Source organism: Myiozetetes cayanensis, unplaced genomic scaffold (assembly GCF_022539395.1).
Source record: "Myiozetetes cayanensis isolate MyiCay16 unplaced genomic scaffold, myiCay2020 scf3, whole genome shotgun sequence".
Classification (NCBI taxonomy): domain Eukaryota; kingdom Metazoa; phylum Chordata; class Aves; order Passeriformes; family Tyrannidae; genus Myiozetetes; species Myiozetetes cayanensis.
In genome coordinates, this window is record NW_026087521.1 from 1,205,174 (window position 1) to 1,324,568 (window position 119,395).

At 60.6% G+C, this 119,395-nt stretch overlaps 12 protein-coding genes across 21 annotated transcripts; 8 read left to right on the forward strand and 4 right to left on the reverse strand.

The window, feature by feature from the left end:
* Nucleotides 1-501: 501 nt before the first annotated feature.
* Nucleotides 502-19,665, forward strand: TNPO3 (transportin 3). Its single transcript, XM_050324748.1, has 23 exons — nt 502-664; nt 3,414-3,614; nt 4,135-4,208; nt 4,872-5,028; nt 6,440-6,583; nt 7,837-8,012; nt 8,949-9,087; nt 10,113-10,259; nt 10,890-10,997; nt 11,346-11,437; nt 12,273-12,412; nt 12,481-12,672; nt 13,973-14,064; nt 15,050-15,126; nt 15,365-15,425; nt 15,843-15,983; nt 16,520-16,636; nt 17,077-17,171; nt 17,282-17,438; nt 17,794-17,961; nt 18,218-18,330; nt 18,970-19,060; nt 19,142-19,665. The coding sequence occupies exons 1-22, from the start codon at nt 539-541 to the stop codon at nt 19,028-19,030; spliced, it is 2,778 nt and encodes a 925-aa protein (XP_050180705.1). The 5' UTR covers nt 502-538; the 3' UTR covers nt 19,031-19,060; nt 19,142-19,665.
* A 45-nt stretch (nt 19,666-19,710) lies between these two features.
* Nucleotides 19,711-24,145, reverse strand: IRF5 (interferon regulatory factor 5). The gene is made up of 9 exons (XM_050324749.1): nt 24,038-24,145; nt 22,946-23,119; nt 22,079-22,265; nt 21,706-21,758; nt 21,582-21,612; nt 21,235-21,507; nt 20,640-21,029; nt 20,398-20,516; nt 19,711-20,319 (listed from the first exon to the last, which is right to left on the reverse strand). Exons 2-9 carry the CDS (start codon nt 23,114-23,116, stop codon nt 20,086-20,088), a joined length of 1,458 nt encoding a protein of 485 aa, XP_050180706.1. The 5' UTR covers nt 23,117-23,119; nt 24,038-24,145; the 3' UTR covers nt 19,711-20,085.
* Nucleotides 24,146-24,697: 552 nt separating this feature from the next.
* On the forward strand, nt 24,698-27,755 carry LOC126644690 (translation initiation factor IF-2-like). 6 transcript variants are annotated; one of them, XM_050324338.1, is made up of 5 exons: nt 24,698-24,798; nt 25,831-25,951; nt 26,146-26,479; nt 26,619-26,693; nt 27,172-27,755. In XM_050324338.1, the coding sequence occupies exons 1-5, from the start codon at nt 24,703-24,705 to the stop codon at nt 27,200-27,202; spliced, it is 657 nt and encodes a 218-aa protein (XP_050180295.1). In that variant the 5' UTR covers nt 24,698-24,702; the 3' UTR covers nt 27,203-27,755. The 6 variants fall into 6 exon arrangements, 4 of the variants coding, with proteins under 4 accessions (XP_050180295.1, XP_050180296.1, XP_050180292.1 ...); XR_007629997.1 differs by having other exon boundaries at nt 25,831-26,479; XM_050324339.1 differs by lacking the exon at nt 26,619-26,693.
* A 2,638-nt stretch (nt 27,756-30,393) lies between these two features.
* CALU (calumenin) lies at nt 30,394-45,921 on the forward strand. Of its 3 annotated transcripts, none has more exons than XM_050324792.1 (7): nt 30,394-30,439; nt 36,122-36,353; nt 40,213-40,406; nt 43,601-43,767; nt 43,862-43,922; nt 44,205-44,404; nt 44,492-45,921. In XM_050324792.1, the coding sequence occupies exons 1-7, from the start codon at nt 30,409-30,411 to the stop codon at nt 44,594-44,596; spliced, it is 990 nt and encodes a 329-aa protein (XP_050180749.1). In that variant the 5' UTR covers nt 30,394-30,408; the 3' UTR covers nt 44,597-45,921. The 3 variants fall into 3 exon arrangements, with proteins under 3 accessions (XP_050180749.1, XP_050180750.1, XP_050180748.1); XM_050324793.1 differs by lacking the exon at nt 30,394-30,439 and adding an exon at nt 32,728-32,743; XM_050324791.1 differs by lacking the exon at nt 30,394-30,439 and adding an exon at nt 33,299-33,813 and having other exon boundaries at nt 36,046-36,353.
* Nucleotides 45,922-46,841: 920 nt separating this feature from the next.
* On the reverse strand, nt 46,842-49,323 carry OPN1SW (opsin 1, short wave sensitive). The gene is made up of 5 exons (XM_050323773.1): nt 48,964-49,323; nt 48,500-48,668; nt 48,162-48,327; nt 47,297-47,536; nt 46,842-47,074 (listed from the first exon to the last, which is right to left on the reverse strand). The coding sequence occupies exons 1-5, from the start codon at nt 49,304-49,306 to the stop codon at nt 46,952-46,954; spliced, it is 1,041 nt and encodes a 346-aa protein (XP_050179730.1). The 5' UTR covers nt 49,307-49,323; the 3' UTR covers nt 46,842-46,951.
* A 4,365-nt stretch (nt 49,324-53,688) lies between these two features.
* FLNC (filamin C) lies at nt 53,689-81,736 on the forward strand. The gene is made up of 47 exons (XM_050323857.1): nt 53,689-55,063; nt 57,109-57,360; nt 57,645-57,742; nt 57,993-58,143; nt 58,688-58,806; nt 58,935-59,012; nt 59,115-59,277; nt 59,536-59,736; nt 60,379-60,516; nt 60,925-61,051; nt 61,315-61,451; nt 62,024-62,217; nt 62,330-62,443; nt 62,628-62,771; nt 63,228-63,351; nt 63,780-63,940; nt 64,046-64,136; nt 64,346-64,515; nt 65,041-65,158; nt 65,735-65,997; nt 66,161-66,758; nt 67,536-67,709; nt 68,274-68,436; nt 68,960-69,120; nt 69,665-69,832; nt 70,225-70,348; nt 70,446-70,608; nt 70,810-70,999; nt 71,625-71,648; nt 71,751-71,998; nt 72,597-72,684; nt 72,771-72,911; nt 73,114-73,242; nt 73,359-73,532; nt 73,769-73,930; nt 74,310-74,513; nt 74,952-75,104; nt 75,203-75,325; nt 75,971-76,231; nt 77,511-77,780; nt 78,234-78,371; nt 78,649-78,764; nt 79,037-79,166; nt 79,546-79,722; nt 79,936-80,154; nt 80,536-80,745; nt 81,549-81,736. Exons 1-47 carry the CDS (start codon nt 54,730-54,732, stop codon nt 81,734-81,736), a joined length of 8,073 nt encoding a protein of 2,690 aa, XP_050179814.1. The 5' UTR covers nt 53,689-54,729.
* A 603-nt stretch (nt 81,737-82,339) lies between these two features.
* On the forward strand, nt 82,340-84,169 carry ATP6V1F (ATPase H+ transporting V1 subunit F). Its single transcript, XM_050323855.1, has 2 exons — nt 82,340-82,632; nt 83,121-84,169. The coding sequence occupies exons 1-2, from the start codon at nt 82,475-82,477 to the stop codon at nt 83,320-83,322; spliced, it is 360 nt and encodes a 119-aa protein (XP_050179812.1). The 5' UTR covers nt 82,340-82,474; the 3' UTR covers nt 83,323-84,169.
* Nucleotides 84,170-91,838: 7,669 nt separating this feature from the next.
* On the forward strand, nt 91,839-94,019 carry LOC126644418 (acrosin-like). Its single transcript, XM_050323759.1, has 4 exons — nt 91,839-92,059; nt 92,246-92,493; nt 92,764-92,942; nt 93,576-94,019. The coding sequence occupies exons 1-4, from the start codon at nt 91,839-91,841 to the stop codon at nt 94,017-94,019; spliced, it is 1,092 nt and encodes a 363-aa protein (XP_050179716.1).
* Nucleotides 93,793-98,068, reverse strand: LOC126644419 (rab-like protein 2A). Its single transcript, XM_050323761.1, is given in 9 exon segments — nt 93,793-94,521; nt 94,523-94,566; nt 94,841-94,924; nt 95,070-95,167; nt 95,745-95,856; nt 96,239-96,318; nt 97,514-97,593; nt 97,690-97,719; nt 97,803-98,068. Coding segments are annotated over 9 exon segments (825 nt in total). The 3' UTR covers nt 93,793-94,490.
* NME6 (NME/NM23 nucleoside diphosphate kinase 6) lies at nt 98,048-100,607 on the forward strand. 3 transcript variants are annotated; one of them, XM_050325132.1, is made up of 6 exons: nt 98,048-98,141; nt 98,309-98,411; nt 98,499-98,538; nt 98,772-98,932; nt 99,121-99,297; nt 100,375-100,607. In XM_050325132.1, exons 1-5 carry the CDS (start codon nt 98,067-98,069, stop codon nt 99,285-99,287), a joined length of 546 nt encoding a protein of 181 aa, XP_050181089.1. In that variant the 5' UTR covers nt 98,048-98,066; the 3' UTR covers nt 99,288-99,297; nt 100,375-100,607. The 3 variants fall into 3 exon arrangements, with proteins under 3 accessions (XP_050181089.1, XP_050181086.1, XP_050181088.1); XM_050325129.1 differs by having other exon boundaries at nt 99,121-99,278; XM_050325131.1 differs by having other exon boundaries at nt 99,121-100,607.
* A 3,950-nt stretch (nt 100,608-104,557) lies between these two features.
* LOC126644558 (olfactory receptor 5V1-like) lies at nt 104,558-105,559 on the forward strand. Its single transcript, XM_050324064.1, has one exon. It carries the CDS (start codon nt 104,612-104,614, stop codon nt 105,557-105,559), a length of 948 nt encoding a protein of 315 aa, XP_050180021.1. The 5' UTR covers nt 104,558-104,611.
* Nucleotides 105,560-106,926: 1,367 nt separating this feature from the next.
* HCLS1 (hematopoietic cell-specific Lyn substrate 1) lies at nt 106,927-119,047 on the reverse strand. The gene is made up of 15 exons (XM_050324120.1): nt 118,985-119,047; nt 117,384-117,467; nt 116,495-116,568; nt 115,541-115,670; nt 114,750-114,860; nt 114,112-114,166; nt 112,229-112,339; nt 112,006-112,116; nt 111,318-111,373; nt 110,830-110,899; nt 110,486-110,601; nt 109,746-109,856; nt 109,012-109,325; nt 108,491-108,558; nt 106,927-107,706 (listed from the first exon to the last, which is right to left on the reverse strand). The coding sequence occupies exons 2-15, from the start codon at nt 117,465-117,467 to the stop codon at nt 107,570-107,572; spliced, it is 1,548 nt and encodes a 515-aa protein (XP_050180077.1). The 5' UTR covers nt 118,985-119,047; the 3' UTR covers nt 106,927-107,569.
* Between the last annotated feature and the right edge of the window lie 348 nt (nt 119,048-119,395).

Here is a 119,395-nt window from a genome sequence, read left to right on the forward strand (position 1 = left end):
GACCCCGTTCACTGGGACTGGGGGAGTCTCCGGGCCCGGTTTTGGGAGGTTCAGGGGGGGTCTCTGGGCCCCGTTTTGGGAGGTTCAGGTGCGTCTCCGGGCCCAGTTTTGGGGGGGATTCAGAGGGGTCTCTGGCCCGGTTTGGGGGATTCGGGGGTCTCCGGGCCCGGTTTTGGGGGGATTCAGGGGGTCGCTGTTCCTTCCCGCCGCGCCGGGTGCACCCGGACTCCTTTGACCAACGCACCGCCGGAAACCCGTTCCGGGCCGGGCCAGGGAGGAGGTGTTGCTGGGGTGGTGTGGGCTTGGTGGGACAAACCGCGCCGAGCCGGGAAAGGACGGGACGAAACGGGACGGAATAGGATGTGATGGGACACGACGGCGCGGGAGAGGCGTGGCGGAGCCGGGCGGCGGCGGGGCGGGAGGCGGGCGGAACGGAAGGCGGGCGGAACGGAAGGCTCTCGGGGCGCGGCGGCGGGGGGGGGCGGCGCGGCGGCGGAGCGGCCATGGCGGCGGGCGGGCGGCGCTGAGGGGACCGGCCATGGAGCGCGGGCAGGGCCAGCCCAGCCTGCAGCTCGTCCGCCAGGCCGTGCAGGCGCTCTACCACGACCCCGACCCCAGCGGCAAGGAGCGCGCCAGCTGCTGGCTCGGCGAGCTGCAGCGCTCGGTGAGAGCCGCCGCGGGGGGCCGCGCCGAGGCCTCGGGCCCCATCCGGGGCGGGGCGGGGCGGGAGCGGCGGCCCCGGGGATCTCTGAGGAGCCACGGGGAGCCCCGGGGAGCTCCGGTCCCGGCGCTGCCGCCCCCGCCGCGCTGTGCCCGCCCCGACCCCGGGAGCGCGGAGGGAGGGACCGGGGACAGGGGACTGGAGGGACGGGCCTTCCCCAGTGCCAGAGGGCAGGGTTAGATGGGATACTGGGGAAGGAATTGCTGGCTGGGAGGGTGGGGAGGCCCTGGCCCAGGTTGCCCAGAGAAGCTGTGGCTGCCCCTGGATCCCTGGAAGTGCCCAAGGCCAGGCTGGAGCAGCCTGGGCCAGTGGGAGGTGTCCCTGCCCACGGCAGGGGTGGCACTGGGTGGGCTTTAAGGTCCCTTCCCACCCAACCCATTCCATGGCTCCGTGATTAACACCAGGTACGATGGGCCGGCGTGGTTGGCACAGCGCTGCGGGAGGCCGGGGAGGAGTGAGCGGCCCCGGGAGGTGTCGGGGAAGGTGTGGGCTCCCCCCGGCTCCTCCTGCCGGCCGACGGGAGGGAACCGAGAGGAAGGGAGGGCATCGCGGCCGAAGCCTCGTGCCCAGAACCCTCACGCGGCTCCTTCCCCCGGTTCGGGGGCTTGGATCGTCTCCCGTGGCCTCTCCTTGTCCCGCTGGAGCCACTTTGTTCCGCCCTTCCCAGAGCTGGAGTCTCTCCTTGTCTCACCCCCGGGCTCCTCATCCTCCTTCCTGTGCCTCCCAAACCCTTCCCGGGGGCTGGGGCTGGGGAGGGCCGTCCTGCCCCTCCCTGCTCCAGGGGATCCCAGTTCCTGCCCTGCTCCTTCTGGACTGGGCTGGGGGTGGGAAGACTCCCACCATTCCTTTTGGATAAAGGATGTCCTCGGGAAAGGCAGCTCCATCCCACGGGGAGTTTGGATTTTGAGGGGTCTAATTTGTATTCCTGAGTGCCCCAACACCCCCCGCCCCCCCCACCCAGGGCCAGGATCTCTGACAAGGAAAAATCCTGGGCTTGGTTTTCCTCTGCTCTGGTTTCTCTGGGCTCTTCCCTGTGTCATCCAGGTTGGGTTTTTAAATAATAATAGTAATAATAATAATAATAATAATAATTTAGCTCAGCTCCAGGGTAGCAACATTCCTACTTCTCTCTTTATATCGTGTTTGTGTGGCTTCATCCTTTCCCAGGTTTATTTTGCTGGGCCTAAGGACGAATCCCAGTTATTTTCCAAGTGTCCCAGGTTTGAGTTTGGGGTGTCCTCAGGTCCCTGGCAGGACAGGGGGCTCAGGTGTGGGTTTGGGCCAAGGAGGGACACCTGGAGTCTGCTTGGGCACAGCCTGTGATTAGGAAGCCCCCTGAGGCACTGGAAGATGCTCCAAGGCTTCCCTGGAGCCTTCCCTTCCCAGGTGAGCACCCCGGCTCTTCCATCCCATCCCCATGGCAGGAGGGCTCCGAGGGCTGGGGGTTAACTTATCTCCTGACATTCCTTTAAGCTCTTCCCGCCCTGTTCCTGCTAAACCTTCCCTCAGAGTGAGATTTCCCTGCACATCATCCCAGGTCAGCGTGGTTGGAGCTGCCTGAGGGCGTCCAAGCTCTCAGGGGCTCCGTGGAATTCCTGGATGTGCCTGGATGGATGGATGGGAACAGCTTCCCGTGGTCATTGGTGACCGCGGCCCCGTGAATAATCGTGCTGTCTGTGCTGAGTTGGGTGGCTCCCAGAGGGATTATCCCTGAGCTCTGGGGCTGGTTTGGGAGGATTTGGGTCCTGGGAAATCATCACAGAACAGGGAAAGGGTTTCGTGGGGTGGGGTTGGATTGTGGCTGTTGCAGGTGTTGAGTCGCTTAACTTTTTTGTTCCTTCCCCAGCTTGGGAATTTCCTGGTGAGGATAAATAAATCCAGAGGGGGGGTTTCCATCAGCAGTACCTCTGGGTTTCTCTCACTCCCTGTTAGGAGAGTGCTGTGGCAGGATGTTGGAGTTACTGAGCAGGGAACAGCACGTGGCAAGGAGGCAGCTGGGAAAGAAGGGTCAGGGTCTGGAGCACTGGTGGGGGCAGAGCCCATCACTGCTGGCACCACTGTCCTGCCAGGGGAGATGTTTGAAAAGGGGATTATTGTCCCCTTTTATGTCCCACTGGTCGAGCTCAGGGAAGTCTTGTGGCCCAAAGGCTCTCAGAGACAAGGGCTGTGAAGCTCCTGGACTTGGCTGAGGTTCTGCTCCCAGGTTTTCACATCAGCTGGATTTGGGATTTTTAGCCACGCTGAACCCAAGAGCAGTGTTTGGGGAGCTCCTCCTTTCGGGGTGTGGTGTTTGTCCATCCATGACTGTGGTTGGAACTGGCTTTTTCCTCCCCTAAGGGTAAAAAAAAAGAAGAATATCCCCCCTCTTCCAGCCCCGTGACCCACTGCCCTCGTTCCCTCTCGGGGAGGTCTCTTCTGGAATCCCATAAAGCGATTTTCCCAGTGATGGCAGTGCTGGGGGTGGCAGCCTGGCGTGGTGGAATCATGGAATGAGTTGGGTGGGAAGGGACCTTAACGACCACCCACCCAATGACCACTCCAGCCCTGGAAGCACCTCCTGGATGGCCTCCCCTGGATTTGCTGCAGCAGACAAGGCTGTGTCTCCGTGGGGCTCTGGGCTGTGTCTGCAGCCCCCCGACCCCTCAGTGCTGCTCCAGCCCTGCCCTCTGACTACGCCCTGCTTTTCCCACAGGTCCATGCCTGGGAGATCTCGGACCAGCTGCTGCAGATCCACCAGGATGTGGAGTCCTGCTACTTCGCGGCGCAGACCATGAAGATGAAGATCCAAACTTCCTTCTACGAGCTCCCCACGGATTCCCACGCCTCGCTGCGGGACTCTTTGCTGTCCCACATCCAGAACTTGAAGGACCTGTCCCCGGTCATTGTCACACAGGTGGGTGCTGGCAGGGGGAGGGAGCTGCTCGCTCTGTGTCCTGCTCCCAGGGCTGTTTGCTGGGCTGGAGGACGGGGATGGCTGGTCCCTGCTCCCAGCCTGGCATGGGATTGGTCTCCCTCCGCTCCTTCATCTCTTGGTTCCTTCAGCCACATCCATTACTGGATCTTCCTTTGCTGTTTGGAAAGGAGCAACAGCTCCTCCCTGTGCTCTGCCATGAAGACCCAACCTGGCAGTGCCCTGGGTGTCCAGGGGGATTTCTCTGCACTCTTCACTGCCTTCCTTCCCATTATCCATATATTCCTGGGATGTGGGGGGGATCTGCCACCTCCAGGCTGAGACCAGGGTGCCTGTCTGATCCTAAGTACTCCAGCAGGGTGGTGGGTGTCACCACAGGGATTGGGCATAGGCAGAGGCGTTGGGGGTGGATTCCGGAGTTCCCTGCCAGCCCTGCAGCCCCTTTCTCCTGGCACGTGCCAGCCGTGCCCACACTGATCTGTGTTTTCCCCACTCCCCACAGCTGGCTCTGGCCATCGCCGACCTCGCCCTGCAGATGGCTTCGTGGAAGGGCTGTGTGCAGACACTGGTGGAGAAGTGAGTGCCTGTCCTCTCTCCGAACCTGGAATTGTTTCACGGGCAGGTGGTGGGCAGGTGGTCCCGTGGGGTCCAGGAGAAGGAATTTTTCTCCCCTGGATCCCTGATTTCCGTGCCCAGGATGGTGGCAGCGGGGTCTGCTTGTGGCTCTGGAGTGGCTCTGTTCACACTTCCCTGCTCCCAACCCCGGGGCTCAGTGCTTCCCCTCATCCCTGCTTTGTTAGGGATGATCCCTCACCCTCTGGCTTCAGCCCTGGTGGGGTGGAGCAGCGAGGCTGGAGCTGTGGGGTGTCCCCAGGTGTCCCCCATGGGGTGCCACACCCTGCTGCATGGTGACACCGACGCTGAGGTGGCCCCCTGTCTGTGGGCAGCAGGGGGAGGTGGGATTTGTCCATCTGGTGGCACCTGGACTCGTGGGCTGGGAAAGCTCCTGTCACTTCTCTGTTGGAAATCCTTGGGCTGAGACTCCTCTCAGCAGGGCTGTGCCCCATGGGCAGGGCTGAGTCCTCTGGAATCGTGGAATCGTGGGGTGGTTTGGGTGGGAAGGGACCTTAAAGCCCACCCAGCCCCATCTCTCTCCGCGGGCTGGGACGTCCCTCTGGCTCTCGGTGTGCTGTTCCCCGGAGCTGAGGTGTCCCCCCCGTGGCTCCCCCCGCCCCCCAGGTACAGCAATGACGTCACATCGCTGCCGTTCCTGCTGGAGATCCTGACGGTGCTGCCCGAGGAGGTTCACAGCCGGTCCCTGCGGATCGGGGCCAACCGCCGCACCGAGATCATCGAGGACCTGGCCTACTACTCCAGCACCGTCGTGTCGCTGCTGGTGAGCTCCACAGCACCCAGCCACGGTCAGGGAATCCTGGAATTGCCTGGGTTGGAGCCCATCGAGTCCAGCCCTCCCCAGCACTGCCAAGGCCACCACTCTCCCATGTCCCCAAGTGCCACATCCACAGGGCTTTGAAATCCCTCCAGGGCTGGGGACTCCCCCCCTGCCCTGGGCAGCTGTGCCAGGGCTGGAGAACCATTTCCAGGAAGGAATTTTTCTCAATATCCTACCTAAATCTCGCCTAGCACAGCCTGAGGCTGTTTCCTCTTGACCTGTATATCAGGACACAGAGCTGAGCTGTGTCATCTGCTCAGCAACAGCTCAGGTGTTGTTTGAGGAGATTCTCTTTCCCCATTCTGTGTTTATCCCAGCAGAGATCCCTGCCAGTGCTGCCACAGCCACTGGGGCAGCCTGGCTCCACCTGTTCCTGGGATAAGTTGTCTGAGCAAGTTCTCACTCAGTCTGAAACTCCTTTCACTTTCCTCGAGTTCCCAGGCCATGTTGTCCCCACAGTGATCTCCAGCTTTTCCCGGGACCCCTGGGATATCCTGGCTGGCACAGGATTGCCGAGGGCCAGACACTTCCTGTTCCTGCTCCCTCTGCACCTGCCTGGAGCTGTCCTGAGATTTCCCTCTCGATCCCAGCACAGGCATTTCTGCCACCTGCCTGAAGAGCCAAATACTGACATTTTCTGTGTGGGATTTAAGTGCCAAATTCCCCTTTTTTCAGTTACAAAATGGGGGGGGTGAAAACAGTGTTCCAAGGACTGTGACAAGGTCCAACATTCCACCTTCAGGATCGAAGCATCAAGTGGAGAGAATGGATCTCTGGAAGCTCTCCTGCAGGATTCCTGGCCCCCTGTGTTAGGGGATATGGGATCATTTTCTAGGCCCTGCCTGTCCACTTCTTCCTCTTTTCCCTGTGCCTGGCAAGGCTGAGGCTTCCGTTGGTGTGGATTTTGGGCAGGGCTGCTGGTGGTGCTGGGGCTCAGCAGAGGTGTTGGCCAGCGCTGGGAATGAGCTGCTGCCATCCCACATCCCTGCTCTGTCTTCAGGATGTCCCTCAGGGCAGGTCTGACCCTCAGCACCAGCTTCTCTGTGCAGGTGGTTTGTGGGGAGAAGGATTAAATTGGGTTTTGTGAACATCCCTGATGGCTGTGAGACGGTCTGAGATGGGATCCTGCAGGAACCCGATGGGCTGGGAATGAGGGGAACACTCCAACTGCTCTTCCTGCTCCTGGGACAGCAGCTGGAGCTGACAGAGGATCTTGGCTCTGTCCCTCCCTCTTGACAGGTTGAGGGCTGCTGGAGAGGGGGACACTGAGAGCAGCCCGCTTTGGAATGTTTTTTTGCTGTGGATCACCTGTGGGAGTGGGATCCTGATGGGTTCTCTGGTGTTTTCCCCGCAGGTGACGTGTGTGGAGAAGGCAGGAAACGAGGAGAAGATGCTCATCAAAATCTTCCGGTGCCTGGGGAGCTGGTTCAACCTGGGTGTTCTGGACAGCACCTTCATGGCCAACAGCAAGTTGCTGTCCCTCCTCTTCGAGGTGCTGGTGAGTGTTTCCTGGGAACTAGGGGGTGCCAGGTGGGGGCAGGGAATGGAACCATCAAGGAATTGAGGTTTCTGCTGCAGCCAGGGATTGTCTGTCCCTACTCCCCCTCTCCCACAGGATCCCTCCTTCTCGTGATTCAATCAATGACAAAGGCAAATAAGGACTCCCAAGGAATAATGCAGGATCCTGCTTGGAGCCACCCCCAGGACAGGCCGTGGGGCTCAGCAGCTTGTTTAGTGTGTTAGCAGCGCTTTAAATCAGGCATTTTTTCCTTCCTCCCCTCCCACCTCCGGTGGCACCAGGAATTGTTTCCCCAATCCAGGGAGTTCTCATTCAGAAGGACTCAAAAAGAGTCTCTGCTCCTTTGTTTCCTCCCTGTTTTCTTCCTCCTCCTTCTCAGCATGTCCTGCCTCCTCCCCAAATAGATGGGACTCCAGGAAGCTGGGAAAGTGCCTGTGAATCCCCCTCACTCAGTCACCATTCCTGACATTCCCTGACCCCCCTAGACCATCCCTGGTCAATATTCCACACGTGCCTGTGACAGACCTCGTCTCCATGCCCACCGAGGACTCCCCACTTCCCATCCCTCTGAATGGCTGTAGTGGCTCTGTGCCCAGCCAGGTGGTGAACAGCACGATGGTTTTTCCTTGCTCTGGAGCTGCCCTGGATTCCAGCTGGCATTTTCGCTCCTGTCTTTGCCAGGGAAGTCGCTGGGGTCTCTTGGAAAGGATCAGTTTGACCTGGAGTGGCCAGGGAAGCAGCTTGCAGGGCTGGTAGGAGTCAGCTGCGGGGGCTGTGGCTGTGCAGGACCTCTGCAAAATGTTTCCCTGGAATCCTTTGGGTTGGAACAGACCTCCAAGGTCAAATCCAAGCATTTGGGGAACAAAAAATGAGGGTTTCATTACTGTCTTGATTTCATGTTGTATTTGGGGTAGCTGAAGGGCAGCTCCAATCTCTGCCCTGGTGACCAGGGCAGGACCCAGGGAAGGGCTGGAGCTGTGCCAGGGCAGGCTCAGGTTGGATCTCAGGAAAATGTCCTTTCCCCAGAGGGTGGTTGGCACTGAACAGGCTCCCCAGGGCAGTGGGCACAGCCCCAAGGCTGCCAGAGCTCAAGGAGCATTTGGACAATGCTCTCAGGGACAGGGTGGTATTGTTGTCGTGTCCTGGGCAGAGCCAGGGGTTGGATCAATGATCCCTTCCAGTTCAGGATATTCCCTGATTCCCTGATAATCACTGGGCTCCCCGTCTTGCAGCAACAGGACAAGACCTCATCCAACCTGCACGAGGCAGCGTCGGACTGCGTGTGCTCGGCCCTCTACGCCATCGAGAACGTGGAGACCAACCTGCCACTGGCCCTGCAGCTCTTCCAGGGCGTCCTCACCCTCGAGAGTGCCTATCACATGGCTGTGGCCCGGGAGGACCTGGACAAGTGAGGGACAGGGATGGTGACCTGTGAGGGGCGGGCAGGGCAGCACTGACCTGGCTGGGGCTGTGTCAGCTCCAAACCAGAGACCAGTGCCAGGAACACCAGCAGTGGTGGGGCTGGGCCAGGGCCTGTCCCTGCACTTGTGGGGTCACACCCTGAATCCTGGGGGCAGTTCTGGGCACCTCCCAACAGGAGAGCCATGGAGGGGCTGGAGCGTGTGCAGGGAAGGGAGTGGAACTGGGAAGGGGCTGGAGCAGCAGGAACGGCTGAGGGAGCTGGGGGCAGTGCTCAGCTTGGAGAAAAGGGATTTCACCTTCAGGAGCTTTAGGATTTCCTAAAGCTCTCCAGAACAAGAATGTTAAACCAAAGCCCAAAAGTAATGGCTTCTCTCGGGCCTCTCCCCCAGAGGGTCGATGTGAGGAGATGCCCTGGGTTTGGTGCCGTGTGTGGCTCAGGGTGTTCCCTCTTCCCTCTGCTCTGGGATCCCAAAGCCGAGCAGAGCTGGATGCTCAGCCCAGCTCCCAGGCTGGGTTTCTGCCTGGCAGCTGTTCCACACAGGGACATCCTGGGTTTGTTGTTGGAAATAGGTTTGTGTCTCTGTGTTCTGCCCCATGGCCCCTCTGGGGGCTGGGCAGGACTCAGCTGCATCGCAGTGACACCATCAGCCCTGACACCTGGCACAGGGCTTTTGGAGAAGTACCAGATCAACACTGCAACAAATTTGCCTATTGCAAAAAAGTTGGTGTTTGCACCAGCTTCCCCTGGTTCAGCATTTCCAGCTGCTGACAAAGCAGAAGTTGGGGTTTCTCTGGGCGTGTTCCAGCCCAGCCCTGCCCCACGCCGGGGTATTGGCCCCTGAGGGTGATCCAGGCCCTGGGGATGATCCAACCCGAGCCCCTGGGGATGATCCCACCCGAGCCCTGTGCTCTCTCTCTCCAGGGTGCTCAATTACTGCCGTGTGTTCACCGAGCTGTGCGAGACCTTCCTGGATAAGATCGTGTGCACCCCGGGGCAGGGCCTGGGCGACCTGCGGACGCTGGAGCTGCTGCTTATCTGTGCTGGGCACCCACAGTACGAGGTGAGTGGGGTGCAGCCACGTCCCTCTGCTCACCTCATCCCAAATCCCACCCTCCAGAGCCGGGCCAAAGCGGGAGAGCTCTCTCCTCTGTCGCCACATGGTCGATGCTTTGATTCCTGTGAGCTGTGGCTCTGGAACGCCCACTCTGTGCTCATGGGCAGGACTCTGGCTGAGCACCCTGGATTGTCTGGTGTCTTAGCACCCTGAAACCCCTGTTAGTGCTTTTCCATCTGTTAAAGTTGAGCTTGGGGGGGATTTGTGGCTCCTGGGAGCTTTGCCCTGTGAGTGACTGAAACGTTGGTTCAGCAGCATCAAAGCTCCTGCCCTGCCTTAGGTACAGAGCATGTTGTTAAGGCTTGGTCTCTTTTTATCCTTTATTTAATTCTTTATCCTTTTATTCTTCCCAAACTGTTAGTTCACTCCCAGTAGGTGATCCCTGCCTGTGTTCAGTGCATGGCTCATTTGCCGTGGAAGGTGTAGAACTGTGCCCCAAGAGGCCCCGAGCACTCACTGCGATCCCCAGGACCCTTTTCCTCCCTTCCCAGCTCTGTTAAGCTCAGTTTTCCTTGGCTACAACCTCATCCTGTGCCAGCAGCGCTGAGGGGACCATGGAGCTCTACAGCTGCTCCTGAGCAAATCTGCACTTGTGGTTTTTCTGCAATAACCACACAGTAAATAAAAGAAACCACAACAAAGGGGCCATGGAGCAGCGTCTGCTTCCAGCCCAAGCTGCTCCCAGAGCCATGGGCCCTGCTCCAGGGTGGTCCCAGGTTGGAGGAGAGGCAGGTGGGGCAGGTGTTCAGGGTGACCTGCGGTGTTCCAAACCCTTTATTGAGTGATAGGCAGAGAAATGGGTGGATCTGGGGGAGCTGTCACCATTGTGTGACGCAGCAGCACCAATGGAGATCTGCGGCACCATCACTGCCAGCCCCCAGGGAGGGTTCCTCCATTGGGAGCACCGGCAGAGCAGGGGGGAAAAAAATGTGCTGCTGGTAACAAAACGCTGGATTTCTCTTTCCAAACAGGTGGTAGAAATTTCCTTCAACTTCTGGTACCGACTGGGGGAGCACCTGTACAAGACAGACGATGCCGTCATCCACAGCATCTTCAAAGCCTACATCCAGCGCCTGCTCCACGCGCTGGCCCGGCACTGCCAGCTCGACTCCGACCACGTACGGTCCCCTCTGGAACAGCTGGGGCAGGGGCTGTGTCCCTGGGATGTGTGTGTCCCTGTGGAACAGCCAGGGCAGGGGCTGTGTCCCTGGGATGTGTGTGTCCCTCTGGAACAGCTGGGACAGTGGGATGTGTCTGGCTGTGCATGCCAGGGGCTCTCTGGAGCCCTGGAGCTCTGCAGGGCGGCATCCTGTGCTTGCAGCAACGCCAGGGAGGAGTGAGAGGGGTTAAATGTGCTGCGTTAAACCTCTCTCTGTCAGTCAGTTCTTGCTTGGCTGCGTTGTCCCTGCTCGGGGCAGTTTTGTTGTGATGAAGTTCTCATGGCTGGCCAGACACAGTGCTGTCATCTTCCTCTGTGGCGTGTGGGATTCTTTATCCCCCTTCCCTCTCCTCCTCAGCTCTCATCCCCTTGGTTCCCATCCCTTCCTGTGCCTGTCAGAGCAGGAATACTCCGTGTGTGCTCAGGCTGCTCACGTTTTCCTTGGGCACAGCTCTCCAATCCCTCAGGCAGGCTGGTCTGGGACAGGAGGGCGGGAAAGATGGAGCTCCATAAAACCAGCTGTGGCTGAGTGGGAATCCGAATTCCCCTGAGCTGCCCCCAGCCTTGTGCTCTCCCTCCTCTCCCTCAGGAGGGTGTCCCGGAGGAGACGGATGACTTCGGGGAGTTCCGGATGCGCGTCTCGGACCTGGTGAAAGACTTGATCTTCCTGGTGGGCTCCGTGGAGTGTTTTGCCCAGGTGGGTTTGAGGGGGCGTCGTGAGGTGCGGGCATCGTCCCACGGGAGGTCACCGAGCCCTGGTGGCCTTTGGGCCGGGAGGAGGTCACACACCCACACCTCCTCGTGCACAAGGAAGTGTGTGTGGGGAACTTGTCAGGGGGAGCAGGAGGTGTGGGAGCAGCAGGACGGGTTGGGGAGGGGCTCAGGATTTTGGGTTTGGAGGGTGAGGGGCGTTGAGGACCAGGGGGCTTGGTGGGGTGGAGTGGGAGGGGGAGCTCTGGAGTGAGGCCACCTCGCAGGGTGGGATTGGTGGCCAGACTGCCCTGGGTTCCTGGCTCCTCCAGTGACTGTGCCTTCCCCCCCACAGCTCTACGCCACCCTGAAGGATGGGAATCCGCCCTGGGAGGTGACGGAAGCCGTGCTCTTCATCATGGCCTCCATAGCCAAGAGCGTCGACCAGTGAGTGCCAACAGCCCAGCCCGGGCTGGGAGGGGACTGGGGCTGCCTCAGTGTAACAGAGCCAACACAGATATCCCAAGGACATTCCCATCCCTGGGAGTGCCCAAGGCCAGGTTGGATGGGGCTTGGAGCAACCTGGGCTAGTGGAAGGTGTCCCTGCCCGTGGCAGGGGGTGGCACTGGATGGGCTCTAAGGTTCTTTCCAACCCAAACTATTCATTGTGGATCCTTCCACATCCAGATCTTTCTACCTCTGGGTAGACTTTTCCTACATATCTTTAGGGAAGGTTAAATCACATGGAGTCTTTTTCCTCCCCTGTTATTGGAAGCATGGGAGAGGTGACACTTGGGGCAGTGAGTGCAGCGAGTCCTGGGCACTGCCATCAGTGTGACAGCCTGGCTGGCCTTCACTGGGCTGGAAATGCTGTCCTTCCCTTCCCTGGGCCCTCGGATTGTCATTCCTGCCTTCCCAGGGAGCTGGAGGAGTCACCTTTGTCCCTACACATCAACAGCTCCCATTATCTGTATGAAGGCTGCTCCTGCTCATTCTATCCCAATTCCTTGTTCCCGGGAGCACTGCCTTGGAGCACTGGGGACTCTGCTCCCACCAGCATGTCCCACAAGGCTCTGGTCCGGGACCGCCTCGTCACCCCCTCCCACACTGGAACTTTCCTCAGTTGATGGAATGCCCCTTTCCTCATGCCCAGCTCTCCCTGGAGGAGTTCAGTGTTCCCTGTGCTGTTGTGTGCCCAGATCCCGGCTCCAGCAGCCCCCTCCCAGCCCCGCATCGCGGCTGCGGTGGCTCCTGGAGGCTCATCCAGGTGCCTTTCCCGCAGGGAGAACAACCCGACGCTGGTGGAGGTGCTGGAGGGGGTGGTGCGGCTGCCGGAGTCGGTGCACACGGCCGTGCGCTACACCAGCATCGAGCTGGTGGGCGAGATGAGCGAGGTGGTGGACAGGAACCCGCAATTCCTGGGTGAGTGCCGCGCCCACTGCCGCGCCCGTGCCGCGCCCGCCGCCCCCCTGACCCCGTTGTCTCCGCAGATCCCGTGCTCGGCTACCTGATGAAGGGGCTCTGTGACCGGCGCCTGGCGTCGGCTGCCGCCAAGGCCATCCACAACATCTGCTCCGTGTGCCGGGACCACATGGCCCAGCACTTCTCCGGCCTCCTGGAGATCGCCCGCGCCCTCGACTCCTTCGCACTGTCCCCCGAGGCCGCCGTGGGGCTGCTCAAGGGTACGGCGTGGACGGGGATCCCTGGGATCTGCGGGATCAGAGGGGGTGTCCGTGGGGAACTGTTGGGGTATCCATGGGATCTGCAAGGGTAACTGTGGGGAACCGCCAGGATATCCATGCTGGGGTATTCGTGGGATCTGCAGGGGTACCCATGGGCAACTGCTGCGGTATCCATGGGAACTGCTGAGGTATATCCATGGAATCTGCTAGGGTGTGCAAGGACAACTGCCAGGGTATCCATGGGCTCTGCTGAGGTGTCCATGGAGAATTGCTGGGATGTCTATGGAAAACTGCTGGGGCATCCATAGGGTTTGCTCCCCAGAGTGCTGAGCCCCATCCTCACAGGGTTTGTCCCAATGTGCCCACATTGCACATTCAGAGTCTCCTCAGCAGCTTCCTTGGGGCAGGAGACAGAAGTAAATCCTTTGGGATTGGTAACTGTCCCCATCCCATGGAGCATCTCTGGGCTGGACCTGTGGGAAGAGCACATGGGAAATGCTCCCAGCCAGGCTGACAGTGGGTCGGTGCTTCATCCGTATGCTGGGAATCAGCTGCTGGACACAGAGGGTGGGAAATCAGCAGTGCTGGTGATTTTAGAGAATCGTGGCCCAAGAATGGGGGTTTTAACTCCAATTTGCGCTCGGAGTGTTGGCATCTCACTGAGCATTGGGCACTGTGTGCCTCTTCAGCCACAACTGGTTTTGGGGATGTGCCTTAAAGATTCCCGATGGATTCACGTGCCACTGGAGCCGTTAACCCAGAGCAACTCTGGAGCGTGTGCCAGGGAGCCTTCCTGGGGCTGGAGACACAAGTCCCCCTGTCCCACTCGTGTGCAGTCCTGGCTGAATGCAGCAGCACCAGCAGAGCTCCTCCTCTCCATCCCAGAGGGCTTTCTGCCCCTCCCTTAGAACGACACCAGGAATTCCTGAGCCAGGGAGATGTTCCCCTGGTGTCGTTGGCACCGCAGCAGCCCTGTGAATGCCAGAGCCAGGCTGTGCCACAGCTGCCCATGGGAGAGTGGGAGTGGCTCAGCACTCCTCACGTTCCGTGGCTGGGAGCCCTGAAACACCTTCCCTGGAACTTCCCGGGGCATCGTGGTGCTGCTGGGCAGGCACAGGGACACCGGGGACATTCCAGGGGGCCCAGATGTGCTCGTGGTGTCCATCTGCCTGACATGTGGGCATCGCTTCCCACCCCGCTGGTTCGACTGCAGGGAAACCCTCCCAGTCCCTGCCCTCTCCTGGAGCTGTTCCATTTGGGAATGCTGTGTCCCTGCTCCTGAGCTCCCGTGTCCTTGCAGGGACGGCGCTGGTGCTGGCCCGGCTGCCCCTGGAGAAGATCGCGGAGTGTCTGAGCGAGCTCTGTGCCGTGCAGGTGCTGGCGCTCAAGAAGGTGCGTCCAGAGTGGGGAGACGGTGGGGACAGCAGCTGGGAGGGACGGTGGCTGCCCATGCCCCAGCCCTGCCACAGCAGCTGTGTCCTCAGAGCCAGAGGTGTATCCTGGAGGCACGAAATGGTTTGGTTTGGAAAAGCCCCCAGAGCCTGTCGAGTCCAGTGTTTCCCCAGCGCTGCCAAGGCTGCCACTAACCCGTGTCCCCAAGTGCCACATCCCCAGGGCTTTGAAATCCCCCCAGGGATGGGGACTCCACTCCTGCTCTGGGCAGCTGTGCCAGGGCTGGACAGCCCTTTCCCTGAAGGAGTTTTCCCAATATGCAACCTGACCCTCGCCTGGCACAGCTTGAGACTGTTTCCTCTCACCCTGTGCTTTGTTCCCTGGGAACAGAGCCCAGCCCTCACACAGGATGAGTCCAGGACCAAAGCCATCCCTAAGCCTCCCCTGACTGGGAAACACCAAGCTGGTGGTGTGTGCTATGTTACACGGAAAGAGAATGATCCCTGGAACTCAGTTTCTGTGCCAGGAGCCCAGGAACCTTCCTGATCCCACTGTCATGGGCAGCTTCCACCCTGTCTCTCCAGGATGGAAATCAACTTCCCTGTGGGACACAGAGCCCCAAAAGGTCGTGTTCTGTCCCAGAACTCTGTTGGCCTGAGTGACCTTTTCATGCAGACCCAGGAGAACAGAGTAGAAATCTCAGGATGGCAGGAGGAGGGAGAGAAGCCTCAGGAAGAGGATGTGCCCATGGTTCTGGGGAGCTCCTCCTGCGGCCCTTGCCCCCTGGCTGGCTCCTTCCACCTCCCACCCTGCTCCTCTGAGACCCCTCGGAACAGGCTCTGGAGGAGACCCAGGGAGAAGCCTCTGATCTGTCAGGGCACCCTCTGTGTGTGGCCAAGACCGGGGCTGCTGGGCCAGCTGTGCTCCCTGGGAGCAGAGGCCTGCCTGTGGTCCTGAAATCCCATCCTTTTCCCTTGTTTTCCAGCTGCTCTCTCAGGAGCCAAGCAATGGCCTCTCCTCAGACCCTACAGTGCCCCTGGATCGACTCGCCGTCATCTTCAGGTGAGGAAGGAGGAGCTGGAGCACATCTGGGGCAGAGCTGCTCCCCCAGAGCCCTGATCCTGAATCTGTGCCGGCTCCTTCTCCCCAGCCCATGGGGAATGGGCTGGAAGCTGCTACTTCCCCCGGTTCCAGCTCTTGAGCCCCCCAAGCCTCTTCCTGGTCCCCTTCCTGCAGCTCCAACCTGTTTCCTCGGCTTTAATCCCAACCAACCCCCCTTAATCCTTGGCTGTTCCCACAGACACACCAACCCCATTGTCGAGAACGGCCAGGTCCACCCGTGCCAAAAAGTCATTCAGGAGGTGCGTGGGAGCATCTGGGATTTGGGAAGGGGGCTCGGGGGGTTCAGGGGATGGGGGTTCTGGGGGTGTCATACAGGGTCCCTGTCCCTGGATGTTGGCAGATCCACGTGTCCAATGGTGCCTCTGCCCAGGGGAGAGGAGCTGGGGAGTGCTGTCCCATCCCTCCTGGAATCAGGGGCTGGGGGAATGGCGGGAAATCTGTATCTTTGACTTCCTGGAATCTCAGGTGTCCGATTTCCCTGCCCGTATCCCGTTGGCGCTGCTCCAGAGGGGACAAACTGCTCCAAGCTCCCCGGAAAGTTCCTTTTCTCCCGCAGCCGCCTGCCTGCTCTGGGATTCAGATGTTTTGGGGATCGGGAGGGAGTTGTGGGTGGTAGGAGTGTGTGTGTGTGACCTTTCCTGCCTGCCCGTGCCCAGATCTGGCCGGTGCTGTCGGAGACCCTGAACAAGCACAGTGCCGACAACCGGATCGTGGAGCGGTGCTGCCGCTGCCTGCGCTTCGCCGTGCGCTGCGTCGGAAAGGGCTCGGCCGCGCTGCTGCAGCCCCTCGTCACGCAGGTACCCCACGCCGGGGGGGCCCAGGGATGCTGCTCACATTGGGGCACCCAGGGGCGTCGTGTGGCCTGCAGTTGGGTCACAGCCCAGGGTGGCTCTGGGAGGCGCTGTGGTAAAGCCCAGCAGTTTTGGGGATTCCGGCACGAACCCTTGAGGAGCAAGGGAGGCTTTGGAGTGGCGGGAAGGGCCCAGGGGGTGGTCGTGGGAGCCCCGCGGGCATGTCTGTGATTTGGGAGGGGGTGTGAAACCTGCTCCTCGGAGAGGTAACCCGGCCTGATGGCAGAGCCTGGGAATGCCAGTGCTGGGTGTTCCCTGCTCCGCTCCAGGCTCCTGGTGAGCTCGGAGGGGAAGCTGTGCTGGCTCTGGGAGCTGCAGCACAGATACGCCCCCAGGTGTGAGGCCAGATCTGAGCGAGTCCTTTGGGATGTCCCTACCCACTGTGGACAGACTGGGACACTGGCTCAGGCTGGGCTTGGAGGGGGATGTGGGATCAAGGGGTGGATCAGGGGGTGACTGTGCCAGGGTTCCTGTCTCCCCAGATGGTGAATGTGTACCGGGAACACCAGCACTCCTGTTTCCTCTACCTGGGCAGCATCCTGGTGGATGAGTACGGCATGGAGGAGGGCTGCCGGCAGGGCCTGCTCGACATGCTGCAGGTGGGGCCCTCCCGGCCAAGTCATGGAATCACCGAGGCTGGAAAAGGCCTCTGAGTCCAAACATCCCCCCAGCACTGCCAAGGCCACCCGTGTCCCCAAGTGCCACATCCACAGGGCTTTGAAATCCCTCCAGGGATGGGGACTCCACCCCTGCCCTGGGCAGGTGTGCCAGGGCTGGACAGCCCTTTCCAGGAAGGAATTTTCCCTAATGTCCAATCTGTAGAACATCATACTGGTTTGGGTGGGAGGGGACCTTGAAGCCCACCCAGTCCCACCCCCTGCCGTGGGCAGGGACACCTCCCCTTATCCCAGATTGCTCCAAACCCTGTCCAGTCTGGCCATGGACACTCCCAGGGATGGGGCAGCCCCAGGCCGTGCAGGGAAGGGGAGTTGGAGGAGTTATCCCAGGTAGTTGCTGATGGATCCCTGTCCCTCCCCAGGCTCTCTGCATCCCCACCTTCCAGCTCCTCGAGCAGCCCAACGGCCTCCAGAACCACCCGGACACTGTGGATGACCTGTTCCGCCTGGCAGCCAGGTGCCCCCCGCTCCCCCAGCCCCACCCAGCCCCCCGGCCCCGGGGAGGGTCCCTGAGGGGATGGGAGGGGGCAGGAGCTGCCCCTGACGCCCGTCCATCCTCCCGGGCAGGTTTATCCAGCGCAGCCCCGTCACCCTCCTGCGCAGCCAGGTGATGATCCCCATCCTGCAGTGGGCCATCGCCGCCACCACCCTGGACCACCGGGACGCCAACTGCAGCGTCATGAAATTCCTGCGGGATCTCATCCACACCGGCGTGGCCAACGACGTGGGTGACCCACGGGGACCTTCCTTAGGGGGCTCTTCCTCTGTGGGGATGTTGCTCAGGGGGCTCCTCCTCTGTGGGGACGTTGCTCGGGGGCACTTCTTCCATGGGGTTGTCATCACAGAATCGTGGAGTGGTTTGGTGGGAAGGGACCTTAAAGCCCATCTCGTTCCACCCCCCTCCTGCCAGACCTGGTTGCCCCAAGCCCTGTCCAGCCCCATCATCTTTGTCCTGTGGTCCTCCCAGCCACTCTGCTGGCGGAGAAGCTCTGGGAGTCACCTCCAGGGTGAGGAGCGTGTCCCTGTCCCAGGCCCTGCTCACCTCCTCCTCCTCCTCCTCCTCCTCCTCCTTCCCACAGCACGAGGAAGACTTCGAAGTGCGGAAGGAGCTCATCAACCAGGTGATGACCCAGCTGGGACAGCAGCTCGTGAACCAGCTCCTGCACACGTGCTGCTTCTGCCTCCCGCCCTACACCCTGCCTGACGTCGCCGAGGTGCTCTGGGAGATCATGCAGATCGACCGCCCGGTGAGGGCACAGCTCCCCTGGGAGGGGATGGACCCCCAAAGGGCTGGTCTGAGCTCCCAAAGGGTGGGGCTGGAATCCAGAGGGGTGGGATTAGCTCCCAAAGGGTCAGGCTGGACTCCAGAGGGGTGGGATGAACCCCCAGAGGGTCGGGCTGCAGCCCTGAGCTGCCCCCGTGGGACCCCAGAGCTCCCTCGAGGCAGGACCCAGGAGCCACGTTTGGCTCCTCATCCCAAGTTCCTCCGTGTCCCTGGCACAGACGTTCTGCCGCTGGCTGGAGAACTCACTGAAGGGGTTGCCAAAGGAAACCACGGGTGGAGCCATCCAGGTGACACACAAACAGCTCACCGACTTCCACAAGCAGGTCACCAGGTGAGCAGGGCCAGGTCTCCAGCTGGGATATCCTGGAGCCTGCTGCTTCCCATGGGACAGCTTCCAGCAGCCCCAGAGCCCCCAGCCCTGCCCACAGAGTCCCTCCTGCTGGGCTGTTCCATCCCTGCTCCCGGGGCCCAGCAGGAGTCGTGGAGGGCCCGTGTCCCCTTTGCCGTGGCCAGACGGGTTTTTCCACCTGGCCCAATCCCTGCCCCTTCCTGAGCCACCTCCTTGTCCCTGTGAGTCACCAGCTCCGACTGCTGGGCCCTGCCCGGGCCTGTCCATTCTCAGGGCCAGAGCCAGATCTGCCCGGGGCCTCTGGCCAGTGTGGGAACATCGACTCTCTCTGCCCGGCCCTGTCTCGGTGCTGGACAAATCCCGGAGGCCAAGTGCCCTGGGAAGCTGGTTCCTTTCACCCAGCCACTGCCATGGTGGCACAGGGGTCCCCTCCGGGGGCTGCTGAGCCTGTTCTGTCCCAGCAATTGTCCCTTTGTCTCTCCCAACATCTCAGAGCCAAGCTCCCAGAAGCCAAGCTCCCAGATCCCATCCCTCGGCAGGACACTTTCCCCAACATCCCAGACATCCCCTTAAGTGTCACCCCCCTGGTGCCACCCGCTGATGTCAGCCCTTGTCTCGCAGTGCTGAGGAATGTAAACAAGTGTGCTGGGCTCTGAGGGACTTCACCCGCCTGTTCCGATAGCTCCGGCTGCGTACGGCTCCTGTCTCCCAGGTAAGGGCCCACGTGCTTCCAGGCTCTGTCACCCCCTGGGACAGCAGGGGCGAAGGGCTGACCCTCCCTTCCCCCTGCCAGGAATGTCTTTAAGGAGAAGACAGGAAAGAGCAACCCAAGAATGTGTCCCACAATCAGCCGAGGGCTCTCGCCCGCTCCAGCGCGTCCCGGGGCCGCGGGAGGACGACCTGGGGGTTCCGCCTGCCCGGCGCATCCACGGCCCAGATCTCGGCACACCGCCACGAGAGAAACAGCCCAAAACGGGGAAAGAAAACCCCCCCCAACACCCAACTCCAAGATCCTCCAGACACCGGAGTCAGACGGATCCACACGGATTTGCCCGGCAGCAAAAACAAGGAAGTTAGAAAAACTTTCTGTGAAATGGAGACAAAAAAAAAAAAAAGAGAAAAAGAAAGGAAAAAAAAGAAAAAAAAAAAAACAAAACAACAAACAGAAAGCAAACAATACAAATTCTTTTAGGAAGATGGGGGTCAGTCGGGGGGGTCCTGGGGCACTGCCCCCTGAGCCCACCGCGCCCTGCCTGGTGCCGACTCCCAGAGGCGACACGGGTGGGATGGACTCTGCAAATAGAGATTTATATTTTATTTTGTTCTGCTTTTTTTTTAGTTTGTTTTCTTGTTTGGGTTTTTTTTTTTTTTTTTTTTTTTTTTTTTTTTTTTTCCCTTTTTTTGGGTTTTCTTTGGTTTGATTTTGGGGTTGGAGGCAGCGGCTCGAGGGCGGGCGGGCGCATGCGGTTCCCTCCGGGGGTGTGTAGCCATCTCGAGAACAATAAAAAAACAACAAAAAACTGAAAAGAGAAATTACACCCTCCCGAGGCCCCTCTGCTGCTTTTCTCAAGGCTGAGGCTGCTTTGTGACCCCAGCCCTGGGGGCTCCAATCCAGCGTGGCCCCAGCCTGCCCCTGTTTTCTTGCTGTTTTCCCCAAAACTCTGGAAGGGGGGAGGGAGGGTGACTTGTCAGCCTGGCTGGCAGTGCCGTGGTGTCCCTGGTGTCCCCCGTGTCCCCTCAGTGGGGCAGGGGGCCGGGTGGCAGCGCCCAAGGCGCGGCAGAGGGGCCAGGCGGGGGCTGTGCCGGTGGCAGCCGCTGGTGGCTCTGCCAGAGCTGGTGCAGCTCCTTGAACTGCTCCACCATCCTGTCCTTGAGGTCGGGGTGGGAGATCTGCAGCGGGATGCTGTCGGCCGACCACGACAGCTCCCCGGAGAACATCTCCAGCAGCAGCCGCGCTGCCACCGGCACCACCTGCAAGAGCCCCCGGTGTCACCGGCGCAGGGACACGCCCGCGTCCTCCCGGGGACAGACGGGGGCCCAGCCCCTCACCTGCACCGTGATCAGCTTCTTCTCTTTGGGCTTCTGGTCCGGCCACTCCTCCCCAAAGCACAGGAAGATCTCGAAGGGGGGCGGGGTGGGGGTCTGCCCTTTCTGGAACTGGATGAGCCCTGAGGGGCCCAAGCCCGAGGTGAGGGGCAGGACGGGGCCTCACGCCTGCCTGTCCCACCACCACCCCAGCTGAGCCCTCCATCCCATCCTTTGCCCTCAGAGGACACCCCTTCCCCTCTGACCGTTTAGGAAGCCCTCGAGGCTGAAGAGCTTGGTCCTCGTCTCCCTCTGGATGGGGTTGGGGCCGGGCTGGGGGCTGGCACAGGGCCCCGTCCAGAAGACCTTGCACTGGCAGAGCCGGAGGGCAAAGAGGTCCTGGCCCTGGAGCTCCAGGATGAGCCCCCGGTCCAGCACATCCAGCAGCTGGTGGGTGTAGAAGCGCTGCTTCTCGTTGGGAATGGCGTCGGGAGCAGGGAAGGGCACCTGCTCCAGCGTCAGCGGCCCGAAGAGCTCCTCCTGCTCCCGCGTGGGCTCCAGGCTGCTGTGGAACAGCCGGCAGCCGTGGGGGTTGCTCACCGTGAGGGCACAGACCTGGCGGCCCCGGTACTGGAACTTCAGCTCCAGGTCAGTCACTGCGGGGGCAGCGGGGTCAGGGGGGGCCAGGGAGCACCCCAGGGACACCCACACCCACCCCGCGGGCACCCCGTGGCCACGTCTGTCCCGCCATCCCACAGCCACCCCTCACCCACGGCCACCCCCATCCCATCACACCTCCCCGAGCACACCCTGTCCTGCCACCCCACCCAGCCCCCCGTGAGCCCCCCGGCCCCTCCTCACGTGGCAGCATGTGGGGGCTGACGAGCAGGTCTGGCATCAGGTGCTCTGTCGGTGCCACCTGGCAGGCCGATGGGGGGCCCAGGGGGGAGCCCGTCTCGCCGAGGGCAGGGGGGCGCAGCTCGGGGGCCCCCTGGGTGCCCCCCAGCTCCCCCTGGAGCAGGGCCGGGGGGGGTGGCACAAAGGGCCCCCCTGAGGGACAGCAGCTGGCGAAGCAGGGAGGCTCCTCCTTGGGCCAGGGGTAGGGGGGCAGCAGGTCCCCCCCATGTTGGGTGTCTGGGGCAGAGAGGAGGGGGTCAGAGGGTGCACCCCAAAGGTGTGTCCCCACCCACCTGGCACCCCCCACTCACCATCGATGCTCAGGGCTGTCATCTTCTGCAGCTGTGGGGGAGAGCAGGAGTTACCGGGAACCCCCAGCCCCTCCCAGGGGTCCCCGGTTGGGGGTTCCCCCAAGCCTCGCCCCCCCCCAGGTACCTGGCTGACGTCTTCCTCCCCACTGCAGCCATAGTCGTCCTCATCCCCCCCATCTGCAAGGGAGAGAGGGGCAGTTGGGAGCTGCAGAGGCAGTTGGGGGGTGCTGGAGAGGGTATTGAGGGTACTGGGGACTTGTGGGGGTACTGAGGCTCCACAGGGTGATGGGTCCCTGCTGGGGGGCAAGTCTCTGGAGGCACTACTGTGCCCTTATGGCGGGGGGTGGGGCTTGCGGGGTGCTGGGTCTGTCTGGGATGCCGGGTCCCTGTCGGGTTCTGGGACCTCACAGGGTCTCATAAGGGGGTTTATGGGGTGCTGGAGCCTTGCAGGGTGCCAGGTCCTTGTGGGTGCCCTCCCGGAGCCCCCCCAGCAGTACCTGCGCCCCCGGGGGGGCCCTCGCAGAGCTCGTAGACGCGGAAGGGCTGGGCCGGGGACGCGCGGGGCCCGTCCAGGAGCAGGCGGAACTCGCGGCTCTTGTTGAGGGCGCAGCGCAGGGTGGCCTTCCAGCGCGGGGGGTCCGGGGGGTCCCCGGCGCGGAACCGGCCCGTTTCCTGCGCCCACGCCTGGGGGAGGGCGGGCTCAGCACCCGGCACGGGGCACCCCTACCCGCTGTGCCCCTGCCAGCCCGTCATCCCAGGTCCCCCTCGGCACCCTAATCCCACCGTCACACCCCCGTCCCGTGTCTCACCACCCTTGTCACTCCCATCCTGCGTCCCGCTCATCGCTCCCATCCCACGTCCCCATTGTCCCCACCTCATGTCCCCGCTGTCACCCCATCGCTCCATGCCATACCCCCACTGTCACCCACCCCATGTCCCCACTGTCACCCCATCGCTCCCATGCCATACCCCCATTGTCACCCACCCCCTGTCCCCACTGTCACCCCACAGCTCCCATGCCATACCCCCACTGTCACCCACCCCCTGTCCCCACTGTCACCCCATCGCTCCCATGCCATACCCCCACTGTCACCCACCCCCTGTCCCCACTGTCACCCCATCGCTCCATGCCATACCCCCACTGTCACTCACCCCCTGTCCCCACTGTCACCCCATCGATCCCATGCCATACCCCCATTGTCACCCATCCCATAACCCCATTATCACCCATCCCATGTCCCCACCCCATGTCTCCACTGTCACCCCATAGCTCCCATGCCATACCCCCATTGTCCCCACCCCATGTCCCCATTGTCACCCCATCGCCCCAACTCCCCCCCCAGCCCGTGTCCCCCCGGTGTCACCTTGAAGATGGTGTCGTGGTCCTGCGGCCCCGGGGGGTTCCTGGTGGCGTGTCCCCAGGGGATGACGAAGCGCCGGTGCTCGGGGTCGAGCCAGCGCAGGCCCGGGAAGCGGTGGCTGCTCACCTGGGCCACCAGCCAGGGCTTGAGGCGAACGCGCCGGGGAGGGTCCATGGCCTTGGGGACACCACGGGCACCTCGTGACCCCACAGCCCCGGTGCCACGCTCGGCCCCAAAAGAGGAACCGGAGCCTCCCCACAGAGACCGTGCGGGGCCCCCGTTCCTCTTTCGGGGCCGGGAGGGGGGTTGAGGCCCCCCCGAGGTTGTGCTTCCCCCCCGGGAGGGTTGGGGGCGTCACCCGCGCCCCGAAAGCAGAAGCTGCGGCGGCTTCGGGGAAAGAAAAGTGAAGCTGAGAAGGGGAGGGGACAGGAGGAACAGGGGACACGAAGGACAGGGGAAGGACACTGGGAACGGGGGACACGGTGGGACAGGGGACACGAGAGATGGGGAACACAGAGACATGGGAGGGACACAGTGAGGAGACAGGGGACAGGAAACAGGAGGATAGGAGGACAGGAGGGACACGGGGAACTCACGGGGGAGAGGGGACACGGGTGACAAGGGACATGGAGACGGGACCAGGGACACGGGGGTGACACGAGGGGACAAGGGGCACAGGGGGATAGGGAGGACATGGAGCTGGCATTTATGGGATGAGGGGGGAACAGGGGACAGAGAGACCGGGGAGTACACGGGGGTTACACGGGGGACGGGGACACGGAGGACACGCGGAGTCCAGTCCATGGTCCCTGTGGGGTCCCTCCCAGCAGTCGCGAGAGGGGGAGATTCCCCCGTGATCCGCCCCCCTCCGACCCTGGTGCCCCGCATGTCGCCCCCCCACCCCGGGGCAGTGCCCACGCCAGTGTCGCACGGACCGGCACTGGGCGCGGCGGGTTCCGGGGGTGCCCCGGGGCTGCTGCCCCCGCTCAGGGACGGGGCGCTGCTCCCGGACTCCCCAGTATAGCCCTACCCAGGGGGACCCATCCCACGACTCCTTCCCCATGGGGACCCCCGGCGGAGCCCCCCGGGTCTCACCTGCGCTCGGGGCCGGTCCCGGGGCCGCCGCGCGGAGCTTCCGCACGCGGGGCCGGGCGTGGGCGTGGGGCGAGACCGGCCGGCACCGCCCCGGCACCGCCACGCCCGGGGGTCACCGGGAACCGGTCCCGTGTTCGCCCGGGCCCCCGCACCCCGAGTCACCCTCCCCTGGCCCCCTGTGTGTCCCCACCCCGGCCCCCGTGTCCCCCCACCCCGTGCTCCTCTGTGTCCCCCTGAGGCCCCCCATCCCCGTGTCTCCTTGTGTGTCCTCTCCGTATCCCCCTGAGGCCCCCCATCCCCGTGTCTCCTTGTGTGTCCCCTGTATCCCCACGTGTCCCCCCATCCCCGTGTCCCTCTGTGACCCCCGTGAGCCCCCACCCCCTTGTCCCCTGTGCCCCTCTTCTCCCCGGCTGTCCCCCCGCCGGAACACGGGCAGACCCCTCATTAACATACTATTTGCATACATTTGCATGTCCATATCCACGTGACGCGCGGGGATCCCCGCGGTGGGCGGGAACCTCCTCTGCGGGCTGTGATTGGCAGCGCTCTCTGTCATTCACCCTAGGCTCCGCCCCGCCCCCCCGCTCGGCCCCGCCCCTTGTTGCCCGGCAACGAGGGGAGGGGCCGAGTTGATGGGCGTGGTCTTGGGGGGGCGTGGCCTGTCTATGGCGCCGGGTGGCTCCCGCCGCACTCCGGGCCCCCCCGGTGCCCCCCGGGCCCCCGGTGCCCCCGCCCCGCCCCGGCAGGAGAAACCGGAGGAGGTACCGGGACCCCCTTCCCCTGGGGGGGAACGACCCCGTTCATCGCTGCCGCGAGGGGGCTGTGTCGGGGTGTCCCCGGGGTGCGGGGCGGGGGGATTAGATCCCGGTGGATTCCCGGGGGTCGGGGGTCGGACCCCGGTGTGTTCCCAGGGGACAGAAGCAGTTATTCCGGTGGATTCCCAGCCGGATCGCTGCTCTGCGGCTCGTCCCGCCGTTCCGGCTGCCAGCTGTCCCCTCCTTTTGCTGGGATCCCGGTTGATCCCGAGGGGCAGCTGCAGCCCGGCTGAATCCAGCGCAGGACGGGGCTTGATCCCAGACGGGGAAAGGCACCAAGAACGCCGACTGTGGGAAGCTGAGGGGATATTTCCCCCAAGGATCCCACTCCGATGTCCGCTCGGGTCTTGCAGGGGGTTTCTCTGGAGCGGGACCCCGGATGGGGTGGGCGTTGAACTCCGGGATTTCGGTCACGGGAACAAAACGGGGGAAAACCTCAGGGTTTGGGTTGTGTCGCGGCTCCCCCAGTCGCTCCTTCCCCTCCGAACCGGCTCCGCTGCCGCCGCGTTCCCGCGGGCAGGAGGGATGGCGCGCCGGCAGGACGGGGTTTCCTCCCAGCCTGGCACAGTCCGCCCCTCTTCACCGCGTGTTTTTCTGGAAAGAGAAACTGGGATGTGTCTCCCGGATCGCCTCGTGGCCGTGAGAGGGAGCCCCAGCCCTGCCCACGCCGGAGCCGCTCCCGGCGTGGTGGTGTTGGAAGGGATTCCCTGGAGCTGGCCTGGCACTTCCCGGGCTCCCGGCCAGCTGTGCTCTGGGTGCTATCCCGGTGGATTTGGTTTTGGGGCTACTTCTGCTGGGTTTGGCCATACAGGGAGAGCCTGTGGAAACATGGCTCCTGTGCTTTCTCATCCCAACTTTGGTGGCTCTGGAGCTGGGATGTGGTGCTGAGGAGCCGGCTGGGGCACTGGATCCGCTCTGGGATCCATTTCCTCGGCAGGTCGGCACTCTGGCTCTGACATCCCATTTTCTCCACGGCAGCTCCGAGTGGACGGTTCAGCGGAAGCTGCGGGAATTCTTCTCCATCCCACGGTGCCTGGTCAGCGTGTTCAGCCTCTTCCTCGTGGAGCTGATCCGCTTCCTTGGCGAGGCGCTGGTCCAGGTGAGCCGCCCCATTCCCACAGAGACGCGGCCAGAGCTGAGGACGTCAAAATCCTTCAGCGTCGGGAGAAGAAACTTCTGGTTCCCGCTATCCCAAATTTCCCCTCCTATAGCGGAATTTCTGTGTCTCAGCCCGTTTTTGGTGGCTCCCGCTGGCAAATATCCCTCAAACCCAGGATTTCATCCCAAATCCAGGCGCTGGTGGTCGGCGTCCTCACAGCTGTTGGCGACCACGTCCTGAAGCCTCTCCTGGCAGCGGCGTTCCACAGCCTCTTGCAGCCGCTCCTGCTCTTCCTGCTGAAGGTGCTGGGTGGCATCCGGGACCTGGTGGATCCTGTGCTGGACGTGGTGGCCCGGCTGTGCTCCCAGCTGGCCGTGCTGCTCCGTGCCGTCCGGCTGGTGGAGATCCGCCTGCACCCGGACACACGGACCGGCCCCGTGGCTGGCTGAGGGGGCCAAGGAAGAGAAGGAGGAGGAAATCCACACTCCTGGGAATTGTGGATGAGTGGGCCTGGCTGTGGCCCAGGAGGTACTGGAGGGGTCGGTGTATCTGTGTGTCCGGATGGGGCGCAGCGTGCGGTGTCGCTGGGAGCGGCTTTGGATGTTCTAGCTCTGCAAATGTCTCCTTAATTTAATTAAATTCCAATTTTATCTCTTGGACCTGGAAGTGGTGTTCCTCTCCCTGCCTGGAAAGCTTGGCTTCCCATTGGGAAGGACATCCCCACGCGGCCTCTTGCAGCCGGGTGGGTTCTGCTGCTGTGGAGGTGCCCGGCGTCTGTTCCTCAGCTTTTCCTGGCTCCCTGGCACCCCAGGATGGTCTCCAGAGCCAGTGGCATGGGATAGCCCGGGATTTGGGGGCAATAACAGGGAAAAATGAGGGATTGCCACCCTGTCTGTATTCCTGATAACTAGTTCTGGGGCACAGTTTGGATCTGGATCGTGTTTTCCCTTCCAGATGAGGTGCCTGAGGAGGGGAACGATGGGAGCAAAGCTCTGGGTGTGTTTTACAGACCCTTGGAGGGGCTGGTGCCAGGACTGAGCCACGTTTTGGGGCTCTGACCGCCCCAGTCTTGCTCCCTCTGCCCTCTCCCCTTTTTCTTCTCCCCTTTCCTCTCTCCCCTCTCCTACGGCGCGGCCTCCCGGGAGCGATTCCCCCCCGCTGGCGCAATCCCTGCAGCCCCGATGATTCCATGCTCAAAGCCCTTTGCTTTTTATGGACAGGAGCGGCGGTTTGGAGCTTCCCGGGCTGTAAGATCATCCTCGGGCCGGAGCCGGGGCCGCAGCGCTCCCGCCGGAGGCTGGCCGGGCTATTTGGGGGGTGCTGAGTTCACGGAGCCGTGACGGGATGTTCCCTCGGGCGCTGCGAGGCGTCGGGAGCCGGGAGCCAGCGAAGAGGAGCTCTCCGGGATCGGGTGACGAAGAGCAGCGCGGGACGGAGCGCCGGAACCTGCCGGGCAGCGGGAAGCGAGCTCGTTTCCCGGGAAAGGCAGAGCCGCAGGCGGGCACGGGCAGGACCCGCCTCAGGGATCGGATCCAGGATGTCCCGCGGCAAAGCCACCGTGCCAGGACGGCCACACGCCGAGTCCCGGAGCCTCCCGAGACACTGGGGACACACGGTTGTCTCTGGGTTCTTTCACTTTCACCGGGACCCAACCACTGCCTCCCGTGACCTTTCCCCGAGGAAAGGGTTAAAAGGACAAACCTGAGAGGGAGGTTTTGGTGGGAGGTTTCTCCCTGTGCTGATTTAGCTGGCAAATCACTTTAATGACTTAAATGGTTTTAATTAAATCCATCTGCTCCGTAAACAGGAGTTCCCCAGTTCAGTCTCTCCTTCTTGGCTCGAGCGCTCCCAATAAAAGCTCCAGGAGATGGAGAGAGTTAGGGAAAATTTACCGCCCGGGATGAGGGGGAGACTGATGGTGTAATCCTTCACCAGCATCCGTCATCTCGCAGCGGGAGAGCGGGGCGGAGAAGCCCCCTCGGAGCTGGGAGCTGTCCCGCCCCGCAGCCCCCATCCCGCTGCGGGATCCCGGGAGTTCCAAGGGGCGGCGTAAGAGCCGCTTGGAATTCGCGCTGCACATCCGACGTGAGCGTGCCCTGGCAGTGACAGCGCAGAGGTGCAGAAACACACGGAATTTGGGGAGTTCGGGGTGCCGAGCGGGAAGCGGGAGCTCCGGGCCGCCGGCTCGGCTGGGGCAGACCCCTCTTTTCTTCCTCAACACACGCCCGAGCCCGGCGGGAGCGGGTCCTGCCTCGGAGCCGCCCCGGGCTCGGCGCTGTCCCATGTCCCCGCGGTGGTGGCCCCGGACAGGTGCTGGGGACAATGGTGTGTGCCCCTGGCAACGCCAGGGACAGCGCCGTGCAGGGACAAGGACATTTCTGGGCTGGCGGCCGCGCTGGCAGCGCCCTCGCATTGCTGCTCCCTGAGATCACGGCTCCCAGCGCCTCATCCCCGGCTCCCAGCGCCTCATCCCCGGCTCCCGGTGCCCTCGGCACACGCCGGGGCGGCCGGAGGAGCGGGAATTCCGTCTCTGCGGGCCCCGGAGCTCCGCTCCGGCCCAGGCGGCTTTGCCGAGGGCTGACCCCGAGCAGCGGGAGGAGGGGACGCGGGGCCGGGGTTCGGCCAGCGGGGCCGGGAGGGATGCCAGGAGCCCGACGCGGCCTCCTTGGTTCTTCCCTAAATAGGCGGCAGCGGGCTAGAGGATTAGCCGGGGCATTCCTCGCTCCCATCCCTGTGTCCAAGCCTCCCACAGCCGCCCCACTTTTGCACGCCCGGCCCCGGGATTCCTCCTTCTCCCTCGCCCCGCACCTTCCAACCACCGCGGGGGGGATCCGCGGGTTGTTCTGCCGGATTTTTTGTTGTTTTTATTTTTTGGTGGGGAGCGGGAGGTTCGTGCTTTTCCCAGTGCCGATCCAGGATGGTGTCACGGCCCTGCGGCTCCAGGGTTTATGGGATTGGGCTCAGCGTGGCTCCCCTTGGGAGCACAGCTGTGGGACCAGCCTGGCCCCCCGACTGCCAGAGCACCCCACGGAGGGTCAGGACGAGGCACAGGAGCATCGGGGTAAATCGGGAATGAGTCATTGGAGGAAGCTGGGAAAGGTTTGGTGGTTTGGGCTTTCCAAAGCCATCTTCCCATTGGCTGAGGTAAACTGAGGCAGGGCATGAGACACATAAAATTCCCTCCTCCTTTGCCCAGATCCTGAGGCCATCCTCCCTGGAGCTCTGCTGGCCAAGGTGTGTGACAAGGGGGCAAACGGGGCTGCAGCCCAAAAGCTGGTTAATAAATAACATGGTTTGCTAAATTCTGGGGTTTGGAAGCATCTGAAGGTCCCATTAATGAATATCCAGCTGGGAAGTGTGTGAAAATTGGATTATCACCCCCCAGTTTGGGGTGGAGCTGCTCTCAGCACAGGCCAGGAGCAGGACAAGGCCAAGGGGAAGGGAAATGTCATCTGTCAGTGGGGAGAAACCATTAAATGTCCACAGTTTGGGGAAAAACAGTGGGATCCTGGGATTGGGGAGCTTGAGACGGGAAAGCAGGGATTGGGAGTTGGTTTTGCCTTGTGCTAAGTATTGTGAACAAAGAGGATCCAGCTGCAATGTGTCAGTGGCTTTAAAAGATTGAGAAACTGGGAGAAGTGGAACAAGGAACAATGGGAATGGTCTGAGAAGCAGAGAAAAGGGGGTTCATGAGGGACTTGGAGCTCAGGGGTTCTTTGGCTCCTTCAAAAGAAGAGGCAAAGGGATTTACATGAGCACTTCTGTGAGGAAATGCAATAAATCACTCCCAGAGCAGGGAAAACGGCCGGGCTCAGTCAACACAAGAACGGCAGCCATGGATGGATCGAATGGGATTTGATTCCCATTAGGGATGGTCAGACTGGATTGTGGGGTAAGAGGTGGATCACCTGCTCCCACTGGCATGGGCCAGACCTGGGGAAAGCTGGGCTGCTCCCCATTTTCCTGGGAGCCCTGCATCCTTCCAACTGGAGGTTCTCTGGGATTTCTTGGAAAGAGAAAAATCTGGAGTCCTCTGGGGAGTAAAGAAAAGCTTGAAATCCACAAGCATTAAAGTCTAAAAACCACAGAGATGCCCCCCAACCTTTTATTAAAATAACCAAACACTTCAGCACCTCAAGGCATTTTTTATTAAAAAAACTTCTAAACGCCCCTCAAACTGTTTTTTTTTAATTAAAAAAAATAAATCCCAACCCCCTCAAGCCATTTTTTATTTAAAAGACCCACCTCAACCCCCTCCAAGGCGCATTTTCAACGAGCAAAGCATTTCAACCTTGCTGAGTCACCTTTTGACCGAAAAGCCCTCTCAGCCCCGCCGAGCCACCTCTGATGAACAAAACCAAACAGATCTCCTGCTGCCAGTGCCCGCTCCCGATCTCCGGGATCGTGTTCCCTTTGAGAGCCTGCCAGATCCAAGGGGGGGATTAACGAGGGGAGAGATGCAGCGGGAGGTTCTCCAAGTAACTTCGGGTGAGTTTTTTTTCAGGCTGTGACTTCACTGCGGGGCTGTGTCAGTCCTGGCCCCGCGAGGGTAGAGGGAATTATCTCATGGACTGTAAATATCCGCCGGGAGCCTCTGCCCCGGCACAGCTCCCTCGGAGCGGGGGAGCCGCAGCCCTGGCCTCTCCCGCTGCCCTAATTTAGGCATTTCTGCGGGATGGGGATGAATCACGGCCCTGGAAGCGCCGGTTTCTCTCCGGGGGCTCCGCGGGGAGCGGGGCAGACGCGGCTCCCGGGGCTCATCCCTCGGCATCGGCGCTGACCTCAGCCCCGATGTGTCACCGCGAGGAGCCAGCGCGGGTTAAATAGAACCTGACGCTGCTGGGAGCCCGTAAACCGGGATCGGGAGACATTCCCTGCCGATGGCATCACACCTCGTCCAAGGAGCCCTTTAGAGCGGCGCAGCCTCGGCCACCGGAGCGAGTGGGTTTATTTATAGCCGGGCTGTCACTCCAAGAGAGGAGCCCTGAGGTTATTTCCAGATCCATGTGCTCATGGCTTAGGACACGTCTGGAGCATGGCTGGGACCCACCTGGAGAGAGGGGCTGGAGCGTGTGCAGGGAAGGGAAGGGAGCTGGGAAGGGGCTGGAGAACTCCTGAGGGAGCTGGGGGGGGCTCATCCTGGAGAAAAGGAGGCTCAGGGGGGACCTTCTGGCTCTGCAAGTCCCTGCCAGGAGGGGGGAGCCGGGGGGGGTCGGGCTCTGCTCCCAGGGAACAGGGACAGGACAAGGGGAAACGGCCTCAAGCTGTGCCAGGGGAGGCTCAGGTTGGCCATGAGGAGGAATTCCCTCATGGAAAGCGCTGTCCAGCCCTGGCACAGCTGCCCAGGGCAGGGTGGAGTGCCTGTAACCTGGAAGGATTTCCAAACCCTGTGGATGTGGCACTTGGGGACATGGGTCAGTGGTGGCCTTGGCAGTGCTGGGGATGGTTTCCAACTGAAATCCCCTGGCAGCTGGCAAACATCCCAATTTTCCAGGAGGGCGACAAGGACGACCTGGAAGCTCCAGGCCTGTTGTCTCCTTTTGGTGCCTGGTCCAAGCATGGAGAAGGTCACTCTGGGAGTTACGGAGAAGGAACACCACACCCATGGGGCCACCAGGGAACATCCCGGCTGCCAAACCTCCTCAAGGTCTTCCCTGAGGTGATCCATTGAAGCCAGAGGAAATCCTTTGGGATTTCAGTAAGGCTTTCCCAGAATCCCAGAGGTTGGAAAAGTCTTCGCAGCCCATGGAGTCCACTCTGTGCCCCATCCCCTCCTGGCAGGGACTTGCAGAGGCAGAAGGTCCCCCCGAGCCTCCTTTTCTCCAGGATGAGCCCCCCCAGCTCCCTCAGGAGTTCTCCACACCCTTCCCAGCCCCGTTCCCTTCCCTGCTCCAGCCCTTCCATCTCTCTCTTGCAGTTTAAAAATGTTTCAATTCTGTCTCTCCCCACGTCATTCCTGACATCTTTGCCCAGCCCAGCTGGACAAAGATGTCAGGAATGAGGGAAGGGCTGGAGCTGTGCCAGGGCAGGGTCACGTTGGATCTCAGGGAAAGGTTCTTCCCCAAAGGGGGGTCAGGCACTGAACAGGGAAGAGGTCACAGCTCCAGAGCTCCAGGAGTGTTTGGACAGCGCTCTCGGGGCCAGGGTGGGATTGTTGGGGTGTCTGTGCAGAGCCAGGGGTTGGATCAGTGATCCCTGTGGGTCCCTGCGGCTCAGGGGAGCCTATGACTGTGTGAACGCAACTGTTTCCATGGCTCTGTGGCCAGAACTCCACCCGAGAGGCTCCGTGGCAGCCCCGCTGCTTGTCCGGGTGGGAAAGGCTGGGAATGGCCCTGGGAATGGCTCTGGAATAGCCCTGGAATGGCCCTGGAATGGCCCCCTCGCCCCCCCCAACATGGCGCCCCCGCCGCCTCGACTTTCCCGCCTTTTCCACCCCCCTGTCCCTCCCAGGCGCGTGCGCAGTGAGCACGGGGCGCCCCTCGGGGGGGCGGGGCCGGCGGCCGGCGCGCGCCTGAGGACGTGGCGCTTTCCAGCCAATCAGCTCCGGCGCCCCGCGCGTGGGGGGGCGGGGACAGAGGATGGCAGGGACGGGAGGGGTGGGCGGGGCGCGGCGAGAAAGGGGCGGGCGCAGGTGCGGAGTGACGGCGGATCGGACCAATCAGCGCGGAGAACGGCGCGGCGGGGGAGGAGCGGCCGGGCTGTGATTGGCTGGCAGCGCGGGCGCGCGGGGGGCCGTGCGGCGTGGCGGGGCAACGACTTCCGGTGCGCGGAGCGGCGGCGGCGGCTGGGACGGTGAGGGACGGGACGGGACGGGATGGGATGGGATGGGATCGGATCGATTCGGTTCGTTCCGATCCGGGCATGGGCTTCGGGCCCGGGGAGCGGGAGGCGGCGGCGGTGGCTGTGCCGGGCCGCTGTGTGGCGGCGGTAACGCGGCCGGGCCCGGTCGCCATGGGAACGGGCGGGAGCGGCACCGCCGCCGTGCCCGCGACTGCCGCAGCCGGGCCCGGCCCGTGCGGTGCTGAGCGGCCCCGGGGCCGCCCGTGTGCCAGACCCAGGGCGGGCCGGGGCTGCCCCGTCCCGGGCACTGAGCCCCGTCCGGGCCCCGCCGCCCGCCCGGGACCGGCCCGCGGGCAACCCCGCAGCGTCCTCCGACGGGTGACGGGCTGTGGGACCCCCTGGATAACGGGATAAGGGGCTGTGTGACCCCCGGGATAACGGGATAAGGGGCTGGGGATCCCCGGGATAACGGGATAAGGGGCTGTGGGACTCCCGGGATAACGGGATGAGGGGCTGTGGGACCCCTGGGATAACGGGATAAGGGGCTGTGGGACCCCCGGGATAACGGGATGAGGGGCTGTGGGACCCCCGGGATAACGGGATAAGGGCCTGTGGGACTCCCGGGATAAGGGGCTGTGGGACCCCTGGTGGTGCCGTCCTGCATGGGGTGTCACCCCAAATCCGTTTTCCCCTTCCGGAGCCGTCGGTGACCCCCAGGCCCTGGGGGGCTGGTTTGGGGCAGGACCTGCCCGTTTATACCCTGGGATTGGTTTGGGCTCCCAGTGACTCCCTCAGATCCATAAATTCCCCCAGGGCTGGGAATTCCCCTCAGAGGTGCCCCCTTCCCCCTTCCTGTGTCCTCGTGTGGCACTGGGTGTCCCAGGTAATTGGTGCCTGGCTGCTCCAACGGGATCAATCCCATAAAAAGCCACAACAGGAGCTGATTCCCAAACCTGAACGAATTGTGTCGCCCCTGAGGGGGTTTTGTGGGATCTTATCAGCTTCCCAGGTGGGAAATGTGCTTCCAGAGGGGCTCCTGCTGTAAATCCCACCACAATTCCGAGCCCGGCGTGGAATTCCAAGTGAGCCCAATGGGAATTCTGGGTTTATTTATTCATCAGTATTGAAGCAAACCCAAGTTCCTCCATCAATAACCCACCCAGCCCTCCTGGAATGACGAATTCCTCCCCCAGCTGAGGTTCCAGACCCCCCATTCCGAGGGGACAGCCCCCACCTTTCCCACCACTGATCCCTGTTCCTGCCTTCCCCTCTTTGCTCGGGAGAAGAGGGATCCGCTGCCCTTCCCAGCTGGAAAAGGGCTGTTTTTTCCAGGGGGAATCTCGGGGTCCATCCCATTGGCTGGCAGAAGGTGCTGCCAGGGTTTTTATGGATAATTGTGGGTAGCAGTTGGTGTGTTGGTTTGGCCTCTCCGAGCACCTCTCCCAGGATCCGTGCCTGGATCCGGTTGGAGGTCGGAGTGTCCCTCTGCAGTGGCTTCCAGAGGCTCTGTGTGGACTCTGGAGATAAAATCAGGGTGTTTGACCCCGTTCCAGGTCACTCTGTGCCCCAGGCCGGGCTGATCCCTGGGATGTGCCTGGAATGAGCAAGAGTCAGATCCCTGGGACGGGGATATATCCAGAGCTCTGTTTAGATAACACCTGGAATTGGCTTTTCCCCTCCTTTCCCCTCCTCCTGGAATGTTTTTCTTTCCTGGAAACACCAAAAAAGTGACTTTTTCCTCTTTATAACCCAAATCCCCTTTCCCTGCTCCCCCCAAACTTCCAAAGGAATTGGACTTTGCAGGTTTTCTGAATGGCCCAATAAATCCTCCTCCCAAAAAAGGGGCAGGAAGGGGCTTTTCCATGTCCTTGTCCCCGTGTCCTGATGCCACTGTCCTAGTTTGACATGGGGCCAGTCCTGGGTCATTCCTAGGTCACTCCCAGGGCAGAATTCCTTGCTCTGAGTCCAGGTTAAAGGCATAAGGATGGGGAATACCCGGAGTTTAAACACAGATTTAAAGAGCTGAAGGTGGGGAGCACCTGGATGTAAATTTAAAGGGATGAGGATGGGGAATACGTTTGGCTTAAATTTCGATTAAAGCAGTGAGGGTGTGGAATATCCCGAATTAAATTCGGATTTAAGAGCTCTGGATGGGGAATATCCTGATTAAACTTAGATTGAAAGAGTTAGAGAAAGGGAATATCTTGATATAAGTTTAGGGTTAAATGGATCAGAGGAGGGAATACTCAGATTGGAATTTAAAGGGAATGTCGGGACAGAGGAGAGCACGTGCTGTGCTGGGTGTGTTCCCATTCCTCCTGCTGGGATCTCCTTCTCCATGCTGGATCCCCTTCCCTCCCATTGGGATCCCCTTCCCTCCCAGTGGGATCCCCTTCTCCACCCTTGGATCCTCTCCCAGCCCCAGCTGTTGCTCCAGGGGACTCTGGGATGGGGGTTGGGAGTGGGAGTGGCTCTGGGGTGTCCGCACGTGCCAGGGACTCAAAGGTCACTGTGTCCTGATAATCCACATTAATTAATCCCTGTGTCCTGATAATCCACATTAATTAATCCCTGTGCCCTTATAATGCACATTAATTAATCCCTATGCCTCGATAATCTGTGTTAATTAATTGCTGTACCCTGATATTCCGTGCCAGGGAATCGCTTTTGCCCAGATAACCTGTATCAGCTCATTACTGTGCCCCGATAATCTGGATGAATTAATCAGTTTGCCCTGAGAATCTGCAGGAATTAAACCGTTTTCCCAGACAAGCTGCATTAATCAGTCATTTGTGCCCAGATAATGTGCACTAATTCCCCATTTTCCCAGATTACCTCCACTAATTTCCCTTCTTTCCCAGATAATGTGCACTAATCCCCCATTTTCCCAGATTACCTCCACTAATTTCCCTTCTTTCCCAGATAATGTGCACTAATCCCCCATTTTCCCAGATTACCTGCATTAATTTCCCTTTTTTCCCAGATAATGTGCACTAATTCCCCATTTCCCAGATAATGTGCACTAATTCCCCATTTCCCAGATAATGTGCACTAATTCCCCATTTTCCCAGACAGTCTGCATTAGTTCATCATCTTTGCCCAGGCAATCTGTATTTATCACTTTATTGTCTGGATTAATTCCTCATTTTTGGCCCCATAATCTATATTAATTAATCTGGTTTTTCCCCAGTAACCTCCACATAATTCCCCATTTTTTCCCCAGGCAACCAGCACTAATCCCCATTTTTTCCCAGACAACCATCCCTCATCCCCGTTTTTTCCCCCCCACCAACCTGCCCCCGCTCCCATTCCAGCTCCGCTCCGTGCCCGTCCCCGGCGATCCGGCCGCCCTTCCCCGTGCCCATCCCGGCCATCCGTGTCCCCGTGCAGGCCCAGGGAGGATGCTGTTCCCGCGGCTCCTGCTGTGCCTGCTGGCGTGGGCGCTGTGCGGCTCCGGGAAGCCGACGGAGCGCAAGGAGCGGGTGGTGCGGGAGGCCCCGCTCAGCGCCCGCGAACACGACGACGCCCAGAGCTTCGACTACGACCACGACGCCTTCCTGGGAGCCGAGGAGGCCAAGAGCTTCGACCAGCTCACCCCCGAGGAGAGCAAGGAGCGCCTGGGGTAAGGACGGCCCCGCCAGCATTCCCGGGGGGAGCTGTGATGCTGGAGAGCCCGCTCCAGCCTCCGGAGCCGCCTGGAGCGGGAACTGTCTCTGCCCAGCACCGGGCATTCCCCAAAAAGTCACCTGGAGACATTCCCAGCGCTGGGTGCTTCCCAGAGCTCCAGAGTGGAGGTGACAGTGGGGGGCTGTCCGTGTTCTCCAGGTAGTGCCAGAACCCCTGGGATCCCTGGAGCTTCCCAGCTGGTTGGGAGCTGGGAAAACACAACCTGCGTGGAGATTCCCTCTCTGGCGCGGGGCTGTGCCTCCCCTGGGATGGGATCGTTCTCCTCTGGGATGGGATGGGCCTCCCCTGGGATCTGGGATTGCTCTGCCTCCCCTGGGATTTGGGATGGCTGTGCCTCCCCTGGGATTTGGGATGGCTGTGCCTCCCCTGGGATGGGATGGTTCTCCTCTGGGATGGGATGGTTCTCCTCTGGGATGGGATGGTTCTCCCTGGGATTTGGGATGGCTGTGCTTCCCCTGATCCCTGGCTGGGCATTCCCAGCCCCCCTAGTCTGGCTCTGGGATCATTCCCGGGAGCAGAGTGGGGCCGTTGTGTCCCTGCAGCAGCTGCCCCGCAGTTGTTCCAGGGGCTCTGAGCGGCTCCATCCCTGAGAGCTGCAGTCCCGAGGAGGGAGCAGGGTGGGCTGGAGGCTCTCTGGGGAGCTCGGGACACTCCTTGGGATGTTGGGCTCCAATCCCGGAATTCTGAGGGGAGTTGGGTTGAGTTTCATGGTATCATGGAATGACTTGGGCAGGAAGGGGCATTAAAGCCCATCCAGTGCCACCCCTGCCATGGGCAGGGACACCTCCCACTATCCCAGGTTGCTCCAAACCCCGTCCAACCTGGCCTTGGACACTCCCAGGGATCCAGGGGCAGCCACAGCTTCTCTGGCCAACCTGGGCCAGGGCCTGCCCACCCTCCCAGCCAGCAATTCCTTCCCAATATCCCACCTAAACCTCCCCTTTTGGCAGCTGAGCATCCCGACTGTGCTGCTGCTGGAGCAGCACCCGCTGCAGCCCGTGGTGAATTTTGGGAGATTTTTGGGAATGGGGCTCCCTGATGGGAAGGAAAAGCTCAGCCACGTGTGGGTGGTGAGGGAACCCCCGGAGCGAACCAAACCTCACGGATACAGTGGGATGTGCGGGGCGGGGGCTGCCAGGCTTTTCCATGGACTCTCCATTCATCCCTATGGATCATCCAGGCTCAGGGTAGGAGGGAGCTGCTGGCCTCGCCCTCAGCACTTCACTCTTGGAGGCCAGAGGGGAATTTTCCCCGCTTAGGGACTGTTTAATCTGGAAAACCCCTGGATCCCTTGGAGCCAGGCCCCGGTTGTTCTGCAACGTCCAAAATACAGGATCCAGGAGGCTTTTTTGCCTGGGAAATCAGAGCAAACCCCTCAATCCTCCTGGAGCAGTGGCAGATTCCAAGGGAACTGCAGCTCCGGCTGCAGCAGGCAGGGCCCCCCTGGCCTCCCTCCCCCGCCACGTTCCCGATCCAAGGGCTCCGTCACGGCTCAATCCCATTGTTCTGCTGAGTTATCTGCCGGAACGCCGGTAGTGCCGCCCGGGCAGAGTTTCCATCAGAGATTCAACGCCCTCCACACAACAAACCAGCCTCCCTTTTATCCACAGAGGGCCAATTCCCACTTTCCCCAGCTGGAATTGCTTTGATAAACTTGTTACCCAGGTCTGATTCCATAAATTCTGCGCTTTAACGGGAGTTGTGCTGTGGGAAGGGCCCATTTTCCTAGGAGAGCTCCGCCTCGGGCTTGACCAGATCTTTGCATGCAGCTCTGCTTTTTGGGCAGTCAGGGATTTGGGAACAATGTCCTGTGCTCTGTCAGTCAGGGATTTGGGAACGAGGTCCCACTGTGCTCTACCTTGTTTTGTCCGAGCAACATTCCCTGGCAGCAGCACTGGGCACCCAGATCCCCTTGCATCAGGGAGTGGGAACGAGGAGCAGCTGCCAGCCCTTCCCAAACATCTGCTGTCCCCGCTCTTGCAGGGGGACAGAGTGGGGGGGTTTGGGAAAATGTTCGGATTCGGTGGCTCCTGCCCTGGGAAAGCAGCCGGGAGCAGCTGGTGCTGGCCCTGGGCTCGGGACCAGCTGGGGGGAGGAGGTTTGGGAGCTTCCTGAGTGCCCAGCTCCAGGCTGGAGAGGGAAGCTGTTTGACTTTCCTGGGAAGCTGTTCTCTAATTAACCCCCTGCAAACTGCCCTGAAAAAGCTGCTTTGGCCATTTTCCCACCTGGGAAAGGGAAACGTGGAATTGTTTCCCTGAAACCTCTGATTTATTTGTGGCTTATATATTTATAATGGCCAATGTTTAATATTCATGTGATATTATTGATCTTTTTTTTAATATATTTATGTGGAAAGCTCTGAATGTTTCTGTGACATTTTTCATGATTTCCTGCGAAGTTCAATCAGGAATATTGGAGGAGACACTTTGCACGTGGAGATGGAAAATTCTGAAATATTTCTGTAGTATTTTACCTGATTTCCCTGTAAGTTTGGGCTCTGTTGAGGAGCTCTGGTTGCACATTTACATATTTATGTTACATGTTGCTCTGTAAAACCCCTCAGGTCTCCCAGGCAGGGCACCCCATGCTGCCCCCATGCCGAGACTCTGCCAGAGTCAAATCCTGTGTTTCCCCCGGTTTTCTCACAGTTCTCTCTCCAGCTTCCCATTGTGCCATGGAAGAATTCTTGGTTTTCCTTGATCAAGGCAATTCTGGAACACAAAAACCTGGGAGCAAGTGCAGGTGGCTCCAGTGTCCAGGTTTCCCTTTGCCTCAGTATTTTGGGAATTAATTGTCCTGCTGGTGATTTAAAAATGCCGTTATTTTCCACCTGTCTTTTAAAATTCCTCAAATACCTCGGTTGAGCTCAGGATTCCTGAATGGCTTTCCATTAAACCTCCCTGTCAAAGGAGAAAAACCAGGATCTTGCTTCACCAGACAAACGATTTTTTGGGACTGATTTATCCCTGATTTTCATCCGGGGGGGGGGAGCTCAAAACCGTCCCGGCGTGGAGCTGGAGCAAACCCCACGGATCCAACAGCCCCCACCATCCCCCCAGCTCCCATCTGCCCCTGGATCCCGCATTCCTGCCGTGGCTTCTCCTACAGCTGCTGCTAAAAATAACGGAGGCACGCGGCTGCTCCGGTTGCTGCCCCGGGCAGCGGGTGGGACCGGCCCAACTTCCCAGTTCTAGGGAAAAACGTGTGCCTGTGCTCCTCACCCGGCACCATCGAGGTGGGAGGACGCACGGATGGGGCTTTAACAAAGAAGCTTTTCTGCTGAAATTCGTAATTCCTGAAGAAACCAAAGCCCGAGCGGTGATTTCCGTGTCGGAGCCGGTGTTTTCCGTGTCTGAGCTGGTGTTTCACCAGCTAAACCAAACGTTGATTTGAAGGATGAACTTTCCAAATAGTAGAATTCCCATGTTCCGTAACCACCTTGCCTTGTTCCTCACGCCACCAGGAGAGGCGGAGCCGAGATTCCCGTTTTTAGTAGAAAGCCATGTCCGTGCTCCCCATCCGGTGCCATCTCAGTGGGAAGGACACACGGATGGGTCTTTCCCAAAGGTCTGATAAGGAAGTTTTTCCCCAAAAACCTTTAATTCCTGAACAAACCAAAACCTGAGTGGCCCAATAGTGGCTGAGCTGGGGTTTTGGCAGCTGGTTTTAGGGATAAACTCTCCAAATAGTTGAATTCCCAAATTCTACTTGCTCCCTCTTCCCCTTCCCATTCCCTCCCCTGTAGCCTCTTGTTTTCTTTAACATTTAGCTGGATTTCTCCATGTTTCCCACAGGAAGATTGTAGGGAAAATAGACGAGGATGGCGACGGGTTCGTGACGGTGGAGGAGCTCAAGGCCTGGATCAAGTTTGCCCAGAAGCGCTGGATTTACGAGGATGTGGAGCGGCAGTGGAAGGGCCACGACCTCAACGAGGATGGGCTGGTCTCCTGGGAGGAGTATAAAAATGCCACCTATGGATACATCCTGGGTAGGTCCTGGTGGTGCTCGGGATGAGCCTTTCCTGGAGCCAGCAGTTGGGACGAGCTGTTCACGAGGGTCAGTGGGATGTTCATGGATCGGGAGGGGGTTGTGGGGTGAGGGTCAGAGGGAGGGACATGGATCAGGATGGGGTTGTGGCAGAGAGGGAGCTTGGAGCCTGGATTAAGGAGGCCCAGAAGAACTCCATGATTGGGAGCGTGGAGGAGCAGCAGCGGTGGGAATTTGACTTGGCCCAAGCTGGATTTGTCCCCTGGAATGAACCCAGGGATGTGCCAGCCTGGGCAGGTGGCCCCAAAGTCTCGCTTAAAAATCCCCCAGACTCCCCAAATTGACCTTCTGGTGGCATTACTGAAGGGAAATCCAAGGAAAAGAACCCAAAATATGTGAACCTCCCCCTACAAGGGGATGTTTGTGCCCCCACAGAGCCCCAGCCTTGTGTTATTGATGTCTCTGGGGACAAACACAGCTCTGGGCTGAATCCCACTGATTTAGGGATTAACAGCATGCAAGAATGGAGGTTTTTGATCCTTTGGAATTCCTGGCTCATGGGGACATTTGGAACCTGCAGGCAAAACCAACTGACCTGTGGCTCTGAAACCACCTTAGTGTGTCCATCCCACCCCTAATCCACAAAAACCATCAGCAGAACCCTTTCCCTTGTCCCAGGAGCAGTGTTAGACTCTGGAACTTGGGGATTTTAGAACACGAGCCTCAGACACCCCCAGGAGCACAGGAAGGAGCAGCTGTTTTGGGGTTAAAACCTTAAAACACCCGCTCCCTGTGCCAGCTCCTGCCTCCCGCACCGCAGACGGGGCCGGGCGGAGGAGCCGCGGCTCCAGAGCGTGAAACCCCGCTCAAATTTCCTAAATATTGCCAAAAATAGTCAAACTGCTCCGTGGGATGTGCGGAGGGGGAGCTGCCACACGGGAGGCTCATCCATCTCCCTCGGGCTCATCCGTGTCCCTCGGGCTCGGGGAGGATCTGGGTTTACCGTGCTGGTGGCTGGGGAAAAATCCCCCACCCCTTCCCGGGCTGGGGCAGCGCTTCCCAAGCCTCCCTTTGCCATGGATTTCTGGGATCTGTGCTTATCTGCCCATGTAAATCCAGCCTGGAAGGGGAAGGAGAGATCCTGGGAAGGGTTGGAACACCCTTTTTTACGTGAGGGGTTTGAGGGGTCTGGGGTGGGATTTAAGACCTGTGGGCGTGGGACAGGGAAAAATATAAACCTTAATGAGGAAAACCTTAAGGAGGGAAAACTTAAGGAGGGGAAACTTAATAAAAGAAAAACCTTAATGAGAAACCCTGGAATTAGTGAAACCCTCTTAATGAGCTTAAGGAGAAGCCCCTTCCCACAGCCAGAGCAGCGAGAGGGCAGTGCCCAGCCCCAGTATGGCCAATCCCGAACCCGGAGCGGTGCTGGAGGCTGAGTGTCCTTGGCAGGCCCCGATGGAGCCTCAGCTCGTGCTGCTCCCACATAGTTGTGTCCTTACGGAGCGCCGGGAGGGTCCCGCCTCACGCCCTGGCTCCGGCTCCTCTCGGCAGGAATCGCTTTTCCCCGGTTCCTTGCTGCTGGAAGATTCCCTCCCTTCCCCTCGCTCCCCTCCCTGGCCAGAGCAGGGCTGGAATGCCTGGGAAGTGCCTCCGGAGCGTTGGCAGGCAGTACTGCCCTGGGCTGCTCCAAAGGGTCAGGAATGCAGTGTTTTGTCAGCAAAACCCCCCCAGGTGCTGTGGATGGTTTTATTAATTAGTTAATTAAAGACGAGAATGAGTCACCAGGTGGCCCCCAGAGGTGTCACTGAGCAGTGTGGGGGGCTCCACTGGGGGAATCCCAGGAAGCAGGGAATACCAAGTGGTAAATATCCAAGAGCTTCATCTTAGAGTGAAAATCCCTTCGAAACTCCCTTCAAAATCAAAATAGAATAATAATCATCATATTATCATCATCATCCCGTTATTGTTAACTCCTCAGTCCTGGGGTGGGATCTGAATCATCATCATTATCATTATCCTATTTCTGTTAACTCCTGAGTCCTGGGATGGGATCCGAATCATCATCATCATCATCATCATTATCCTATTTTTGTTAACTCATGAGTCCTAGAGTGGAATCTGAAACCCGGAATGTTCATTCCAGGGGAAGCTTCTCCATCTGCTCCCCCAAACCTCCCTCTGCCCAGGGACCAAGACACAGAGTGGCTTTGCAGGCTCTTGGAGCGAGGGGGGTTGACCATTTTTAGCCCACCTGGCCCCCCCGCCCTCCATCAAACTCATCAGTTGGCCTGACAGCAGTTGAGGAATGGGCCAAATCCTGAGGGTTTCCTTGCTTGGGAAGCTGTGCCGCTTCCCAAGGTGAAACCTTGGCAATAGAATAGGGAATTTTGGGTTCATTCTACCCTAGAGGTGCCTTAAAATCTTTAGATATTTAATGGCTCTGGGGCTGCTCCAGAGCTCCTTAATCTGGAGTCCCTTGATCCAGAGCTCCGTAATCCTTGCCTTTTGTTCCAGGTAGCAGAACAGGGACAAAGGGACTGAGCCTTTTGGAGCCTGGCTCTGGTTTAACCTAACCCAGAGCGTGGCCACAGCCACATCCTCCTGGATCCATGTTCTCCACAGGGACACTGCCAGTTCCGTGTCCCAGAGCTCCTCTCCCGCTGCCGGTGGTGGCCCTGTGATCCCACCCGGCCGATGCCTCCCGGCTCTGCCGCTGCCCCGGCAGCGAGCGAGATCCCCTTACACATTCCCCTCCCGAAATAGCTCCAGCTGAGCCTCCGACCGTGCCGGCCAAACCCTCCTGGGCCCTGTCTACTGGGGCCTCTCCCTGGGAGTGCCGCAATCCCGGGGCTGCTGCAGCTCCTCCTTCTCCTGGGAATGGGCGCAGGAGAGACGTGGCGGCTGCCAGGAGCTGCGGTGGAGGCTGCAGTGGCGAAGCGTCGGGAGGTTGGGCTGAGGTGGGGGGTTGAGGTTGGGGTGGAGGAGGTTGAGGTTGTGCTGAGGAAGTTGAGGGTGAGAAGGGCCCCACTGAGGAGGTTGAGCTGGCGATGAGTTTGAGTTGAGGGTGAGGATATTGAGGTGGTGGTTGGGTTGGGTTATGCTCGGGTTGGGTTGTGGTTGGTTTGGGTTGGTGCTGACCATGGTCCCTCCCCTGCCTGAGCTGATCTGGGCTCTCCCTCTGCTCCTTCCCAGATGATCCCGACCCCGACGACGGCTTCAACTACAAACAGATGATGGTGCGGGACGAGCGGCGCTTCAAGATGGCCGACAAGGACGGGGACCTGGCGGCCACCAAGGAGGAGTTCACGGCCTTCCTGCACCCCGAGGAGTACGACTACATGAAGGACATCGTCGTGCAGGTGGGGCTGGCACGCAGGTGTTGGGAAGGGGGTGTTCCCAGGAAGCTCTGGTGGGGTGGGTATCACTCCAGGTCTGGCTCATGTCTCTGTGCAGGAAACCATGGAGGACATTGACAAGAACGGTGATGGCTTCATTGATCTGGAGGAGTACATCGGTGAGATGCCGGAGCCACGGTGCTCCATGTCCCCTCCGTGTCCCTTCCGTTTCCCCGTGCGGTGTCAGCCGCTGCCGGCACATCCTTCCCATCCTTCCCCCTCTGGGAATGTTCTCTCTTCCAACTTCTCAACTTCTGCCCTCCACCTTGGGCCACTGTTGGGGATTTTGGGGTGGAATCCTGACCCAAATGGTGGGCCCCTGTTTGGGATTTTGGGGATGGACTTAGGGAGCTCAAGGCTTCGGGTCAGTCCTTGGGATCCCGATCCCACTCTCCCCACAGGTGACATGTACAGCCAGGATGGTGACGCCGACGAGCCCGAGTGGGTGAAGACGGAGAGGGAACAGTTTGTGGAATTCCGGGACAAGAACCGGGATGGGAAGATGGACAAGGAGGAGACCAAGGATTGGATCCTGCCCTCGGACTACGACCACGCCGAGGCCGAGGCCCGGCACCTCGTCTACGAGTCCGACCAGGACAAGGTGGGCAGGCGCTCCGGTGGGATTTCGGGAGGAGCGGGCTGGGAGGAGGAGCAGGGGGGATATAGCGGGATGTGGCATTCCCTGCAGGACGGGAAGCTGACGCGGGAGGAGATCGTGGACAAGTCGGACCTGTTCGTGGGCAGCCAGGCCACGGACTTCGGGGAGGCGCTGGTGCGGCACGACGAGTTCTAGGCCTGTGCCGCCACCTGCTCAGGGGCTCCGTCCCGCGCCCAGGCCGCTCCCGCCACGGGAAACCCCATCCCGGCTCCAAAGGGATGGGGCTCGGGAAAGCCACACACCACCCCCCCCCAGCACTTGGGGCTCGTCTTGTCGTGGGTTTTCCTGGGATTTTAACGACTTTAGGGTTATTTTTGTATGTTTTGGTTTTACCATGTGTGGAAATGGCTCCCCCCACTTCCCCCCGGCGTGGGGGCGGTGACGGGGCCACCCGGGGCTATGGGGGGAGTGGGGGATTCACAGAGGGATTGGGATTGGAGGTGGAATAAAAGTCGGAATTGGGACGCAGGTTGAAATTGGAATTAAAATTGGAACCGAAGCTGGAATTGGAATTAAAATTGGAATTTGAATTGGGAAATTAAAATTGGAATTAAAGTTGGAATTGAAATGAAAATTGGAATGAAACATGAAAACGAAAATTGGAAATTGAGGTGGGATTTAAACACGAGAAGTGAAATCAAATTAAATGGAAACACTGATGTGAAATTGGAATGAGAATTCAAACCCCCAAAAAAAGCCCTGAAACCCATTGGAGCAGCAGCAGGACCCCGGGAGGTTTCAGGGGGCACCCAGAGGGGACCCTAGGGGAGGTAACCCCGGGGCATGGGAACCCCCCGTCCCCCATCGTTGCCCCCCAGGATCTGGCCGGGCCCCCCCCCCCTGCACCGGCCCCACTCCAAGTGCCTTGAATCCCCCCAGCTTGGGTGGGCTCATCCAGCCATCCCACCCCGCTCTGGGATGATTCCCAGTGTTTTCCCTCTTCTGGGTCATTTGTCCCTGCCCGCAGCTCCTGGAGCTGTGTGGAATTGGCCTGGTCACCCCCAAATTCCTGGGTTTTCCCTTAAATCCTTTTCCAGGGGTTTCCAAGTGCTGACTGGATCCTCCCTCCTCCTCTTCCTTCTCTTCCTCCTCCTCCTCCTCCTCCTCCTCTCCCACCTCCCCGTCCCTAAATCCAGGGGCGAGCATGTTGGGAACATGTCCTCGTGCTGGGCTCAGGGATCTGGGAATGTGGGGGGTGATTTGGGACACCAGGGGTGATCTGGGACAGCAGCTGTGATTTTGGGAACACCGGGAAAGCCCCCCAGTGCACCATCAGCCCCTGTGGTCCCTCTCCTGCTTCCCCCATCCACGAGGATTCGAGTCTCACTGACGACTCCGGACATGGATTTTTTGCCTCCTCCGGGTTTATTTGGTTCTCTGCTCTGGCTGATTGAAGGGATCCGGGTCGGCTGGGGCTCAATAAACTGTTCAACCCCCACGGGCCGGGGGGCCAGACCCCAGTTCCTGTGTCCCCCCAAACTGGGATCTAGGGGAACCCCCCTAGATCTGTGGGCAGGGGGAGCCCAGGGAAGGGGAAGGGCTTGAGGGGTCTGGGGGCGGGTTTGGGGTTTCAGGGAGGGGAGTGATGTGGGGCCTGAGGGGAATCCTGGCCCTCAGCACTGGAGATCGGGGGGGCTCAGCCCCACAGAGGGGATCCAGTCCCACCCCAGCCCCATGAATAGGGGGCTCAGTCCCCCCCCAGCCCCATGGGGTGATCCAGCCCCATAGCAGCCCCACAGATAGGGGGAGCCAGCCCCACCTCAGCCTGCATGGAGGGCATCCAGCCCCTCCTCAGCCCCATGAATGGGGGGCTCAGCCCCACCACAGCCCCATGAATGGGGGCTCAGCCCCATCACAGCCCCATGAATGGGGGGATCCAGCCCCACAGATAGGGGTCTCAGCCCCAGCCCAGCCCCGTGGATGGAGGTGGAAGGGCAGCATCCCACTTCCCTGCCCCCCCCCACTGCCTGTGGAGCCTGCAGGGGACAAGGGAGCAGAGTCTCACCGTGGCATTGCCGTGGGGCACAGCCACCCCTAAGACTCCCATCCCACCCAACCATGGGGCACATGGGGACACCTGGACAGCCACTCCTGGGACCCCCACCCTGCCCACCCCTGTGCTGTGTCCCCCATCCTGTGGGTCCCACAGGGGTTCCCACAGTGTGTCCCCATCCCGAGGGTCCCACAGGGGTTCCCACAGTGTGTCCCCATCCTGAGGATCCCAGGAGGGTTCCCACAGTGTGTCCCCATCCCGAGGGTCCCAGGAGGGTTCCCGCAGTGTGTCCCCCATCCCGTGGGCCCCGCAGAGGGTCCCTGTTGCGCTCAGACCGCGGCCGTGGTTTATTGTCCCACCCGCGCTACATCCTAGGCTGGCCGGGGACCCCGGACCCCTGGGGCAGCGCCGGCCCCACAGCTGGGGGCCCTGGGGGGCAGCCGGGGGTCCGGGGGGGCAGCCGGGGGTCCTGGGGGCCAGGTGGGTGCCGCAGCCCCTCAGCTGGGGCTGACCTGGCTCGAGGACACGGAGGAAACCTCGGTGCGCTGGGCCGAGCTGGACACCTCGGAGTCGTCGGTCATGGGCCGGCCACACACCGTCTCCAGGATGCAGGCGCGGAACTGTGGGGACACGGCGGGCAGGGGGTGGCTCAGTCAGAGTGCCACTGGCCCCATGTGCGGCCCTGGCACTGTCCTCCCACCCCTAATGCCACGTTGGCCCCCATCTCTCATCCCTGGGCACGTGCCAGCCCTGCAGGTGGCCCTGGGCATGACCATGTGTCCCCCTGGATGTCCCTTATATCCCATGGGTGCCCCGCGTGTCCCCCTGTGCCGCGGTGTCACCTGTTTGTTCATGAAGCAGTAGATGATGGGGTTGTAGATGCAGGCGCTCTTGGAGAAGAAGGCAGGGATGGTGACGAGGCGCAGGTCGAGGCCGTGGTTGCGGTTGTTCACCATGTACATGGCCAGCGCCGCGTAGGGGACGTAGCACAGGCAGAAGGACCCCACCATGACCACGACCATGCGCGACACCTCCCGCTCCGCCTTCTGTGTCGTGGCCGACTCCTGCTGCTGGGCTGCCACCTGGGACGGGCACAGGGACACCTTGGGCCTGCCCAGCCCCCTGATCCCCTGCCCAACCCCCTGATTCCCTACCTGATCCCCTGCTCAACCCCCTGATCCCCTGCCCGATCCCCTGATTCCCTACCCGATCCCCTGCCCAACCCCCTGATCCCATGTTCGATCCCCTGATTCCCTGCCCGATCCCCTGCCTGATCCCCTGATCCCATGCTTGATCCCCTGATTCCCTGCCCGATCCCCTGCCCAACCCCCTGATCCCATGCCCCATCCCCTGATTCCCTACCCGATCCCTGCCTGATCCCCTGATCCCATGCTTGATCCCCTGATCCCATGCTTGATCCCCTGCCCGATCCCCTGATCCCATGCCAAACCCCCTGATCCCCTGCTTGCCCCCCTGCCTGGGCACCCGCCTGTGCTCCTGCCCACCCTTCTGCCCAAGCAGCCTGTCCTCTCCTCCCTCCCTCCCTCCCCTCCTTCTCCCCCTCCTCCTTCCCTCCCCCTGCTCCTTCCAGTCAGTTCTCCATCCCTCCCTCTGCTCCATTTCTTCCTCCCTCTCCCCCTTCCCAGCCCCTCTCCACCCCCCTCCCCTTCTCCCAGCTCCAGTGCCCCCCGTGCCGCCAGGACTCACGGCCCGCAGGGCGGTGAGCAGCTGGGAGTAGGAGAAGATGATGAGGGAGAGGGGGACGATGAAGCAGAAGATGAAGAGGAACCAGGTGTAGTACTCGCTCTTGTACTTGGTGCCCACTGTGTACCAGTCAGGGCCGCAGGAGCACTGCAGCCCCTCGGGGATGTACCTGCAGCACCCACGCTCAGCACCGAGTGGCACCCCAGGGCACTGCTGGGTGTCTCACCACCCTCCTGGCACCCCCACAGCACCCCAGGGCACTGCTGGGTGTCTCACCACCCTCCTGGCACTCCGTGGGCCCCCCCCGTGCCCCCCTAAACCCCTGTGCCCAGCAGCCCCACCTGCTCCAGCCGAAGAAGGGGGGGATGGCGACGCCGATGCCGATGACCCAGGTGGCCGCCACGACCAGGAGCGCGTGGCGGGAGTTGAAGCGGAAGTTGCCGAAGGGTTTGCAGATGACGATGTAGCGCTCGAAGGCCAGGAAGGCCAAGGACCACCCTGTCACCAGCCCTGGGGTGGGGGGACACGGCCACTGCCTTGCACCCTGCCCACGGCCACTGGGGCCAGGGGTCACCCCATGCCCCGTGGCACCCCCAGGTCACCAGGTCACCCCAACTCCTACAGGCCCACCAGACTAAGAGTGGTCAACTGCTACAGGTGCAGATGGTCACCCCAACAACCCGTGGTGATCACCCCAACTTGCACAGCACGGGAGATCCTCATAGTGGTCATCTCTGGCCCCGGCAGCCCTGGTGGTCACTCCATCACCTCCAGCCCCCAGCGCCCCCGTGGTCCCCCCCGGTACCTCCGGTGGCCCCCGCGAAGCCCTCGAAGGCACACATGTGCTTCCCGAAGACGAAGTATCCCTGGGAGCTGGAGACGAAGACGGTGAAGACGCTGAAGATGCAGCACATGAAGCCGCTGACGGAGATGTTCACCAGGATGTAGTTGAGCGGCTGCCGCAGCTTCTTGTACTTGACGGTGACGATGAGGACGATGGCGTTCAGGGGGGTGCCCACCAGGAACACCACCCCCATGAAGATGGTCTGCAGGTAGAAGGCCCACATGGGTGCCAGGTGGTACTGGGGCCCATCCCAGGGCCCCACCGACGACTGGTTCTTGAACAGGTAGAAGTCTTCCTCATCCATGGTGGTGGCGGTGGGGGGGGGGCAGCGACCTCCCCCCTGATATACCCTGCGCCCCCAAAGCCGCTTAGGGGGGATCAGGGCTCAGCTCGGCCAAACTTGGGGATTAGAAGGGGGGCTAAGCCGGGCTCAGCGCCTAATCGGCCCCCTGAGCCGGGCCGAGCCGATTGCCGGGGCTCTGGGGGGATTTGGGGGGGGGTGGAAGGGCTCCCTTCACACACCTGGGAGTGGGGAGGGTCCCCAGGGATGCCCAGGGATCAATCTTGCTCCCCCCCAGCTTGCCCAGGTGTCCTCAGGTGCCCCCAGGCTTGGTCCTGGTGCCCCAAGGATGGCCAGGAGTCCCCAGCCTTAGTCCTGCTCCCACCAGGGTCCCCAGCAGTCCTCAAGCTCAGTCCTGCTCCCCCTGGGATGTCCAGGTGTCCCTCAGGTATCCCTGGGGGTTCTCGCCCTTGATCCTGCTCCCCTGGGATGGCCTGGCCCTGGTTGCCCTGGGAATAGCTTGGGGTCCTCCCCATGAGGTCACCCCCTGCCCTCCCCAGCACCCCAGGATGTCCCCCCCCTGCCGGTGTCACCTGCCAGTGATTGTCCCCCTGTGAGGTGGGGAGAGCTGGGAGGGGTTAAGGGGTGGGGGCACTGCTTGTGGAGTTAACTGAGGGGGGATATTAACCCAGGAGGGTGAAAAGCCGGGGGGTACCTGGATGGGGGAGTCACTTTGGGGGTGCTCTGCTGGGAACTCAAATCCCAGATGACACCCAGCTTCTTCCTGTCCCCCCCCACCCGTGGGACCCCCAGGGGTCAGGAAGGATGAGCAGAAGCTGCTTATGGGGGAGATTATGGGCGCTGGGGCCCCCCCCGGGCTGGGGGTGCCTATAAAAGCCACTGCAGAGACAGGGCTGTGGCACCCCGGGACCCCCACAGAGGGAAGGGGGGGTCGGGTGGAGGGGCTGTGTGGGGAATGGGGGGTGCCCACCCGGGGGGTACCCTGCCCTGGGGCACCCCTGGGGTTGTGTCCAGCTCTGGGGCTGGGATGGGGCAGGGGGGAACCAGGGAGGGGACGGGGCAGGGACAGGGGGACTGTTTGGGCTGTACCTCCAGCCTGTGTTGTACTGGGCTGTACTGGGTCGTACTGGATCATGCTGGGCTGTATTGCATCCTCCTGGGTTGCACTGGGCTGTACTGGGCTGTACCAGTCTGTAATGTATAACATACTGGGTTGTACTGTACTGTATCCTACTGGGTTATACTGGGCTGTACTGAACTATGCTGGGCTGTACTGTACTGTACTGGGCTACACTGGGCTGCACTGGGCTGTACTGTATCCTCCTGGGTTGTACTGGGCTGTACTGTACTGTACTGGGCTGCACTGGGCTGTACTGGGCTGCACTGGGCTGTACTGTATCCTCCTGGGTTGTACTGGGCTGTACTGTACTGTACTGGGCTGCACTGGGCTGTACTGGGCTGCACTGGGCTGTACTGTATCCTCCTGGGTTGTACTGGGCTGTACTGAACCGTATCGTGTCACATGGGATTGTACTGGTTTGTACTGGGCTGAACTGGGTCGTGGTAGGCTGTGCTGGACTGTACTGGATCAGGTCAGCTCTGCTGGTGCTGTACTGGAATCCCACAGGGACGGGCACCCCCCCAGACGGGCACCCCAGGGATGGGCACCCCACACACCCCCAATGTGTGCCCGATGTGTCCCTGGGGCACAGGGTGGGCTCCATGGGCTAGGAGAGCTTTTCCAACCTCAGGTATTCTTGGATTCTGTGAGTCTGGTATGGTGGCCATGGAGTGGGGAAGGTTCTCAGGGTGCTGTGGGCACAGCAGGAGGTGCTGAGTGTGGAGCTCTGGGGGCTGCAGCACCACTGGCCCAGTTGAGACCCCACAGCACCCACTGGAGCCAGGATGGATCCTGTACCACACAGCCCCCTGTCTACAGCCCCATGGCACCCAAGGGACCACCCCAGGGCCTCCATGTCCCTGTCCTTGTGCCCTCCTGCATGTGGCCCCACATGTGTCCCCACTGTCCCCCATCCATGAACGCCATGTTCCCCTGTCCCTTTGCCCCCCAGCCCTGCCCCCTTGTCCCCATGGCCACGTCCCCACTCTCACTCCGTCTGTGCCCCCGTGCTGCTGACAGTTCCCTTCCCGTATCCCCCCATCCCAAGGACCCCGAGTACCCCAAGCCCCAGAGCCCAGAGGGGACCCAGAGCCAGGGACAGGGTGGGGGGACACACAGGATTCAGGGGGATGGGCCTGCTCCCTGTCCCCTCCCCAGGAGACACTGCTGGGGTCAGGCCCTTCCCTTCACCATCATCTCCCTCTGCCCCGGCTGCAGCGGAGCCCAGACCACAGCGGGCACCAGAAGCCCCCACAAAGCACTCTGATCCACCCCCCCGGCCCCTCTGAACCCCCATCCTGGAGCACCCCGATCCTCCTGGAGCACACTGACACCCCGAACCTCCCCAAGCATCCTGACCCCACTTCCCGGACCACCCTGACCACGCAGACCACCCCAAACTGCCCATACAATCCACCTGCTCACTCTCCTACACCTGCCGTGGGTTCGGGGATCCCGGAGGGGTGGGGGCCATCCCTGTGTGTTCCTCCACACCCCCATCACGTGCCCACCCAGACACCCACGGGGTATTTTTGGTGTGGGTGTGTTGAGGTGCCCCCCCACCGCGTGCCCCCCCCCCCCGGGGTATTTTGGGTGCCGGTGCGTGGCTCTGACTCGGCGGGTTATTTTTAGGTGCTGGCGCAGGCGCCACCGCGTCACCCCCAACACGTCACCCCCCCGTCACCCCCTGTCACCCTTTGTCACCTCAGGGTGCACCTCCCCCCACTACCCACGCTGGAAGCTTCGAGGACAGGCACCGGAACTGGGGGGAACACGATACCCCCCGAATCACCCCCCCTAAAAGGACCAAGATCTGGGTCACCCAAGTGTCCCCCCCGCTCCCCCCAAGGGTGCCGAGGCGTCCAGGGACACACACAAACACACGAGAAATTCGGGGGGCAGTGGGGTTCAGGGGTCACCCCAAAAATGAGTGAGCCCCCCTCCCCAGACATGCCCTGTGATGGGGAAACTGAGGCACAGCCAGGGTAGCCCAGGGGCCCCAAGGGGGAGTTCTGGGGGGGGTCCTGGTGGGTTTCCCCATAGGGGAATCCTAGAGGGGGTCGTGGGGATCTCACTTGTGCTCCTGGGGCTGGGGTGAGGGTTTTTATGTGAGTTTTTGGGGGGTCCCAAGAGGGGGCTGCTGACTCGGGGGGGTCCCGAGTGAGGGGTCTTGGATGGGTCTTCTGGGGGGGCTCTCGAGGGGGTGAGTTTTAGGGGTATCTTTGGGGTGAGTTGTGCTGACAGGGGGCTGCGGTGTTGGGGTGCCTGGGGTGTCAGGGTGTCGAGGTACTGGGGTATTGGGGTGCAGGGGTATTGGGGTGGCCAGCTGGCAAAGGTATAGACGTGCCAGTATCTGTCAGGGTTCCCGGGGTGCTGGGATTTTGGGATGCTGGGGTGTTGGGGTCTTAAGGTCCAGGTGTGTCAGGATAATGGGGTGTTGGGGTTCCTGGCCTATGGAGTGTGGCAGTTTTGTGGTGTTGGGGTTTCAGGGTTTGGGATTTTGGGGGGTGCTCGGGTTTTGGAGTTTGGGGGTGCCGGGATTTTGGGGTGGCTGTGTTCGGGGTTTTAGGGGTGCCAGGGTTTGCGGCTTTTGGGGTTTGGAGGATTTTGGAGGTGCCTGTGTTTGAGGGTGTCAGTGTTTGAGGAAGTCAGTGTTTGGGGCTGCCAGGGTCTGGGGGTTGTGGGTGTCGGTATTTGGGGTGTCGGTATTTGGGATGTGGGTGTTTGGGGTTCCTGAGATTTTGGTGTTTCAGGGTGTCTGAGGCTTTGGGAGTGTGGGCGTTTCAGAAGTGCCAGTGCTTGAGGGTGTCGGGGTTTCTGGTTGCCTGTGTTTAGGGTTATTGAGATTTTGGGTGTGCCAGGGGTTTAGGGGCTTGTCGGTGTTTCAGAAGTGCCGGCGTTTGGGGGTGTCAGGGGTGCCGGGATTTGTGGGTGCCGGGGCCCGGGAGTGCCTAAGTCTGGGGGCCCGAGGTTTGGGAGGCGCTGGAGTCCGGGGTTTTTGGAGGTGTCCGAGTGCGGGGGTCCGGCGCTTTAGGGGTGCCGAAGTCCGGGGGTTTTAGGGGTGCCGGTGTCTGGGGGTCCGGGTGTGAGGTCGGGGCTATAAATAGCGGCGCCCGAGCCCCCCCACCCCCCGGCCGGTCGGTCGGTCGGTCCCTCCCGGTCGGTCGGTCCCTCCCCGGGACGGGGCGGGACGGGACGGGGCAGCGCTTAAAGCCGCCGCCGCCCCCGGCCCCGCCACTCTCCGCCGCCGCCCCCGGCTCGAGAACCCTCCGGGAACGCATCGGGAACGCACCGGACCTCGCCTCCAATCGGCACCGGGAATTCACCGGGAACCGCTGCTTTGCCTCGGGAACACACCGGGAACCCACCGGGAACCCACCGGGAACTGGCCCCAGAACCCACCGGACCCCGCCGGGATCCGCTGCTCCGCTCCGGGAACTCATCAGGAACCGACTCCCGGGAACCAAGTGGACTCCCCACCCTCCGGGACCCGCCGCTCCCTCGGGGAATCCACCGAGAACCCACCGGACCCCCCCGCCCCCTCCCAACCCCTTAGGGACCCGCTGCTTCCCTCTGGGAGCCGAGAACCGACCCCGCCGCCGGTAACTTGCACCGGGACAGACCCAGGACAGCTGCCTCTGGCACCGGGACCGACTCTGGGAATCGGGACCCCCGCTGGGGACACCGGCATCGAGCCGCGACCCCCTCGCAGGACACCGGGACTGAGCCGAGACCCCGTCCCCAGGCGCCCGCACTGACCCCGGGATCCAGGAGCACCCCCTGAGCACTGGGACTGACCGAGGACACGGTCCCCCAGCGTCGGGAACTGGGACCCCACCCAGGACACTGACACCCACGCGTGATCCAGGACACCGGGACTGACCCAGGACACCGTCCTCCAGCACCAGGACCCCACTGCAGGCGCCGGCACCCACCAGGGACCCCCACCAGGGACACCGGCTCTGAGCCAGGACATCGTCCCCCAGCACCGGCTTTGCCACCGGGAACCAGGACCCCCACCCTGGACATCCACGTTTTCCCAGGACACCAACACTGATTTGGGACCCCCGCCCAGGGTACCAGGACCCCTTCAGGATACTGGGACTGACCCAGAACCCCCATCTGGGCACCGGGATTGACTTGGGACCCCCGCCCAGGCATCAGGAGTGACCTGGGACCCCACACAAGGACCCCAACCCAGCCACCGGGAGTGACCCAAGACTCCCTTACACACCCACTCAGGAACCTCCCCACCACCAGCCAGGAAGCCCCCCACCCAACGAGGACACCCCACAGCCCCACCAGGATGAACTCGTTCGACTCAGCGCCAGGCGAGGACCCCGAGGAGCTCCCGGCCACCGAGAAGGACCTCGCGGAGGACGCGCCCTGGAAGAAGATCCAGCAGAACACGTTCACACGCTGGTGCAACGAGCACCTCAAGTGCGTGCAGAAGCGCATCGGGGACCTGCAGCGTGACCTGAGCGACGGGCTGCGCCTCATCGCCCTGCTCGAGGTGCTCAGCCAGAAGAAGATGGGGCGAAAGCACCACCCGCGCCCCAACTTCCGCCAGATGAAGCTGGAGAACGTCTCGGTGGCCCTGGAGTTCCTGGAGCGGGAGCACATCAAACTCGTGTCCATCGGTGGGTGTGCCAGGGGCGAGCGAGGGGGGCAGAGGAGAGGGTGCCGGGGGGTGGGAGGAGCGGGAATGGGGTGAGTGTGCAAGGGCAGGGGAGATGGGGCGGTGGGGATGGGGCTGGGGGTGAGTGTGCAAAGGACAAGGCCAACGGGCAAATGAGAATGGGGAATGAGTGTGCAAGGGTGGGCGTGGTGGAGGGATGGGAATGGAGGGTGAGCGTGCAAAGGCAGGGTAAGGGACAAGTGAGGATGGGGATGAGTGTGCAAGATTGGGTTGGGATGAGTGTGTGAGGGGAGGTGATGGATGAGTGTGACTAAAATGAGAGTGCAAGGATTGGGGGGTGGAAAAGTGGGAATGAGGGATGAGTGTGCAAGGGAAGGGATGGGCAAGTGAGGATGGGGCCCACGGAGGAGCGTGCAAGAGTGGGGGTGATGGGTGAATGGAAATGGGGGTGAGTGTGCAAGGGTGACAGAGGAGTGGGAATGGAGGATGAATTTGCAAGAGTGGGGCCGATAGGCAGATGAGAGTGGGGGATGAGTGTGCGAGGGGAGGGGTGACAGAGGAGCAGGGACGGGACGAGTGTGCCAGGGCAGGGGAGTGGTGGGAACGGGGCTGAGTGCGCAAGGCGGGGGGCGATGGACAGGTGGCGTGGGGGATGAGTGTGCAAGGGGTGAGCGTGCAAGGGCTCCGTGCAGTCCGTGGGCCTGAACCCGCGTGAGGGGCCGTGCGGGGCCGGCCGTGGGGGGGGATCCGGCCCTCGCGCGAGGGGCTGTGCGGGGGGTGGGTGCTGAGCTCACACTTGGCTCGGGCGGTGCACGCTGAGCTCACGCGGAGGGGCCACCCCGGCCCCTCGCACACTCGCTCCCCCCTCGCAGGGCCCCAGCGCCCACCCCCACCCGACAGCTGCAGGGTGACGCCCCCCCCGCGCGGCCACGGGGGGTTTGCAGCCAGCCCCCCCCCCGCACAAACCTCACCTTTGCACAGCCCGACCCGGGGGGTGAGGAACCCTCCTCCCCCCCACACACACTGTCACCTCCCCCTCTCCACGCGTGGCTTTGCCCCCTCACGTGAACCCCCCCTCACATGAGACCCCAGGTTTTGGGGTCCCCCCCAGGTGTTCCCCTCCTGGAGGCCGCCAGCGAGGGGTGCTGGTGGGGTGGGTGTCCCACCCCGCCCCCACATCTGCAGCCCATTTCCTCCCCGAAAGGCGATCGCTCGTGGGGGGGGGGAGGGAAGGGGACGAGGGAGGTTCCGCCCTGCAGGGCGGTGGGGGAGGCGCCGGGATGTCTGGGGGCCCCCCTTCCTCTCCAGACGCCCCCTGCCTCAGTTTCCCTATCCCGGCACTCCATGGGTCAGGGATTCCCCCGGGGTGCTGGTGGGGGGACCCACAGGGTGCGGGGGAGGAGGGGGTCACCCCAGGGTGCCGCGGGGGTTCAGTGGAACCCCCGGGTGCTCTGAGGGTCAGGGACCCCCCCCCCGGCTGCTCGGGGACCCCTCCGGGTGCTGCCAGGGTTGTGCCCCCACCAGGCACTGCCGGGTGGGCTGTTGGGGTCCCCATGCAGGTTGTCGGGTGCTTGGGGTGGGCGGCAGGCAGTGCCGTGAGGAGTTGGGGTGTCCCCAGGCCTGTAATAGGGACCCTTGCTGTGCCCTGGGGTGTCCCCAGGCGGGTGTTGGGGTTCAGCCCCCCCGCCCATGTCCTGGGGTGTCCCCAGGCGGGTGTTGGGGTGCAGGGCCCCCAGCAGTGCCGTGGGGTGTTGGGTTGTCAGGGGTCCCCGTGGCAGTGCTGTGGGGTTTTGAGGTGCCCCCCCGGGGGGGAGAAGTCTCACGGGGTGTCGGGGTGCAGTCCCCCATTTCCCCCACAACAGGCAGCCAGGGGATTGTGGACGGGACCCTGAAGCTGATCCTGGGGAGGGGGTCGGGATGCAGGGATCCCCCCGGGGGGTCCCGCAGGATGTTGGCGTGTCCCGAGGGGTGCTGTGGGGTATCTGGGTGCCCTGGGGGGAGTCCCGCGGGACCTCGGGTACAGCCCCGCCGTTTCCCCCCCTGCAGACAGCAAAGCCATCGTGGACGGGAACCTGAAACTGATCCTGGGGCTGATCTGGACCCTCATCCTGCACTACTCCATCTCCATGCCGATGTGGGAGGAGGAGGAGGAGGGGGACGAAGGGCGCCGCCAGACCCCCAAGCAGCGGCTGCTGGGCTGGATCCAGAACAAGGTGCCGCAGCTGCCCATCACCAACTTCAATCGCGACTGGCGCGACGGGAAAGCTCTGGGAGCGCTGGTGGACAACTGTGCCCCTGGTGAGGAGGCGGGGCTGGGGGGAGCTGGGGCCGTGATGGGCGTGGTGGGAGTATGGGGGGGACAACTGTGGGGCGTAGGGGGGGCAGGGGGTGGGACAGGGGCAACTTCCCCCTCCTGCAGCTGAAGTGGGGTACAGAGGGCATGGAGGGGTAAGAGCCCCCCAGTCCACGCTGGCTCAGGGGGCCCTGGTGGACACGTTGGGAGTCACTGGATGCAACAAGAAAGGGGTGTGGGATGGGGGGGGGAGGGACAGGGGTGCCTTGCTGACCCTCCTTCCCCTCAGGCCTGTGCCCGGACTGGGAGAAGTGGGATCCCAACGAGCCGGTGCAGAACGCCCGGGAGGCCATGCAGCAGGCGGACGACTGGCTGGGGGTCCCCCAGGTACGGGACACGGGGGGCACCGGGCGTTCCCCGGGTGTGGGGCTCGGGAGGGGGGCACAAAGACGGTGCAGGGTGTTTCGGGGGGATCCACAGCATTCCTGGGCATATGGGGTACCCCTGGGCACCTGTGGGGTTGGGAGGTGTGTGTGTGTGTGGGATGGGGGTGGTTCCCAGCAGGGCTGGGAGGGTATGGTTGGTGGCAGGGGTCGGTCCCAGGAGGGTCTGACAGGTGTCGGGGTCCCCCCTGCAGGTGATCGCCCCCGAGGAGATCGTGGACCCCGATGTGGACGAGCACTCGGTGATGACGTACCTGTCCCAGTTCCCCAAGGCCAAGCTCAAACCGGGGGCCCCCCTGCGCCCCCGGCCCCCCCAGCCTGGCCGTGCCCGCGCCTACGGGCCTGGTACGGGGGGGCTGCGGGCTCAGGGGGGGCTGTGGTGCCAGGAGGGAGGGGGCAAAGGGGGATGTAGGGGGTTGGGAGTCACCAGGAGGCTGCAGACCTGGCACGGGTGGGCAGTGGGGCATGGGGGGGCTCAAGGACCCCACACAGGGGGATATGGGGGAGCGCAGGGACACACAGGGAACACGGCACGGGAGGGACATGGAGGGGTTACTGGGTGGGGGATGTGGAGGGGCTCAGGAACCCAGCACTAGAGGGGTCTTCAGGGGCTATGGGCTGTCAGCACATGAGGGTGACCCACGGGCCCCCCAAAGCCCAGGGAGCCCTCTCCAACCCTGGGGGTGTCACCTGTGCCCAGAGACACCCTGGGGACACCCCAGGGCCGCCACCACTGACCCAGGAAGATCCCAGGGTTTCCCAAGGATCCCCCATGACCCAAGTCCTGTGGGATGCTGGGGGTTGGTGGCATGCTGGGAGGTTCTGGGGTGCTGGGAGTACCTGGGGGGTTCTGGGATCCTGGAACCCCCCTGACCCCCTCCCCCTGCAGGCATCGAGCCACAGGGAAATGTGGTGCTGCGCCCGGCCCAGTTCACGGTGGAGACCCTGGAGGCAGGGGTGGGCGAGGTCCTGGTCTATGTTGAGGACCCCGAGGGACACACCGAGGAGGTACAGGGGGCCCCGGCACCCCCTCTGGGGGGATCCCCCCAGCAGCCCTCTCTGGGGGTCCCCTCCAGTGCCCTAGCTCTGTGTCACCCCCTATCCCCGGTTTTGGGGTCTCTCCCTCCCCCCCACAGGCCAAGGTGGTCCCCAACAATGACAAGAAGCGAACGTACAGCGTCACCTACGTCCCCAAGGTCGCGGGGCTGCACAAGGTGAGCCCTGTGGTGACCCCCTCTGGGACAGCCCCTCGCCACCCGCCCTGCAACGCCCCCCAGCATCCCCCGTGACGCCCCCCGACCCTCTGTGCCCCCCAGGTGACGGTGCTGTTCGCGGGACAGAACATCGACGGCAGCCCCTTCGGGGTGGGCGTGGCCATGGCCCTGGGTGACGCCACCAAGGTGACAGCGCGTGGCCCCGGCCTGGAGCCCGTGGGCAACGTGGCCAACAAGACCACCTACTTTGACATCTACACTGCAGGTGGGGGAATGGGGGGGCCGGGGGGGCTCTGGGGACATGTCCTCGTGCTGGTGTGACCTGGCCATGGCACAACTTGGTGACCCTGAGGCCACGTTCTCACGGTGACAATGACCACGGGGCGTCTCGTGGCTCTGGGGATGTGTCCTCGTGGTGACAGGGTCACGGCATGGCTGGATGACCGGGTACACGTCCTCATGGCCTGGTGGCTCCCCGTGGTGGCCTGGCCGTGGCACTGAGCCCGTGTAATCCTGGTGGCAGGGGCCGGCTCGGGCGACGTGGGGGTGGTGATCACGGACCCCCAGGGCCGGCGGGACACAGTGGAGGTGATGCTGGAGGACAAAGGGGACAACGTGTTCCGCTGCACCTACCGGCCTGTCCTCGAGGGGCCACACACCATCTGTGTCACCTACGCTGGCACCCAGGTCCCCAAGAGCCCCTTCACCGTCAACGTGGCTGAAGGTGAGACCCCCCACCCGCCGGGTCCCCACATGGCCCCACGGCACCCACTGGTGACCAGAGTGGCCCCATCTCACCCATCAGTAGCCCCACAGCACCCACTGGTGACTGTTGTGTCTCCAAGGCAGCTGTTGGTGACCACAGTGGCCCCATGGCACACGGTGCTGACTGTGGTGGCCCTCAATACCTGTCAGTGACCACAGTGGCCCCACGACACCCCTGTGGTTGCCCATGGCCCCAGGGTGGCCCTGTGGCCCCCTCAACCCCCCCAGGATGGCCCTCTGGTGTCCCCAGGGGTATCCCTGTGGCACCCATCAATCCCAGGGTATCCTCAGGGGTTCCTTGTGTCCCTGGGGATCCCATGGCACCTCCCTGTCCGTGGGGTGTCTTCAGGGTGTCCCTACAGGCACCTTCCAGCCCTGGGGACCTCATGGAACCCCACTGTCCCCAGAGTGTCCCCAGCGTGTTCCCACGAGCTTCTCACAATCTGAGGACCCCCCTGCCCCTCCCTGGGGTGTCTCCAGGGTGTTCCCATGGGTATCTTCCAGTCCTGGGGACCCCCTGCCCCTCCTTGTCCCTGGGGTTGTCCCCAGGGTGTTTCCCGGTGCCCGGTGGGTGCTGGTGGGTGCTAACGGGGGTCTCCAGCCTGCACCCCCTCAGCGGTGCGGGCCGCGGGCCGGGGGCTGCAGCCACGGGGGATCCGGGTGCAGGAGGTGGCCGACTTCAAGGTGATGACACGGGGTGCGGGCAGCGGGGACCTGCGGGTGACACTGCGGGGGCCAGGTATGTGTCACTGCAGGGGGCACGGGGGGGTCGGGTGGTTGGAGGGCACCACAGGCTTGGCCAAAGGGAGTCCACGAACGGGGGGTCCCACCAGGATGCCCCGTGGTGTGGGTGCATCAGTGTGGGGTCCCCATGGAGGGAGGGACGTGGGTGCAGGTCCCGTGGGGGGTCTGGCATTGGGGGGCACCATGGGGTGTCGGGGGGTGGGTGGGTGCGTGGGTAGGGGTCCCATGGGGTTGTCTGTGGGAGTTGGATGGCTGGGGGACACCACAGGGTTGGCCATGCGTGGTAGGGGGGGTGCACCATGGGGAGGTGCAATGGTTGGAGGATGCCCTGGGGATGTACCCGTGGCTGGGGGGTGTTTCTGGGGGGATTGTGGGTGCCCTATGTGACCCCTCCCTCCCGCAGGGGGCACGGAGGAGCCGGTGACAGTGCGGGACGTGGGCGACGGCGTCTACGAGTGCGAGTACCTGCCCCGGGTCCCCGGCACCTACCAGGTGTCCATCACCTGGGGGGGCTACGCCATCCCCCGCAGGTCAGTGACACGCACAGGGGGCACCCTGGCGGGGGGAAGGAGAGTCAGGGGGCACCCCTCACTGCCCCTTCACCTTGAAACCCTTTCAAGATGCAGATGTCCCCCTGGGGGTGGAGTGTTTGGGAGGATGTGGGAGGTGGCGGGGATACAATTCCCACCCCCACCCCATCCTCCTCAGCCTGTTCAAGGTGCAGATGTGTGAGGGGTGGGGGGCGTGCAGGTGTGTCACAATCCCCCCCTCACACCAACCTGTCCCCCCCCAGCCCGTTCGAGGTGCAGGTGTCCCCCCAGCCAGGGACACAGAAGGTCCGGGCCTGGGGGCCGGGGCTCGAGGGAGGGGTCGTGGGACGCCCTGCAGACTTCGTGGTTGAGGCCATCGGCACCGAAGTGGGGACCCTTGGTGAGCCCAGGAGGGGGCACGTGGGGACAGGGTGGGGGGCACCGCGGTGGGGATGTGGGGACAAGGTATGCGGGGACGTGGCACTGCGGAGGGTGGCACTGTGTGGGGATGTGGGGACAATGTATGTGGGGACGTGGCACTGTGGAGGGTGGCACTGTGTGGGGATGTGGGGACAATGTATGTGGGGACGTGGCACTGCGGAGGGTGGCACTGTGTGGGGACACGGGTATGGAATGGGTGAGACCCCGCTGGGGACACGGGGACAGGTTGGAGGACAGGTGCCATGGTGGGGTCCCTGATACTGCGGTGAGATGGGCACAGGGTGGGGACCATGAAGGTGGGAATGTGGGGCAGGCTGGGGGTGGCCACAGCAGGGATGTGGGGACATGGGTAGCAGGGCCCTGAGGACACGGGCACAGAACAGGGGACAGTGACCTGGGGCTTCCCGCTGCGGGGACACGAAGACACGTTGGGTGTCACCCCACTGGGGACATGGGCTGGGAGCGGGGACGAGGACGAGGCGCGGGGGTCCCGGTGGGGGCGCGGGGTGACGGTGGCTGCGGTGCCCCCAGGGTTCTCCATCGAGGGCCCGTCGCAGGCGCGCATCGAGTGCGACGACAAGGGCGACGGCTCATGTGACGTGCGGTACTGGCCCACCGAGCCGGGGCCCTACGCCGTGCACGTGGTGTGCGACGACGAGGACATCCGGGACAGCCCCTTCATGGCCGACATCCGCCCCGCGCCCCCCGACTCCTGGCCCGACAAGGTGCTGCCGCCCACAGCTCCCTGCTGGGCCTCACTGCACCCCACTGCACCTCACCCGTGGGGTTCTGGGGGTGCCGGTGCCCCCCTGACCTCCCCTGGATTCCCCCGTGCAGGTGAAGGCCTTCGGGCCGGGGCTGGAGCCCACGGGCTGCATCGTGGACCGCCCGGCCGAGTTCACCATCGACGCCCGTGGTGCCGGCAAGGGGCCTCTCAAGCTCTACGCACAGGTAAGTGCCTTTAGGTGACACGGGGTGGTGCTGAGCGCCTTTGAGTCCTGCTGAGCACTACTGGGTCCCGTTGAGTGACGCTGGACACTGTTGGGTGCCACTGAGCACTGTTGGGTGCCGGTGGGCACCCTTGGGCACCCTTGGGCGCCGCTGGGTCCCCTCATCTCCCCCGTGGTGCCCGCAGGACGCCGAGGGCTTCCCCATCGACATCAAGGTGAAGGACAACGGTGACGGCACCTTCCACTGCGTCTACGTCCCCACCAAAGCCATCAAGCACACGGTCATCGTCACCTGGGGGGGCGTCAACACCCCCAACAGCCCCTTCCGCGTGGGTGTCCGGGGGGCCCGTGGGATGCTGGGGTGGCTGTGGGGGTCCAAAGGGGCGCAGAGAGGGGGTGCCAGTCGTGGAGGGTGTTGAGGCGTCAGATGTGGGACGTGGGGGTCCCATGGGGCACTGGGCATGGAGGTCCCGTGGGAATGGGGGGCCAGGGTAGGGCTGAGGGCCCATGGGGTGATGTGGATGGCGATGGGGGTCCCACGGGGTGCTGGATGTGAGGATGGGGGTCCCAGACCATTAAGGGTGCTGGGATGGGGTTGAGGGTCTCCTGGAGTGGTGTGGATGGTGTGGTGGGGATGGAGGAGGGTGCCAAAATGTGGATGGGGGGGTTCCCATGGGCCGATGGGCTAGGGAGCCACTGGTGGAATTGGGGGTTTCAGCCCCATGGGGTGCCTGGCAGGGAGGGGTCCATGCCCCTGCCCTGCAGGTGACACTGTGGGCCCACAGGTGAGCGTGGGGGAGGGCAGCCACCCTGGCAGGGTGAAGGTGCACGGGCCAGGCGTGGAGAAGACGGGGCTGAAGGCCAATGAACCCACCTACTTCACCGTGGACTGCAGTGAGGCTGGACAGGGTGGGTAATGGAAGGGGGACATCCTGGGGATCCCTCTGTGGGGCATGAGACTCGTGTACTGTGTCCTTTGTCCTGCACCCCTGGTCCTCATCCTGCATTCCTGGTCCTCCTCTGCTTCCCTCCTGGTCCTCCATGTGCATCCCTGGACCAGCATCCCTGGTCCTGGGCTCCTTCGTCCTGTTTCCATCTGCCCCAGTCCTGTCCCTACATTCCTGATCCTGCATCTCTGCTCCTGGTCCATTGTCCCTGGTCCTGGTCTAGGATTCCAGGGCCTGCATCCGTGCTCCTGCACCTGCATCCCTGGTCCGTTATCTCTGCTCCTTGTTCATCGCCCATAGTCCTGGTCCTGCTCCCCACCCCGTGTCTACCTGGTTCCACCCCTCAGTGCCCCCCAGGGCAGTGGATGCCACTGACCCTGCCCCCCACAGGTGATGTCAGCATTGGGATCAAGTGTGCCCCGGGGGTGGTGGGGCCCCTCGAGGCCGACATCGACTTTGACATCATCAAGAACGACAACGACACCTTCACGGTCAAGTACACGGCGCCGGGCGCGGGGCTCTACACCATCATGGTGCTCTTCGCCAACCAGGTGAGGGTGCCGGGGGTGCCCCCTACCCCTGGGGGCCAGGTGGGGCTGGAGCTCCATCCCCCTGTGGTGCCCCTGTGTCACTGTGCCCTGGTCTCTGTCCCCCAGGAGATCCCCTCCAGTCCCTTCCGCATCAAGGTGGACCCGTCCCACGACGCCAGCAAGGTCAAGGCCGAGGGCCCCGGGCTCAGCCGCACGGGTGAGGGAGATGTGGGGCACGGGTGGGCATGGGGGATGTGGGGCAGGGGCTGCAGTGGGGCTGGGACCGCGATGCCGTGGGTCCCTCGGTGACTGATGACGGGTGCAGAGGTGGAGGCAGCGACCCCCACCCAGTTCTGGGTGCCGTGGGGCGGGGGCTGTGAGTCCTGCGGGTGCCGTGGGTCCCACAGTGACCGATGATATGTGCAGGGGTGGAGGTGGGGACCCCAACCCACTTCCGTGTGCAGACGCGGGGGGCGGGGAAGGCCCCCCTGGACGTGCGGTTTGCGGGGACGGGGCCCGGCCCGGCCGTCGCCGACTTCGAGGTCATCGACAATCACGACTATTCCTACACCGTCAAGTACACCCCGCTGCAGCAGGTGGGTGCTGGGGCACTCTGACACATGGGAGGGGGCACCCTGACCTGGGGGGAGGGACCTTGATCCGTGAGGGGACACCATAACCCTGTGGGGACCTGACCCATGGGGTCACCTCATGGAGGCATCCCAACCTGTCTGTGCACCCCAACCCATAGGGTCACCCCATCAGGGCCTGCTCATTGACACCCCATCCCCTGGGAACCCAAAAGGACATCCCCCCCGACAGCCCAGTGGCTCCATGGGCACCCCTATGAGCTTCCCATCCCCTCGGCACCCTACCCCTATGAACACCCCCCTTCACGTGGATACCCCACCCCTGTGGGTACTCCCGTGGGGCAGCTACACCCCTTCACAGGCACCAGTCACCCCAGGGCACCCCCAGATCAACAAATGACCCCCCATCCCTGGGACTTTGCCCCCTCTAGCACCCACGGGTGACCCCCAGCACCCCTCTGTGGGTGCCCTGCCCCGCTGCTGGGTGTCGGTGTCCCCCAGCAGCACCCTGAGGTGACAATGTCCCTGCAGGGCCCCCTGTCCGTGGTGGTCACCTACGGAGGAGACCCCATTCCTAAGAGCCCCTTCCCTGTCACCGTGGCCCCCCCCTTGCAGCTGGGCAAGGTCAAAGTGCAGGGGCTCAACAGCAGTGAGTGGGGGCACTTGGGGGGGGCACTGGGGAGGGCACTGGTGGGGGGAGCACTCTGGATGTGGGGTACAGCATGGGAAGGGGCCCTGGGGGGGACACTTGAGCGTGGGGGCACCCTAAGGGGACACACCCTGGTGGAAGGCGAACCTGAATGGGGGGGGTCAGCCTGGGAAGGCACCCTGGATATGGGGAGCACTCTGATGGGGGGCACACCCTTGGCTGTGGGGTTCATCATGGGGTTGGGGCACATGACAGCAGGGACATTGGGGATGGAGGGCAGCATGTGGGGGAGGACCCTCTGTGGGTGGGGGACACCCTGGATATGGGGGACACCCATGGGTGGGGGCACGGCAAGGAGGGTGACACACCCTGTGGGTGGCACAACACCCTGGACGTGATGGGAAACACCCTTGGGTAGGGGTGATGGACTCTGGGATACACACACAGACACACCCCTGGGTCTGGGGGACATACCTGGGTGTGGGGTTCACCATGGAGGATCTGGGGGCACCCCAGGGGTTTGTGTGTGACCCCCCCTGAGCGCAGGGTGCCCCCCTGACCCCCATTCCTCCACAGAGGCGGAGGTGGGACAGGTGCAGGAGTTCCAGGTGGAGTCTCAGGGTGCGGGGGGCCAGGGGCACCTGGAGGTGAAGGTGACGGGCCCCTCACGCCGCCCCGTGCCCTGCACGGTGGGACCTGCGCCCCCCGGGGGTCCCCACCCCGTCAGCTTCACCCCCTCCGAGGAGGGGCCCCACCGCGTCGAGATCACCTACGATGGGCACCCAGTGCCGGGCAGCCCCTTCCCCGTGGAGGCACTGCTGCCCCCCGACCCCTCCAAGGTGAGCTGGCACACCTGGGTGCCCCCTGTGACCCCTGCATGTCCTCCCTGAACCCCACGCGTCCCTCTGCCTGTAGGTGGTGGCTTTGGGGCCGTGGCTGCGGTGTGGGGGTCCCCCACACGTCTCTGTCCCTCCTGACCCCCCTGTGTCCTTGTGCCCACAGGTGGTGGCCTCGGGACCGGGGCTGCAGGGCGGCCGTGTGGGGGTCCCGGCGCCCTTCTCCATCGCCACGCAGGGTGCTGGCAGCGGGGGGCTGGGGCTGACGGTGGAGGGGCCTTGCGAGGCCAAGATCGAGTGCCAGGACAACGGGGACGGCTCCTGCGCCGTGTCCTACCTGCCCACGGTGCCCGGCGAGTACCACATCAACATCCTCTTCGCCGGGCGCCACATCCCGGGCAGCCCCTTCACGGCCGCGGTCACGGCGCCCTTCGACCCGGCCAAGGTGACGGCGTCGGGGCCGGGGCTGGAGCGCGGCCGCGCGGGCGAGGCGGCCGCTTTCTCCGTGGACTGCTCGCAGGCCGGCGAGGCCGAGCTCACCATCGAGATCCGCTCCGAGGCCGGCGCCAAGGCCGAGGTGCTGGTGCAGAACAACCGCGACGGCACCTACGCCATCACCTACACCCCGGCCTGCGCCGGCGCCTACACCATCACCATCAACTACGGCGGCCTCCCGGTCCCCAACTGCCCCGTGCGCGTCACCGTCGACCCGGCCGTCGACACCAGCAGCGTCAAGGTCTACGGCAAAGGCGTGGAGCCGCGAGGTGAGGGGGTGGCCATGCAGGGGCTGCTCACCACGGGCACCTCCCTTCCCACAGGGATCTCCTCCCCATAGGCATCCCATCCATGTGGGCACCTCCTCCCCCAGTCTCCCCACAGCCACCTCCTCCCCATGCCCTTCTCCCCAAGGGTGTTCCTTCCCTGTGGGCATGTCTTCCCCGTGGATGCCACCACGGGCATCTCCCCTCCATGGGCATCTCCATGGACACCCCATCCCTGTGAGCATCCTTTCTCCATGGACACACCCACTCACGGGCATCCCAACCCCACGGTCACCTTGTCCCCATGAGCACCCTATGGGTATCCCCTCTCTTGGGGGTGGGTCGTTTGCACCCCATGGACCTCTCCTCTCCACGGACACCTCCTCCTTGCATGGAAAACCCCATGGCCATGGACACCCCCATGGGCACCGACATCTCCTGATTGGTCACCCCATGGACACCCCCTCCCCACAGGTGCCCTCTCTCATGGGGGGGTCTCCTGGGCACCCCACAGGCATCTTCTCCCCACAGGCACCTCCTCCCCTGTCCTCCTAACCCCACCACTGCTCAGGGGTCTCCGTGGCTTCCCCCCCACTCACCTCTCCCATGGGGGGATGGTGGACTCTGGGGTTTCAGAGAGTGCGGGATGGGGCTGGGGGCGTGTGCCAGGACACCCCTGAACCCCCTGTGTGTGCTGAGAGGGCCATGGATGCTCAGGGGGCACAGGGAGGGACCCCCAGGTGAGCTCCGGGCCCCCCCTGACTCTCCTGTGCCCCCCAGGGGTGCTGCGGGAGGTGGGCACTGAGTTCACGGTGGATGCGCGGGCTCTGGCCCCCGCGGGGGGACCCCACGTCCGGGCGCGGGTGCTGAACCCCTCGGGGACCCCCATCGACACCTTCGTCACCGACCTCGGCGATGGCACCTACCGCGTGGAGTACACACCCTTCGAGGAAGGTGAGGGACCCCCACAGCCCCCCAGGAACCCCAGCACCCCCTGGGGACCCCCAGGGACCCTGAGCCCCGACAGGGACTCTCTCTGCACCCCCCCAGGACACCAACACCCCCATGGGACCCCAACTCCTGGCCAGGCATCCTTTGTCCCCCATGGGGGACCCCTAGAGAGGGACCTTACCAAACCACATCCAAGTGGGGAACTGCGCTCGATTCCCCCTGAACCCCCAGAACCACAGACCCCAAAACCACCTGAGACAGCCCCAGACTTCACTCAGGGACCCCCAACCAGCCCCCAAAACCTCATTCAAGAACCCCCAAACCTCCTGAGACTCCCCACTCCAAGGGATTCCCAAAGTCCCTGAGACCCTCCAAACCCCACCCAGGGCCCCCAAATTCCCTGAAACCCCCACAAAACCACTTAAGAACCACCTCCAACCCACCAAGGGATCCCCAACCTCCACCTGAGCTCTACCCAGGGACCCTCAAATCCCCTGAGAGCCCCCAGCCCCTCTCCGAGACACCCCCCACCCTGCTGTGGGCAGTGTGTGACTGTCCCTGTCCCAGGGCTGCACCGGGTGGAGGTGACATACGATGATGTGGCGGTCCCGAAGAGCCCCTTCCGCGTGGGGGTGACTGAGGGCTGTGACCCCACCCGTGTGCGGGCACACGGTCCCGGCCTGGAGGGCGGCCTGGTGGGCACAGCCAACCACTTCACCGTGGAGACCAGGTGGGCACTGACCCCGAGCCCCTCAGCTCCCACCCTGCCACCACCCCACACCCACAGACCTCCCCCCAGAGGTGTCACCTCGGTCCCAGGCCACCAACCCACCATCTCCATCCCCTGCCACGGAGGAGCCACGTCCATCCCCTTGCGTTGGATGTACTGCCTGTGCCCCCTCTCTTGGATGTGCCACCTCCATCCCAGGTCACCAAACCTGCATCTCCATCCCCTGCCTGTCCCATATCACCAACGGCATCTCTGCCCCCTTGACACGGAGGTGCCACCTCCATCCCTTGTCACCAACCGGGCATCTCCACCCTCTGCCATCGGTGTGCCACCTCCATCTCCCTGCCACCAGCATGGCACCCCCACCTCACTGCCTTGGTGGTGGCACCTCCCTCCCCTTGCCATGGAGCTGGCACCTCCATCCCACTGCCACTGTGTCACCTCCCTCTCCCCACCATAGCTGTTCTTCCCCATGGTCCCACCATGCCCGTGTCACCCTCCCTGAGCAGTGTTTTCTCCCCAGGGGCGCGGGCACCGGGGGGCTGGGTCTGGCCATCGAGGGTCCCTCGGAGGCCAAGATGTCCTGCAAGGACAACAAGGACGGGAGCTGTGCGGTGGAGTACGTCCCCTTCACGCCCGGCGACTACGACGTCAACATCACCTTCGGTGGCCACCCCATCCCCGGTGCGTGGGGACACGGGGATGGGCGGGTGGGAGAGGGGTCCTGGTGGTGTATGACACCATGGTGGCCCCGTGCCCAAGCTGTCCCCTGCCTGTGCTGTCCCCATGGGCGCGGCCCTTTGATATCCCACAATGACCCCATAGCCACACTGTGCCCGTGCCCGTGCCGAGCCCTTCGCCACGCTGATCCCATGGCCATGCAGTCACTGTGCCCACGGTGACCCCATGGCCACATTGACCCTCTGGTCATGCTGTCCCCATGCCCATTTTGAACCCATGGCCATGTGGACCCCACGTATGTGTTGGCCCCGTGGGTGTGTCACCCTCATGAACACATTGGCCCCACACTGTGCCCATGCCCACGATGAACACACTGATCCTACAGCCCATGCTGACCCTATGGATATATTGACCCCAGGGCCATGCTGACCTCACCCTCATGCTGACCCCATGCCCACATTGACCCAATGGCCATGCCACTCCTGTCCCCACCCTGCCCTGCCCCCGCAGCGCCCACTCCATGCACTGACACCCCCTCCCCGTGCAGGGAGCCCGTTCCGGGTGCGGGTGCGGGATACCGTGGATCCCTCGAAGGTGACGTGCTCGGGACCGGGGCTGGGCCCCACCGTCCGTGCACGGCTGCCCCAGACCTTCACCGTGGACGTCAGCGCCGCGGGGCGTGCAGCCCTCGAGGTGACGCTGCTGGGGCCTGCCGGTACGTGGGGACATGGGGGGGTGGAGGCCTTGTCTTGTGGGGTGTCCTAACCTTGCCCAGTGGATCCCATAGTCCATAGGGTGTCTTTGGGATGTCCTGACCCATAGATGTCCTGCGTGGTGGCTTGTCCAACCCCGTGGATGCCATGTGTCCATAGGGTGTCCTGCCCTGTGGTGTGCCCTGTTCTATAGGGTGTCCTACCCATGGGCATCCTGCTCCACGGGATGTCCAGCCCCATGGCTCCCCTTCTCCCTAGGGTCTCCTGCCTCATGGAGTTCCCTGCTCAGGGATGTCCTGCCCCACATGCTGCTCTATACCCTCCGTGTTCCCCTGCCCATGTGTCCCCCCCGCCTCACATATCACCACCCCCCACACGTTCTGCTGCCCCACAGGGCTACCAGAGCCCCTGGAGGTCCGAGACAATGGTGACGGCACCCATAAGGTCACCTACACCCCGGCCACCGACGGGCCCTACACCGTGGCCGTCAAGTACGGAGGGCAGGAGGTGCCACGCAGGTGAGACCTCACCCGAGGTGGGTGAGCGGGTGGGGACACAGGACCCCCACGCAGCCTGGGGGTCCCTGCTCCCCCCTTACCCCCTACCCCCTCGCAGCCCCTTCAAGGTGACAGCGCTACCAGCCCACGATGCCAGCAAGGTGCGGGCGAGCGGCCCCGGGCTGAGCGCGGGGGGCATCCCCGCCAGCCTCCCCGTTGAGTTCACCATCGACGCCCGCGACGCTGGCGAGGGGCTCCTCACCGTGCAGATCCTGCTCAATGCAGGGGGGGAACACGGGGGGATGTGGGGAGCAGGCGAGGGCTGCTCATGGTGCAGATCCTGCTCAATGCAGGGGGGAACACGGGGGGATGTGGGGAGCAGGCGAGGGCTGCTCATGGTGCAGATCCTGCTCAGTGCCAGGGGGATACATGGGGTGCCCTTTCCCCCACGTACCGGGGTGCTGATGGGGGGTTGCCCGCAGGACCCCGAGGGGCAGCCCAAGAAGGCATCGATCCGGGACAACGGGGACGGCACCTACACGGTGTCCTACGTGCCCGACGTGCCGGGGCGCTACACCAGCACCGTCAAGTACGGGGGGGATGAGATCCCCGCGTCGCCCTTCCGCGTCCTCGCTGTGCCTGCCGGCGATGCCAGCAAGTGCCTCGTCACAGGTGGGGCTGCCCCACAGTGTCCTCGTGCTGATCGATGCCATCCCTCGCTGACCCACAGCATCCCCTCACTGACCCACAGCATCCCCTCACTGACCCACGGTGTCCCCTCGCTGCCCCGTGTCATCCCCTCACTGCCCTGTGGTGTCCTTTCGCTGGCCCACCGCATCCCTCGCTGACCCACCGTGTCCCCGTGCTGCCCCATGGCATCCCTCCTACCTCACGGCATCCACATGCTGACCCACAGTGTCCCCTTGCTGCCCCACAGCACCCACCCTACCCCAGACACCCCTGCCTTGCCCCCTGGCACCCCATTGCTGCCCCCCCAGCAACCCCATCTGCCCCACTGCTGCCTCACAGCACCTCCCCACTGCCCCCCAGCACCTCCACCTGCCCCACCGCTGCCCCCGGCACACCCCACTGCCCCCCAGCACCCCCACCTGCCCCACCGCTGTCCCCAGCACCCCCCAGAGCCCCCTAGCCCTGCCCCATGGCGCAGTGGGGATGAGTGGGTGCCCTCAGGACAGGACGTGCCGGCCCCCCCGAAGCCCCCCGGCCCCATCGGCCCCCGGCCCCTCAAGTAGCCCCCCCAACCCCTTCTCACCGCTCTCCCTGGTCTCTCTTGCAGTATCCATTGGGGGCCATGGACTGGGTAAGTGGCGCCGGGGGGGCACTTGGGGGGCTGAGGGGGGGCAGTTGAGGGGAGGGTAGGTTTGGGGTCCCCCCACGGCCCTGACCCTGCCCTTCCCCGCAGGTGCCTGCCTGGGCCCCACCATCCAGATTGGGGAGGAGACGGTGATCACGGTGGACGCAAAGGCAGCGGGACAGGGCAAGGTCACCTGCAAGGTGTCGACTCCCGACGGCGCCGAGCTGGACGTGGACGTGGTGGAGAACCACGACGGCACCTTCGACATCTTCTACACCGCGCCCGAGCCTGGCAAATACGTCATCACCATCCGCTTCGGCGGGGAGCACGTCCCCAACAGCCCCTTTCATGTCCTGGTGGGTTGGGGACCGTGGTGGGTGGGGTTTCTGTGAGTCTGGGGGGTTGTGGTAGGCACCACATGGGGCAGAGTTTGGGAGGTCTCTGGCATGGAGTAGGGAGACCACCGTGGGTGCCATGGGGCTGGGAGACTGTGGTGGATCCAAGGGGCAGGGTTGAAGGCACACTGGGCACCATGGGACAGAGATTTTGGAGACCAGGGTGACACTGTGGAGCAGGGAGGCTGTGGTGGGGTTGGACATCGTGGTGGGCACCAAGGGAGAGAGAGTTGGTCAGTGAGGAGTAACGAGAGCACAATGGGCACCGCAGGGCTGGGTAACCATGACGGGAGTCGTGGAATTGCGAGACCCTGGTGGGCACCCTGGGGCAGTGACAGGACCATGGTGGCCATCATGGAGCTAAGAGAGTTGGAAGACGTGGTGGGTTAGGGTTAGGGTTAGACTGTGGTCTAACCATGGGGTTGGGTGACCATGGTGAGTGCCATGGGGCCAGGGTCATGGTGGGCAGGGTCATGGTGGGGTTTGTAGGCTGTGAGGGTCACTCTGGGGCTGGGAGCCCACCACGGGGTTCTCACCCTCCTCTCTGCCATACAATCAGGCCACGGACGAGCCCCCGGCCACCGCCGAGAACCTCCGGCCCTTCAACCTCGTCATCCCCTTCACGGTGCAGAAGGGTGAGATCACAGGTACAGGGCAGGGCTCGGGGGGAAAGGGAGCACCCTGTGAGGCACCAGCCCCCCTCGGTGCCTCTGCTGACACAACGTGCCCCCAGGCGAGGTGCGGATGCCCTCGGGGAAGACGGCACGGCCCAGCATCACCGACAACAAGGACGGGACGGTGACGGTGCACTATGCCCCCTCCGAGAAGGGGCTGCACGAGATGGACATCCGCTACGACGGCAACCACATCCCTGGTGAGCCACTGCGGGGCACTGGGAGGTGGCTGAGGAAGGTCGATGTCACCATGGCCTGACTGGTGTCGAGGTGTCCTCGTTGGGTCCCTGGTTGGACACCCATGAGTTGAGTGCCCACCACGGTGTGGGTGTCTCTGTGGGGTGTCCCTTTGGCGTCCCTGGTCCCCGTGGGGCCCCTGACTGTCGATGTCCGTGTCCCCAGGGAGTCCCCTCCAGTTCTACGTGGACGCCATCAACCCACGCCACGTCAGTGCCTACGGGCCGGGGCTGAGCCACGGCATGGTCAACAAGCCCTGCACCTTCACCATCGTCACCAAGGACGCCGGCGAGGGTGAGTGGTGGCCAAGGGGGGGCTGGGATGGTCATGGGGACCCTGCAGTGCCACCAGGGCGGGGCTGGAGACCCCTGGTGCCTCCTGACACGTCCTGATGCCTTCCGTACCCCCAGGTGGGCTGTCGCTGGCAGTGGAAGGTCCCTCCAAGGCAGAGATCACCTGTCAGGACAACAAGGACGGGACGTGCACTGTGTCCTACCTGCCCACAGCTCCTGGTGACTACAGCATCATCGTGCGCTTCGACGACAAGCACATCCCGGGCAGCCCCTTCACAGCCAAGATCACCGGTGAGATGGGGGGGGGACAGCAGGGGCTTGGGGGTCCTCGGGGTTTCCACATGGCCATGGAGGCACCTGTGTGGTCATGGGGACTATGGCATTGTCATGGGAACACTTGTGGGGTCACGGGGACACCTTCCCTATGGCCACTGGGACCCCATCAAACAGCTGTGTGGTCCCTTTGGGACCCCACCCATCCTGCCTCCCACCTGGAGCTGATGTCCCCTCTGCTGGCATCTCTGCAGGGGACGATTCCATGCGCACGTCCCAGCTCAACGTGGGCACCTCGACCGACGTGTCGCTGAAGATCGCAGAGACCGACCTGAGCCTGCTGGCGGCCACCATCCGCGCACCCTCGGGCAACGAGGAGCCCTGCCTGCTCAAGAGGCTGCCCAACCGCCACATCGGTGCGTGGGGACACTGTAGGGACACAGGAGAACTGGGACAGGGGCTCATGAGAGGTGGATCTGGGACTTGGTGGGACGGGGGACAGTGGGGCTGTGAAATCACAGGGATGGGTGGCCCCATGGCACTGGGTCACCAGGGATTGGTGGCCATGGTCAGGAGGTGTGGGTGGTGATGAGGGACTGATGGACACAGTTATGGTGACCACGGGTTGGTAGAATTGCCCAGAGGTTGGTGGTGGTGGCCAAGGGCTGGAGGAGATGGCCAGGGCTGGGTGTCTGGCCCAGCGGCTGGTGGTTGTAGTCACAGGTTGGTGATGGCCAGGGCTGGTGGTGGTGGCTATGGGCTGATGGCAGGCTGTGACCACGGTGTCCCCCCCAGGCATCTCCTTCACGCCCAAGGAGGTGGGCGAGCACGTGGTGAGCGTGCGGAAGAGCGGGCAGCACGTCACCAACAGCCCCTTCAAGATCCTGGTGGGGCAGTCGGAGATCGGCGATGCCGGCCGGGTCAAGGTGTGGGGCCAGGGGCTGCTGGAGGGCCACACCTTCGAGGTGGCTGAGTTCATCGTGGACACACGCAGCGCTGGTGAGGCTGGGGGGAGAGTTGGCCGTGGCCAGGGCCAGGATGGGGTGGTGGCTGTGGTGGTGGTGTGGCCATAGCCAGGATGATTTGAGGGCCAAGGCCATGCCACAGCTGCAGCCAGCAGGATGGGGTGGTGACCACAGTGGTGGCATAGCCATCACCCATGTGGGAGGTGGCTAAGGCCATGCCACAGGTATGGCCAGCACAGGATGGGGTGGTGGCCATGGTTATGGCTGTGGTGTGGCCATGGCCAGGATGGAGTGGTGGCCGTGGCCACAGTGCAGCTGAGAGAGTGGTGCTGTGGTGACCACGACATGGCCATGGCCAGGATGGGGTGGTGGCTTTGATGGCTGGGTTGGGGTGGTGTCCATGGTGTGGCTGTGTCCAGGACAGGGAGAGCTGCCATGGGACACCTCTGAGTGTGTCCCTCTGGTTGCCCAGGCTATGGTGGGCTAGGCCTGTCCATTGAGGGCCCCAGCAAGGTGGACATCAACTGTGAGGACGTGGAGGACGGCACCTGCAAGGTCACCTACTGCCCCACCGAGCCCGGCAACTACATCATCAACATCAAGTTTGCTGACAAACATGTCCCAGGTGGGACCAGGGGGACAAGGGGGGGCACAGGGGTGCAGTGCAGGGTGCTGGGACCCTGGGAGGGGGTGACAGCTCCCTGAGGTGACCTTCTCCTGCAGGGAGCCCCTTCACAGTGAAGGTGACGGGTGAGGGCCGGATGAAGGAGAGCATCACACGCCGACGGCAGGCACCTTCCATCGCCACCGTTGGTAGCACCTGTGACCTCAACCTCAAAATCCCAGGTAGCCTTGGCCTTCCTCTTCCTCCTCCTCCTCCTCTCCTCCTTCATCATCCCTCATCCTCCTCTTCCGTGGGCTGAGGTGCCTCTCAGCCATTCCAGCTCTGACTTCTCCCTCTTTCTTCCTTCTCTCCCCTCTGTGTGTCTGTGTCCGTGTCCTTCCGTGCATCTGCACCTCTGTGCGTCCCTCTGGTTGTGCCACCACCCACCGGTACCTCCATCCACACCTTTGTCCGTGTGTCCATCCCTGGCTTCATCCGCCCGTGGCTCCATACATCCCTGCAACCCTCCCTACATCCATCCCCGTGTCCATCTCTCCCCGCACCAACCCCAACTTCCATCCCCGTGACCACCCATGTCTCCACCCATCACGATTCCATCATCCTTGTCTCCACGTCCATCCTTGCCTCCATCCCCGTGACCACGACTGTCTCCACCTGTTCGTGTCTCCACCGATCCCTACATCCATCCCTGCATCCATCCAACCCTGTCTCCATCCACGTCCCCACCACTCCTCCGTGCGCCCTTCTGTTCTCCCTCCCCGTGCCCACGTCCTGTGGTTCCCCTCGTGTCCCCGTGGTCCCCTCGTGTCCCCACTGTCCCCGTGTGTCCCCGCTGTCCGCCCGTGTCCCCGCGGGGCGCTCCCCAGGGAACTGGTTCCAGATGGTGTCGGCGCAGGAGCGGCTGACGCGCACGTTCACGCGCAGCAGCCACACCTACACGCGCACGGAGCGCACCGAGATCAGCAAGACGCGCGGCGGGGAGACCACGCGCGAGGTGCACGTGGAGGAGTCGACCCGCGTGGGCGGCGCCTTCCCCCGAGCCCCTCCGGAGCCCTTCGGCACCTTCGGGGCCTTCGGGCCCCGCGAGGGCATCGGTGCCTTCGGGGCCCCTGCACGCACACACGAGGGTGGGTCCTGCGGGGGGATTGTGTGTGCGGGGCATTGCTCGAGGGCTGGAGGTGCACGGGGGTGGGCGAGCTGGGCACCGTGCCTGCATGGGGGCAGCTGCACTGGCACACGTGGGGGTGTTTGCACGAGGGCCGTGTGCTCTGGGGCAGGGCATGGGCTTGCACGAGGGGTGTGTGAGTGCAGGGGAGTGTTTGCACGAGGACTGGGTGCAGGGGAGCACCGGTGTGTTTGCACAGGGCTGGGTTTGCATGAGGGCTGGCTGTGCAGGGCACTGGGATTGCACGGGGGCTGGGCACACTTGCACGTGGGAGTGCCCCTTGCACGGGGCTGCGTGTGCTCACAGGGGCTGTGTGTGCTCACACGAGGGCTCAGCACACGCCTTTCCACTCCCACCTGCACGTGCCCCTCGCACGAGGCCAGGACACGCCTGGGGATGGAGCTGGGACACTCCCTGGCACACGCACGGGGGCTGCCACGCTCACCAGGGGGGTGCTGCCCTTCGCGAGGGGACGTGCACGGAGGTTGGGGGCAACGCTGGCCCTTTGCACAAGCAGGCGTGCACACCTGCTCGTGGGGGGGGTGTGTGTGCTCACAGGGGTGCCCAGCTGCTCAGGGAGGGTGTGTGTGCTCACAGGGGTGTGTGTGCTCACAGGGGCGTGTGTGCTCACGCTGGGTCCACACCTGCTGAGAGGGTTGTGTGTGCCCTTGGCATGAGTGTGCAAACTCACAGGCGTCTGTGCTTGTGTGAGCATTTGCGTGCTGGCAAGCACACGTGTGTCCTCTGTGTGTGAAGGGGCACAGGGGGTGCATATGGGCTCTAGTGGGTGTCTGGATGTCAGGGCACCCTGGGGCCAGGATGGTGAGGTGACAGTGACGGCGTGACAGGGTCCTGGGGTGCCAGGGTGCCCTGGGGCCATGGTGACGACGTGACGAGGCAGTGGGGTACCCCAGTGCCCAGGTACCAGAGCGACAGGGTGACAGGATGACACAGTGCCCTGGTGACAGGATGCTGGGGTACCAGGGTGCTCTGGTGCTGGGGTGCCATAGTGACATGTCAGTGAGGAGATGGGGTGCTGAGGTGCTGGGGTGCCCTAGTGTTAGGGCGCCAGGTTTACAGGATGATGGAGTGATGCGGTGACGAGGTGCCCTGGTGGCAGGGTGACAGCGTGCCGTAGCGATGGGGCACCATAGCGGCACAGCAATGGGGTGACAGTGGGGTGATGTCAAAGTAACGCTGGGGTGCCCAGGTGCCTGGGGTGACGAGGTGTGTGCCTGCAGGCGAGGCGTCGGTGCAGGAGCTGACAGCGCAGGTGCTGAGCCCGTCGGGGCAGCGGCGCGAGGCCGAGGTGGTGCCGGGGGCCGCGGGGGTCTACAGCGTGCGCTTCGTGCCCCAGGAGACGGGCGCCCACACCGTCAGCGTCAAGTTCCGGGGGCAGCACGTTCCCGGGAGCCCCTTCCAGTTCACCGTGGGTCCCCTGGGAGAGGGTGGTGCCCACAAGGTGCGCGCGGGGGGCACCGGCCTTCAGCGCGCCGTGGCCGGCACGCCAGGTACGGGGGTCTGCCTGGGATGGTGGGGTCTGCCTGGGATGGTGGGGTCTGCCAGGTACAGGGGGGTCAGCTGGGTATGGGGAAGGCATGGGGGCGTGGGGAGGACTGGGGAGATATGGGGGTTCTGTGTGTGATGGGGATGGGGGGGCAATGAGGGAGACGTGGGGGTCAATGGGGTGTGGGTGCTGTTGTGGGGCTGGGGTTGTTGAGGGGGACAGTGGGGGTCTGGGTGCTATTGGGTGATGGGGGCAATGGGGAGGTGCTAGGGGTAGAGAGGATGTTGGTGAAATTGGGGGCTCTGGGGTGCTGTGATGGGGGATTTGGGTACAGTTGGGTGTGGGGGCAATGTGAGGGTGCTATGGGAGATCTGGGTGCCTTGGGGTGGGTGCAGGTCTGTGACTGTCCTGGGGTGCCACTGGGGGCCGGGGTGACCCTGGTGCCCCCCTCCCCCAGCTGAGTTCAGCATCTGGACGCGCGAGGCGGGCGCGGGGGGTCTCTCCATCGCTGTCGAGGGGCCCAGCAAGGCTGAGATCTCCTTCGAGGACCGCAAGGACGGCTCCTGTGGTGTCTCCTACCTGGTGCAGGAGCCAGGTGAGCAGGGGCTGCCCCCACTGCCCCCCAACACTCCCAACACACCAAGAACCTTCCCCCCTGCCCCCCCAAATGGTGGTAAGCCTGGGGCCAGGACTGTGGGACCCCCATGCAAAGGTGTCCCCAAGTCTGAGGATGTCCCCAGGTGAGGGTGTCCCCACATAAGGATGTCTCTGTGCACAGGTGTCCCCACGGAAGGGTTTCCTCATGTGTGGGGTCCCTTTGTGTGGGGTCTTGGTGTGTGGGGTCCCCACCTGACTGTCCACGTGTCCCCCAGGTGACTATGAAGTGTCCATCAAGTTCAACGAGGAGCACATCCCCGACAGCCCCTTTGTTGTCCCCGTGGCCTCCCACTCTGACGACGCCCGGCGCCTCACTGTCACCAGCCTGCAGGTACTGGGGACACCCACCGTGTCACCCTGGGCTCCCAGACACTCTCTGGGTCCCCAGGTCACCCCTGGGGCCATTCTGAGCCCCTGTGGCACCCTTGGGACTCCCACTCCTTTGGGTCTCCTGTGGCACCCTTGGGACCCTCTGAGGGCCACTCTCTCTCTTCCCCATGTCACCCTTGGGACCCTCCCTGCTGCCACCACCTGTCACCCCTGGGCCCCATGGTGCCCCCCTGTCCTGCCTGTGTCCCTGATGCCACCGTGGTGTCCCTGCAGGAGACGGTGGCCGTGAACCAGCCGGCGTCGTTTGCGGTGCAGCTGAACGGGGCGCGCGGGGTCATCGACGCCAAAGTGCACACGCCTGCGGGGGTGGTGGAGGAGTGCTACGTGTCCGAGCTGGACAGCGGTGAGGGGACACTGTGGGGGCACTGGGCTTGGGGATTGGGGGGGGATGGACACAGGGCATGGGGACATGGCATGTGGGGCTCGGGGACATGAGGTATATGGGGACAGAGGGACACGGGGCATGGGGACACAGGACACACCAGTCTGTCCCCCCAGACCGATACATGCTGGAGTTCTTGCCGTGTGAGAATGGGGTGTGGGCACAGGGAAACACAGGGACACGGGGACATAGGGATATGGGACATGGGGACACTGCTGTGACACAGTGCTCCCCCAGACCAACACACACTGGGGGTCCTGCTGTGTGAAAATTGGGTGTGGGGACGCGGGGTGTGGGGACACAGATCACGGGGACACGGTGCCATGTGTGCTTCCCCCAGACCGGTACGCGCTGGGGTTCCTGCCGCGTGAGAACGGGGTGCACTCCATCGACCTGCGCTTCAACGGGCGCCACGTGCCCGGCAGCCCCTTCAACATCCGCGTGGGCGAGCAGAGCCAGGCTGGGGACCCCGGGCTCGTCACCGCCTTCGGGCCCGGCCTCGAGGGCGGCCGCACAGGTGACACCGCTGTGGAGACAGGGACACGGCTGTGGGAGGGGGTTGGGGACACCATGGCCGTGTGGGGGCGAGGATGGAGATGTGGCCATGGTGGTGACAGTGGAGATGTGGCCGCAGGAATTGACGTGATGGGGACGTGGCCGTGGGTGGTGGCCACAGTGGGGTCACAGTGTCCCCCCCCATGGTGCCATCCTCGTGTCCCCTGTGTCCCAGGGGTGCCTTCGGAGTTCCTGGTGCAGACGGCCAACGCAGGGGCAGGGGCACTGGCCGTCACCATCGATGGCCCCTCCAAGGTGGAGCTGGACTGCACTGAGGTCCCTGAGGGCCACCGTGTCACCTACACCCCCATGGCCCCTGGCAACTACCTCATCTCCATCAAGTACGGGGGTCCCCACCACATCGTGGGCAGCCCCTTCAAGGCCAAGGTCACCGGTATGGCTTGGGGGGGGACACGGGGATGGGGGAATGGGTGAGAGGGGATCTGGGGGGGAAAGTCGGGGGTCCCCAGTGTGGAGTGACAAGGGTCAGTGATGAGCATGATGGGGGTGGCAGGGAGATGGCAGGAGGACCCCCAGGGTGACATGAACGGGGGTGTTCCCAGGGCGGCGTCATAGGCAGTACCAGCAGGACGTGATGGGGTGTCCCCAGGGCGGTGGCACAGGGGGTCCTGGGGGTGGGTGACGTGGTGAAAGAGCTCCAGGGTGACATGATGGGCTGTCCCTGGAAGGTGCTGCTGTAACCCCCCAGCACAGTGTGACGGTGGGGGGGTGTCCCCATGGTGGGAGCTGACAGCGTCCCCCCCATGTTCCCCAGGCCCTCGGCTGTCGGGGGGGCACAGCCTGCACGAGACCTCGACGGTGCTGGTGGAGCCGGTGGCACGGGGGGGCTCGCGGGGCCCCCCTGCCTTCGGGGGGGTCACCAAGGCCCCGTCGGACGCGGGGCAGGTGGTGGCCCGAGGGCCGGGGCTGGCGAGCGCCCGCCTGGGCCACAAGAACCACTTCACAGTGGACTGCAGCAAGGCCGGTGAGGGGCCGGGGGGGCCTGGGGGGAGGAGATGGGGGTCAGCAGGGGGGGTCCTGGGAGGGTTTGGGGTGGATCAGCAGGAGGGTGCGGTGGGGGGACTTGGGTGCAGTGTTGGGGTTTGGGGTGCACTGGGGGGCTCTTGGGTCTCAAGCTCAGGGTGACACCTCCTGTGCCCCCCCTAGGCACAAACAGGCTGCTGGTGGGGGCGGTGCAGTGGGGGTGTGGGATGCAGTGAGGGGTTGGGATGCAGTGGGGGACGTGGGATGCAATGGGAGTTGTGGGGTGCAGTGAGGGGTCTGGGATGCAGTAGGGGTGTGGGGTGCAGTGGGAGGTGGGCGAGTGGGGGTATGGGGTGCATTGGGGGTCTGGGATGCAGTGGGAGGTGTGGGGTGCATTGGGGGATCTGGGATGCAGTGGGAGGTGTGGGGTGCAGTGGGAGGTGTGGGGTGCAGTGCAAGGTCTGGGATGCAGTGGGGGGTGTGGGATGCAGTGGGACTGTGGGGTGCATTGGGGGGTCTGGGATGCAGTGGGAGGTGTGGGATGCATTGGGGGGTCTGGGATGCAGTGGGAGGTGTGGGATGCAGTGGGGGATGTGGGATGCAGTGGGAGGTGTGGGATGCAGTGGGAGGTGTGGGATGCAGTGGGAGGTGTGGGATGCAGTGGGAGGTGTGGGATGCATTGGGGGGTCTGGGATGCAGTGGGAGGTGTGGGATGCAGTGGGAGGTGTGAGGTGCAGTGGGAGGTGCGGGGTGCGCTGGCGGGGAGACCTCAGGTCAGGATGTCACCCCCTGTCCTCCCCCCAGGCACAAACATGCTGCTGGTGGGGGTGCACGGCCCCAAGGCGCCGTGCGAGGAGGTGCACGTGAAGCACGAGGGGAACCGGGTGTACACGGTGACCTACAGCGTGCGGGAGCGGGGCGAGTACGTGCTGCTGCTGCGCTGGGGGGACCGCGACGTGCCGGGCAGCCCCTTCCGCGTCACCGCCGCCTGAGAGCCCCCCGGGGGTCTGGGGGGGGCCCGGGCCTGGCAATAAAGCACTGGGAGAGGAGGAGCTGTCTGTCTGAGTGATGTCGGGGCGTGATGTGGGGGTGACGGCTGAGTGACCCCGAGCAGGACACCGGAGTGCTGGGGGGGTCCGGGGCAGCGCGTCATGGTCCTGGAGGGCCCTTGAGGGGGGTCCAGGGTGGGATTATGAGGTCGTGGCGCGGGATGGGGTGGTCCGGAGGGGGACACTGAGGTTTGGGGGTCTGGGGCAGAACGAGGGGGTCCCTGGGGTGCGGGACGGGCGCGGAGGCGCCCGCGGTGCCGCCGTCCGGCAGGGGGCGCTGTGGCCGCGGCGTCCCCGCGTCCCCTCAAGGGCACGGCGCGCTGCGCGTGCGGGGCCACAACGGCGGGAGGCGGGGCCTGCGGGCCCGGGGCGTTACCGGGGCGTTACAGGAGAGGCGGAGCCGGCGCTGCGAGGGGGCGTGGCTCACCGGCGGGGGCGTGGCTCACCGGCGGGGGCGTGGCTCACCGGCGGAGGGGGCGGAGTGCCGAGTTCCCGGGGCGGGGCGGGCGGGGCGAGCTGGGGGGCGTGTCCAGCACGGGGGCGGCGGGACCCGGAAGCGGCGGCGGCGGCTCCCGGCGGGTTCCGGTCGCTCCCGGTCGGTCCAGATCCCGCTCCTGCTCCCGGCGGCGGCTGCCGGAGGGTCCCGATCCCGGCGGGCCCCGGTCCCGGCGCGGCACGGGCATGGCGGGCCGCGGGAAGCTGATCGCCGTGATGGGCGATGAGGACACGGTGACCGGGTTCCTGCTGGGCGGCATCGGCGAGCTGGACAAGCACCGGCGGCCCAACTTCCTGGTGGTGGAGAAGGAGACGAGCCTGGCCGAGATCGAGGAAACCTTTCGGTGAGGGCGGAACGGAGGCGTCCCGGCGGGTCTGGGGGCTCTGAGTGGGCTCGGGAAGGGCTGTGGGCTCCCGGGGGGTCCCTGGGGTGGTCCCCGGAGGGAGTCTCGGTGGTCCCTGGGGAGGGGCTGGGCGGGTTTTGGGGTCTGGAGGATCCCAGGAGCCCTGGGGGGCGTTCTGGGGAGTCTGGGGCAGTTGGAGAGGGGACCCAGGGGCAGTTGGAGAGGGGTCCCGGGAGCCTCGGGGGAGGGTTTGGGAGCCTCAGGGGAGGGTATGGGGGGATTTGGGGTCTGGAGGGTCCCAGGAGTCCCTGGGAAGGTGTCAGGGGGATCTCAGCAGTGTCCGGGGCGGGGGTGGTTCTCAGGGGTGCTTAGAGGAGCTCAGGGGCTCCAAGGAATCCCAGCACTCCCCTGTGCCACCGCCGCGCTGGGGCCCCGTCCCTGGGGGAGGTTTCTGCGTGCCCCCCTCACCCTCCGTTTCCCTGTTCCAGGGGTTTCCTGGCGCGGGAGGACGTGGGGATGATCCTGATCTCGCAAGCGCTGGCGGAGCAGATCCGGCCGGCGGTCGCAGCCCACGCCCGGGCCCTGCCCGCGGTGCTCGAGATCCCCTCCAAGGACCACCCGTACGACCCGGCCCGGGACTCGGTGCTGCGCCGCGCCCGCGGGCTCTTCGCTCCCGATGAGCTGCGATAGAGGCCCCGGGCACCCCCGGACCTTCAAATCCCCCCGTGCCCCACCTAGGAACCTCCAGCCTCCCCCAGGACCCCAGAAACCCTCCCTGGTACCTCTAAATGCCACAGGAGCCCTCCCGAACATCCCTTGGACAGCAAAAACCACCAACAGTCCCCCTGGTACTCCCTCGGTATCCCCAAACCACCTCAGCCACCCCAAACTGCCCCTCTGTGCTGCGCTCGTGGCCTCCTCGTGCCCGACCACCTGTGGCACCTCCCCAGCCCCCTCAGCCTCTTCACACCCAACAGACCCCACCTGGTGCCCCAGAACAGCCCCTGGCATCCCACGGGGTCTCCAGCACAGGGAAATCCTCCTGGGAGTTCCTGGCAGTTCCCACATCTGATGGTCCCCACCCCACTGGGTCCCCAGCCCACCCCAGGGTGCTGCCTGGGGGTCATACGGGGTGCCTGTGGGTGCTGTGAGGTGCCTGAGGGTGTCCCACAGGTCTGGGGGGTGACAGAGAGACCCTGGTGTGTCCCTGAGGGGGCCCCACGGGTGCCCCGTGACCGTGTCTCAGCTGCGTCCCGTGACAGGGAAGTGCCACCACCGGATCCCGCCGGATCCCGCCTGCGGGCAGGGAGGGACAGCAGGGAGGGGGGGCCAGGGACACCCCAAGGACACCAGGAGTTGTCACTGTGACCTTGTTGCCATCCCCACAGCCCTCCCTCAGCCCCCCTGCCCTGGTAGCACCCTGGGGTGGGGGGGTGTCTGGTATTTATTGCCCTCCCCCTGTAACCAAGTGACGTTTGTGTCCCCCCCATGTGTGTGTCTTCTCAGTGTCCCCAACATGTGCTGACACCACTCATCATCTGCTGTGCTCTGTGGGGCACCGGGGGACACACAGGGGGACAGGGACCTGAGGGGGGGACACAGGAATGGGGGCATGGAGGGGAGCACGCGGAGATGTGGCACAGGGACATGCTCTGGAGCACAGGTGGGACAGTGACACGCTGTGGGGGGTGACAGTGACACAGTGGGGACACACTGTGGGGCACGGGGTGGGGGGGACAGGAACGGGAGGGTCATGGGGATGTGGCACAGGGACCACATGTGCCACGGAGCACTGTTGGGACAGGGATGGAGGGGGGACGTGCTGGGACAGGCACCACATCAGGGGGGCTCAGACCCGCGGGCACGGGGGCACCCCGACTCCCCCATGGCCCCCAAGCCCGGGGGGGTGACCGAGATCGCAGGGAGGCCCGAGGGTGGCAGTGCTGGGGGACACACAGCTGGGCAGGCACGGACACAGGTGTCACAGGTGTCACACCCAGGACACTGGAAGCAGCGATGAGATAAGAAAAGGAACAACAATGCCATTAAACAGTGTACAGAGAGGGGAAGCAATTCACAGGTCATTCCGGGGGAACCGGCCCCACACTGCGGCCAGCTGGGAAAGACACCATGGAGAGGAGATGCCCCTTCGGGTGGCACAGAATGACCCCGAGGCCCTGGCTGTGCCCACCCTGCCTGCTGCAGAACTTAACCCCATCCTGGCCGGAACCAGCACACCCGGCCAGCACGGGCTTGGGAAGGGCAGGTCCTGCCTGACCAACCTGATCCCCTGCAGGGACCAGGTGACCCACCCGGTGGGTGAGGGGAAGGCTGTGGGTGTGTCTACCTGGAGTTCAGCAAAGCCTCGGACACCATCTCCCACGGCACACTCGTGGAAAAGCTGCAGCCCACGGCTGGGACAGCGCACTCTGTGCTGGGTTGAGGGTCCAGGGAGTGCTGGGGAACGGGGATGCATCCAGTTGGCATCTGGGCACCAGTGGTGTCCCCCAGGGATCAGTGCTGGGCCCAGCCCTCTTTAATATCTTTATCGATGATCTGGCTGAGGGTATCGAGTCCATCATTAGCAAATTGGTGGACAACACCAAGCTGGAGGGGAGTGTGGATCTGCTGGAGGGCTCTGCAGAGGGACCTGGCCAGGCTGGATCCATGGGCTGAGACCAACAGGGTTGAAGGTCAACAAGACCAAGTGCCAGGTCCTGCACTTTGGCCACAACAACCCCCTGCAGCTGCAGGCTGGGGGGCTGGAAAGTGGCCCAGCAGAGGGGGTGCTGGCCATGAGGAATAATTTCAGCACAGAAAGGATGGTTAGATATTGGAATGGGCTGCCCAGGGAGGTGGTGGGGTGACTGTCACAGGTGGGACACGAGTTTGAAGAAAGAACCCCTTGGCTTTCTAAACTTCTCAGAGAGGAGCCTGGATCCCATCTAAGCCCCAGAGACTTTGTCAGCGATGTAAGTACAACTTTGTCACGCAGCATTAAAGATGGCAAACTGGGTATATTTATGTAAAAGGAATTATTTATTATGACAAATAGACACAAGATCTTATTTACTACACAATACAAAACCTAAAATTACTGGTAGTGTGCAGTATAGTGCATTATATCAAAGTAATTTTTTTTTTTTTACTTTTTACTTAAATTTTACTTTAAAAACAAAAATTAAAGCCAGCAAAAAGAAACAGTCATTAGAGATTAGTGTAACACACCATCCCAGTGCTTGTGGGCAGATCTCTTTTTCTTTACCTTGAAGAGAATCCTTGAAGGGTTGTTCCCACTAGGAGGGAGAAGACTCCACACACACCCCCAAGAAGAGTATGTTAGAAAAATCTGATCACATAAAAGTGGACTGGGCTTTTATAGGATAAAGGGATGACTGCCAGACCCACATCTCCAGGTCGGTTTAGCAGCTTATCTGCCAAATCTTTGCCTCACTACCAGGATGCTGATTTGGGGTGATGAGCCAGACTGGTACTTGGAATGCAGTACAAACTCTTACCTTTCTGCTATAAAAGCACCCACTGCATAAGTACATTATTGTTAAATATGCTGAGCTCCTAATTTTTACTATTTTATCTCAACTCGTGTACTTTAAAAGATGTTAGCTGTATTATAATCACACCTTACACTTTTACACGCAAAATTCTTAGAAAAATCAGCGTTGGCAGTATTAAACTGAGCATAATACAGAACTAGCTATTGATTCTGTTATTTCAATTTTATGTACTTCTGGAATGGTCAGCATCCTCATTTGTTGGATTAGGTGTGACACAGATATACAATGGCTACTAATAAAAAGAATTAAAAGACATTCTGATTAATAACAATATTACAACTACAGGGCATAACATTTAATTCAGAAAGTGCTTGGGGACTATCCAAACAAGTCATTCAATGTTATCATTTGGAGTTGCTTCAAGAGGCACAGGACTCAAGAAAGCTTGTGAAACAGGATGACCTATTGGACCATATAGGTTATTTATCTGATACATATATATTTTTACATATATATATATATATTTATCTTGTAATCTTTTATCCCATTCAGACTCATGTGTTCACCAAACCATTTCCAGCTCCACAATCCCATTTTCTTGGGGATAATAAAGTGTGTGGAAAACCTGTTTGACACCTTCCCTCGTGGCCCAGCCTTGTACCATCACACTGCTGAATTGTGATCCGTTGTCACTTCATACAGTCTGGGGACAGGGAGACCCGAAAACCGGTTACTGAGTCCCAAAATAGCCTGCTTTTAGTGGCATCTGACAGCCCAGAGACCACTCCCACGCCTGTCAGTGTGTCCTCACAACCACTGGATGTCCCCAGAGGGCCAATATAATCAATCTGCCAAATGTTTTGTTGCTTTTCATATGTAAAGGTGGTACCTGCTCTGGGTGATTTTACCCAAGTCTTACCTGGCGCTGGGGACATTGTGTGAGAACGCCTTTTACAAATCGTTCTGCTCAATGGCCACCCTCTACTCTGTGCTGTTAAAAAAAATATGAAGCTTCCCGTCCAGTTTGCCTTAATTTATTTACAGGGTAGCCGCTTGCCCAGTCGGTACCAGGGCTGAGGATCTTCCAACAGATCCATTTTTATCTTTTTAATTGTTGTCATCTGACCCAGCTGGTTGTTCCCATAAGTCTGCAAGGCTTTATCCTTTTACCCATCTGTGTGGATTGGTGGGCACTGAGCCTGTGACAGCAACCACTTCCAACCTTCCTTCCTCCAAACCTCTTTTCCATCCACTTGCCAGCCTAAAGCTTCCCACTGACACAACCACTGTGTGGCACCAGCCCAGACTGCATGGGTATCAACACATATTGTCCTTGCCTTCTCTTTTACTGCCAGTAAAGCTTTCACCTCTCCCACCTGTGCACTTCCCATTCCTCCTTCTGCTGCTCCCCCTCCTGTCTGAATGTTAAGGGCAACTGCTCTGTACTTCCATTTACCATCTCTGTGTTTGGCTGAGGCATCAGTAAACCAGACACCTTTTTAATTTCAGCCTGATGTAACTGCAGGAGCATCAGGTACAGGACTCTGTTTACGTGGCTGGTGCAGAGCCAGTGTACCTGGGGGTCACAGCTATTTGTAATTTGGAAGGTTCTGTCCGCCCCTCAGTTATATCCATCTGATCCACAACTCCTGAGACACAGGCACAGCTTTGTGTGCTGCTGGTCTCTGTGCAATCCCATCTGCTGGGACTGACAGGTTATTATATTTAGGTCCTCGGACTTGTAAGGCTGACACTGGTTAATTTTTTCTACTTGTTTAAGAGCTCAGGTCAGAGATAATAATCCCCTTTCCCAGCTAATTTATCTTCTTTCAGTATCTTTTAATGCTATGGAACTAAACCCTAAGGGTAATTTGTGTCCATGAGGGCCCTTCTGGAACATATTACAGCAAGTCCCCTCTTCAGCAAAACCCAGTTCAGCTGTTATAGGATAACTGGGGTGAACTGGCCCAAGTGACTGATATGTTTTTAGCTCTTCTATCAGTGCTTGCAAAGCCTGTTTATCACTACCAAGCCGCTTCCAGGTCTGTTTCTTTCCTCATTAAAGCACACAAGGGTCACAGAAAATCCAGGAACACGATTTCTCTGGTGTCCTAAGGTGCTGATGATCTCTTGAAGTTCCTTTCTAGTAGCAGGAGTGTCTGTGGCATCCAATTTCGTAGTGGTTTCGTGCAGGATTACAGCCTGACCTGCAATCCACCGGGTTCCCAGGAATGCCACCTCTTCAGAGGGGTCTTGGCGTTTGGCAGAGGGCGCTTCTATCACCTCCTCATTTAATTTATTCTGTATATCTTGTGCTGTTGTTCTTACTGCACTTTCCTCTTCGCCTCCTATCAACACATCATCATTTTATGGAGAGATTTGTACTCCTTTCAGGATTTCTGTTTGCTGAAGCAGTTTAGCTGAGGCATTGTGAGCAGGCATTGGAGGTGAATGTTTATACCCTCGGGGTTAGGTGATTAAAGGTGCATTGTGTTCCCTCCCAAGGAAATGCAAATTCGGGTTTATCTCCCTTCCCAAGTGGACCCATGAAGAACGTGCCTTTTCCATCCAGAACTGCCATCCATACGTGTTCAGCTGCCAGCAGGAGAGTTGTATGAGGAGTGTATCCTAAATATAATATCCCTTTGTTCTAAAGCTTTAATTATTTTATTTATCCCTTGTTTGGCTGCAGGATGAGTAGGGCGCTGTTTGATGTTGGTCACAGCCAAAGCAGGTAAAACTGGAGCCATTTTTAGTGGATTAATTTTTCTGGTTTTTTTTTTTTTTTTTTTCAGAAAATTTACTATTTGGTGGGTTTTTTTGTGGGCCCGAATGGCAAACATTCCAGTTGGGCAATTGCCAAACTTTTCCTTTAAAGATATCATACCCTAAAATGATCTGAGGTTGCAAATGTGTACAGGGACATCCATTTTCCCCCAGGGAACCATAAATGGACCCTGGCAGTGTAACATATAATACTCTGTCCATTGAATCCTGGTAAACACACCCTTGTTCTTTGAAAACTTAATTTTCCAGGCTGATCAGAGATATTTGAGCTCCTGTAAAAATCAGAAAATTCAAAGGTTATTTCTAAGTGCTACTGGTAAATAGATGAGGGGCCTGACCACCGGTAAGTCATAATGTGCCTGCTCTTAATTATAGGTCTTATTTTTAAGTCTGGAACCCCTTCCTGTCTAGGAGGTGGGGGTTCAGTTGTTTCATACGAGTCCCATTCTGCCTCACCAGCATTTTCATCGGGGCTTTCCCAAATATCACCATCCCAATCCTCAGGATTTTATTTTATTTTATTTTATTTTATTTTAATTATTTTATTTTATTTTTATTTATTTTATTTTATGTTATTTTATGTTATTTTATTCATTTTATTTTACTTTATTTTAATTTTTCTTTATTTCATTTTTCTTTATTTTATTTTACTTTATTTTATTTTATTTTATTTTTTATTTATTTTATTTTATTTTAATTTTTATTTATTTTATTTTACTTTATTTATTTTATTTTATTTTAATTTTTATTTATTTTATTTTTCTTTATTTTATTTTATTTTATGTTATTTTATTTTTATCTTTATCTTATTTCACTTCATCTTTATTTTATGTTATCTTTATTTTATTTTTTATTTATTTTATTTAAATTTTTATTTATTTTATTTTGTTTTATTTTAATTATTTTATTTTATTTTATGTTATTTTATTTTAATTTTATTATTTTATTTTTATTTATTTTATTTTATTTTATTTTAATTTTTATTTATTTTATTTTCTTTATTTTATTTTATTTTATGTTATTTTTATTGTTATTTTATTTTATTTTACTTTATTTTACTTTATTTTATGTTATTTTATTTTATTTTTATTTATTTTATTTAAATTTTTATTTATTTTATTTTACTTTATTTTACTTTATGTTATTTTAATTTTTATTTATTTTACTTTATTTTACTTTAAATTTTTACTTTATTTTACTTTATTTTACTTTATTTTATGTTATTTTATTTTAATTTTTATTTTATTTTACTTTATGCTATTTTGTTTTAATTTTTATGTTATTTTATTTTAATTTTTTATTTATTTTATTTTATTTTCCATATTTTTCTAACATCAGAGGATTGGGGGCTGGGGTTTAATACTGCCGAGGTGTAATAATGGCATGGTTAGATGGCATACTGGGAAGGAAATGTTTAAAATACATAGAACATGATCTGACCACTGGAAAAGTATTCTGGATTTAGGTGTTTAACATTCCATTTCCTGAATCTCCAAAGAAACTCAAAAAGCTCTTCTTTCTTCTGCCAGAAAAATGCCCGACTGTAAAGGCTCACAGATTTAACAGGGGACCCTTCACCGAGCAGTTCACCAGGTCTGGTACAAAATTATGAGGTATTAAACCTGAGATTAGTTAGGGCTGCTTGGGCTGACTTGTTTAGGGTCACTTGCCAAACACAGAAACGCCCTCTTGGGTCTCCACACCTTCACTCACATGAACGGTTGACAGAATAACCCTCTTCATTAATAAATTGTAAGGCTCGAGAATCGCTGGTGACAGCATCTAACTGCAAAAATGCAATCAAAGCAATGCACAGACAAGCTCTGATCCCTAAGAAAAGCTGCCATTTCCATTATCTTTTTACCCTCAAGCATCTTCCTACAAAACTACTTCAACAAATTAGAGCAAAAAAGAAACTTTCATTTATCGAGGTATTTGAATAAAGTCAGGTGCCTCTCTGGAATGGATGTAAATAAACATGTGAAAGGTGAATGTAGGTGGACTAGCAGTGCACTGCTGTTTTAAAGCAAGGTTCACAAAACACTTAAAATATTCATTCAGGGTGGGAAGAAGGGCATGACAAGATGAGAGAGCTGGGGCTGGTCAGCCTGGAGAAGACTCCAGGGAGAACTCAAGAGCCCCTTCCAGTACCTAAGGGGGGCTTCCAAGGAGGCTGGAGAGGAACTTTGGACAAGAGCATGTAGTGACTGGACAAGGGGAAAATGGCTTTAAGCAGAAGGAGGGCAAGTTTAGATTAGATGTTAGGAAGGAATTTGTGGCTGGGAGGGTGGGGAGGCCCTGGCTCAGGTTGGCCAGAGAAGCTGTGGCTGCCCCTGCATCCCTGGAAGTGTCCAAGGCCAGGCTGGACAGGGCATGGAGCAACCTGGGTCAGTGGAAGGTGTCCCTGCCCATGGCAGGGTGTGGCACTGGGTGCTTGTTAAAGTCCCTTCCCACCCAAACCATTCCCTGGCTCTGTGACTCAGTGCTGTCCCTCCCCACCATGCCCAGCACGTGGAACCGGCCCCTCTGTGACATCAGCCCTGCCCAGGGGCACTGTGGGTGCTGTGGGCACAACGCTGGAGGTGACCCCTCGCTCCTGGCACTGCCCCGTGCGCTGCCACCGATGGCTTGGCTGTGGCTCCTGGTCCTGCTGGCCCTGGCCGGGCCCGTGGGTGGCACCTGGGACACCTGCGGGTCAGTGGCCCCATTTAGGGGTGTGGGGGGAGCTCGGGAACACTCGGGGGGTTCCCAGCACAACGGGGGCACAGACGTGCCCTGGGGGGGCCCTGGCCCTGCTGCCCCTCGGGGCACTGTGGGGGGACAACGGGGAACCTTCATCCTGAGCAGCCCCTGAGCAGGGCAGGGATGGTTTGTGCTTGCAGAGGGACCTGCGGGCTCCGGCCCATGGCTTCCGACCACAACTCCCTGCTGCCCGACTACGGCCCCGCGGCCTTGGCCGACGGCACCTCCCGCGTCGTGGGGGGCTCCGGGGTCCAGCCGGGGGCCTGGCCCGGCATCGCCAGCATCCAGGCCACCTGGCAGAACGGCACGTGGCACATGTGCTCGGGTGTCCTCCTCAGCTCCCAGTGGGTCCTCACGGTCGCCCACTGCTTCATCAGGGTCAGGTAAGGAGGGGCAGGGACAGGGATTGTCCCCACAGCTCGGGCAGGTGCCCAGGTCACAGCACCTCGTGCTGCTCCAGTCCTGGCTCTTCCCTCTCTGCTTCCCTCTCTGCCTTGGGAAGCAGAAGGCTGGAAAGCAGCCACAGCCTGTGGCTCTGCTCCCTCTCACCCCTCTCTCCTCCTCCCCAGCGATGTCTACCGGTGGGATGTGGTTATCGGGGCCACGGATCTGACTCAGCCGGGCCCTGAGGCCGAGGTGAGGCACATCCAGAGGCTCCTGGTGCACCAGCACTACGTGGTTGCCACAGCAAGGAATGACATTGCCCTGCTGGAGCTGGACCGGCCCGTGGAGTGCAGCGACTCCATCCAGCTGGGCTGTGTGCCCGACACCTCACTGAGGGTCTCGGAGCTCAAGTTCTGCTACATCGCTGGATGGAGTTTCGGCACACCTGGAAGTGAGGCCCAACAAGGACATGTGCCCTGAGGGTGCCCAAGGGACATGGGCTGGGTACCTGGGGACATGGGCTGGACACAGCCACACTCCAGCTGTGGCTTCAGGGTCAGGGCTTGGAGCAGCCTGGGCTGCGGGAAGGGGTCCCTGACCAGAGCTGGAAGTGCCACTGGATGAGCTTTAAGGTCCCTTCCACCCAAACCATTCTGTGACTCTCTGAAGAGACCCCCAGGCAGGGGAGGGGACTGGCACTGAGCTGATGGGGTCTCATTCCTCTCTGTTTCTACAACTCCTCGACCAGATGTGGTGCTGCAGGAGGCCAAGGTCCACCTGATGGACACAGAGCTCTGTAACAGCAGCCGGTGGTACGCGGGGGCCGTGCACCCCGAAAACCTGTGCGCTGGGTACCCGCGGGGCGGCATCGACACCTGCCAGGTGGGAGCGTGGCACCAGCCCCTCAGCCCCGGCAGCACAGGGACCCCCTGCCCCAAACATGGCACGGGCTGGGCCTGGCCTGGCACCCTCCCAGCCCCAGGGCCCCACCCCTGCCAGGGCTGTCCTGTCCCATGACCCCCATCCCAGGGTTGTTCTATCCCATGTCCCCATATCCCAGGGCTGTCCTGTCCCATGTCCCCTATCCCAGGGCTGTCCTGTCCCATGTCCCCTATCCCAGGGCTGCCCTGTCCCATGTCCTCCATCCCAGGGTTGTTCTATCCCATGTCCCCCATTCCAGGGCTGTCCTGTCCCATGTCCCATATCCCAGGGCTGCCCCATCCATGGGTCTCCGTGTCCCCAATGCCTGGCTCTGCCCCCAAAGCCCATCCAGTGCTCCTGGCAGCCCCGAGCTGCAGATGTGACCCTGGATCATTCATCCTCTGCACATCTGGGACCCCTGGGCAGAGATGGGACAGCCCCCAACCTGCTCCCAGCTGAGGCTCTGGAGGCTCCAGCCCCCAAGCAGAGCCTTCCCGTGCTGGGAATGCGGCTCTGGCAGGGGCTGGGAGAGAGGAGCCAGCCCTGCTGCTGCAGCAGCCCCCCACAAACCCTGAGCCCTCTCTCCTGCCGCAGGGGGACAGTGGGGGTCCCCTCGTCTGCAAGGACAACAGAGCCGACTACTTCTGGGTGGTGGGGCTGAGCAGCTGGGGAAGAGGCTGTGACAAAGCCAGGCACCCCGGGATCTACACCTCCACTCAGCCCTTCTACAACTGGATCCTGGTCCAGACGGGCCTGAGCCCGGCACAAAGAGCCGGTCCAGAACAAGAGCCAGCCGTCAGCTCCACCCCTGAGCAGCGTCTGAAGCCAGAGCCAGAGCCACACATCAGCCTGACCCCTGAGCAGGACCTGAAGCTGGTGCCAGAGCCAGACATCAGCTTGATCCCCAAGCACAGCCAGAGACCGGCACCGACCTCCTCGGCCTTGTCAATGCCCACGGCATTCCCACTCCTGCTCCTGGTGCCATTCCTGAACCTGCTGCAGGAGTTCCTGCACTTCCTGAAAGATAAAAAGGCTTAAGCAGCAGCAGGATGAGGGGGATCCAGGGCTACAGTGGACCACGGCCATTTCCTGCTGGGATAAAGGTAGCCTTGGGGCCAGAGGTTGCTCTGTCCTGCCCACGCTGCTCTGCTGCACCTGCACCGACGCTGACCTGACCCAGGTGTTGAAATAAAGTTTCTGTGTTCCTCATTAACTGTGTTTTCAGCCCTGCTCAGTGCACCCACGGGCTGGGGAAGTCCCTGCTCTGTCTGTCAGTCTGCTGGGCTGTTCACATTCGTTCTTCAACTTGAGTGAAGATGTGCAGTGCCAAGGGTCAAGCCAAGGGAGATCCTGCCCAGAAGGGCTCCCACAAGAAGTGGAGAGGCCCAGCTGCCCATCACCACAGCTCTGGGGCACGAGGAACATCACTGTGCAGGCCCCAGAAATCCAGCCAAGGGAAACTGGGCTCAGGGTGCAGTGGCAAACGAAAACCAGGCTCAGGGTCTGGGCTCAGGCAGATGGGGGTTCCTCTTCAGGGCAGCTCTTCATCTGATAAATCCTTGCTCGTCTTCTGCAGGTCAAAGCTCTGGAAAAGAGCAGGTCAAGGAACTGCTGAGAAGTGACAAACACTGCAACAGCCGCATCTGCTGTGGCTCTTTCAGACTCAGCCTAGGGCAGCCTAGGGCAGCAAGGGCTCTTCCAAGGGTCTCAGCATCACCCCTCCCCTCCCAGCCCATCCCAGCCCAGCACACACCCCCAGGGTCATCACCACAGGGCAAAGTTTCCCGTGCTGCACAGTTCCATCCTCTGCAGAGCTGCTTATTCCTCAGGAAGTGGGGGAGGAACAGAGCCTTCCCTACCTCCAGCTCCTGCAGGACCTGGTCCATGAAGTCTTCTGAGTGCTGTTTGTAAGCCAGGGCCAGTCTGATGGCATCGTTGAAGAGCTGGGGGAAAGGACAAGGCTCGTCACTCCCAGGATGGGGCACTTTGGGCACTGGGTTTCTGTAGCAGGTGGAGATTAATCCCAAGGGAACAAAACCCTCCACAGCCACCAGCACAGTCCCTGGGCACTCAACCAGCCCCCCTCACCTTCACCACGTTGGTGCCGTCGGCAGCAGACACGAAGTAAAAGGGCAAACTGAACTTCCGGGCGAAGTTGAAGCTTTTCTGGGTCACCTTCATATCCGCTGGGACAGGCAGAGGAGACAGGGGTCAGTCAGGCAGGGCAGGAGATCCCGAGGGTGGGCATCCCCCCAGGTGTCATGCCAGGCACTGCCACAGGACCCAGACAGGCCACGGCCCCAGCGATCCTGAAGGGCTGCCTGGCATTCCCAACAGGAATAGTTTTGCCAGCAGGTACATTGAGAGACTTCAGCACAGAGGAGCCTGTGCAGGCTGAAGGAGAAGCACCAAGGCCATCCCTGAGTGATCTGGGGAAGCCACAGAACAGCTTTTTCTCCTTCCCCTGCCACTTTTGACCAGGTGCTGCTCCAATCACCTTTGGGTTCTTGCTGGATGGAATGGGCAGCACGGTAAGGAAAGAACTGGAAGGACAAACCTCAAATGCATCAAATCTGCATTTTTAATTGCTGGTGACATAGGAAAAACACCTGTGAGACAGCAGGTGAGATCAGCAGAGGAGCCAGCCCTGGGGGACTCAGGAAATCCTCTGGACCTGACAGACAAGGGACATTTGTCCTCAGCTGGGTAAGAGTGAATCCCACCACAACCCTGTGAGGTTGGGCACAGTAAGGAGGCACTCACCATCGATCTTGTTGGCCACCACAATGCAGGGAATCTCCGGGCGGAATTCCCTCAGCTCCCGGTACCAGCTGTTCAGGTTCTTGTAGGTGACCTTCCTCTGCACATCAAACACCTTCCAAAAGAGAACCAGCTGTGCTGAGGCCAATCCAGGACAGCTCTGACTGCCCCTGGACAGCTCCGAGCAGCCTGGACATCTCTGACCGACACAAGGACAGAATGCAGAATATTCCCAGGAGGGCATGACAAAGGAAACTGGGTGTTGCTAGAAAGGATGGAGGAGAAAGGAAGAGTATCCACAAGAGCATCCCAGCACATGCAGCCAGCAGCAAACAGCCCTTTGATGTCCTTTACACTGGGACTGTGTCCTGTGACAAGTCCCTGCCACCCACACAGAGGGAGCCAGCACTGGGAATGGTCAGTGCCCAGCAGGGTAAGGAGTAACCAGGACCATTCCAAGCCCAAATCCCACCAGCTCCCGGCCGAGACTCCCTCACCATGATGCAGGCATGGGCTTGGTGGTAGTAGGAGGCGTGCATGCTCTGGAACCGCTCCTGGCCCGCTGTGTCCCAGAAGTCTGTAACACAGAAACAGCTCAGAGCAACACAACTCACCCCGTTCTCCTCACGACTCGCACCCCCTGGAGGCAAAGCCCAGCCCACCTGCTCCGGGTCGCAAATTGGGTTTCACCTCACCAGTCCAAAACACTCGAGGGTTATGAGATTGTGCCCAACTGGGAGCTTTCCTTAGCTGGGCTCAGCTGAGGGCTGTGCTGGCACTGGCCACAAGCAAGGGAGAAGCCACCAGTGACACGAGTCGTACGGGACAGCCAGGCAGAAGTGCAAAGAGCAGCAGCAATGCCTGAGCCCTCTGTCACTAGGGATGACAATGGGAAATCAACTAAACCCCCAGAAACTGCTGGAAACTGCTGATTTCTGAGCCAGTGATGGAGCTAAGTCAGCCTGAGGCAGACAGGTCCCAGCCCATGAATCTCTGTGCACGTCAGGTGTCAGCTGTCACCATGTACACCCAGATCCTGCAATGCCTTTTGCTGTTGGTACCAGGTTTTTAGGTTCAGATGGGTCTGGTTTGCTGTATAAACCTGCACAGCTTCAGCCAAGCACCCCAGTGCGGTCACCCCTCTGTCAGCTGGACCCAAGCGTGGTGCTGCTGCACCCAAACCCAAGAAGCTGTAAGCTGCTTCTCTTAGGGATTCCTTTGCTCTGATATCGGTGTCTGACTGGACACTGGGCCTGACCTGCACGATGGTGACTTCTTAAAATGCCTAAATACTGACAGGGCCCCTTCAGACCACATTTGCATTCATTGTCCCTGTCACAACAAAGATGTTCAACAGTGGTGGTCCCGACCCTGAGAGACCGCTGAAGGACCCTACTCGTCCCGGTCTCCACGTGGACAATGAGCCATGACCACGACTCTGCATGCAGCCATCCAGCCCGTTCCTCATCCCCGAGTGTCCACCCACCCCACCCACCTATCCCCCCAGTCCCTGTCTCTCCAGCTCAGAGCCCGGTATATCGTGGGGACAGCGCCCAAAGCTTCCCTGAGCCCAGAGCGACCACGGCAGTCACTTTGCCCCATCCACCAACGCTGCAGTCCCGCCACAGAAGGCCACGGGATTCCTCAGGATATTGCAGTCCATCCAAAAACCTAACCAGGATCCAGCGCAAGGGGATCTCCCCGCTCCCAGCCGCTCCCTCCGCCACGGCCCCGCCAGTCCCCGGGCTGTCCCGAGGGCTGCCCCCACTCACCCACGAGGACCTCCTGCCCGCCCACGCGGGCGCGGTGCTGGTGCAGCGTCAGCGCGAACGTGGAGAGCTGCTGGGGGCGGCTGCGGCGATGCTAAGGAGCCCACGGAGAGCCCACGGAGACCCCCCCTCCGCCGCTGCCCCGCGCTGTCCCCCCGCCGCCCCGCCGCCAAGGATACAAGCCGTCGAGCAGGAAGCGCTCCAGCAGCCTGCGGGGACACAGCGCGACACCGTCAGCCCGCGGGCCCCGCCGCCGCCACCCCCGCGCGCCCCCCGCGCGCCCCCCACGCACTTGGACTTGCCCACGGCGCTGTCGCCCAGGCAGATGATCTTCACCGTCTCCTCAGCGCCGGCCGCGACCTCGTCCCGCGCTCCGTCCTGGGCTCCGTCCCGGGGCTCGTCCCGCTCCGCTCCCTCCGCCGCCGCCATGGCCGCGCCTGCGCGTCCCCGCTGCCACGCGGCGCGCGTGGACCGCTCCCGGCCCCGCCCCCGCGGCCCCGCCTCCCCACCGGGCCCCGCCTCCGCCGGGCCCCGCCCTCGCCCCTGCGGCGCGGCCATGGCGGCCCCGCGGCTGCAGCTGACGCTGGCGCTGCTCAAGCCGGACGCGGTGGCGCATCCGCTGGTGCGGGAGGTGAGTCCGGCCGGGCACCGCACGGGGCACCGCACCGGGCACCGCACAGGGTACCGCGCCGGGTATTGCACAGGGCACTGCACCGGGTACCGCGCCGGGCACCGCTCCGGGTATTGCACAGGGCACCGCGCCGGCCCGCCTGCCCAACAGCGCCCCTGTTCCCTCAGGCCGTGCACGCCGCCATCCTCCGCCACCGCTTCCTCATCGTGCGCGCCAAGGAGCTGCGGTGCGGCCCCGAGCAGAGCCGCCGCTTCTACCGGGAGCACGCGGGTACGAGCGGGGGCTCTGCGGGGCTGCGGGAGCAGGGCCGCTCAGCGCCTCGGGCCCGCCGCTCACCCGGCCCGTGTCTCTCCGCAGGGCGGTTCTTCTACCAGCGGCTCGTGGAGTTCATGGCCAGGTACCTGCTGCGGGTGACCCGCGGTGTGGGGGGTCGCCCGGCGAGGGGAGCCCCGCCCGGAGCCGCGGAGCGGGTGCGGGGGGTGCGGAGCTGGGAGGCTCCGGCCGCGGGGTGAGGAGGGTCGGGGTCCCGGCAGAGCAGCCCGCGGCAGCTGCGCTGTGCAGGTTTCCAAGGACGAGCGAACTGTGCCCTTCCTAACCTTTCCTTCTGCTTTTCCTGGGCCCTTCCCGCAGTGGCCCCATGTGGGCTTACATCCTGGCCCATGAGGATGCCGTCCCTCGCTGGAGATCCCTGATGGGACCCACCAAAGTGTTCCGAGCCCGACACAGCGACCCGGACTCCATCCGAGGAGCCTACGGCCTCACGGACACCAGGAACACCACCCATGGCTCAGGTAGGCCTGTCCCGCTTGGCTGGTGCTCAGGGAGGTTCTGGGGCTCCAAGTGGGCGATGTGTTCTCCGGTGCAGACTCCGTGCACGCCTGGCCAGGTGTGGCTGAGCCGGGCGCCTTTGGAGCCCAGCACGTGTTTGTGGTGCCAGACAGGCATCTCCCATCGCCTCTTCCTCTTTTATTTTTGACAGACTCACCCGCCTCAGCCAGCAGGGAAATTGCCTTTTTCTTCCCCGAGTTTGATGAGCGGCGCTGGTACGAGCAGGACGAGCCGAGGCTGCGCCGCGGGCGGGTGTTCTACAGCCCCGAGGAGCGCGTGCACCGCGTGCTCCGGGCAGATGAGCCAGAGGTGACCTGAGTTACCTGCGGTAGGGCTTGCTCTGCTGAGCTGGCAGCGCCTCTGGGTGCTCTGCTGGGGTGCCAGACGGAGAGTTGTGCCACGCTTTAGGGCCTGAGGGAGGGGGAGAGCCTCGTGTGGGTGATGCTGTGTTCCCCAGGGTCGTGTCGTGCTCCCCGGGGTTGGGTTGTTGGTGCAGCAGGAAGAGCTCCTTCAGCAATGTTCCCACTGACAGTCTGGCCACACAGCTCACAGGCCTTCAAGTTTATTTGGGTGTGAATAAGATAGGTGAGTTGGTCCAGGGCCAGGTGGATCAGAGGTTGCTTGTTCCAGTTGGATTGCAACTGCTTTTGCTGGTGGTAGGCCCTGGGTTCTCTGTTGGCTGTTCCCACTGTGCCTTAGGGAGAAAAGAGGGGAAAAAGAACCTAAAAAAGGCATCAGTGGGGCAAGGTGAACCACGCTGTCCTCACTCCTGTGCAGCCAGGTTGGGAAGCCCACTGTCCTGGGGTTTGTGTCCTGACTCGTGTCAGGTGGAGGCACAGCTGGAGCTGGTCCTGGTGGGGCACAAGAGCAGCAGGTTTGGTGGAACTCAGTAGTGGCTGTGGAGCTCTGGATTTCCTGGATCCACCAGTCCAGGGCTGGATAATGAATTCGACTGCAGGTGGCAGGGGCTGAGAAGCTCTGCCAGGGGCTCCTCACGTGAGGTCTTGTGACAAAACACCTGAGGGCAGCTTGGAGCCCTCAGTGTCTGTGGCCTCACTGGACAGTTCCGTATCTTTGGGAAAAGGGATGGCCAAAGCCATTTAGTCACCTGGATAAGTGATGGAATGATGACATGGTGGTACAGCAGGGCTGGGTGTGGAGGTGCAGAGCCAGGTCCTGGCAGGCTGATCTGCATTTCCCCGTGTGATGCCCTGTGAGGTTGGTTCCTGTACAGGGGTTTAGTGCATTTACAGTGTCCCAGATCAAGGCAGGGACTCTCTGTTCCCAGAACTCCTTCCATTGTGGGAAGTGCTGCCCAGAGCTATCATGGTCAAACACATCTGCAGTTGTGTTTCCTCCTCCTCCTCCTCCTGTCTGGGATCAAATGGTCGTTGTTCTGTTCCAGGTACAGATGCAGGGATCTGCGGGACATTGCTGCTGTCCCTGTCCCCAGCAATGTCCAGAGTGGATCTGCTCAGGATCCCATGTGCCTTCACACAGGTCTGAGAGCTGCTGTCCCTGATGCTGTTGATACTTTACTGGGATTTTGTAAATTGATGGTTTGTTGATTCCTGGAGGGTTTGCTCAGTTTTATGTGTTTTTATCTTGTAATTATTAAACTCAACTGTTTCTACCTTTCTTCTCTATGTTGTGCTTCCCTTTCTGGATATTCCTTTGGCAGGTCACTAACTGACAATTCCTGGCTCACGCTTCTCACTGCTAAAGTTTTTTGGGGTTTTTTTCCTACTCACTTGCAGTTATTCCATTTGGGGAAATGGCCCCTTTGAATGTGCCTACACAGACTTCCCATGGTGATGGTGCACTTGGATGCAGCTGATTCCAGCAGTGTGAACAAAGTGGCTGCCTTGAACTTTTAACAGCCCTCAACTTTTAACAGGCCCACAACTTTTAACAGCCCGCTCTGGGCCTTGTTTGCACATCTCCCAAACATCCCAGGTTGAGCAGGGGAAGTGCTCTGGGCTTTTGTAATTGGCACTGGCACCCCTGTGACCTGTTCCCTGTGGAAGAGAGTCTGTGGGGAATGGGACCAAGGGGGCAAACTTGGGAACACAGGAACTTCTCTCTCTTCAAGTGCACTAATTGGCCTCGGGGGCAGAGCTGGTGCTCACACTGGGATGAGGAGCCTTGGGAATGGCTCCAAGCTGGCCATGGGAAGAGGGAGGGAGGAATGAGACTGGCAGAAGGGACCACAGCTGCCCAGGAAGGACCCACGAGCAGCCATGAGGCAAAAGTGCTACTTGGTGGTGACAGCAGAGACTTTCCTTGTTGCTTTCTGAACACGAGTTGGCCAGGAAGAATTAGTGACCCAGGGCTGGTGCTGGGACCCCACTTTCCATTTCCAGGCCTCTGTAGATGTTGAAGCTGCCCCAAACTGTGATGCCCCAGGGTCACAGGTCACTTCACGTTGTGTGATCGCAGCGTTTGGGCTTGTGCAAACATCAGCCTGTGACAAACGTGTAAATTGGGGCAGCTTTGGCCAGTTTATGGTTAGACCACAGAGATGCAACCCTCCTTGCCTGGTCTTTTTAAAACACAAGTGTCGATTAAACTGGACAAAAGCTCAAGACAACGCAATTTTCTTCAGCCAAAAAAAATCTCCTTGTCAAGTGTTGAGAGAGAAGGAGTCAGGCAGGAATCCACAACCTCTCCCATAAGATGCTTGGAGAAGGTAAGTTAAGAGCCTGATTTCTGGAAGTGTTGAGCATTTACAGGATCTGGGCCCAGTCCTGGAGGCCGCACCCCCAAATTGAAGCATTTTGGTGTAAAAAACAACTCCCTTAACATTTCACAAGTTCGTGGAGATTTGATTTACCACTGGACCCCCACAGCCAGGTTTGATATCCCTCCGGAGACCAGAGGAGGACACAAACATTGATATTTCTTCTCCCAAGGGGCTTTCCTGAAGACATGAACTACCATAATGGAAGTTTCTGCCTTCTGTGGAGATTTCAGTGTATTTTAATATTTATGCCAAGGGTTTGTGGTTTCAGCAAAGTCTCTTTTCAAATATCAGAGTGGGAGACGGTTTCTCCGAGTGCTGCCAGCACGTGTCTTCCCTTAAAACCTTGACCAGGTTCTACTGGAATGCCCCAGCACGGAGTTTCTGTGTGAAACAAGGAAATGCTCATTGGTGCCATGGGAGAAACAGGTTAATTTTGTAAACTCAAAAGCAAATGGCTGCGTCACAAAGTCCCATGATCGTGGTCTCCCTGCCCTGCAAGCCCACCTGCCCTGCCTTGAGAGCTGCTTGGAGACAGGCAGGGCTCAGAGTCACTGCTCCTTGTGCACTCCCTGAAGCAGGAGACCTTCTTGTAGCATTTTGGGGACAGGGTCACAGTCACAGCTCCACATACACACACAGGGTCACACTCACAGCTGCTCATCTTTTATCACCTGCTGCTCGTATTTTCCAGCTGCAGGCACCCTCTGACCCACATTTCCTCTGGCTGAGGCAGCAGAACCCTTGGTGTCCGTGTTGGATTCCCACACAGGTGTTCATCCTCATGTCCAGTTGTTACCTGCACTTTCCCTACTCTCCTGAGGAAGGTGTTACCACTCAGCTCCCTCAGGTCTTGATGTTCCCAGATCCAGAGCTTATGCTCAGACCACCAGTGGCCGGTGCAGGCACCTCACAGCCCTGAAATGGGGTTGTGGCCCAGGGGTGGCAGCTCCCAGCCCTTTTCCACACCCAGGAGCTGCAGCCCCCACGGGGCTGGAGCAGGGTCTGGTCTGCACTTGGCACAGCCCGGAGCGGGACGGGAGGTCGGGGTGAGTCCTGTGTCACCAGGGCTCAGTCCCATGGGCTCGGATCCCACTGGTGGGGGCTGCTCCTCGCTCCTGCCACTGAACAGGAGCCACCTCTGAAAGCCCCTCCCAGGGCCCCTGCAGGGTTTAAAGCTGCTGCGCTCACGGCGTCGAGGACACGTGAGCTTCTCCTTGTGCAGGTAAGAGAAACCAGGCAGCACCTGGGACATGGCTGGGACATGGGATACAGGACAGCATCCAGGGATACAGCCAGTGTTTCCCTCTTAGCAGGGACCAGGTGCCATCCACTCTCTGCTCTTGGCTGTGGAGGTGAGGACAGGTGAGAGGGCAGACTCTCACCGAGTCCTTCACACGCTGCTGGGGCGGGGGGAGAACCTGGTGCTGGCCCCCAGGGCTCCTGGCTGGTCAGAGCAGGCTGTGGCTGCTCCTGCTGCCCCTGACAGAGCCATCCAGTCCTTTCCAAGAGAAATGAATCCTGTGCTGTTGTCTCACACTGGGCTGTACCCAAGGCTCAGGACCTCATCTCCAAGGGCTGTCTGCTCCAATCTACCTGCTCTGCTCACCTTGAGTGCACATGGGATGCAGGAGCTGGGTGAGGAGAACCACATCCTCCTGCAGGAGCACCTTCCCTGGGTGGGTGTGAGCTCCTGCAGAAGGAAGGGTGGCACAATGGTCCCCAAAATGCTACAAGAAAAGGTCTCCTGCTTCAGGGAGCACACCAGAGCAGAGCTTGGTCTTGGGCTCATGTGTCACTGTCACGCTGGTCAGGGGTCCCTCCTAACTCCTGGGGCAAGGACAGGAACCTTCCTGGCACTGGTGACGTCTGTGTTCCCTCTCTGCTCCCCATCCAGCCTTTCTGGCCTGTGCTGAAGAGCATGTTGATGTGGGCAGCCTCTTGAGAGCTTGCCTGGGCAGAGGTTTCCCAGCCTGGCAGATCCTGGATGGAGTGACAAGTTCAGATGTCACTGTGCCAGGCAAGGAAGAACTCATCTTCTGGCCAAAACCCTTTCCTCTCAGTGTTAATTTTTTTTTTTTTTTTAAGAAGTTGAAAAACTGGTAAGTGAAAGAGAAATGAATCAGAACTTAGTTCTGCTTAGCAAACCCTAGTATTGCTCTCGGTGCACAGGGAGAAAATACCCTCAGAACAAGGAGAAAGACCTGAAAGTTATGAAGGAGACAGAGCTGACACCGGAGCAATTCCAACAGGGGAAAAAAAAAAAAAGCACAGTTTTTAACAGTGCTTTGACAGTTTCCTGTGGGAAGTAGCTACAAGAAACAAACTCCCAAGAGAAGCAGTGAATTCTCAAGCACTTAACATTCTAAAGTGGAACCCCTTCTTTGTGAGTGGAACTCCTGCCTTGTAAGTGCTGGTTATTGCAAAGCAGGACACAGGATAAAGAAAAAAACAATATTCTTTTAACTGGTGCAGGGCGATGCTACATCCCCATACCAGGGCTGGGGAAGAGCAAGTTTAGTGCCTGTGGCATTTAGGGAATGCTGTGACCTGTCCAGGGAAGCAGGTAGTCATCCAAAGACATGCTTGGAATACTATCAAGACCAGGGGCTGGGCTGGCAGGGGACCCCAGGGGGTGTGGGTGGATGTCCCCTGCTCTTGGGCTCCTCTGTGTGCTTCTCCTGCAGTCAGGTGCCCAACACTGGCTGGCAGATCTCTGGGCTCCAAAAATCCCGGTGTCTGTGAAATCCCAAGGCAGGAAGCTTTCAACCACTGTGAAGACAGGACCAGAGCTGTCCCACCAGTGACCCCCTTGCATCATTGAGCGGTGGTGCCCCAACCCCCTGCCTCACAGTCACCCCCTGCTCTCCACTTCTGCCCAAGGACAGACCCAGCTGGCCCCATGGCAGGCGTGAACCAGACTCAGGTGACGGAGTTCGTGCTCCTGGGCTTTTCCCGTGCCCGGCCTCTCCTCTTTGTTCTTCTGCTGGCCGTTTACGTGGCCACGCTGCTGGGGAATTCCGCAATCCTCGCCCTCGTGTCCCTGGACTGCCACTTGCGCCGCCCCATGTACTTCTTCCTCGGCCACCTGTCCTGCCTGGACCTTTGCTACTCGTCGGTGACGGTGCCCAAGATCCTGGCGAACGCCCTGCGCCCGCAGGCCACCATCTCCTACGGCGGGTGCCTGGCACAGACCTTCTTCCTGATGGGGTGTGCGGGGGCCGAGTGTGCCCTGCTGGCCGTCATGGCCTACGACCGCTACGTGGCCATCTGCCAGCCCCTGCGCTACGCCCAGGCCATGAACCACGGCATCTGCATGGCCACCGCCGCCGGCTGCTGGCTCTGGGGGCTGCTGGACTCGGCCCTGCACACCCTCCTGGCCACCTGGCTCTCCTTCTGCGGGGCCCCCCGGCTCCGGCACATCTTCTGCGACGTGCCCCCGCTGCTGGGGGCCGCCTGCGGCGACACCCGCCCCAACGAGCTGGCTCTGCACGGCGCCAGCGTCTTCGTGGGCCTCGGCCCCTTCCTGCTAGTCGTCGTCTCCTACCTCCGCATCCTGGCCGCCGTCCTCGGGATGCCGCTGGCCACCAGCAGGCACAAGGCCCTCTCCACCTGCTCTGCCCACCTGCTGGTGGTCGCCCTCTACTTCGTGACGGCCAACCTGAACTACAACCGGCCCAGCTCCGGCTACTCGCCGGCGGCCGACGCGCTGGTGTCGGCGCTCTACTGCATCGTCACGCCCGCGCTGAACCCCCTCATCTACAGCCTCCGCAACCGGGAGGTGTGGGGGGCACTGAGGAGGGCTGTGCGGGCACGGGGCACGCCGGGCTCCCCTGGCAGCGGTGCCTGAGCGGTGCCAGGGCTGCCAGCACGGCGCTGGCTGTGGGACACCCATGGCAGCATCCTCAGGGCTGTGGGCAAATGGGGAGCTCCCAGCACCCAACTGCTCACCAGAAATGCTTCGCTCTCTGTGGCAAAAGCTCTGGAAAACAGTCCCGTGAGTGGCTGTGGCTCCAGTGTGATGGTGGCTGAGGGCTGGATGGGGACGTGGGGCAGCTGCTGCTGCCTCAGTTACCTCTTCTGGCTGGGGCTCTGCAGCTGGGTCCGAGCTCAAATGATGGTTTGTGTTTTGGGGGCAATGGCCCCAAAATCAGGGGCCAGGAGCAGGGACTCACTGGGACGAGCTCATAGTATTTTCCCCAATCCACTCTCTTTTGTCTGCATAAACCTTCTCTCAACTGATTAATAATTATATAGGGAATATAAAAACAAATTGAACCAGGACAAAACCATGACACACAGGCAGGTCACACCTGCAGTCAGATGGCCCAAAAATACTCCTACATAGCTCAGTTATATCCAGGAAAATCCAGTCTGTTCCCAAAGAAACCCACTGGAGAGTCAGAACCAGGACCGGGACATTCACGACTTGTTGGGAACAATTTGTCAGTCCTTGGTGCTGATTCTATTCTTTGGGGAAAGAAGTATTTCTGCCCAATGAATCCCTTTCTGGAGAGCCCCTGGAAAGGGAGAGCAGGAAATGCAGGGGGAGCTACACAACTCAAAAAGACTGGGGAAGTTTCCTCAGAGAAAAAAAAATAAATCAAACTTCAGCCAAACAAAAAACCCAAAGCCAACCCAAATCAGAAACCTCCGGAAAACTTACATTAAAACTGACAATTTTTAGTCTGAATCCCAATGCACCTTTCCCTGGGTGGACAGACACAGCCTGTGGGTTTTCCCAGGATCAAACATCGAACAGGAATATTGCACTCCCACCCCGGGTAGTACAGGCTTGGTCAGCTGTCTGGGTGGTCCAGAACCCACCCGTGAGCCACTGAACTCTAAAGTGTCACAGTGGGACTCGCTGCTGGCAGATGTGTTCTCTCACAGCCCCTCAGGTGTTCTCTCACAGCTCCCTGCTCAGCTATCCCCAGCTTATTCCTGCATCTCCCAGAGGAACGACAACAACAACAACAACTCCCACAGCTGAGCGTTCACTTGGGATGTACTGGTGCAAGGGAGGGCTTTGCTTTGCATTCCTGAAAACTATCTTAACCATTAAAAACAAGATGTTTCCTCCTGTCCTGATTCCCACCTGCTCCCACCTTTCCCCACACCTGTGATGAAGAGTCAGGGGACCTTTTCCAGGAGCCTCCAACGGGCACAGGGGACGTGAGCTGTCACAAAAACACCGGGATACAACTCGAGCCAGGCCAGAGCAGAAGCTGTTTATTGCTGCAGATGGGAGGGAGGGCACAGCCCCCAGGGACAGCTACACTGACACACCTGTGCCCCAAAGGGAGGGCACAGCCCCCAGGGACAGACACACCAGTGCCCAAAAGGGGCACACAGACCACGTTCATGTTTCTCTGCTCCATCCTGCAAATGGAAACCCTTCCCGGCAACAAAGGCAAATTTGATTTTCCCAGTGCTCCTTTCCTTTAGAACCCTGGCTAGGATGAGATCCAGGGCTACAGCAGCTGAAGGAGGTCCCACAGCTCACGTCCCTTCTGCCTTGTCTGGACCAGAGTCAGCGTTTCTGCTCTGGGAATTGCCCCGTTGGGAACGGGACACGCTCCTGCAGGTTTGCCAGCTGACAGGTGTGGCAGCCTGGGTGGAAGAGACACCTCATATCACACTCATATGTTCTTAAACCATCCCACCTTTCCCACCTGGAAGCGGATGGGAACCAAAATCCTCTTGGGCACAAGACAAAACATCCCCTCAGGCACCGCCAGTTCGCTCCCTGAGATTCCTCTGAAATGTGGACACACCAAATGAAGCTGATAACATGGAAGAGAGGCTGAAGCAGAGAGAGGCAAAAGTTTGGAAGGGAGCAGCTTGCCCAGTGCTCGTTTCACTGCAGAAGCTGCACGTAATTTGCTGGGAAGAGGCCGACTCTGCCGTGGCACCGCCCCCGCCACCAGCCCTCGTCCACCATCTCGATGTGCGTGATCGTGTCGTCAGGATCAAAGGAAATCTCATCATCTCCCTCTGCAAAAAATCGTTCAGGACAGACAGACAGTCACAATGCAAAGAGGACTCTAAACACAGCTAGTTCACATCCCTCCTCCCACTTCCCCTGGGCAGGAGAAGACGGAACAAGCACCCTGATAAACCCCCAAGAGTTCAACCCCACCCAACCCCCATCAAACAGCACAGATAAAGCAGATGAGCAAAGACCTTGCAGGTGAAAGATGAAGTTTTTCTATTCCTGCCCTGGTTCCGGCCAGGACAGGTTAATTTTTTGCAATAAGCTGGTGGGGGCATGGCCAGTACACTGAAGTTATTTGGTAACACCTCACATCATTGCTGGGGTGGGAAAAGGGCTTTCTTCTGAGGAAGAGAGGGTTCCTTCCATTTGGGAAATGGTGGAGGGAGCCATCCACTACTGTTTATTAATCCAGTGAGTGTTTTTCCACGTGAATAATTTATTTTCTTAAACCTTCAGTTATTAATATTGTTGCTGCTACTGTTTGTTTTCTTCTCTCACAGCTGTTTCCAGTAAATTGTTCTTATCTCAATCCACGACCTTTGCCCTTTGGGCCTCCAGCTGGAGGGGGATGGTGTGTGTGGGTGTTTTTTTAGTGGCTCTACTAAATTGGACAATACCATTCCTAAACCACCGCACTTCCCAAGCCAGGTCTCATTCTGCTTCCTACAGGGAGGAAATTTAAACCCCCCAACCCACAGTCTTTTCCCCCACTGCTGATGGTGTGGACCCCCACGTCCCTCTGGCCCAGTGCCCTCCCCCCCCAAGCCCTGATGGCAGACCCACCTCCTTGGTAATCGTAGAGAGCCACAGCACAGGTCCCGAGGTCCTGCCCCTCGTTAACACCGCCCGTGCTGTGCTGCAGGACACAGGAGGGACAGATGAGACAGAGGATGAGGCAGCCACACAGCCCTGGGCAGTGCAGATTTGGGCAAGCACATCCAAACCCTGTCAGCAGGGAGAGGTTTGCCACAGCCCAAAGCAAGGTGTGACTTCCTTCCCCCTCCGCAAGGAGTGTGGCCCCAGTACACTCCTGGCAGCCACTTTGGGGACGTGACAGCAAGAGCATCAGTGCACATCCAGCTTCTCCTGAGCCACAGCAGCCCCCTACTCCTCCTGCCAGGCAGGAATCCAGCAGATTCAGCAGACTCCTGCTGCCTGGCCCAGCACTGTGTGTAGCTCATCTGCACCTCGGGGCTGGACAGGGGAGCGGGAGACCACCAGGCCTCCATCCTCAGCAGCTGCTACCCTGACCACAGTAGACTTCAGGACACAGATTCCCAAGCCATGGGCTCTTCTATGAGTACTCACCCAGGTGGGGCTGGCTCTGGCTGTGCTCCTGAGGAAGGATCACCTCGTAGTCTTCTCCTCCAACTTCCCCAAGGTCGTAGATAGCATCCGGCTTTTCCAGTGGGGCCGGCAGCTCCTCGTACTCAGCACCTCCACTGGTAATGTCACAGTAGTCAGAGGGCTCTGGCAGCTCCTCGTAGTCTCCACCAGCATCCAAACTCTCGCTGTAGATGGGCTGATCCTGGCTGGGGACCTTGCACAGCTCTGTGCCCAGATCTGCTGGCCTTGGTGGCAGAGTGGGTGGAGTTTCCTCGTCCTCCCTTCTGGCCTCCTGCCACGAGGTGAGAAAGTGATAAGAAAGTCACCTGTGAAGCATCCACCACAGGCAGCTCTCTCCTGACTCCCAGCACCTGGCATAAGGCAGCCCCTCCATGGAGCACCACCAGGGGAACAGTTCAGCCCCTCAGGCCATGGGCACCCGGGATTGCTCTGGAGATCCTCAGGGTTCACGTGTTTGAGCTTCTGTTTATACTTCTCTCCAGCCCACGGTGCTGCCACTGCACCACCCCCCCTCCCAGAGCCTGTCCCACGGGGTGCTGTGCAGTCCCATCCCAAGGCTCCCCCTCGTCCTTCCAAAGCCTCTCACACGCTGTGGCTGCGCTCCACATCTTGCCCACGGAGCACAGCCCCTCTCAGGTGCAATCCCCTCTGCCTGCTCCCCCTTCCCGGCTCTCCCAGGCTGCCCTGGCACCTGCTCTCCTGGTGGCACAGGTTGGTCTCCGTGGGCACTCCTGGGCACCTGTGCTGGCACGGCAGCAGGGGCTGCCCCGGTGTGCCCCTTCCCTCCCGGTGGGATTTCCTGCTGGAGAAGAGCCATCAGATCCCTCAGTCCCTCGGAATGAGTACAGAGCAGTGGCTGTTGCCCATTCCCAAAACAGCAACTCAGAACATTTCCCTCCCCCTAGAATCTGCTCCAGCTCCTACAAACCCGCTCTGGGCTAGGCACTGGCAGGCTGGTGACAAGGGTGGGGGCCACCCCCGAAGAGGAACGTGTTGTGGTGTGGGGGCTTCCCTGTGAATCCCAGTCTGCCCTCTGAGTGCAGGAACAGCAGCAGGTGGGAAGGCGGGTCAGGTAAGCACCGGGGCTGGGTGCCATCTCCAGTTTGCTGGGGTGCATCCCACAGGCAGACTGCTGGGATGGCGGTGCTGGGGAGGGGTGACTGCACTCTTTGACAAGCACCAGAGGCAAAAGGAGCCGAGGCCAAAGCAGAGGGGCCACGGCTGGGTGCAGGCACACACTGATCCGTGTGCTGAAAAGGAGAGTCCGGTGACAAACGTGAAGCTCGGTGGGTGGCTGTGGCAGAGGCAGGGAAGCAGTTTAGGCAAAAAGTTGCTCTAAAGAGATCAGCTGGAAGGACACGGAGGTGCACGGCCCGAGGAAAAGTCTGCTCCACGAGCCTCAGAGGACACGGCAGGACAGCCAGGGCTCACCTGTCCCCGCGGTGCCGGGCGCTGCTGGGGCTGTCGCCGCAGCCGCTCCTCCTCCTCCTCCAACCTGGCCATGTGCTCGAACCGCGACCGCAGGCTGCTGGTGCCACTGGAGGCTCCTGTGAGGAGACAGCCACCTAAGCCAGCCCCACGGCTCCCTCCCACCACCCCAAGCATCCAGGAGAAACCCAGACTTCCACCTCTTCCAGAGAGACGTGCAGTTCAGCCAGCTTTGTCCTGCCCCCAGCACAGTTTAAACCCCTCATCCCATCTACCAGCGTGCTGGCACAGAGGGACCAGGAGGCCCAGAGCTTCCCAAGCCCAGGGCTGACACTCCTGTGTCTCACCTGCCTCCAGAGGTCTTGTTTTCTCATAGGAGGAGGTGGGAGCTGCCATCTCATCGAAGCCAGCAGCACTCTGCAAGAGGAAGGGAAACAATTGGCCAGCTTCTTGGGCAAGGTGACCTTTCCTCGTGCCCAGCAGATCGAGCTGTGCTAATCCCATCCCTGCTGGAGTTTGTCGAGGTGTCCAGGCAGATTTAGCTGCCTGAGCAGACCATAAGGCACTCCTTGATAGGAGAGAAAACCAGCAGAAGTTAAGAAACAGCAGAGAAGTGAGGAGTTACAGACAGTGCCACGAGGAATTCCCTGCATTACGGTCTCCCCAGGCTGCATCCCTCTGCATCCTCTGCTATTTTACACTGAGCCAGTTCCCTCTTGCCACATCTGTGCACCGAGCACTGTGAATCTCACCTCCACCTGGGACATCTCTGCTCTCGCAGCAGGGCAAGGAGCAGTGATTAGCAGGAAGCCATGGAAGGCTGCAGCAGTCTTACCTTATCCACTCTATCCTTCTCGACCCCATACCGGCCTCCAAACCCCTTGGCATAGTCTGTATGGGGAAAAAAAAAGGAGGCTATTTTATAATATTTTATGTTCTGTGTGCACATCTGGCTTCAGTATGCTGTGACCAGTGATAAATGAGATGAGTTAGCCTTGTCTGCACCTTATCATATATGGAAACAACTCGAGATTACACATGTAAAGTGCTTTGGACAGTGGCTTTTAGGACTAATTCTCCCTCCTTTCAGCCAAGGGCACAGGAATGCAGGGCTGGAGCTGCCCAACCTGTGTCCAAGGCACGGAGTGTGAATGGAGTGTGGCCTTGTGCACTGAAGTCAACCCTGCAGCAGTCCCCACATTCCTGGGGTCTGTTCTGCCTCATTCCTCTGTGCTTGCCCTTGCAATGAGCACATGGTCAGGAATGTCCCTCACGGAGACAGCACAGCAGAGTTTGGGGAGCCTGACTGAGGGACTCTCATCCCACATCCCCCACTGATCCAAGCAGCCATCTCCTCTGGCAGAGTTTGCCCCTGTCATTTGGGGCTCACCACATCCCAGCTGCTCCAGAACATGCTGGACACGTTCCTTTTTCAGCAGCTGGATCTCTGACTGTGAACCACAAGCTCCAGGTCTGTGTGTACTCCAAGGAAACTGCCACCACCTCTGGCAGCGTGTCCTGACCTGTTTGGGACGAGTGGGGTTGCATTTCCTCCTGATGATCCCAGCCAAGGGCGTTCTTGTCCTGACGATCCCTCTGGACCCCGAACTTCCCACCAAAGCCCACGGCGTAATCTTGAGGCACAGGGATCCAGATGACAGCGTGGAAGAGAACAGACAAGGCAGGGAAGGAGGTGAGTGGCAGCAGTGTGAGCTCAGGCTGTGTCCCCTGGCTGCCCCAGCTCACCTTTCTGAGAGTCGTGCTTCTCTGCCTGGCTCTTGTAGTCGAACCCCACGGCCGCCTTGTCCACCTTGTCCCTCTCCACTCCGTAACGGCCACCAAAGCCCTTGGAGTAATCTGGGATGGTGCAAATGGAGTGAAACACTGCCCCCAGCACGGGGCTGGTGAGGAGACAACAGGGAGCAGCACTGGGAAGGAGCAGGGGGGAGGAAGGAGAGCAGCGGGGATGATGGAAAGCAGACACAGCCACCCGGGAGGGAAGGAAGGAAGAAAACGGACGTGTCAAGGACAGCAGGGACGCAGTGGGACCACAGTCACCACACAGAGGCAAAACCAAGCAGGGATTTGGGCACTGACAGCCAGGCTATCACCCACTCACCCAACTCCCAGGATGTCTGGCTCTGGTCTGCCAGCCTTGGGAAAGGGCTGGAAGGACACTGAGCCTTGGAAGTACGGGAATGGCGAAGGGGCTCGTGTTTGCTGGGGTGGAATCTCAGCTTCTACCAGGAAACACCTGAGCCTGGGGCTGCAGTAAAGGCTGAACCCCCATTTCTGTAGACACACTCCTGCTCCCCCCACTTGGCTGTCGTGTGCCAGAGCACACACAGCTGCCTTGTGCCTCTCCCTTTTCCATCTCCAAACTAGTGATCCATTACGACTTCAGCCACATTCAGCGGTTCCCTAAGGACCACCTGGTTATTACTGGCTGATTCCTGAGGCATTCCAGCCTCCATCCTGGCTATGGCTGCACAGACTCCTCCTCTCAGACACCTGCCAGCTCAAAATCCTGCCCTTGAGGGGGTAAATCACAGTCACCTCTCCCTGTTCTGTGATGCTTTTCTCACAGGTCTGCATTTCACAGGACTGAGCTGGGGCTTCTCCAATGACTCCAGCTGTAACAATCCATGAAGACTGTGATCTAGAGAAAGCTGCATGAGGACATTTTTTATTCCAGAATGGATCTGTTTCACAGAAGCTCAGTCAATCCGTAAGTACGAACAATTCTTAAACTTACCTTGACTAAACTATTGTCTACCCATTAGGCTGTTATGAAACGGATCTTTAAGGGAGCTGTTTTCAGCAAACACAGATTTTATGACTGTTGTCTTGCTGTTGAAGCTTCTAGAATAGACATATTTTTATGAAAAGCAACCCAAACACTTCTAACAGTTCCATTTTGTCCTGAGCAACTTCTGTGGTTTCACACAGCCTGATGAATTTCTGTGTCTACAAGAATATGTTAATGCAGCACAACTGCATGGAATTCATTATTTTAAGATCAACCAAGAATGTCTTAAACTATGTTCCTTCTTTTATAGATTCCTCTTAAACGAGCCCAATTCAGTTATTCCCTTGGTAATGCAGCATTCCTCACATTTACCTGAAAACAGCAACAGGCCTTGCCCTCTCATCTTTTGGGTGCAGAATATTTAAAATAGCTTTATTTTCACTTCTTGCACCGTTTGTTGAATCCTCAGAATTCTGCAGCAGTTTGGGTGCTCCACAGGCTTCTGTTTCCATATCCATTGCTGTGCCTTTTCCTACAAGCTGTTTCTCCAGCAATCACTTCGTGTCCTGGAGAGCTCCTCCAGAGCCATTCTCAGAAGGGCTTTGGGAGGACAGGGAGCACCAGCCATCCATGGGGGGTGGTGGGAACGTGGCTTTCACCAAAGCAAAGCACAGAGATGAGTGGGATGTACAACAGAAGGATGGTGAGAGGACAGTGTGGAATGGGGCCATGGGGGTGACGGACCGGGAACAGGAATCTGAAACAAGTGACAGGAGGGGGATAACGAAGGAGATTGTGCCACAACAAACAGCATGGGAGAGTGGGAGCAGAAGAGCAGCTGGGCAAAGTGTCAAGGGGTCACACGTGCCCATGGACTTGCCTGTTTGGGACGAGTGTTTCTCCACCTCACCCTTGTATTCAAAGCCCAGCGCTGACTGGAATAAGAAATGGGGGGTTGTCAGTCAGCCTGAGGGCCAAGCCAGGTTTCAGCCACCCTCCTCTGGGGCCAGGCTGGAAACCTGCTCTGTGCCCTGTGCCACAGAATGCTGGGCAAACAGCACAGCCCCCAGGATGAACAGCAGAGCCCCTGCATGAACAGCACAGCCCCTGGATGAACAGCACAGCCCCAGGATGAACAGCACAGCTCCTGGATGAACAGCAGAGCCCCAGGATGAACAGCACAGCCCCCAGGATGAACAGCACAGCCCCCAGGATGAACAGCACAGCCCCCAGGATGAACATCACAGCCCTAGGATGAACAGCACAGCCCCAGGTGACCGTGGTACATGGCACACTTCCACCTGCGCCTCCCGAGCTTTGAGGACTGAGCCACAGTCTGGCAGGAGCAGCGTCTGAGGGGCAGCACAGGCAGCAGTGCTTGTTTGTGGGGCAGCACAGGCAGCAGTGTTTGAGGGGCAGCACAGGCAGCAGTGTTTGAGGGGCAGCACAGGCAGCAGTGTTTGTTTGAGGGGCAGCACAGGCAGCAGGGATGCATTTCAGCTGCACTGTCCAACACACCTTGTCGGCTCGGTCCCGCTGGACTCCAAACTTTCCCCCGAAGCCCTGGGCTGCATCCGTCTGCGAGGAGTGCTTCCCAACATCAGCAACGTACTCGTGTCCCACTGCACACTGAGAGGAAAGACAGCATGACGTGAGCACCCACGGCCAGGCTGGGGCAGACACGGCCACCACGCTGCTGGGACACCCACAGACACCCAGTGACAGGTCCAAGCTGACCGTGCCCTTCCACGCAGCCTTTGCCAGCACCAGCCATGCCCTCGATATCCTGCAATCCCACAGTGACCACACCTACTGAACATTACTGCAGTTTAACACTCTCACTTTCAGAAAAAAACAAAGTATTAAATGCTGAAAGGTGCAGGAAGAACTGGGATCATGATCGTCACAAAACATAAACCAGACCTAGTGTGAGAACAGAGAATACAAACTAGGGATTCATCCCAGGGAGCTGTGAGGTCTGTAATGCAGAATATGAGAAGAGAATCATTATTTTTTAGTTCTTCAAGCACTGATTTAACTGTTGTGCAGCAGGTTTGAACAGCCACAGAAATTCCTTCTTCACAGCTAAAGGGAGAATTGCCAAGAAGTTGTAGAGAGGAGTTACACAAATGGAATCAAACAGATCCTGGAGACAGATTATGGGCTAGCTGGACGTGTGTGGGCATAACTCTGCAGTTATGCCAGCTCTCCATTTTCACCCCTCAGGGTCCAGCCAGAAAACATGGATACCCCTTCCTTTATGAGAACCCTTTTCCAGTGGGGCTCAAGGAAGCCCTTGAAGCTGTTACCTTATCCATTCTGTCCCGCTCTGTTCCGAATCTGCCTCCATAGCCATAGGAGGCCTTGGGGCCAGTCTCCATCTCCTTCTTCTTGATGACCTCATGTTCCTCTGACACCTTGTTCCTCAGCTGGTGGATGCTGGTGAGACAGAGACAGGGCAGGTCAGTGTGGGATTGTCGAGAGCCGTGCATCCAGCTGGAGCATCCCTGTGCCCCTGCCCCAGCCAGAACCCAGGGCAGAGCAGGACAGAGCTGCCACCACGTTCCCGCACTGGGTTCCCCTGGGTGCCAGCCACACACGCAGAGAGGGTGGTACCCCAGGGCCTGCCGAGGGACCAGAGCACTGGGCTTTGAGGGGACATCCTGCAGCCCTGTTCAGGGCCACATCCCGGCTTCCTCGGGATCCCACACCTCCCTTTCTCTGTGTGCTGCGCCTGGCCGCACCGCAGGGCAGCGCTCGGCTGTCCCCAAGGTCCCTCTGGCCGCACCGCAGGGCAGCGCTGGGCTGTCCCCAAAGTCCCTCTGGCCGCACCGCAGGGCAGCGCTGGGAGGACGTCCCGAGGGAGCTGCTGCCGCGGGTCATTCCCGCGGGCAGGGAAGGAGCGGGAAGCCTTTACACCGGGACTCGCCCGCTGACGCCCCGCAGCAGCACAGGTGGCTCCTGCATCCCACTGCGATGCCGGCCCCGCTCCGGGACGCGGCACAGCCCCGGGACGCCGCTCCGCGATCGAGAGGCCGCCAGGTCGGGAGAGCCCTCCCCGCCCCTCCGCAAAGCAGCCCCGATGTGGCTGGTTTGGGGCCGCCCCACGCGTGGGGACGTGCCCGAGCTCCGGCCCCAGTTCCCCGTCCCGCACCCCCGGCAGGTTCGTTCTCCGCCCACCCGGTCCCGGGCCCTGTCCCTGTCCCGCACCCCCGGCAGGTTCGTTCTCCGCCCGCCCGCTCCCCGTTCCCCGCCGCACTCACTCGATGTGCCCGGCACGGCCGGAGCCCTCGATGGTTTTGGCTCCCCAGCGCTGCTCCCGCTCGGAGATGTCGTTCTGCGGATGAACCACGTCCGTCACCCCCTGCCCCGCACCGGGCTCGGGAATGTTTATTTATAAAGCCTCACGCTGTTCAGGCTTAGTTTGAATGCTTCCACAAATAGAAGAGATGAAGTGAAAACAAGCAAAAAAAAAAAAAAATTGGACAGCATAGATTTTTTTCCTACAACATTAATAATTTGGGACTTTGAGGAAGGGAATTGCTTTTCTGTCCCAAACTAGGATTTCTAACTGGAAATAACTAGGCAAGACTGGACCTCAAAAACACAGGGCTCTTGTGTAACAGGAGAGGCTTATTAGGAAAGGAATAGAGAACCAAAAGGAAAATGAAAATCACGATCCTGTATGAATGCAGAGAGTTCACCCAGAGTCAGACTAGCTAGAAAACAAGTGTATGAGAGGCACAGAGCTGCACCTGCACAAGGGGACTACAGACAGTAGGATTTTCCATCTGGAAAAAAAAAGACAAATGGGGGAAATGCTGGATCCTGTGCAGTTACAAACAGTGTGGGACAGAGGAAACATAAGTGTTCACTATGTCTTGTAACACAGGCTGTGGGGAGAACAAGGGAAGCTACCGAGGAGCATGTTGAAAAACCCCTGAATATTCCATATTCCTCAAGTGACATTACCTGTGGTCAGACATGGAGGTGGCACTGATGCAGGAATTCTGGAGACTGAACATGCAGATGGGGCAGAAGTGGCTCAGACAGGGTGACTGATGGTTCCCCACGCCCCGGCCCAGCAGAGCAGCCCAGGGGCCAGGAACCCCTCACGCCACCAGCATAACAATCACCACGCCAGACACTCACCACGAAATCAGGGTCCGTGTCCCAGTCGTCTCCCTGAGACTCCACCTTCACTGACACGTCGTGTCCCACGACCGCTTTCCACATCTGCGCAGCGAGGGCACGGCTGTCACCCAGGGCCCGGCACGTGGGCACAGCTGGCTCACCTGGGCCAACCTGGGCTGGAAGGGGCCCTGGCAAGCCACCTGCCCTCGTGCACATGCCCCTCACACGGCACAGGGCACCCCAAAACAGCTGCTGCTCCCAACACCCGCTCATTTTCTGTGCTGGGAGAGGCTGTCCCCCCACGTTAACCCCCACAGCAGCACAATCACACCACTGCCACGTGCTGATGGATCTGAGGTCGACTCTTCGAGCCTCTTGTCTGTTTTCCAACCTTTTAACTGGTGCCCTGTGGTATTTGTGTCGGTTGTAGGGGGAAAATGGGAAATGGGGCTAAAAGCCCCAAGGGGGGCAGGGCTGGAGGGGCTGAGGCTGTGGTGGAACAGCTCCCACAGGCCTGGAGGAAGTGATGGGCCCAGGAAGAGGAAGCTGAAAGCGATGTGAAATCTAGAACAGCCTGTGTTTCGTTTTCAAGGTGACTGCGGAAAAAAAAAGACAATGAAAAAACCCCTCCCAAAAGTTTTCACAAAACGAGAGAGAGAAGATGGCAGGAGTTGCCTACACTCCAGAGCCATCACTCTCAGCAACCCTTTACTGTCTGCAGTGTTGAGGAGCCCCAAATAGTTCTCAGTGTTGCCAAAAGGGCAAGGGAGCTCCCTGCAAGGCCAGGGAGCAAAGAGAACAGAAACTAAACCAGCAGGGATGTGTCTTTTTTTTGTTAAGCAAAAGCCAAGCAGTCAGCTAAGGGAGAGGATGCAGGGCTGAGGCAGATTCACAGTTTTAGGCCCTCTGCAGGTGCCTCAGGACCGTGGCAGTTCTGTGCCACTCCCCACTCACAGCAATCCTGAGCCAAACTCAATACAGCTGATTGCAATTGGAAGCAGGGAAAAGCAGGAAGGAAGGCTCGTGTGGGCGACACAGCACAATCTAGCAACAACCTTTCTTCTCCTTTTCTCCTCCCTAATTTATTGTCATCTCGCACACTGAAGATTTTGAAAGGTTCTCGCTCGTTTTTGTAAAGGATGAGCCAGCAGCAAAAACAACCAACTAGCACAGGGCTTTTCATCAGGGCGGCTGATCTGAGCTCGAATCAGGTGGTTCAGGGTTTTAAATGCTGCTGTAAATGGTTCTTGAGTGCTCATTCTCCAAAGCCACCTGCCCTGCATGGTGGGAACCACGACAAACCACAGATTGTAACTGCACTGGACGCTCCAGACACCCCCACAGTCAGAAATATCAGCTGGCATCTCAACCCCTTAGTTTGTCCCATCTCCCCCTGTGAAAACATCCACTACAGCACAAATGTAGGGGCTACCACACAGCACAGTCGTGCTGGTAGATTTGGAAATGTGGTTCTTTAGAGGCTCAGACACGAGAGCAACAACGATGACAGGACAACAGCCTGAGAAGCAAATGCCCAGCATTATCCACACACCAAACATCACTTTTTTCAGTAGTAATTTCTCACTTTCCACTCTCAAAACACACTCAAGCTTTCTTACCTTTAAAGGCTCCTGCTGGCAAACTTGCTGCTCTCTGCTCGGGCACCTGCTGCCTGCAAGAGCTTCGGGCTGCTCCGAGTTCCTGTTTTAACTTCAAGCTCTCTTCACTTCCTGCATCCCAGCCCCCAGCTCTGCTCGAGCCACCAGTCCCCAGACCTGCCCCAGTGCTGCAGTTCCCTCACTTGCTGCCTGTGCTCCAAGATGCTGACACAGCACGTGGCCAGCGCTTCCCCATCGGCACCACCAGGTCCCAGCACACCTCGTGTGACCCATGGTCATAAAAAACTGAGTTCTGGTGGAGGCAGCAGTCCTGGAGCCAGTATTTGTGTCTTGGGCATGCTTGTTTCTTCCTGGTATCTCTACCCATTGCTGGGAGGATCGAGGGTTAACTGTTCTGAACCTCTTCCTGTT

Bases quoted from the DNA above. Each gene is read 5' to 3' on its own strand.
- TNPO3 (XM_050324748.1), top strand. From the start codon at position 539: ATGGAGCGCGGGCAGGGCCAGCCCAGCCTGCAGCTCGTCCGCCAGGCC. The intron at 15,984-16,519 runs GTACCCCACGCC...CTGTCTCCCCAG, and splicing joins TGCAGCCCCTCGTCACGCAG to ATGGTGAATGTGTACCGGGA. The intron at 18,331-18,969 runs GTGAGCAGGGCC...CTTGTCTCGCAG, and splicing joins TTCCACAAGCAGGTCACCAG to TGCTGAGGAATGTAAACAAG.
- IRF5 (XM_050324749.1), bottom strand. From the start codon at position 23,116: ATGGACCCTCCCCGGCGCGTTCGCCTCAAGCCCTGGCTGGTGGCCCAG. The intron at 20,517-20,639 runs GTCAGAGGGGAA...TGGGCCCCTCAG, and splicing joins CCTCGAGGGCTTCCTAAACG to GGCTCATCCAGTTCCAGAAA. The intron at 20,320-20,397 runs GTGAGGGGCTGG...GGGCTCTTGCAG, and splicing joins AGAAGCTGATCACGGTGCAG to GTGGTGCCGGTGGCAGCGCG.
- LOC126644690 (XM_050324335.1), top strand. From the start codon at position 24,703: ATGGCGCCGGGTGGCTCCCGCCGCACTCCGGGCCCCCCCGGTGCCCCC. The intron at 25,952-26,145 runs GTGAGCCGCCCC...TCCCAAATCCAG, and splicing joins TTGGCGAGGCGCTGGTCCAG to GCGCTGGTGGTCGGCGTCCT. The intron at 26,480-26,618 runs GTACTGGAGGGG...TGGACCTGGAAG, and splicing joins GCCTGGCTGTGGCCCAGGAG to TGGTGTTCCTCTCCCTGCCT.
- CALU (XM_050324791.1), top strand. From the start codon at position 33,748: ATGTGCTTCCAGAGGGGCTCCTGCTGTAAATCCCACCACAATTCCGAG. The intron at 43,923-44,204 runs GTGAGATGCCGG...CTCTCCCCACAG, and splicing joins TGATCTGGAGGAGTACATCG to GTGACATGTACAGCCAGGAT. The intron at 44,405-44,491 runs GTGGGCAGGCGC...CATTCCCTGCAG, and splicing joins ACGAGTCCGACCAGGACAAG to GACGGGAAGCTGACGCGGGA.
- OPN1SW (XM_050323773.1), bottom strand. From the start codon at position 49,306: ATGGATGAGGAAGACTTCTACCTGTTCAAGAACCAGTCGTCGGTGGGG. The intron at 48,669-48,963 runs GTACCGGGGGGG...CCCCCACCCCAG, and splicing joins CTTCGCGGGGGCCACCGGAG to GGCTGGTGACAGGGTGGTCC. The intron at 47,075-47,296 runs GTGACACCGCGG...GTGTCCCCACAG, and splicing joins ACTGCTTCATGAACAAACAG to TTCCGCGCCTGCATCCTGGA.
- FLNC (XM_050323857.1), top strand. From the start codon at position 54,730: ATGAACTCGTTCGACTCAGCGCCAGGCGAGGACCCCGAGGAGCTCCCG. The intron at 61,052-61,314 runs GTCAGTGACACG...GTCCCCCCCCAG, and splicing joins GGCTACGCCATCCCCCGCAG to CCCGTTCGAGGTGCAGGTGT. The intron at 79,723-79,935 runs GTGACACCGCTG...CCTGTGTCCCAG, and splicing joins CCTCGAGGGCGGCCGCACAG to GGGTGCCTTCGGAGTTCCTG.
- ATP6V1F (XM_050323855.1), top strand. From the start codon at position 82,475: ATGGCGGGCCGCGGGAAGCTGATCGCCGTGATGGGCGATGAGGACACG. The intron at 82,633-83,120 runs GTGAGGGCGGAA...TCCCTGTTCCAG, and splicing joins GAGATCGAGGAAACCTTTCG to GGGTTTCCTGGCGCGGGAGG.
- LOC126644418 (XM_050323759.1), top strand. From the start codon at position 91,839: ATGGCTTCCGACCACAACTCCCTGCTGCCCGACTACGGCCCCGCGGCC. The intron at 92,060-92,245 runs GTAAGGAGGGGC...CCTCCTCCCCAG, and splicing joins CACTGCTTCATCAGGGTCAG to CGATGTCTACCGGTGGGATG. The intron at 92,494-92,763 runs GTTTCGGCACAC...ACTGGCACTGAG, and splicing joins CTGCTACATCGCTGGATGGA to CTGATGGGGTCTCATTCCTC.
- NME6 (XM_050325129.1), top strand. From the start codon at position 98,067: ATGGCGGCCCCGCGGCTGCAGCTGACGCTGGCGCTGCTCAAGCCGGAC. The intron at 98,539-98,771 runs GTACCTGCTGCG...CCCTTCCCGCAG, and splicing joins CTCGTGGAGTTCATGGCCAG to TGGCCCCATGTGGGCTTACA. The intron at 99,279-100,374 runs GTGACCTGAGTT...GTTCTGTTCCAG, and splicing joins TCCGGGCAGATGAGCCAGAG to GTACAGATGCAGGGATCTGC.
- LOC126644558 (XM_050324064.1), top strand. From the start codon at position 104,612: ATGGCAGGCGTGAACCAGACTCAGGTGACGGAGTTCGTGCTCCTGGGC.
- HCLS1 (XM_050324120.1), bottom strand. From the start codon at position 117,467: ATGTGGAAAGCGGTCGTGGGACACGACGTGTCAGTGAAGGTGGAGTCT. The intron at 115,671-116,494 runs GTGAGTGCGGCG...CTGTCTCACCAG, and splicing joins GGCCGTGCCGGGCACATCGA to CATCCACCAGCTGAGGAACA. The intron at 107,707-108,490 runs GTGGGTCTGCCA...GATTTTTTGCAG, and splicing joins TCTCTACGATTACCAAGGAG to AGGGAGATGATGAGATTTCC.